This window comes from Triturus cristatus, chromosome 5_2 (genome assembly GCF_964204655.1).
Source record: "Triturus cristatus chromosome 5_2, aTriCri1.1, whole genome shotgun sequence".
Lineage (NCBI taxonomy): Eukaryota > Metazoa > Chordata > Amphibia > Caudata > Salamandridae > Triturus > Triturus cristatus.
This window is the reverse complement of record NC_140588.1, coordinates 686,808,506-686,952,684: the sequence shown is the minus strand read 5'-3', so window position 1 is coordinate 686,952,684 and position 144,179 is coordinate 686,808,506.

Sequence of the window (144,179 nt, the reverse complement as noted above, 5' to 3'; positions counted from 1 at the left end):
TCCGTTGCCTCTTCTGCAGATTCTGCTGCGTGTTGGACCTGTGTCTGACACTTCCATTGGTTGCGCTGCCAGACATAGACACGCTACTGGTGCCTTTGCAGGTCCACATGTGCAGTTGTACCCAGCGTATTCCCATGTTGATGACAGCATTTCTTGAGCCTCCAAGGGATGCTTCTGCTCCTGTTGGAATGGATATTGACTCTGCTCCAGAGGTTCGGCTGTCGTGAGAATCAGAGATAAATATCTTTGCTCATTCGACATGAAACTGGAACTTCTTGAGTTGCTGGCATCTGCAGATACGATTTGCAGTGATGCTGAGTCTTCAGCGCAGGATTCTTAAAACAATCTGACCTCTCCTGTGCTGGGAACCGTTTGGCAACTTTTTAAACATTTACTAAAATTGAAGGACGAAATTAACTTTGTTTTATTTTTCTTCTCGGCTCTAACTCAGCTTCATGGCTTTCAAGGTGCTTAGTGCAACAATCACAATATTTATTTTAAGTTTAGAGGACCTTTTGAAAGCTTTTTTAGGGAAAAATGACTTTTATATCAGGGACATTTTTCAGGCTTTTAAGTGCTTTTTAATATGTTTTATTATAAATGATGCTATGCCCTTGTTATATAGTGTTAGCTTTATCACTACTTAGTAGACCTTGTTGACCTTTTGATGAGGAGTGCGTGTCATGTCTTTTAGGATAGTCTCATCGATGTATACCCCATTTTTACATACATTACATACATTGTCCTATCCACACGAAAATAACAATTCTAAACAGGTGACTTTTTACATAGTAGCTTGCGTCTGCCTCCTTGACACCAGGCTCTAAGTATTCTATCATAATCTCTGTACCTGACGTACATAAACATGTACCCAGGCACAGCAGAATTATTCTGTATAAGGGTCACCACTTTTTTCATCCTTGGCCCACAGCCAGCTGTGCATGATCACACTTGTTTAGAAAAGCATCACTGATTGTTTTCAAAACATTTATGATTGTTTTCAAAACCTTCATGGTTGTTTTAAAAACATATTGATTCTAGAAAAAAACATGGAGTGACCACTTTTAGTATAAAATACCCTCACTTCCCCCTACAAATTAGAGGAGAATTCCTTCCAAGCTGAGACATGGGCCCTGCATGCCGAATCTCCGACACACAGCGGCCTGACATCCCTTGCAGGTTGTCATCCTCAATGCAGAGATGGGGTCCTTCATTCCCAACCATCAGGTGGGGGGCTGGTTATTCCCTGGGGGTTTCTTGGCTACAAATAGACATAGTTATACACATATACACCTACACCTCCAGGTTAGGCTAGGTACATTTTAGCAAAATTAGCGCGCATTTTAGGAATATGCAAGTTCTACTGTTTTTATCTGAACTGCTTATGTTCATCTTATTAGCACTATGGTAGAAATGTATCTACTATTCACTATACTGGTACTAGCAATCTCTTTTGTATGCTTCTGTTTCCTGATTGTCGCAGCACATATGTTTTACACAAGGCTGTCGCTGGACCAATAAATTCTTCTCTGAGAGAAACCAAGCACGAGTGTCTGCCCGAAACGTACTGTTCTGTTTTCCACGATCCCTGAGGAATCAAGGTTGTCATGTTCAGTGGTTGCCAGAGACTACCTACTCCACTGTAGCATACAGAGGGTGGTAGTGGCTCTGTAGAGCTAGCTGGTCTAATGACTGACATATCCTGTGGGGGGTGTCCGGAAGCGGTTGGGAAACCAAGCACTCAGTTTAGGTCATCCAAAATGTGCAGGTCCTGAGGGACCCCTAGGAACTACACGACAGTATAAAATGACAAATGTATACCACGCCTACATTGGCAAAGTGCATTGCTTTAAAGTCACGATAAAGGTTTAGATAATTGCCAGAAAAGTTCTGCGCTGTCTCTGACCCTCTATATAGCAGCGATAGCCGTAGACAGAAGTTATGGGAGACTAATGCAAATCTATTATCTATTTGTTCATGCCTGCACAATATTTATTTATAACGTAACATAAGGCAATCTTTAAAGCAAATGTTCACCCCTTGGGACTGAATAACATTTACCCAACTCAGTGCTTCCCAGGATAATGTGCTGCATGGCTAAATAGTTATAGGGTACCAAAGGTGAGACCAATGGCATTGCAAATGCTTGTTGTTGAAGGTGCGGCTGCTGTGTCAGCCTGAGATCTTCGGTGCAAATTTACGCTGTTACGACACAAATCTTTCAATGCATGGGGTCTTCAAGCCACTGTGTCAGTCAAAGCACTTTCAGTGAAGATTTAGGCTGTCATTGCAGTCTTTTTTAATACCAGAAGCTTGCAAAGCTAATGAGCAGTAGATACCTCGCCCCAGCCAGTTCATTGGAGACCTCAAATTAGGCTATTAATATGAACCACGACTCTGCCATGTTTTTGAGTTCGGCGCTTCTATGAGATATGAAGCAGATCCATGAATGCAGCCCATCAGAAAAGCATCTTCCTTTTATTTTGAGCATGTACTTTGCCTTTAGAATTCAGAAGCATTATCAGCTCACCTTTCCTGAAAATTCTTTACCCTGTCACTTTGAAGGCTAAGAATAAGTTCGCTTGGTAGGAACCTAAATCAAAACCTGAAGAGAATTTAATAGTTTTTTCACTGGCTCGTTAAAATTTCAGTAGAAATTGGTCGCTCTGCTTGAATCACTCTCATTGTAGAGGAGACAACTTGAAAAAGAATATTTTTTCTGCCTGGTGTAACAGTCATAATGCCAGAATAGTACCGTCCAGATCAACTGAGACCATTTAAAATATTATGAATAATCTGTTTATGTAAAGGACATTTCTTTCCTCCATTGTGTGGGGGAAACTGCTACGCTTATATCCCAGACTCTTATGGCAAGGGCTCCAGCAAGCTTGGCCTCTTCCGCTTTATAATGAACAGAAACCTATTGTGTTCTGTTGGTGACATGTAGGAACTGTAGGAACTGTCATTTCTGTTATTCTTGCAGTAAATTAACTCCCACTGTCAAAGTGTACCAGCTGTGACCGTGCTAGCTGCTTTTGATGCTTTCAGCTTTTGCAATATCTGTTTTACCCCTCTACTGCTGTGAGGCAAATATAACAATTGTTGCAGGAGATGTTCTTAATGCTTCAAACTCAGACCTCTGTATTTTGATGAGGAGGATTATTCACACAGTGTTTTACAGCCATGCCATCAGCTTGCAGAACTGGACAGGGACGACTGCGGATACTTTATGACATGTGGTGCATTTACATGACATCGCCAGGCCCGATGGAGGCAGAAGCGCGGAACGGCGACAAGCTCATCTGGCGCCTATTACGAATGTATGCACAGACAGGAGTTTTGATTGTGAGCACAACTGCTATGAACTACAGCGAAGACAAGTTAATAGAAAGTTTCTTACATTATTTTGACTTGGTTATTTCTTTATCAACTTTAATCTATTACATCAATTGGGGTTGTGACGATTCCCAAGAGCATATATTATGCAAAAATCAAGGACAAATTTAGATTTTCCATAGTAGTGAGTTGGGTGTAACTGGAAGCACCGTCATTTGTGTTCCCTCTCTAATTTGAAAATTCCCTTAGACAAAGATAGTTAAACTTGTTTCGATGTAACCATTTCCCTGTGCTTTTTTAAAATGTATAATGGCCATGTGCTATTAGATTTTCGCTGACACTATGAATATGTTCAGCACAAATGCAGGTAGTTATAGGCATGACTCGCCTTTTGTGTCATTACTTGTTCTTGCACCAATGTTTGCGCTTTGCTTAATGTCTACGCTGTCTCGACTAGATAGTAGTAGAATGACTTAAGCCAAAGTCTGGGAACCTAACTGTAAGAAATCATCTAGAATTAAATGAGCAAAGAGAGAAGCTTAGCTTCCACCACAGCCTTTTTCCAGACATTCAAGTCAGAGGTATCCTTAGCTAAGACTTAGGGGTTGATTACGATGCTGTCCGGAAAAGCTCCGAATGGGATTCGGATTCGGCGAATCCGATTCAGAACCTATTTTTCCGACCAAATCGGTCATCTTTCCGGACAACCGATTACAATGCAAGGAAACCGTTCAAGCTGTCTTCACCTTCAGCCACACTGCCGGACTACACTGGACCAACCACCACTGCGTCCACTTCACCTTCAAGAAACCCACCATGCACCGCCACCCGCAACAAATCCCCCACCGCAGATGGAACAAGATCACCGAAGACCAGCTCATAACCACCCTCGCCAAAACCCACCAACCGACACAGTCAACACCGACAAATCCGCCCGCACCCTCAGGCAATGGATCAATGACTGCGCCAACACTCTTGCCCTGATCAAACAACCCTCAAACAGACATACAGACAGAAAGACCAGCTGGTTTACCACCGACCTTCAGGAGTCCAAGCAGAACTGCCAAAAACTCGAGAAGAAGTGGCGCCACGAACAGACACCGGACAACCACGCTGCCCTCAAGGATGCCTGTCTCAAGCACCACCAACTCATTCAAGCCACCAAAATGACTTTCTTCCAGGAACGCATCAACAACACCGCACACAACAGCAAAGAGCTCTTCAACGTCGTAAAGGAACTCTCCAACCCCAGCTCCAGCGCCAACGACATCCCACTGTCGCAAGACCTCTGCGACTCACTAGCCACCTTCTTTCACCGCAAGATCGCAGACATCCACGACACCCAGACCCTACCAACAGCCGCTAGCACCACAGATTCAGCACCCCCCAGCCTCACCAACCTCCTGGTCTCCTGGACCCACGTCAACGACGACGATACCATCAAGACCATGAACACCATCCACTCCGGCTCACCATTCGATCTCTGCCCTCACCACATCTTCAACAAAGCTAACCGCATCATCGCACCCCAACTCCGGAAGACCATCAATCAACAGCTCTTTCGAGACCGCCACCTTCCCGGAAAGCTGGAAGCACGCCGAGATCAACGCACTACTCAAAAAACCCACAGCGGACCCAAAGGACCTCAAGATCTTCCACCCATCTCCCTGCTCCCGGTGAAAGTCATCGAAAGATCGTCAACCGGCAACTGTCCCACTTCCTCGAAGAGAACAACATCCTGGACCCATTCCAATCAGGATTCAGCAGCAAGCATAGCACCGAAACTGCCCTCATCGCTGCCACCGATGACATCAGGACCATGCTGGACATTGGTGAAACCACAGCCCTCCTCCTCCTGGACCTCTCGGCAGCCTTCAAAACCATCTGCCCCCACACCCTTCACACATGCCTCCATGACGCAGGAATCAGCGACAAGGCCCTGGACTGGATCACCCCCTTCTTCACCAACAGAACCCAGAAGGTCCGTCTCCCCCCATTCTGCTCTGAAGCCACCAAGATCATCTGCGGAGAGCCCCAAGGATCATCCCTCAGCCCTACCCTTTTTAATGTCTACATGGCTCCACTCGCCATCATCGTCCACTCGCACAACCTCAACATCGTCTCTTATGCCGACGACATCCAGCTGATCCTTTCACTCACCAAGGACCCGGCCACCGCCAAAACGAACCTCCACGAAGGACTGAAGGCCGTCGCTGACTGGATGGAGAACAGTCGCCTGAAACTGATCTCAGACAAGACGGAGGTCCTCATCCTTGGCTCCTCCCACTCTGCCTGGGACGACTCCTGGTGCCCGGCCGTGCTGGGAGCCACACCGACGCCCAGCGACCACGCACGCAACCTGGGGTTCATCCTGGACCCATCACGCTCAATGACCCAACAAGTCAACGCCGTCTCCTCCTCCCGCTTCAACACCCTCCGCATGCTTCGCAAGATCTACAGATGGATCCCCACCGGAACCAGAAAGACGGTCACCCACGCCCTCGTCAGCAGCAGACTGGACTACGGCAACGCCCTCTACGCTGGAACCACGGCCAAACTCCACAAAAGATGTATACAGAACGCCTCCGCATGCCTCATGCTCGGCATCCCCCACCACTCTCACATCACTGCCCACCTGAAGGACCTGCACTAGCTCCCAGTCAACAAGAGGATCACCTTCAAGCTCCTCACCCACGCTCACAAAGCACTCCACAATGCCGGACCAGCATACCTCAACACACGTCTCACCTTCTACACCCCGAATTGCCTGCTTCACTCCGCCGACCTCACCCTCACCACCATCCCACACATACACAGAACCACCACCAGCGGCAGATGCTTCTTCTACCTTGCCTCCAAGATGTGGAACACCCTCCCCGCTCATCTGCGTCAGACCCAGGACCTGCTGACCTTCAGGAGTCATCTCAAGACCTGGCTGTTCGAGCAATAGCTGCTAACCCACCTCCCCCTTAGCGCCTTTAGACCCTCACGATATAGTAGTGCGCTATACAAATGGATTGATTGATTGAATCAGTTCTGAGCGGCATTCGGATAGCCCGAGTCGTTCGGAGCTGAATCGTACAGCTCTATGGACACGTTTTCTGAACGAGCGATTACGAGGACTGATTATAACAGCCATTCCGATTGGGTCTGCTTGACACGAAACGACTGTCAGAATCTGACTTTGGGGACCTGTAGCAGGCCCCCTTTCACCTGGGGCCCTCCGAATGGGACCCATGGGGAATACCCAAGGGACCCTTCTTTCCAACCATGCACAGTGTGGCAGGCACCATCGGGTGTCAGTCATATGGTGCATGGTTTTCCCAAACCACCCCTTTTTTCAATGGGAGCCTGTGTTCTCGTTCAGAACACTGGCTCTCATTGAAATCAATGTGAGTCTTACCTAACGATGGAAGCATTGCAATTGGTCGGTTGGACTCTGAACCTGAGTCGGTCAGAAACTATTCTGAATCCGATTCGGTCGAAAGAGTTTCCTAACGAGATCATAATCAGCCCCTTAGTAACATAGACTAATGTCAAGGCTTATGCACTAAAGTGTTAGAGGAGTTCTGTGGCAAATTTTTAGATCAATACATCTAAAAGGATAAAAACATTAAGGTTAAGACCAATTCTGAATAAAAATTTGTGAAAAGATAGGCAAATTAAAATAATGAAAGTCAGTAACAAAAAGGTTTGGTCGATTTCAAGTGTAGGAAGGTGGAATCTGACTGCATGGTTGCCCCCACTTTTTTCCTGGTGTTTTGTTTGTTTTTGACTTAGTTTGGCTGGGATCCTGCTATTCACGACCCCAGCCCATCTGCTTTTCCCTTTAAATTGATGATCAGTACTTTAGGTACACTCCAGATCGGATTCTGCGGTACCCTTATAAGTCCCAAGTATATGGTATACTTTGTACCCAGGTCATAGATACCCCAGAGGCCTACCAGGGGCTGCAGCATGTATTATGCCACCCCTGGGAAGCCTTCCAAAATGACACAACAGGACTGCTGCAGCCTGAGTGAGTTGGTGCATGCACCCCTTACTGAGATCACCATATCTCACCCTATCACTCCACATACAAACCTATCAGTCACCCCTGTGGCAGGCCTTCTCAATCCTGAAGGCAGGGTGCTTGGTTTTATGTGAGAGGGTGCCCATGCATGAGCAGAGCTCCTCTGCAGCCTTCAGAATCTATTCTCCGGGGTTGTCTGTGATGCAGCCTGACCATATACTCTTAAGTGCATTATAACCTCACGGTAAATGCTAACTTTGGGATGGCTGCAAGGAAACATGTTTTGTTTGTTTCAAACACCTTGGAATCATACCCCCACTCCAGTAACTCATGTGGGAATATGATCCCAACCTTCTAGAGGGAGAGACATGACAGCACCCTTATACCCGGTACTAGCTAACGGAGCCCTGGCATCACAAAATGGATGCTGCCAGCCACAGACACAAGTCTGGCCTCCTGCTGCTGACCGAAACTCCGGCAGGGGAAGCCTGGACAATCGGTTTCTTGTCACAGGGAGGTGTTATCACCTCCCAGACAGGTTTTAGTGGATTGGGGCTGGGTGGGTGCACTTCAAGAGTGCTTTAAAGTCTGAAATGGGGGCACAATTGGTGTGCCTGTGCATAGTCCAGCTCAAACCGGTTGCTGGAGCTACCAGCCCCTGCTCTGGCTTGAAACTGGACAAAGGAAATGGGTGTAGCCACCCCTCTTTCCACACCCTCCCATAGGTGGGTCCCCTGAGTTAGTCCAACCCCTTCCTTGGGTATAAAGAAGGAACCCCTGACTACAGAACTTTAGATATCCCTGGACAAAACTCTGAAACTGAATCCTGGAACTTTGACAATCTACACAAAATTAGATGACTGAAGAATCTCCCTTGGAGTAAAGGAGTTACTCCCCTGCTTGGCAGGCACCAAAGACGCAACAGTCCAGTTTGCATCTCCGAAGCTCCTGAGGACTCTGAACAATTTTGCAACACAGGAGGTGGGTTCCCGTGGTCTCTGAGGTCGATCTGTGTGCTCAGCAACACTGAGGCCTGTATCCCTCGTCGAGACCGTGCAACCCAAACCCCTGGACAGTGTGACGATTTGCAGAAGCATCAGCTTTGTGGTGACCTCTGCAGCTAAGCTTTGGGTTATTTGTAGCCCTGACTCCCAGCAGCATTTGCACCAAAGATTACCCGCTTACACTCCACGAGTGTTCCGTGAGCTGGCCCTTTGTGTTTTCTCTCGAGGTCCCTTCGCGATCACTGGTCTGTTGACTGGTGGGCCCCTGTAATGGCAACTCTAACTTTAATTGGGCTTCCCTGGTTGCGCCAGACGTGCCCTGACTCTCCAATGCTTGGAGAGTCCCCAGGACCTTGCTGGTCTGCACCGAAGCATCTTTCCTCTTACTGCGTGGGTTGCTTTTGCCAAGGCTTGTTGTGTCCAATCCGGGCACCAACGCTGCAGCACTCGACATCTTTCATGGGACAGCTCAAATCCAGCTCCTGCTTGTAGTTGACGCCTCCTGGTCCACGTGGCTGAAGAGTCAAGCTTCCGCTCTTCGCACCTGAAGCACCCGACATCGGTGGGCATTCGTCTATCGTGTCCCTGGTCACTGGCTAGTGACCCAGACCCGGCTGCCCTGGGTGAGGTAACACGAGTACTCCGGTGCTCCCGTGGGTGTTGGCCCTAGAATAATCTAAGTGCAAAAGGGTTTGTTCCTAGTCCACCTCTAAGTGTCCTTAACCTTTAAAATTCCAACCGCGACTTTCCCAATAGAAGCTAACTGAGCTCATGGCTGTGTTCCCACACTGCACACGTCCCCGGTGGGTCCCCTGTGTCACTACCTTGGGTGGTTCCTTGGGGTTCCAGCGATTCTACGGGCTCTAGGCCTTGTGTCTAGTCAAGTCGTGGTTCTTATACCACTTTCTTAATACATGGTTTGGTTCGCCCCTAGGGCCTATCGTATATTGTGCTAATTTACTGTGATATTTTAATGGTAACATATGTGCTTTGACCTCTAGCCTCATAAAGAGACTAGCAGGGTGTGTATAGTAATAAATACAAATATTATATATATATATATATATATTATCTACTGGCGGTCGCCAGTAGATAGTTATAGTTAGGACCGTGTTTCCATAGGAAATCTCAAAATTCTATTTTGAATAACTTTGGCGCTGGTTGACGAATCCTCGAGCAATTTTCAAAACTAATGGGGCGCTCCGTTCAGCTCCTACCCTGAAAGTCTCGGGGTGATTCGTCAAGCAGGGGCTGAGAAAAAAGGGGGGTCCCAAAACGCGTTTTCCCCATGCATTTTTCCATAGGACCTTTAGACACAGCTACAGCCCGAACGGCTGAACAGAATTACTTGAAATTTGGCAGAGAGGTAGCCATAAGGTCAAGGAAGTGCCTTTTGCAGGTCTGGTGTAAATCTGTTCAGTATTTCCTGAGAAAATAGCATTTGAAAGCATATCAATATCTATACGCGCGCAGCGTGCGCGCGCTGAGCAAGCCCTGTGCGCGCACCCTGCCGTGCGCGAGCGTAATTGTGATTGGTTGTTACATGTTAGTAAACATTCGAATCGGTCGAAATCAAGAAGTGTCGGCCGCCATTGTGTCTGTCGCACTAAAAAGGAAAGGTGGAGACCATGAAAAGGGGGCAGGGTAGGGAGTTCTAGACCCCCTAGCCATTGTCAGGGGGGCACAGTAGGATCACGAAGGGCAAAAAAAAAGATTTTAATTTTTTTAAAAACATCGCGAAGTGCGCGCACTCTAAGCGTACCCGAAAAAACCTTTAAAACATTAAAAAAAGCCTTAAAAAAAATAGAAATAAAAATCACTTTTAAGTGTTTAGATATTAGGTGGCTCTAAAAAGAGCCCTTGTGTTCATTGAGTGTTTTTTGGTACCTACAAGTAAGTACCGATGCAGAGTCTAAAGTTCAAGAGGAAGACTCTGTTCCCTTCATCATTGAAATGTACACCGTCTCCTCTATAAATGTCTTGCATGTTGTAACGCAAGTTGTTGTGGTATATAGAACACATACCATAGTCTCTGAGGAAAGCAGAAACAGACTTATTGACGTGCTTTCTTGCTTTGTCAATCTGCGGACAAAATTGGTTGGACCAGTTCCACTTTTGCCTTTGGCATATGTTAGAATATACAAAGGCAGATTGAGGACAAAGCGACATCAATTGCACAAAGGTGTCCTTAATAAGCATTTCCAGACCTACCCCAGTTAAAGTGCCTAGGTCATTTCCACCACAGTGCACAATAATAAGGTTAGGCTGTGGGAGATGTAGAAAGGTTTTCACCAAAGGCATTAATTGGTGCCACTTTAACCCTCTCTGACCAATCCATTTAATGTCTACATTTGGCAAAGCAAGGTCTCTCACCATACCTCTTTTTTCTGCAAATTTTTCACTCCAGAAGACATAGCTATGACCTACAATCCACACTGTGAACATCTTTGAAGGAGAACAGGATGCACTCAGGAGGTGTCTTTCAGTAGAATGGCAATATGAAAAGAAAGACAGTTGAAAAATGGAGGCATACATAATTTTTTTTAATAAAAAGAACTCATTGGCTGTTTCAAACCATTCTACACTAAAAGCTAGGCTGTATGTTTACATTTTTAAAAGCATGTTTTGGATTGGTTCAGAAAAATGTGTTCCCACTGAACAGTACTTTGGATTTGCTGTTCGGTTTGAAAAGTCAAGCAGTCTTGCTCTTTGGATTTGAAACATTGTCTGCTGAACTTCTGACCTCTCTGCTCACACCTGTGTTCCATGAGCTGTTGCTATGGTAGCAGGCAGAAGTCATGTTGGGGGAAGGGATGATTTTCAAATGGGTTGAAAGTTGCAATCTATAGAAATGTGTGATTCCATTTGAAAAAATGTGGGAAGGACTATGATTTTACATTAACATGTATATGTGGGAAAAAAGAGAGGGAAAAATTGCCATTTACTGGTTGTGGAGAGAGGAGAGAGGTGTACAGCTCTGAGATTCTGGCTCTGATAATCTGCTGTTTGAGTGCCACATTTCTTTCTCAACTAATTAATTTTAAAGGTGAGTTATGAGTTTGAGAGGGGAAGTATGTGGTGTATTTTGATATAAATAATAGAATTGTCATTCTTGTTTTAAAGTTGTGTTTTACATTTTGTGGTTTAGAAGATATTTAACTATCTTGAACTTGTAAGATATTATGGAGTATGTCTTCACTGCAAGTTAAGGTGTAGTGGTATCAGTGAGGAATATTGTTTTGTGCCTAGAATCACATCATGAGTCTGTCTGCACACAGGATTTGTTGACAGAGATTTAATTCGTGTTGCTTTTGTTCTGTTAGCCTTGCACTCGCAGAAAAGGGGTAGTTTGTTATCTTAAAGTGTGATGGTTATCATTCAGCAGAAATCATTTACTGAACAATGAGAGGCAAATGCAAACACATTTGAAAATAGTATGTTACATTTTCCTACCACTTTAAAAGTTGTGTTTTGCATTTTATGTTAAGGAAGATATTTAAGTGGCTTGAACATGTTGTATATTATGGAGTATGTCTTCATTATAAGTTAATGTGTACTGGTATCACCCAGGAATACTGTTTTCTACCTAGAATCATACCATGAGACAGTGAGCACACAGGAAATGTAAACAGAGATTTGATTTGGGTTGGTCTTGCTCTATTACTCTGGCAATCGCAGGAAAGGGGCAGGTTGTTTTTTGTAACACACGGTGATGGCCTCAAGGAGCTGGTAGGACATGTGCTCCTTTCTGCCTGTCTAAACTAGAAGGAACATGTGTCAGGCTGTTACAGTAATGATCACTTGCTCTACCCCAGTAGTAAATGTGCTTTCAAATTGCCAAAGGAAATATCGCTTTCTGCCTAGAATCAGACCATGAGTCTGTGTGCACACAGGAATTGTTGTCAGCGTTTTAATTTGTGTTGCTGTTGTTCTGTAAAACTTGCACATTCAGGAAAGGCCCAGCTTGTTTTCTTCCAATGTGTTGGTTAGCACTCAGCAGAAATCAGTGTCTCAAATATGTGAGGCAAATACAAACACATTTGAAAATAGCATGGTAGATTTTTCATCAATTCTTGCAATGGCTGAGGTGGTTCCTACATGTTGAAAACTCCAATTAACGTTTACCACACATGTACTCTTACACACATGTCTGTACTCTTCATGCAGTTGTGGGAGTCTCCATGCAGATCTCTCTTGCAGCTGACAATACACAGTCTCCAGAAACACACTCTTTGCACACATGCAGCAGCTTCTCCTACACTCCCATGCGTAATAGTCCGCTCTGTGTGGTGTTTCAGAAAGCAGTGTGTATCGCAAACAGATTCAACATCACCAAGGCTCATTTCCTTTGCTCTAGTCTAATCACTCACCCTCTAACACATGGTCATGGTCTCAAGGAGCTGTTAGGACATGTGCTCCTTTCTGCCTGTCTAAACTAGAAGGAACATGTGTCAGGCTGTTACAGTAATTATCACTTGCTCTACCCCAGTAGTAAATGTGCTTTCAAATTGCCAAAGGAAATATCGCTTTCTGCCTAGAATCAGACCATGAGTCTGTGTGCACACAGGAATTGTTGTCAGCATTTTAATTTGTGTTGCTGTTGTTCTGTAAAACTTGCACATTCAGGAAAGGCCCATCTTGTTTTCTTCCAATGTGTTGTTTAGCACTCAGCATAAATCAGTATCTCAAAAATGTGAGGCAAATGCAAACACATTTGAAAATAGCATGGTAGATTTTTCATCAATTCTTCCAATGGCTGAGGTGGTTCCTACATGTTGAAAACTCCAATTAACCCTTACCACACATGTACTCTTACACACATGTCTGTACTCTTCATGCAGTTGTGGGAGTCTCCATGCAGATCTCTCTTGCAGCTGACAATACACAGTCTCCAGAAACACACTCTTTGCACACACGCAGCAGCTTCTGCTACACTCCCATGCGTAATAGTCAGCTCTGTGTGGTGTTTCAGATAGCAGTGTGTAACGCAAACAGATTCAACGTCACCAAGGCTGATTTTCTTTGCTCTAGTCTAATCACTCACCCTCTAACACATGGTCATGGTCTCAAGGAGCTGTTAGGACATGTGCTCCTTTCTGCCTGTCTAAACTAGAAGGAACATGTGTCAGGCTGTTACAGTAATGATCACTTGCTCTACCCCAGTAGTAAATGTGCTTTCAAATTGCCAAAGGAAATATCGCTTTCTGCCTAGAATCAGACCATGAGTCTGTGTGCACACAGGAATTGTTGTCAGCATTTTAATTTGTGTTGCTGTTGTTCTGTAAAACTTGCACATTCAGGAAAGGCCCTGCAAATTTTCTAAAAATGTGTTGGTTAGCACTCAGCAGAAATCAGTATCACAAAAATGTGAGGAAAATGGAAACACATTTGAAAATAGCATGGTAGATTTTTCATCAATTCTTGCAATGGCTGAGGTGGTTTCTACATGTTGAAAACTCCAATTAACGCTTACCACACATGTACTCTTACACACATGTCTGTACTCTGCATGCAGTTGTGGGAGTCTCCATGCAGATCTCTCTTGCAGCTGACAATACACAGTCTCCAGAAACACACTCTTTGCACACACGCAGCAGCTTCTGCTACACTCCCATGCGTAATAGTCAGCTCTGTGTGGTGTTTCAGATAGCAGTGTATAACGCAAACAGATTCAACATCACCAAGGCTCATTTCCTTTGCTCTAGTCTGATCACTCACCCTCTAACACATGGTCATGGTCTCAAGGAGCTGTTAGGACATGTGCTCCTTTCTTCCTGTCTAAACTAGAAGGAACATGTGTCAGGCTGTTACAGTAATTATCACTTGCTCTACCCCAGTAGTAAATGTGCTTTCAAATTGCCAAAGGAAATATCGCTTTCTGCCTAGAATCAGACCATGAGTCTGTGTGCACACAGGAATTGTTGTCAGCGTTTTAATTTGTGTTGCTGTTGTTCTGTAAAACTTGCACATTCAGGAAAGGCCCTGCAAATTTTCTAAAAATGTGTTGGTTAGCACTCAGCAGAAATCAGTATCACAAAAATGTGAGGCAAATGCAAACACATTTGAAAATAGCATGGTAGATTTTTCATCAATTCTTGCAATGGCTGAGGTGGTTCCTACATGTTGAAAACTCCAATTAACCCTTACCACACATGTACTCTTACACACATGTCTGTACTCTTCATGCAGTTGTGGGAGTCTCCATGCAGATCTCTCTTGCAGCTGACAATACACAGTCTCCAGAAAAACATTCTTTGCACACACGCAGCAGCTTCTACAGTAATTATGACTTGCTCCTCAACAGAAGTAAATGTGCATTCAAATTGCCAACTAAATATCTTTTTCTGTCTAGAATCACACCATGAGTCTGTGTGCACACAGGAATTGTTGTCAGAGATTAAATTCATGTTTCTTCTATTTTGTACGAGTTTGACTCGTAGGAAAGGATCAGCTCATGTGATAGGATTTGAAAAGTAAAAAAAAAAAAAATTGTAATGAATTTAATTTACATAAAGGTATTTATAGAGCAACAGTGAAAAAACATAAAGATGCCTATAAAGTCAAGAAAAAGAAAACAAAAGAAACAACAACTATATTTGAAGACGACTGATAAAAAAAAAAAAAGAGGTGAAGCATGTGTTGGAAAACAGAAAAAGTCTTCTGGTAAGCAAACTAAAGAATTTTTAAAAAATATCTTCCAAAAAAAAAATGATCGAAAGATACATTCAAACAGTGTTTTAAGTACAAAACAACAACAGAGTCGACAGCAAAAACAAAATGCTAATATAGACTCAGAAGTTAGGAAGAGTGACTTAACACGGAAAATAGATTTTAAAAACATTCGTCGAAAAATGTTTCAGAGAAGAGTGATGTTAAATTTGCTGAAGGATTTGAAAAAATATAAGAAAAAAAAACATTTTATAAGAAAAAGAAATTAATTGAAAATATTTTTACCAAGGCATTAGAAATTAAAAAAAAACTATTAATTTTAATTTTGAACAGGATGCGTAGATTAGATAAATTAGTGAATGCAATGAAGTCACAAAGCAAAGGGAAAAGAGAAGTAAAAAAAAAAACCTTTTGTAAAGTGTTCTTAGGAGAATGGAAGCATAGTTCAAGTACTGAACCATTTTTTTATGAAGAGAGTTATCTTCAAAGTAATAGTTTGTTGCATGCAGTTGACACCAATGGTAGAGCTTATGAAGTTAAGGATGGTTGTGTAATGGAAAAGGAGAAAATGGTTCCAAGAAATGAGGCACAAGTGATGGCTGATGAAGTTATGGGAAGACGTCCTAAAGCCCCAGTGTACACTTGGAATTGTAGTAGTATTTTTACTCTGCGTCAGGAATCTATTGATAAATTACGTGACTTTCTAAGAGAATATAGTAAAAAGAGTGTTAAACAGAAAATTAAGGTGCTTCAAAGACTAGATCCATGCAGAGTGAGAGAGAATACTGGTTTGCAAGGACATTCTCTGGCTTGTCTATCTAGGAAAGTGTGTCAACGTGTTTTTCACCATTTTAGGATGCTGGCTGTTCATCATACTGAAATGAGAAAGTTTGTGAGAACATTGTATTTTGCTAAAAGTCCAGCACTAAAGTTAAATGAGTTGAATAATGCTCTGTTCCGTGGATCTGTATCAGATGTAGTGAAGGTTACTGATGAGATTCAGTTTTGTTACTTTGGTCCAGAGCAAGAAAGTGTAGAAAATGACACAGTGATTGATGAAAATGTGGAAGAGAATGTACAACTCACTGTTAGTAAAAATTTTGAGGATGAAATGACAAAATTTACTATCATCTTTAATGAAAGACCAAACATTACTTGTATTTGTTGCCGGAGAAGCCATTACAAAAATCAAACAAGGAATGTTGATCTGTATAAATAAAGTGAAAATGAAGATAATTATAAGTGGAAAGATTTTGCAACATATATATTTCTGGAAAATTGTTTTCATTTGGGTGAAGATCAGCGTATTTGTAAATACTGTTGTAACAAGTTAGAAGAAAATAGAATGCCAGCTAGAGCTGTACATAATAATTTAGAATTGATTGAGATTCCTCCAAAACTTTCTGATTTAAATACGTATGAGTCTATACTCATTCAATGTGTCCATCCGTTTCAGGCCATAGTGCGTATGGAGCCAAAAACTGGTAAATTACCTCCTTCGGAAGAGGTTTAAAAGGAAGAGTTGTCTATTTGCCATTGGATTTGAAAAAAAATATGGAAACAATTGATGCAGATACTTTGGAAACTGAACCATTAGTTATTCTGGTTAATGGTGTACCTACAAAGAATAAGAAAATTTGGCAGGAGCTGGTGGATGTACGAAAAGTACAAAGAGCAAATTTGTATTTGAAAAAAAATAATAAATGGTATGAAGCCATTTATATGGATGAAGATGAAGAAGAAATACTAGAAGACACAGGAATACCAACTGGGCAACTTGAAAAAGTGGATAAGTCAAAAGAATAAGAAATTTATGAACATTTCAGCATACATCCTCTACATTCTAAAGAAGTTATGGGAAACGCTATTGATCTGTTTCAGATGAAGAAAGCACAAGGAACTCCCGTGAGTGTATGGGAGGAGAGCTTGGAAGCTCGTTGTTTTCCCCAGCTGTTTCCTACAGGAGAAGGAGGACGATATGATGAACGTCCAGTACAGATTCCTGCTTCTGAGTATCGGACTACAAGACTATATGCAGAAGATCCGAGATTTCGTCAAAGTATTCCTTATTTGTTCCATCTTTTATTTGAAAGTGACTTGTCAGCACTATCTTATGCAGTAAATCACATTTTGAAAACTGGAGTACATCTACGTAATGTGACTGCAAAGGATTTTATGAACAAATTGCAACAGCGAGATGATCATTTGGAATCTCAATTGATCAATTTGATGGCTTGTCAGCGTGGGACGAATTAATATTGGTACCTACGCCATGGAGAATTGAAATGTATGTTACGGAATTTAGGAACTCCTACATGGTTCCTTACCCTAAGCTGTGCTGAGTACGCTTGGGATGATCTTCTGGATTTTCTTCGAGAGGCAAATTCAAATATTGAAAACATCCAATACAAGACAGCAGGAGAATTGTGCTCATTGGATCTGGTTAATGTTTGCAGATATTTCAATCATAGATTTGAGGCTATGATGTCCTTCATCTGCAATAAAAAAAATCCACCTCTTGGAGAAGTTGGGGATTTATTTTGGCGAAAAGAGTACCAAGCCAGAGGTGCTCCTCATATTCATATGCTGTTGTTGATCAAGGATGCTCCAAATTTTGGAACAGATTCTGATGATGCAGTTTTAAGTTTCATCGAAGGATATGCAACATGTGCTATACCTAAAAGCACAGAAGAGAAAAATTTAAAAGAGCAAGTTTTACGTTTCCAAAGTCATCAGTGTGGAAAATACTGTCGACGAAAGTACAAGAGTAAAGATAAATTCTACACAAAATGTTGATTTGGATTTCCACGACCTGTTCTTTCAAAAGGAAGAGTAAACAGTTTTATGTCAGCTGTGCAACATACTATTACAAGAAAATCGCCTAAAAATACCTACAATCTAAGAAGAAAAGAAGAGTCAACCCAGTCACCCAGCATAATGCGGCGCCCCCCCAGCCTGGATATTGGAAGGCACTGGGGAAAGAGCAACAGATGTACTGTTGATGAGTTGCACTTCTTCGATGAAATCCGCCATGGATCGCGTAACTTACAAGGAGCATGGCGCTTGAGGGCTGACTCTGTCAGTGCACAAATGTATGCACGAGCGGGTTACTGAACCGGGCTCGCGATTCCAGCGTTTCATCGCTCCCGAAGCGTGATTGGTGCACTGGAGGAACCTTGGACTTAGAGAGGGGACAAGTACTTACTTTGGAACTTTCACAGTCCTCTTTCTATGATTACATCTAGGGTCCAATGGGATTACTCACCTGAAGTTTTTAAACAAGCTACCCGCGAAAGTCTTTACTTTTGAACTTTCCAGCACACAACCGGCATTGATAAAGGCATCCGCCGAAACGCGTCTGCCAGGAGCTGTGAGAGAGGACATTGCGATTTCAAAATAGTGCTGCATGGTGGCATTAAATTTCTGAAGTACAACCCAAGCATGTGTCAGACCCGTTTTTATCCATAAAGCGGGATTGGTGGTATATTTGTGGCGGAGGTCGGCTCTGCATTCTGACACGCCTCTTGGTCTGGTGCTCCACATATCGCCGGCAACCTTGTGGACTCCGTGCATGAACTGCACAATGCGGCGCCCCCCCAGCCTGGATATTGGAAGGCACTGGGGAAAGAGCAACAGATGTACTGTTGATGAGTTGCACTTCGGCGATGAAATCCGCCATGGATCGCGTAACTTACAAGCAGCATGGCGCTTGAGGGCTGACTCTGTCAGTGCACAAATGTATGCACGAGCGGGTTACTGAACCGGGCTCGCGATTCCAGCGTTTCATCGCTCCCGAAGCGTGATTGGTGCACTGGAGGAACCTTGGACTTAGAGAGGGGACAAGTACTTACTTTGGAACTTTCACAGTCCTCTTTCTATGATTACATCTAGGGTCCAATGGGATTACTCACCTGGAGTTTTTAAACAAGCTACCCGCGAAAGTCTTTACTTTTGAACTTTCCAGCACACAACCGGCATTGATAAAGGCATCCGCCAAAACGCGTCTGCCAGGAGCTGTGAGAGAGGACATCGCGATTTCAAAATAGTGCTGCCTGGTGGCATTAAATTTCTGAAGTACAACCCAAGCATGTGTCAGACCCGTTTTTATCCATAAAGCGGGATTGGTGGTATATTTGTGGCGGAGGTCGGCTCTGCATTCTGACACGCCTCTTGGTCTGGTGCTCCGCATATCGCCGGCAACCTTGTGGACTCTGTGCATGAACTGCACAATGCGGCGCCCCCCCAGCCTGGATATTGGAAGGCACTGGGAAAGAGCAACAGATGTACTGTTGATGAGTTGCACTTCGGCGATGAAATCCGCCATGGATCGCGCAACTTACAAGGAGCATGGCGCTTGAGGGCTGACTCTGTCAGTTCACAAATGTATGCACGAGCGGGTTACTGAACCGCAATCGCAATTCCAGCGTTTCATCGCTCCCGAAGCGTGATTGGTGCACTGGAGGAACCTTGGACTTAGAGAGGGGACAAGTACTTACTTTGGAACTTTCACAGTCCTCTTTCTATGATTACATCTAGGGTCCAATGGGATTACTCACCTCGAGTTTTTAAACAAACTACCCGCGAAAGTCTTTACTTTTGAACTTTCCAGCACACAACCGGCATTGATAAAGGCATCCGCCGAAACGCGTCTGCCAGGAGCTGTGAGAGAGGACATCGCGATTTCAAAATAGTGCTGCAAGGTGGCATTAAATTTCTGAAGTACAACCCAAGCATGTGTCAGACCCGTTTTTATCCATGAAGCGGGATTGGTGGTATATTTGTGGCGGAGGTCGGCTCTGCATTCGGACACGTCTCTTGGTCTGGTGCTCCGCATATCGCCGGCAACCTTGTGGACTCTGTGCATGAACTGCACAATGCGGCGCCCCCCCAGCCTGGATATTGGAAGGCACTGGGGAAAGAGCAACAGATGTACTGTTGATGAGTTGCACTTCGGCGATGAAATCCGCCATGGATCGCGCAACTTACAAGGAGCATTGCGCTTGAGGGCTGACTCTGTCAGTGCACAAATGTATGCACGAGTGGGTTACTGAACCGGGCTCGCGATTCCAGCGTTTCATCGCTCCCGAAGCGTGATTGGTGCACTGGAGGAACCTTGGACTTAGAGAGGGGACAAGTACTTACTTTGGAACTTTCACAGTCCTCTTTCTATGATTACATCTAGGGTCCAATGGGATTACTCACCTGGAGTTTTTAAACGAACTACTCGCGAAAGTCTTTACTCTTGAACTTTCCAGCACACAACCGGCATTGATAAAGGCATCCGCCGAAACGCGTCTGCCAGGAGCTGTGAGAGAGGACATCGCGATATCAAAATAGTGCTGCATGGTGGCATTAAATTTCTGAAGTACAACCCAAGCATGTGTCAGACCCGTTTTTATCCATAAAGCGGGATTGGTGGTATATATATATATATATATATATATATATTCTTTTCCAACACAACCCACTTCAGGAATCATGGGCGCTCTGCGGTGGTGCGTTCGAGGTACGGCAGGGTTAAGCCGTTGTAATATCCACTTCGTTTACCCACACAGGTTTCCTCGCGCACTCCCAGAAGGACAAACAGCTTCACCAATGATCGTTTTTTATAATTCCTTTACTTTCAGCATGCCAGATACAAAAAGACAAACTCTACGCGTTTCAGTCTCAGCAGAGACCTTGCTCACGAGTCTAGCGGTTGCTCAAAGGTAGTCAGGATTTTTAAACATACAAACAAATCAATTAGTGACATCACTTCCTGAGACAGTGCTGCTTGGCATTCTGGTCATTGTAGTGCCCAATACATTTTCTGACAAAACCCGACATTTTCCAATCCAAATAAAGTTCGTTTTCAACAAAAATAGGAATGAAAAACCCATTCCGTAGGCCTATGCACCTTTCTGTACATTTCAGGTCATTAAAACCATGCAATGTTATGATAACTATGATAGACATTTATATAGCTTAGTCTACGGTAATGTTGACAAGGTCTGGTCACCATTTGATTATTCACTTTCTACTAAACATAGTAGTAAACCACAGATTTCTATTAAAGTGAGTCATAATGTTACACCCTGGTGATCTTATATTAAGGATTGGAACTGTTGATTTTGAACATAAATCAAGCCCTCTAGTGGGCAGTATTCTACAACTTGTGATATGAAGGCACTGTCTCTCATCGTGAAAAAGGAACAAAAAAATGTGAGACATACATTAATGTAATAAACCTAAAAGTGTAAAAATGTAGGGGGCCAATGTCAGTGTCCTTGGTCAATTCTGACCCTTTCCTTGATAATTTTGGATGGCATAATTAAAGATGGTAATGAAGTTCCTCATCCTGATTTAAACCAAAAGGAGTCAGAGTCCTGAAATTCAAAATGTGTTTAGATTCTTTTTGCCGAAGGGTTTTCTCTCGGTCTCCTCCCCGTGGATGTATTCCTACGGATTCCACTGCATAGAATTTCAAGTCCTTCCATCTTCCTCCATGCTCCTTCTCCATGTGCTTTGCGACAGCATTGCTCCTGTCAGTGTTGACAGTGGCACGAACATGTTCCAAGATACGTTTTTTCAGTTCGCACTTGGTGCTTCCAACGTACTTTAGGGGGCAGGGACATTCGATGATGTATATGACGAATTGGCTTTTGCAATTGATTAGTTGTTGAATTCTCCATTTGCGTTTATTAGCCATCACCAACTCCTTGGTATTCTGAGCAATGGGGCATACCTTACAGCTCGTACATTTATAGAATCCTTTAGGTTTTAACCAGGTTTCTTTTTTGTTCTGTTGTTTGAAGTGGCTGTGGATCAATTGATCCCTAAGGTTTCTGGTTCGTCTGTAGGTAATGTTGGGATGATCACCTACAATTGATGACATTGTTGGATCCATGTGTAAGATGTGCCAATTTTTGCGTAGTATTTTCATCACCTGTTGGTTTCCTGTTGAGTGGGTAGTTATGAATCGTATTTGATTTTCTTCATTTGTTTTAGCTTCTTTGTCCTTTAGCAAATCTGTTCTGTTGATAGTTGCCGTTCGTTGTAAAGACATCTGGATGGTTTTGGAGCTGTAATTTCTTCTTTTGAAGCGTGTTATTGCCTGATTACGGTGTTTGAACCACTCTTCATCCCTGGAGCATATCCTTTTGATCCTGAGAAATTCCCCATAAGGGATGTTTTGTATCAGACTTTTTTGATGGAAGGATTCTGCATGCAGTACTGCATTTGTTGCGGTGTCTTTGCGATGTAGAGTTGTGTGTACAGTGTTGTCTACAATGTAAATTACAGTGTCCAGAAACACCACTTTTTCGTCACTGATATTGTATGTGAATTTCAATTTGAAGTTGGAGTTGTTCAAGATTTCGAAATATTCTGCAAACTCGCTATTTGTTCCATCCCAGATGATCAATAGGTCGTCTATATACCTAAACCAAGCTATGGTTTTATTCACATAGGTGTCGTTCTCTTGGCTCCATGCCCATGCTTTTTCCCATATGCCCATAGTCAAACAGGCATACGATGGGCTAAATGAAAAACCCATAGCTGTCCCTTTTACTTGGCGGTAGATCTCCTCGCCGAACATGAATGTATTTTGTTCAAGGCATAGCTGTATCATTTGTAATAACATCTCGTTATGGTCAGAGAATTGTATGTTTCTTTCAGCCAGGAATTGTTTACATGCCTTTAATCCAATGTCATTCTGAATGTTTGAGTACAATGATATTACATCCATTGTTACTAATTTGTAGGACGCTTGCCATGGGGTGTTTTGTAGGTGTCTTAACAAATCTCCTGTGTCTTGTAGGTAAGAAGATAACCCCTTCACATATGGTAGTAGGAAAACATCCAGGAAATTGGCCATTGGTTCGAGTAGAGCTCCTTTTGCTGAAATTATAGGCCTTCCCGGTGGTTTCGTCGGATGTTTGTGGATTTTTGGAAGAAAGTATATTGTAGCCATTTTGGGGTGTTCCATTTTCAGATATTTTACTTCTTCCTCATTCAATAGATTTTGTTTGCTCCACAGATCCAATTTCAAATCTAATTCCTCCTTCCATCTTTTGGTGGGGTTGGTTTTCAATTTCTCATAATATTCTTTGTTTTCCAATTGTGAATATGCTTCTTTAACATATGCTTCTTTCTGTAGGATGATGACGTTACCTCCTTTATCTGCCATCTTTATTTCAATTGTATCATCATTTTTTAGATCAGTTAAGGCATTACGTTCTTCATGTGAGAGATTGTCTAGTTTCTTGGAGTGGTTAATTTTGTAAAGGTCTTTGATAACACACTCATGAAATAAATCAATTTTGTTGCCTTGTGGTAGTTGTGGATAGAATTTAGACTTCGGTTTTTTGCTGCTGCAGCCAGCTCCCAATTGGTTACAGTAGGTTCGTACGTCACCTTTCTCATGTTCAGGATTTTTGTCTAGTTCCATCAGAGTAACAAAGTTTTCTGCATCTTGTGCCAGCAGTTCCATTTCTGGTATTTGGGTGATCTTTCGATGTTTATCCAGACCAGGGTTTTCAACAAACAATTTTGCTAGTTTAATTTTGCGAACGTATTTATATAGATCAATTCTTGTTTCAGCTATATCAATGCCGGTGGTGGGACAGAAATTCAAACCGCGTTGGAGAAGTTTTATTTCCATTTCGGTCAGTGTCTTTTTGGAGAGGTTGATTACTTGTAGTTCTTGATTCTCACTTGCGACGACTTCTTGTGAGTCTGTTAATTCCATTTCTGTCGCATGCTCCTCGTCATTGTTCCCACTCGAGTAGTGCTTGAATTTGTGTTTCCGCTTTCCTCTTCTTGTGCGTTTCTGCGGGCACCTCCACGTCCTCTGCCCCTTCCCCGGGTGTTGATTGATGGTGTTCCCACGTTCTTTTCCCAGTTCTTTTGCTGTAAAGCCAGCCTCATTTCTCCTAAAAAAGAACACTTAGGTTTTGTAGTGCTTGGCTCCCCTTCTACATCGCTCACATCCGTTGAGGTTAATGAGGAAAGGCTGCTGGCGTTTGTGGCCATATCCCATCTATCTTGTTCTTTGAACCGATCATACTTTCTAGCATAAGTAAAGATGCGTCCTTCTAAATAATCCTCTTTGTCTCTTTGAAACTTAGATTGTTTTCTTGCTCTCACAGTTATTTCATGTTTTTCGATGTAGTGACTCAGTTCTTCCTTAAATTTTGCCAAGTCTGCATTCAGTTCCACTGTTGTTAATTCTTTTTCCAATTCCCTTAGCTGGTTGGTAGTTTTATCCAGCGCAATTTGGATATGATCTTGATCGAAAAATGTATCTATCAGGGCATTTCTATTGGCCTCCCTTTTATCCATATTGTACTGGCACTTTCCTTTATGCTGATGATTTATATTAATACGATCTTGACCAATTCCATTTTATGTCCCCTCTGTCTCTTTGCAAATGTTAACCCAATTAGCAATGATGAGAAAAACAGTTCCCCGAGTATTTTACTCGTATATTATCAATGGGCAATATGCAAATCTGAGACCAACCGGCTTCTCATTCAAGTTGGATACAAGTTGGATACAATGTATCACACAATTCAATGTGCGCGCAGCTCGCTTACCGATTGAAGAAGACAGGAATACACGTTCCCCTCGGAGGGATAGATACATTTTTCGATCAAGAAAAGACAACGAATGCTGAAACTGGAGCAACAGGCAGCTCAAATAAAATTGACATCAAAAACAAACTACGTACATGGGAGAAGTTGTCAAAAAAGGAAATCAATAAATGGTGGGAAGTGGCGTCCCTAAAGAAATATCTGGAGGTGAAAAGAGTACCACGGGGACTGCGCATTGGATTAATGCCCAATCATGTAGACACAAGTAATGAACTACTCAAGGAATGGGGCGAATACATCCTTAACTCATCCCTGGGATTAATGGAAATTCTCATGAGGCATATCCAAATTGCGCTGGATAAAACTACCAACCAGCTAAGGGAATTGGAAAAAGAATTAACAACAGTGGAACTGAATGCAGACTTGGCAAAATTTAAGGAAGAACTGAGTCACTACATCGAAAAACATGAAATAACTGTGAGAGCAAGAAAACAATCTAAGTTTCAAAGAGACAAAGAGGATTATTTAGAAGGACGCATCTTTACTTATGCTAGAAAGTATGATCGGTTCAAAGAACAAGATAGATGGGATATGGCCACAAACGCCAGCAGCCTTTCCTCATTAACCTCAACGGATGTGAGCGATGTAGAAGGGGAGCCAAGCACTACAAAACCTAAGTGTTCTTTTTTAGGAGAAATGAGGCTGGCTTTACAGCAAAAGAACTGGGAAAAGAACGTGGGAACACCATCAATCAACACCCGGGGAAGGGGCAGAGGACGTGGAGGTGCCCGCAGAAACGCACAAGAAGAGGAAAGCGGAAACACAAATTCAAGCACTACTCGAGTGGGAACAATGACGAGGAGCATGCGACAGAAATGGAATTAACAGACTCACAAGAAGTCGTCGCAAGTGAGAATCAAGAACTACAAGTAATCAACCTCTCCAAAAAGACACTGACCGAAATGGAAATAAAACTTCTCCAACGCGGTTTGAATTTCTGTCCCACCACCGGCATTGATATAGCTGAAACAAGAATTGATCTATATAAATACGTTCGCAAAATTAAACTAGCAAAATTGTTTGTTGAAAACCCTGGTCTGGATAAACATCGAAAGATCACCCAAATACCAGAAATGGAACTGCTGGCACAAGATGCAGAAAACTTTGTTACTCTGATGGAACTAGACAAAAATCCTGAACATGAGAAAGGTGACGTACGAACCTACTGTAACCAATTGGGAGCTGGCTGCAGCAGCAAAAAACCGAAGTCTAAATTCTATCCACAACTACCACAAGGCAACAAAATTGATTTATTTCATGAGTGTGTTATCAAAGACCTTTACAAAATTAACCACTCCAAGAAACTAGACAATCTCTCACATGAAGAACGTAATGCCTTAACTGATCTAAAAAATGATGATACAATTGAAATAAAGATGGCAGATAAAGGAGGTAACGTCATCATCCTACAGAAAGAAGCATATGTTAAAGAAGCATATTCACAATTGGAAAACAAAGAATATTATGAGAAATTGAAAACCAACCCCACCAAAAGATGGAAGGAGGAATTAGATTTGAAATTGGATCTGTGGAGCAAACAAAATCTATTGAATGAGGAAGAAGTAAAATATCTGAAAATGGAACACCCCAAAATGGCTACAATATACTTTCTTCCAAAAATCCACAAACATCCGACGAAACCACCGGGAAGGCCTATAATTTCAGCAAAAGGAGCTCTACTCGAACCAATGGCCAATTTCCTGGATGTTTTCCTACTACCATATGTGAAGGGGTTATCTTCTTACCTACAAGACACAGGAGATTTGTTAAGACACCTACAAAACACCCCATGGCAAGCGTCCTACAAATTAGTAACAATGGATGTAATATCATTGTACTCAAACATTCAGAATGACATTGGATTAAAGGCATGTAAACAATTCCTGGCTGAAAGAAACATACAATTCTCTGACCATAACGAGATGTTATTACAAATGATACAGCTATGCCTTGAACAAAATACATTCATGTTCGGCGAGGAGATCTACCGCCAAGTAAAAGGGACAGCTATGGGTTTTTCATTTAGCCCATCGTATGCCTGTTTGACTATGGGCATATGGGAAAAAGCATGGGCATGGAGCCAAGAGAACGACACCTATGTGAATAAAACCATAGCTTGGTTTAGGTATATAGACGACCTATTGATCATCTGGGATGGAACAAATAGCGAGTTTGCAGAATATTTCGAAATCTTGAACAACTCCAACTTCAAATTGAAATTCACATACAATATCAGTGACGAAAAAGTGGTGTTTCTGGACACTGTAATTTACATTGTAGACAACACTGTACACACAACTCTACATCGCAAAGACACCGCAACAAATGCAGTACTGCATGCAGAATCCTTCCATCAAAAAAGTCTGATACAAAACATCCCTTATGGGGAATTTCTCAGGATCAAAAGGATATGCTCCAGGGATGAAGAGTGGTTCAAACACCGTAATCAGGCAATAACACGCTTCAAAAGAAGAAATTACAGCTCCAAAACCATCCAGATGTCTTTACAACGAACGGCAACTATCAACAGAACAGATTTGCTAAAGGACAAAGAAGCTAAAACAAATGAAGAAAATCAAATACGATTCATAACTACCCACTCAACAGGAAACCAACAGGTGATGAAAATACTACGCAAAAATTGGCACATCTTACACATGGATCCAACAATGTCATCAATTGTAGGTGATCATCCCAACATTACCTACAGACGAACCAGAAACCTTAGGGATCAATTGATCCACAGCCACTTCAAACAACAGAACAAAAAAGAAACCTGGTTAAAACCTAAAGGATTCTATAAATGTACGAGCTGTAAGGTATGCCCCATTGCTCAGAATACCAAGGAGTTGGTGATGGCTAATAAACGCAAATGGAGAATTCAACAACTAATCAATTGCAAAAGCCAATTCGTCATATACATCATCGAATGTCCCTGCCCCCTAAAGTACGTTGGAAGCACCAAGTGCGAACTGAAAAAACGTATCTTGGAACATGTTCGTGCCACTGTCAACACTGACAGGAGCAATGCTGTCGCAAAGCACATGGAGAAGGAGCATGGAGGAAGATGGAAGGACTTGAAATTCTATGCAGTGGAATCCGTAGGAATACATCCACGGGGAGGAGACCGAGAGAAAACCCTTCGGCAAAAAGAATCTAAACACATTTTGAATTTCAGGACTCTGACTCCTTTTGGTTTAAATCAGGATGAGGAACTTCATTACCATCTTTAATTATGCCATCCAAAATTATCAAGGAAAGGGTCAGAATTGACCAAGGACACTGACATTGGCCCCCTACATTTTTACACTTTTAGGTTTATTACATTAATGTATGTCTCACATTTTTTTGTTCCTTTTTCACGATGAGAGACAGTGCCTTCATATCACAAGTTGTAGAATACTGCCCACTAGAGGGCTTGATTTATGTTCAAAATCAACAGTTCCAATCCTTAATATAAGATCACCAGGGTGTAACATTATGACTCACTTTAATAGAAATCTGTGGTTTACTACTATGTTTAGTAGAAAGTGAATAATCAAATGGTGACCAGACCTTGTCAACATTACCGTAGACTAAGCTATATAAATGTCTATCATAGTTATCATAACATTGCATGGTTTTAATGACCTGAAATGTACAGAAAGGTGCATAGGCCTACGGAATGGGTTTTTCATTCCTATTTTTGTTGAAAACGAACTTTATTTGGATTGGAAAATGTCGGGTTTTGTCAGAAAATGTATTGGGCACTACAATGACCAGAATGCCAAGCAGCACTGTCTCAGGAAGTGATGTCACTAATTGATTTGTTTGTATGTTTAAAAATCCTGACTACCTTTGAGCAACCGCTAGACTCGTGAGCAAGGTCTCTGCTGAGACTGAAACGCGTAGAGTTTGTCTTTTTGTATCTGGCATGCTGAAAGTAAAGGAATTATAAAAAACGATCATTGGTGAAGCTGTTTGTCCTTCTGGGAGTGCGCGAGGAAACCTGTGTGGGTAAACGAAGTGGATATATATATATATATATACATATTATCTACTGGCGGTCGCCAGTAGATAGTTATAGTTAGGACCGAGTTTCCATAGGAAATCTCAAAATTCTATTTTGAATAACTTTGGCGCTGGTTGACGAATCCTCGCGAAATTTTCAAAAATAATGGGGCGCTCCGCTCAGCTCCTACTCTGAAAGTCTCGGGTTGATTCGTCAAGCAGGGGCTGAGAAAAAGGGGGGGTCCCAAAATGCGTTTTCCCCATGCATTTTTCCATAGGACCTTTAGTCGCAGCTACAGCCCGAACGGCTGAACAGAATTACGTGAAATTTGGCAGAGAGGTAGCCATAAGGTCAAGGACGTGCCTTTCGCAGGTCTGGTGTAAATCTGTTCGGTATTTCCTGAGAAAATAGCATTTAAAAGCATATCAATATCTATACGCGCGCAGGGTGCGCGCAGGGTGCGCGCACTGTGCAAGCCCTGGGCGCGCACCCTGCTGTGCGCGACCGTAATTCTGATTGGTCGTTAGATGTCAGTAAACATTCGAATCGGTCGAAATCAGGAAGTGTCGGCCGCCATTTTGTCTGTCGCACTGAAAAGGAAAGGTGGAGAACCTGAATAGGGGGCAGAGTAGGGAGTTCTTGACCCCCTAGCCATTGTCAGGGGGTCACAGTAGGACCACGAAGGGCAAAAAAAAAGATTTTAAAATTTTTTTAAAAACATCGCGAGGTGCACGCACTCTGCGCGCACCCGAAAAAAAACATTAAAAAAATAGAAATAAAAATCAAGTTTAAATGTTTAGATATTAGGTGGCTCTAAAAAGAGCCCTTGTGTTTATTGAGTGTTTTTCGGTACCTACAAGTAAGTACCGATGCAGAGTCTAAAGTTCAAGAGGAAGACTCTGTTCCCTTCATCATTGAAATGTACACCGTCTCCTCTATAAATGTCTTGCATGTTGTAACGCAAGTTGTTGTGGTATATAGAACCCATACCATAGTCTCTGAGGAAAGCAGAAACAGACTTATTGACGTGCGTTCTTGCTTTGTCAATCTGCGGACAAAATTGGTTGGACCAGTTCCACTTTAGCCTTTGGCATATATTAGAATATACAAAGGCAGTTTGTGAAAAAAGTGACATCAATTGCAGAAAGGTGTTCTTAATAAGCATTTCCAGACCTACCCCAGTTAAAGTGCCTAGGTCATTTCCACCACAGTGCACAATAATAAGGTTAGGCTGTGGGAGATGTAGAAAGGTTTTCACCAAAGGCATTAATTGGTGCCACTTTAATCCTCTCTGACCAATCCATTTAATGTCTACATTTGGCAAAGCAAGGTCTTTTACAATACCTCTTTTTTCTGCAAATTTTTCACTCCAGAAGACATAGCTATGACCTACAATCCACAATGTGAACATCTTTCAAGGAGAACAGGATGCACTCAGGAGGTGTCTTTCAGTAGAATGGCAATATGAAAAGAAAGACAGTTGAAAAATGGAGGCATACATAATTTTTTAATAAAAAGAACTCATTGGCTGATTCAAACCATTTTACAGTTAAGGAGGCTGTATGTTTACATTTTTAAAAGCATGTTTTGGATTGGTACAGAAAAATGTGTTCCCACTGGACATTACTTTGGATTTGCTGTTAGGTTTAAAAAGTCAAGCACTCTTGCTCTTTGGATTTGAAACATTGTGTGCTGAACTTCTGACCTCTCTGCTCACACCAGTGTTCCATGACCTGTTGCTATGGTAGTAGGCAGAAGTCATGTTGGGGGAAGGGATGATTTGGAAAGGGGTTGAACGTTGCAACCAATAGAAATGTGTGATTCCATTTGAAAAAATGTGGGAAGGACTGTGATTTTACATTAACATGTATATGTGTGAAAAAAGAGAGGGAAACATTGCCATTTACTGGTTGTGGTGAGAGGAGAGAGGTGTACAACTTTGAGATTCTGGCTCTGATAATCTGCTGTTTGAGTGCCACATTTCTTTCTCATCTAACTAATTTTAAAGGTGAGTTATGAGTTTGAGAGGGGATGTATGTGGTGATTTTTGATATAAATATTAGAATTGTCATTCTTCTTTTAAAGTTGTGTTTTACATTTTGTGTTTTAGGAGATATTTAACTGTCTTGAACTTGTAAGATATTATGCAGTATGTCTTCACTGTAAGTTAAGGTGTAGTGGTATCACTGAGGAATACTGTTTTGTGCCTAGAATCACATCATGAGTCTGTCTGCACACATTATTTGTTGTCAGAGATTTAATGTGTGTTGCTCTTGTTCTGTTAGCCTTGCACTCGCAGAAAAGGGGCAGTTTGTTTTCTTAAAGTGTGATGGTTAGCATTCAGCAGAAATCAGTTACTCACAAATGAGAGGCAAATGCAAACACATTTGAAAATAGCATGGTACATTTTCCAACCGCTTTAAAAGTTGTGTTTTACATTTTAGGTTAAGAAAGATATTTAAGTGCCTTGAACATGTTAGATATTATGGAGTATGTCTTCACTATAAGTTAAGGTGTACTGGTATCACCAAGGAATACTGTTTTCTGCCTAGAATCACACCATGAGACAGTGTGCACACAGGAATTGTTATCACAGATTTAATTCATGTTGGTCTTGCTCTATTACCCTTGCACTCGCAGGAAAGGGGCAGCTTGTTTTTTGTAACACATGGTCATGGTCTCAAGGAGCTGTTAGGACATGTGCTCTTTTCTGCTTGTCTAAAATATAAGAAAAATGTGTCAGGCTGTCACAGTAATTATCACTTACTCCACCACAGTGCTAAATGTGCTTTCAAATTGCCAAAGAAAATATCGCTTTGTGCTGAGAATCACACCATGAGTCTGTGTGCACACAGGAATTGTTGTCAGAGATTTAATTTGTGTTGCTGTTGTTTTGTAAAACTTGCACTTTTAAGAAAGAGCCAGTTTCTTTTCTTCAACTGTGTTGGTTAGCACTCAGCAGAAATCACTATCTCAAAAATGAGAGGCAAATGCAAACACATTTGAAAATAGCATGGCACATTTTCCTACCACTTTAAAAGTTGTGTTTTACATTTTATGTTAAGGAAGATATTTAAGTGCCTTGAACTTGAAAGATATTATGGAGTATGTCTTCACCATAAGTTAAGGTGTACTGGTATGACCCAGGAATACTGTTTTCTGCCTAGAATCACACCATGAGACAGTGTGCACACAGGAATTGTTATCAGAGATTTAATTCGTGTTGGTCTTGCTCTATTACCCTTGCACTCGCAGGAAAGGGGCAGCTTGTTTTTTGTAACACATGGTCATGGTCTCAAGGAGCTGTTAGGACATGTGCTCTTTTCTGCTTGTCTAAAATATAAGAAAAATGTGTCAGGCTGTCACAGTAATTATCACTTGCTCCACCACAGTACTAAATGTGCTTTCAAATTGCCAAAGAAAATATCGCTTTGTGCTTAGAATCACACCATGAGTCTGTGTGCACACAGGAATTGTTGTCAGAGATTTAATTTGTGTTGCTGTCGTTTTGTAAAACTTGCACTTTTAAGAAAGGGCCAGTTTCTTTTCTTCAACTGTGTTGGTTAGCACTCAGCAGAAATCACTATCTCAAAAATGAGAGGCAAATGCAAACACATTTGAAAATAGCATGGCACATTTTCCTACCACTTTAAAAGTTGTGTTTTACATTTTATGTTAAGGAAGATATTTAAGTGCCTTGAACTTGAAAGATATTATGGAGTATGTCTTCACCATAAGTTAAGGTGTACTGGTATGACCCAGGAATACTGTTTTCTGCCTAGAATCACACCATGAGACAGTGTGCACACAGGAATTGTTATCAGAGATGTAATTCGTGTTGGTCTTGCTCTATTACCCTTGCACTCGCAGGAAAGGGGCAGCTTGTTTTTTGTAACACATGGTCATGGTCTCAAGGAGCTGTTAGGACATGTGCTCTTTTCTGCTTGTCTAAAATATAAGAAAAATGTGTCAGGCTGTCACAGTAATTATCACTTGCTCCACCACAGTACTAAATGTGCTTTCAAATTGCCAAAGAAAATATCGCTTTGTGCTTAGAATCACACCATGAGTCTGTGTGCACACAGGAATTGTTGTCAGAGATTTAATTTGTGTTGCTGTTGTTTTGTAAAACTTGCACTTTTAAGAAAGGGCCAGCTTCTTTTCTTCAACTGTGTTGGTTAGCACTCAGCAGAAATCACAATCTCAAAAATGAGAGGCAAATGCAAACACATTTGAAAATAGCATGGTACATTTTCCTACCACTTTAAAAGCTGTGTTTTACATTTTATGTTAAGGAAGATATTTAAGTGCCTTGAACATGTTAGATATTATGGAGTATGTCTTCAACATAAGTTAAGGTGTACTGGTATCACCCAGGAATACTGTTTTGTGCCTAGAATCACACCATGAGACAGTGTGCACACAGGAATTGTTGTCAGAGATTTAATTTGTGTTGCTGTTGTTTTGTAAAACTTGCACTCGCAGGAAAAGGGCAGTTTGTTTTCTTAAAGTGTGATGGCTAGCACTCAGCAGAAATCATGATCTCACAAATGAGAGGCAAATGCTAACACATTTGAAATCAACAGGGTAGATTTTCCTTCCAATCTTGTAAGGGGTGAGGTAGTTCCTACATGTACAAAACTCCAATTAACCTTTACCAAACATGTACTCTTACACACATATCTGCAGTCTTCATGCAGTTGTGCAAGTCTCCATGCAGATCTCTCTTGCAACTGACAATACACAGTCTCCAGAAACACAGGGCCCGATTCACAGAACTAACTTAAGACAAAATCCTAAACTTACTACCATTTTGGTATTCACAGAAGGCACTTACTCATTTTGGTATTCACAGATGGCACTTACTCATTTCGGTATTCACAGAAGTTAGGAGTCCTAACTTTAGGACTCCTAAATGCCTTCTGTGAATACCGAAAGTCTTAAAATTAGGATTTTTCTCAGTTTAGTAGTAGTATAGTTAGGACTCCTAACTTTAGGACTCCTAAATGCCTTCTGTGAATACCGAAAGTCTTAAAATTAGGATTTTTCTCAATTTAGTAGTCCTAAATTTAGGACTCCTAACTTTAGGACTCCTAAATGCCTTCTGTGAATACCGAAAGCCTTAAAATTAGGATTTTTCTCAGTTTAGGAGTCCTAAGGTTAGGACTCCTAACTTTACAACTACTAAACTGAGAAAAATCCTAATTTTAAGGCTTTCGGTATTCACAGAAGGCATTCAGGAGTCCTAAATTTAGGACTACTAAATTGAGAAAAATCCTAATTTTAAGACTTTCGGTATTCACAGAAGGCATTTAGGAGTCCTAAAGTTAGGAGTCCTAACTATACTACTACTAAACTGAGAAAAATCCTAATTTTAAGACTTTCGGTATTCACAGAATGCATTTAGGAGTCCTAAAGTTAGGAGTCCTAAACTTAGGACTACTAAATTGAGAAAAATCCTAATTTTAAGACTTTCGGTATTCACAGAAGGCATTTAGGAGTCCTAAAGTTAGGACTCCTAACTTCTGTGAATACCGAAATGAGTAAGTGCCTTCTGTGAATACCAAAATGAGTAAGTGCCTTCTGTGAATACTAAAATGGTAGTAAGTTTAGGATTTTGTCTTAAGTTAGTTCTGTGAATCGGGCCCACACTCTTTGCACACATGCAGCCGCTTCTCCTACACTCCCATGCGTAATACTCAGCTCTGTGTTGTGTTTCAGATAGCAGTGTGTAACGCAAACACATTCAATGTCATCAAGGCTCATTTCCTTTGCTGTAGTCTAATCACTCACCCTGTAACACATGGTCATGGTCTCAAGGAGCTGTTAGGACATCTGCTCTTTTTGGCTTGTCTAAAATATAAGGAAAATGTGTCAGGCTGTGACAGTAATTATCACTTGCTCCTCCACAGTACTAAATGTGCTTTCAAATTGCCAAAGGAAGTATCGCTTCCTGCCTAGAATCACACCATGAGTCTGTGTGCACACAGGAATTGTTGTCAGAGATTTAATTTGTGTTGCTGTTGTTCTGTAAAACTTGCACTTTCAGGAAAGGGCTTGCTTGTTTTCTTCAAATGTGTTGGTTAGCACTCAGCAGAAATCACTATCTCAAAAATGAGAGGCAAATGCTAACACATTTCAAATCAACAAGGTAGATTTTCCATCAAATCTTGCAATGGCTGAGGTTGTTCCTACATGTTCAAAAGTCCAATTAACCCTTACCACACATCTACTCTTATACACATGTCTGCACTCTTCATGCAGTTGTGCAAGTTTCCATGCAGATCTCTCTTGCAACTGACAATACACAGTCTCCAGAAACACACTTTTTGCACACACGCAGCAGCTTCTCGTACACTCCCGTGCATACTACTCAGCTGTATGTGGTGTTTCAGATAGCAGTGTGTAACGCAAACAGATTCAATGTCACCAAGGCTCATTTTCCTTTGCTCTAGTCTAATCACTCACCCTGTAACACATGGTCACGGTCTCAAATAGCTGTAAGGACATGTGCTCTTTTCTGCTTCTCTAAAATATAAGAAAAATGTGTCAGGCTGTCACAGTAATTATCACTTGCTCCTCCACAGTAGTAAATGTGCTTTCAAATTGCCAATCAAATATCATTTTCTGCCTAGAATCACACCATGAGTCTGTGTGCACACAAGAATTGTTGTCAGAGATTAAATTCATGTTTCTCTTGTTTTGTAAGACTTGGACTCGTAGGAAAGGGCCAGCTCATGTGATAGGATTTGAAAAGCTAAAAAAAAAATTGTAATGAATTAAAATTACATAAAGGTATTTTTTTTTAGTTTCTTGCAGGTATTGCTGAGCAACAGTGAAAAAATTTAAAGATGCCTATAAAGTCAAGAAAGAGAAAAGAAAAGCAACAACAACTATATTTGAAGACAACTGGTAAAAAAAAAATAGGAGAAGAAGCTCGTGTTGGAAAACAGAAAAAGTCTTCTGGTAAGCAGACTAAAGAATTTTTAAAAAATATCTTAAAAAAAAAAAATGATCGAAAGATAAATTCAAACAGTGTTTCAAGTACAATACAACAACAGAGTCAACAGCAAAAACAAAATGCTAATGTAGACTCAGAAGTAAGAAAGAGTGACTTGACACGAAAAATAGATTTTAAAAACATTCGTCGAAAAATGTTTCAGAGAAGAGTGATGTTAAATTTGCTAAAGGATGTGAAAAAATATAAGAAGAAAACCAAATTTTATAAGAAAAAGACATTTATTGAAAGTATTGTTACGAAGGCTTTAGAAATAAAAAAAAACTATTCATTTTAATTTTGAACAAAAGGAAAAGAGAAGTGAAAAAAAATACCTTTTGTAAAGTGTTCTTAGGAGAATGGAAGCATAGTTCAAGTACTGAACCATTTTTTAATGAAGAGAGTTATCTTCAAAGTAATAGTTTGTTGCATGCAGTTGACACCAATGGTAGAGCATATGAAGTTAAGGATGGTTGTGTAATGGAAAAGGAGAAAATGGTTCCAAGAAATGAGGAAGAAGTGATGGCTGATGAGGTTATGGGGAGACGTCCTAAAGCCCCAGTGTACACTTGGAATTGTAGCAGTATTTGTACTGTGCGTCAGGAATCTATTGATAAATTACGTGACTTTCTAAGAGAATATAGTAAAAAGAGTGCTAAACAGAAGATTAAGGTGCTTCAAAGACTAGATCCATGCAGAGTGAGAGAGAATACTGGTTTGCAAGGACATTCTCTGGCTTGTCTATCTAGGAAAGTGTGTCAAAGTGTTTTTCACCATTTTAGGATGCTGGCTGTTCATCATACTGAAATGAGAAAGTTTGTGAGAACATTGTATTTTGCTAAAAGTCCAGCACTAAAGTTAAATGAGTTGAATAATGCTCTGTTCCGTGGATCTGTATCAGATGTAGTGAAGGTTACTGATTAGATTCAGTTTTGTTACTTTGGTCCAGAACAAGAAAGTGCAGAAAATGACACAGTTGTTGATGAAAATGTGGAAGAGAATGTAGAACTTACTGTTAGTAAAAATTTTGAAGACGAAATGACAAAATTTACTATCATCTCTAATGAAAGACCAAATATTACTTGTATTTGTTGCCGGAGAAGCCATTATAAAATTCAAACAAGGAATGTTGATCTGTATAAAAAAAGTGAAAATGAAGATAATTATAAGTGGAAAGATTTTGCAACATATATATTTCTGGAAAATTGTTTTGAATTGGGTGAAGATCAGCGTATTTGTAAATATTGTTATAACAAGTTAGAAGAAAATAGAATGCCAGCAAGAGCTGTACATAATAAATTAGAATTGGTTGATATTCCTCCAGAACTTTCTGATTTAAATACGTATGAGTCTATACTCATTCAATGTGTCTATCCATTTCAGACCATAGTTCGTATGGAGCCCAAAACAGGTAAATTACCTCCTTCGGATTTACAAAGAGGTTTAAAAGGAAGAGTTGTCTATTTGCCTTTGGATTTGAAAAAAATATGGAAACAATTGATGCAGATACTTTGGAAACTGAACCATTAGTTATTCTGGTTAATGGTGTACCTACAAAGTATAAGAAAATTTGGCAGGAGCTGGTGGATGTACGAAAAGTACAAAGAGCAAATTTGTATTTGAAAAAAAATAATAAATGGTATGAAGCCATTTATATGGATGAAGATGAAGAAGAAATACTAGAAGACACAGGAATACCAACTGGGCAAATTGAAAAATTGGATAAGTCAAAAGAAGAAGAAATTTATGAACATTTCAGCATACATCCTCTTCATTCTAAAGAAGTTATGGGAAACGCTATTGATCTGTTTCAGATGAAGAAAGCAAAAGGAACTCCTGTGAGTGTATGGGAGGAGAGCTTGGAAGCTCGTTGTATTCCCCAACTGTTTCCTACAGGAGAAGGTGGACGATATGATGAACGTCCAGTACAGATTCCTGCTTCGGAGTATCGGACTACAAGATTATATGCAGAAGATCCCAGATTTCGTCAAAGTATTCCTTATTTGTTCCATATTTTATTTGAAAGTGACTTGTCTGCACTATCTTATGCAGTAAATCACATTTTGAAAACTGGAGTACATCTACATAATGTGACTGCAAAGGATTTTATGAACAAAGTGCAACAGCGAGATGATCATTTGGAATCTCAATTGATCAATCTGATGGCTTGTCAGCGTGGGACGAATTAATATTGGTACCGACGCCATGGAGAATTGAAATGTATGTTAAGGAATTTAGGAACTCCTACATGGTTCCTTACCCTAAGCTGTGCTGAGTACGCTTGGGATGATCTTCTAGATTTTCTTCGAGAGGCAAATTCAAACATTAAAAACATACAATACAAGACAGTAGGAGAATTGTGCTCATTGGATCCGGTTAATGTTTGCAGATATTTTAATCATAGATTTGAGGCTATGATGTCCTTCATCTGCAATAAAAAAAATCCACCTCTTGGAGAAGTTGTGGATTTCTTTTGGAGAAAAGAGTACCAAGCAAGAGGTGCTCCTCACATTCATATGCTGTTGTGGATCAAGGATGCCCCAAAATTTGGAAGAGATGCTGATGAAGCAGTTTTATCTTTCATTGAAGGATATGCAACATGTGCTATACCTAAAAGCACAGAAGAGAAAAACTTAAAAGAGAAAGTTTTACGTTTCCAAAGTCATCTGTGTGGAAAATACTGTCGACGAAAGTACAAGAGTAAAGATAAATTATACACAAAATGTCGATTTGGATTTCCACGACCTGTTCTTTCAAAAGGAAGAGTAAACAGTTTTATGTCAGCTGTGCGACATACTATTACAAGAAAATCGCCTAAGAATACCTACAACCTAAGAAGAAAAGAAGAGTCAAAATATATAAATGACTACAACCCAGTCATTTTATCCATGTGGAATGCTAACATGGATATACAGTATGTGGCTGACAATTCTATTGCTGTTGCTTGGTATGTCACATCTTACATCACTAAATCTGAGAAAACGGAATTGAAGGAAATGTGGGAAGAGATTTCTCATGAGAAGACTCTCAGTAAGAAGCTATACAGTTTCAGTTTAAAGATGTTGTCGCATCGAGAAATTGGATCCTACGAATGCTCAGATAGGTTATCATCTGCAAGTCTGTACTCGAAATCCAGAAGAATAATTTTGGTAAGTTTAGGCCTTGCAGGAATGCGAAATCGGGTACTGAAATCTATTCGAGAAATTGAATATTTAGCAGAGTTCGAACCAGAAAGTACAGACATTTTAAGAACAAACATGTTGGACACATATTACCCACAAAGAAGTCATCACCTTGAGAACATGTGTCTCTATGAAATGCTGCAGAACTTCATTTTTAAACGGAATGCCACAGAAGATATCAACAATGGAAAATATAAAGTCAGTGGTGAGGAAGGATGTTTGGTGAAGCAAACAAAAGGAAGTTTGATAAATCACCGGAAGCTGAGTTGCGACACTCCTGACAAAAAGGAATTTTACTACTTGGCACTTTTGCAGCTGTTTAGACCATGGCGTTCAGTGGACGAACTACTTGGAGAATTCCAGAGTTATGAAGATTCCTTCAATGCTAGCAAAGACAGCATAGAATGCAGTACTTTCACAACTTATGATCAAATGTTAAATGAAGAAATTGAACAAGAAGCAACAATTGCAGCTGAAGTAGCTAGAGACAGTTCTCAAGACAGTCAAAGTTCTGGGGCATTCAGTCAAGATCTTCTAGGACAACCAATCGTAGAAAATGAAGCAGCAATAGCCATTAATGAAGTGGAAACAGCTATGAATCAAGCTCAGGAAGATTTAGTAAACTTAACATATTTGGAGCAGCAACTGAATGAAGAACAAAAACAAATTTATGAAGAAGTCAGGAAAAAAATTGAAGAATGTATGTAAGTGGACAAGCAGGAACTGGAAAAAGTTTCTTAATTAATGTAATTAGAAGCTACCTACAGAAGAAAATGGATTCCATTTTGACTTGTGTTGTTACTGCTCCAACTGGGTTAGCAGCGTATAACATAAAAGGAGTTACCTTACATCGTTTGCTAATGTTACCAGTAGAGCATGAGAACAAAATACAGTACCACAAACTAGCAGGAGAAGCATGCTTGGAAGTTTCAAGAGTATTGAAGAAAATGAAAGTACTCATTATTGATGAGGTAAGCATGGTATCAAACTTAATGCTTGCCTTTGTGCATTTAAGAATGCAGCAAATTCTGAAGACAGACTATGACGTGTTATTTGGAGGAAAACACGTCATAGTTTTTGGGGATCTTTTGCAACTTACTCCAGTTAAAGGACAACCGGTATTCCATACACTTACACATGAAGACACGAAAAAGTCATTAGGAAGTATAGGCAATGTAAATATTTGGACATATTTTGAGTATAAGGAACTCATTACCAATATGAGGCAAGCCAATGATGAGGACTATGCAAGTATTCTGAAAGATATAAGAATTGGACTACTCACAGAACATGGCAGAAAAGTATTACAGAGTCGATTGCTGAGTAATTTGTTTACAACAGCAGAAATAGTTCCAGAGAAAATATACAAGTAAATTGCTGAAAAAAATACTGTAATCTGCTTAATGCCAACACTACATGAATGCTCTGTATTCAATCAAGAACTTTTGAAATTGGAAAATGAAGAGATCATAAAACTGGAAGCTGTGGATAAAATTCAACATGAACGAATAACTATTATATTGACAGGCAAATTGGCTACTAAATTGGATTCTCTGGAGAAAAACATTTCAAAAACAGCTGGTTTGGAAAAGAATCTTTATGTGTGTATGAACTGTAGAGTAATTTTAAGACGTAATTTGGATGTAGAAAAAGGTTTAGTGAATGGAGCTATGGGTAAAGTTGTGGGTTTTGTAAAGTACCAAAATAAAGATGGAATTGAATTCTTAAAAATAAAATTTGATCAGATTGAAGAGGTTAAAGTCATTAGTCGTTGTTCAGTTCGTTTTTTGCTAGTGAAAGACTTATATGTACGTAGGAAGCAGTTTTCAATTTCTCTAGCATATGCTGTAACTATTCACAAGTCTCAAGGGTTAACTGTTGATAGTGCTTTTGTAAACATTGGATTTACTGTGTTTCAAGAAGGTATGGCATATGTTGCTTTGTCACGCGTGAAAATATTATCTGGTTTATTCATGATAGACTTTGATGACTCAAAAGTAAGTGCTGATGCAAACTGTGTAAAGGAGTATAATAGATTAAGAAGAAGCTATGCTCCTCATTTAGGTCAGTATCCTGTGTTTGAAAAACGTGTTGTTTGTCGGAAAAGGAGATTTGAGAATATCTGTAATGAGGATGTACAGAAGAGAAAACAAAAAGACAGTGATGTGACTGCAAGCAAAAAGAAAAAGGGCAGTGTGGAAGAGGTTGTTGGCTGTCATTTTGAAAATAGCTCTGGTGTCAACTGCTACGCAAATGTAATGCTGAATGTTGTATTTTATCTTGAAAGTTTGCAAGAGCAGATAATACTAAATCATGAAAAAAGATTATGTTCTTTGCTGAGTCTCCTTTATGAGAAGCTGAGTAATGATAAAAATAAAATAGAAAGTGCTTCTGATGTTAGAAATCTTTTAGATGTATGTTCTGGATGTACACAGTTTACACAAAATGTCCAGCAAGATGCACAGGAATTCTTGATGTATATCCTGATGGTACTGGAAGATGAAGGGGTAGAAGTAGAACATTTATTTGGTGTCTGTTATAAATGGGAACATTGTTGTGATAACTGAACACAAGCAGTACTAATGTTGATTCTGAAAGGTTCATATATTTACCATTACCAGAAAGTAAAACAGTGACTTTTAGTAAATTAGTTAAAGATGCTAATCACAACATGGAATGTTCTGAATGTAAATCTGAAATGTTGTCAACGTTATTGTTAAAGAAATATGGACAGTATGTAATTTTAATGGTACAACGTTGTAGAGCTGATGGAACAAAATTGGAAACTTTACTAAAGAAGTTTGTTGGTAATCAATTATCTATATCTGGAAAAACTTTTGTAGCAGTTGCAATAATTTTTCATGACGGTCCTTCTATAACTTCTGGTCATTAAACAGTTTATCTTAAATGTGAAAAAGGATGGACACTGTGTAATGATTCTCAATTGATTTTCAAGCAACGTTTGCCTTATGATTTACCCAATTGTTACTTAATTTTTCTGAAACCCAAATTTTAAATACTAAATTCAGCATCTGAAGAAAGCATTATTTAAATTTTAAAGGATTAAAATTGAATATTTCACTCAAAAAGGATTTTAAACTTACCATTTGGCCTCAAAGAAAGGTAAAACAAACAATTGTGGACTTCTTTGACAGATATTATTTTGGAAAATGTTCTTTTGAAACAAGGTTTACAGACGTTATTTCTTGAAAATTGTTATTGTACTTAAAAGGTATTTTTGACATTTCTATTAAGGTATGTTTTAGTGAGGATACATTTGGGGCTTTTTTTAAACAATCTTTCAGATTGTTTTTTTTTTGCCCGCTGTTAAATGATGAATACAATTGATTTCACTATTTTCAGTGAAAATCAAAACATTCTGAAAACAGCAAAAAAAGGGCAAAAAATTGCTTTGCTAAATATGAAAAAACATGTACTGTTTAATAAAATGTATTGTTGAATATTAATACTTTTTTTCTTTTTTTCAGAACTAGAAAGAAAATTTAGAAAATGTAATTCAGTTTCCTTGCAATTAAATAAAAACATTTATTTCTAAATAAGTTACTTTGATGGTCAGGTAAGTTTAAAATATCTGTATGTGTCACTGCTTTCGTTTCATGCTTCCTTTTCTTCACCTCTCCTTACTCTGCTTTTCTCATTTCTCTTCTCACTCTCTCTTCCTGCTTTACTACTCTTTTGTAACTCCCTCACTCCTTCTCTACTACTCCCCTACCTTTACTACCTCCATCACTAATTTTTCATCCATGTTTCTTTCTCTGTATCCACATGTCTTAGTCTTTTTAACTGCCTTACTCCTTCTCAGTTGTTTGCTCTCTGTCTCTGTATCTGTCACTCTCTGTTTGTTTGTTTTACCCTTAATTTCCTTAACATCTCTGGGGCAGATTTACAAGCCACCTGCGCCACCACTACGTCACTTTTCTTGACGTACTAATGGCCCAGGGTGCTTTTCCATATTTACAAGGAGTGGATAAGCCACTCTGTGTGTCTTTTCCTCTCCTTGTAAATACAGCCAATTCAAACGCAGCACTAAAATGAGCTATTATCTTTTTTGATAGGTTTAGAGTACCTATACGTAAGTACTGATGCAGAGTTTAAAGTTTAATAGGAAGACTCTCTTCCCTTCATCTGCGAAATGTACACCATCTCTTTTTTAATTACTTTGCCACTCCCCTCTCTTTGTCAGGGAGTCCCTGAAGGTTTACTAAAGGTGAAGAAAATGATTATTTTTTTTAAAAACATCATTGGGTGCGCGCAGGGTGCGCGCACCCTCAAAAAAAATTGACAAATAGATTCAAAAAACAAGTTTTTGTGTTTAGATTTTAGGTGGCTCTAGAAAGAGCCCTTGAGTTAATGTAGGGGCAGAGGAAGAGAAAAACGAAAAAAAAAATAACAAAACTATGGCTCACTGCAAGAGTGCTCCTCAAATTTTCTCTGAATGAGATCAACACTGCTCTCACCCATAGTAATAAGAGTACCACAATCCATGCAGCGTGTACTCATCCTCCCAAAACAAGGACGAATATCCAGAGGTGTGTAAGAAGGTGAAGGCACCATCGCAGAAGAAGTGCTCGGCTGAGCTGCCAAAGATGTGCTCGGCTGAGCTGCTGCAGATGTCGTCTGCTGAGCAGGTGGAGGGTTTGCTCCAGAAGCTTGACGAAAAGTCACAGGATGCATTTTCTCAACGTGCCTCAACATTGTGTGAATACTAAAAGAGTACTTCTTATTAGCATTCCCACGTGATAAGGTGCGCTGACAAAGTATGCAGGTGACTTTTGGTGCATTCACCTTCTTTTGTCCCTCAGGAAAAGTGAAAAACTGCCATATAAAGGAGTCTTTCTGCTTCCTCTGCCTCTGTCTCTCAAGAGTGTCCTGTTCATTCTCAGAAGGTGGCTGGTGCTCTGCCATTGTCTCACAAAGTAGCTCCTTCTCCAAAGGAATCAGAACTAACAATGAGGGGAGTGGGTGTGATTTTGGAAGAATCTGGAACTGAAAGTACTTTGAACCAATGAAAAGTGATGTTTCTTGATCACATGACTTGCCATGAGGGGATTGGGTGTGGTGTTGAAACAATCTGAAACTGAAAGTAATGAAAACCAATTAAAAGTGTTGTTTTATTAATCACATAACCCGAGGTGCGCGCACGGAGCAAGCTCAGAGCGCGCACGGTGCAATTACGCATGCGCAAACGCGTACGCGCACATGCGCATAAGTATTATGCGCGTACGTAACACGCATACGCAGCACGCGCGCATGCGCGAACGTCAGCGCGCGTACTCTGCGCGTATGCGCGAGTGTAGCGCGCGGAGCACGTACGACGCACGCAAGCGTGCGTACCCATGCGTACTGGGTACGCGATGTGAGCGCATACTAAAACGTACGTATGCGTACGTATATAACGTACGCATGCGTACACAAAAAACCTTTGAAATTCACTGAAAAAACCATAGGTTTCACACACGTTATAGTTAGGAATTAGCATTTAAAAAACCATGCAAATTCACTGAAAAAAACATAGGTTTCACACACGTTATAGTTAGGAAATAGCATTTAAAAAACCTTGCAAATTCACTGAAAAAACCATAGGTTTCACACATGTTATAGTTAGCTGGACATTTTACTCGTAAAAAACCAATGAAATTCCCCCGTTATAGTTAGTTCAGCTAACTATAACTCACGCGCCCGCAATCCACTGCTGATGACGTCACATATTACATCACTCATGACATGGTCAGTGACATCACTCATGACATCACTGATGACATCTCAAATGACATCACTGATGACATCACTGATGATGTCATCCATGTGATAAATTAGCGCATCTTCTCACACCCTAATATAACCTTTGATACACCAACTCAAAATTTAAGAGTTCCATTTTCAAAACCATACATACTGCAATACCAATAACTACATACCCACTTATTAACTCCTAGGTCTACATACACCTCCACTCATTCACCTGTACAGTCACTCATACTTACAGTCACTCCATACAAAACTATCATATGCATTTATACACCTATATAGACACTCACACACCACCAATCATCCATAGAGGTACTCTCACACCTAGTCAGTCATGCAAATAATCACACTCCCATTTACTCACCTATGCGGTAATACACACACAACTTCACTTAGTCATAAAATTAGTACCACATTCTTACGCTCTTATAGAATCATTGATACACACACTCATCCATACAGTCACTCTCACAATCACACACTCTCACATCTACCCACTAATATACTCTTACACGCATATATACTGCCTTTCACATATGTAGTTAGTCACAAATGTACCACTGAGATATACATTCAATCCCTAACACACCCATACATACACTCACTCAACCATACAGTCTATCACAGATGCACTCTTAAAACCATGCACCCATAGAATCACCCACTCACACATTTATGCATAGAGTCACACACACCCTACGCAAACAAACACTCAGGAACCCATACAGATACTGAGACAAGAAATCAATAACTCATATAGACACTCATATAGCTATTCACAAAACGATGCAGCCACTTATACACCAACATACAGACACATACAGACATTTACACAGTTTAGTTACTAGTCTGCAGTAAGATACATTTAATGACTCACTTATAGAATCATGTTACGCACCAGAGAAAACAATCAATTTACACACTTGTACAGCCACTCATTCTTCAACAGGCCTTTCCCTATATATATTAAACATATTAAAATTGTTCAGGAACACATACTCAATGGATGACGTCATCAGTGATGTCATTTGAGATGTCATCAGTGATGTCATGAGTGATGTCTCTGACCATGTCATGAGTGATGTAATATAAGACGTCATCAGCAGTGGATTGCGGGTGCGCGAGTTATAGTTAGCTGAACTAACTATAACGGGGGAATTTCATTGTTTTTTTACGAGTAAAATGTCCAGCTAACTATAACATGTGTGATACCTATGGTTTTTTCAGTGAATTTGCAAGGTTTTTTAAATGCTATTTCCTAACTATAACGTGTGTGAAACCTATGGTTTTTTCAGTGAATATATATGTATTCACTTAAAAAAACCATAGGTTTCACACATGTTATAGTTAGGTGGATATTTCACTGGCTCATTGGTTTTTTTGGGGTTTTTCACCGTGCGCGATTTTTTTTTTCTGCCTTCGGGGTCCTTCAGGGACCCCCTGAAAAAGGCTGGGGGGTCAGGAACTCTCTACCCTGCCCCCTTTTCATGTTCGCCACCTTCCTTTTTCACTCTCGCACTGAAAACAAACAAAATGGCGGCCGACACTTCCTGATTTCGACTGATTCGACCGTTGACTAACATGTAACCACCAATCAGAATTACGCTCGTGCACGTTAGGGTGCTCGCACGGTGCGCGCACCCTGCGCGCACCCTGCGCGCACCCTGCGCGCGTATAGATATTGATATGCTTTTAAATGCTATTTTCTCAGGAAATACTGAACAGATTTACACCAGACCTGCAAAAGACACTTCCTTGACCTTATGGCTACCTCTCTGCCAAATTTCAAGTAATTCTGTTCAGCCGTTTGGGCTGTAGCTGTGTCTAAAGGTCCTATGGAAAAATGCATGGGGAAAATGCGTTTTAGGACCCCCCTTTTTTCTCGGCCCCCGCTTGACGAATCACCCCGAGACTTTCAGGGTAGGAGCTGAACGGAGCGCCCCATTAGTTTTGAAAATTTCGCGAGAATTCGTCAACCGGCGTCAAAGTTATTCAAAATAGAATTTTGAGATTTCCTATGGAAACACAGTCCTAACTATAACTATCTACTGGCGACCGCCAGTAGATAATATATATATATATATATATATTACCTACTGGCGGTCGCCAGTAGGTAGTTATAGTTAGGACCACGTTTCCACAGGAAAACCTCAACATTCTATTTTGAATAACTTTGGCGCCGGTCGACGAATCCTCGCGAATTTCTCAAAATAGGTGGGGCGCTACGCTCCGCTCCTACCCTGAAAGTCTTGGGGGGATCCGTCAAGCGGGGGCTGAGATAAAAGGGGGGTCCCAAAACGCGTTTTTCCCATGCATTTTTCCATAGGACCTTTAGAACGACCTACAGCCCGAACGGCTGAACAGAATTACTAGAAATTTGGCAGAGAGGTAGTCCCTAGGTCAAGGAAGTGCCTTTTGTAGGTTTGGTGTAAATCTGTTCAGTAGATTCTGAGAAAATAGCCTTTAAATCAATATATATATCTGAGCCAGCTTACGGTACGCTTACCGTACGCTTACGGTAAGCGTACGGTGGCGTGCGCGAGCGCGATTCTGATTGGCTCTTAGATCTTAGTAAACATTCGAATCGGCCGAAACCAGGAAGCGGCGGCCGCCATTTTGTGTATTTCACTCTGAAAAAAAAGAGTGAAAACAAAGAAAGGGGGCAATGAGGAGAGTTACAGACCCCCTAACAATTGTAAGGGGGTCAAAGAAGGACAGAAAAGTACAAAAAAAACATTTATTGATTTTAAAAAAAATCACGGGGTACGCGTACGGTAAGCTCACGGTAAGCGTACGGTAAAAAAAATAAAAATAAATAAATGAAAATCAGATTTAAGAGTTTAGAAATTAGGGAGCTCTAAAAAGAGCTGTTGTGTTTATGGAGTCATTTTTTTAGTGGTACTTACAAGTAAGTACCGATGCAGAGTCTAAGGTTCAAGAGGAAGACTCTGTTCCCTTCATCATTGAAGTGCACACCATCTCCTCTATAAATGTCTTGCATGTCGTAACGCAAGTTGTTGTGGTAAATGGCACCCATACCATAGTCACGGAGGAAAGCAGAAACAGATTTGTTGACGTGCTTTCTTGCTTTGTCAATCTGTGGACAGAAATGATTGGACCAGTTCCATTTTTGCCTTTGGCATATGTTGGAAAACACAAAGGCAGTTTTAGGGAAAAGTGTAAACAGTTGTGCAAAGGTGTCCTTCATAAGCATTTCCAGACCTACCCCAGTCAAAGTGCCTAGGTCATTGCCACCACAGTGCACTATTATGAGGTCAGGGTGTTGGATTTGAATGAAGGATTTCACCAATGGCATCAATTGGTGCCACTTTAACCCTCTCTGACCAATCCATTTAATGTCTACATTTGGCAAAGCAAGGTCTCTCACCATATCTGTTTTCTCTGCAAACTTTTCACTCCAGAAGACATAGCTGTGCCCTACAATCCACACTGTGAACATCTTCAAAGGAGAACTGGATGCACTCAGGAGGTGTCTTTCAGTAGAATGGCAATATGAAAAGAAAGACAGTTTGGAAATGGAGGCATACATATTTTTTACAAAACAAAAAGAACTGATTGGCTGTTTCATACCATTCTAGAAAAAAAACTAGGCTGTATGTGAAAATTAATAGAAGCATGTTTTGTATTGGTACAAAAAAATGTGTAACCAAAGAACAGTACTATGGATTTGCAGTTAGGATTGAAAAGTCAAGCACTCTTGCTCTGTGGAATTGAAACATTGTGTGTCGAACTTCTGACCTAACTGCACACAGCAGTGTTCCATGAGCTGTTGCTATGGTAGCAGGCAGAAGTCAAGTTGGGGGAAGGGTACTAGGCAGAAGTCAAGTTGGGGGCAGGGTACTTTTGGAAAAGGGTTGGTTTTCAACCAATAGAAATGTGTCATTACATTTGAAAAAAAGGGGGAAGCACTGAGATTTGAAACTTACATGTATATGTGTGGAAAAATAGAGGGAAAGTTTGCCATTATCTGGTTCTGCTGAGAGGAGAGAGGTGTACAGAACAGAGATCCTGGCTCTGATAATCTGCTGTTTGAGTGACACATTTCTTTCACAACTAACTAAATTTAAAGGTGAGTTTACAGTTTGAGAGGGGATGTATGTGGTAACTTAAGAAATGAATAATAGAAATGGGAATTGTTTATGTTGTAGTTACACATGGTGGATTCATAATGTGTCAGTCTGTAAAAGAGATTTTCACTTGGCCCAAAAAAAAAAGAGCAGTAAGTGTGCTTTCAAATTGGCAAAGAAATTTCGTTTTGGCACTAATGTGAAAACATGACTCTGTGTCCATAGAAGAATTATAGGCAGAAATTTATTGCGTCTTGCTCTGGTGATTTCACAGTTGCAGTAGATGGAAAAGAGGAGCGAATTTTTGGGGGAAGAAGCAGAGGCTTAGCACACACCCATGTGCTTGCCATGTATAGTCATGCACAGTAATTAGAAGCGAGTGGGGTTTTCAGGTTTAAGTCTGTAATGCAAATACATTCAGCATCACTAAGGCTGGTTGCTCCTGCTGGAGTGTAGGCAGTCACAGAGAATACACACGGTGGTGGTCTGAAAAAAAAACAGCTTGGACATGTGCATTTAAATAAATTTAAAAAAAAGGTTTCAGAATGTGTCAGTCTGTAAAAGTGATTTCAAAGTGTAAAAAGAGATTTTCACTTGGCCCAAAAAAAAAAGAGCAGTAAGTGTGCTTTCAAATTGGCAAAGAAATTTCGTTTTGGCACTTATGTGAAAACATGACTCTGTGTGCATAGAAGAATTATAGGCAGAAATTTATTGCGTCTTGCTCTGGTGATTTCACAGTTGCAGTAGATGGAAAAGAGGAGCGAATTTTTGGGGGAAGAAGCAGAGGCTTAGCACACACCCATGTGCTTGCCATGTATAGTCATGCACAGTAATTAGAAGCGAGTGGGGTTTTCAGGTTTAAGTCTGTAATGCAAATACATTCAGCATCACTAAGGCTGGTTGCCCCTGCTGGAGTGTAGGCAGTCACAGAGAATACACACGGTGGTGGTCTGAAAAAAAACCGGTTTGGACATGTGCATTTAAATAAATTTAAAAAAAAGGTTTCAGAATGTGTCAGTCTGTAAAAGTGATTTCAAAGTGTAAAAAGAGATTTTCACTTGGCCCAAAAAAAAAAGAGCAGTAAGTGTGCTTTCAAATTGGCAAAGAAATTTCGTTTTGGCAATAAAGTGAAAACATGACTCTGTGTGCATAGAAGAATTATAGGCAGAAATTTATTGCATCTTGCTCTGGTGATTTCACAGTTGCAGTAGATGGAAAAGAGGAGCGAATTTTTGGGGGAAGAAGCAGAGGCTTAGCACACACCCATGTGCTTGCCATGTATAGTCATGCACAGTAATTAGAAGCGAGTGGGGTTTTCAGGTTTAAGTCTGTAATGCAAATACATTCAGCATCACTAAGGCTGGTTGCCCCTGCTGGAGTGTAGGCAGTCACAGAGAATACACACGGTGGTGGTCTGAAAAAAAAACAGCTTGGACATGTGCATTTAAATAAATTTAAAAAAAAGGTTTCAGAATGTGTCAGTCTGTAAAAGTGATTTCAAAGTGTAAAAAGAGATTTTCACTTGGCCCGAAAAAAAAAGAGCAGTAAGTGTGCTTTCAAATTGGCAAAGAAATAACTATGTGTACTGTATTATAAAATGGTTTAAAGATATTAATACTTTTTTCTTTTTTTTCAGATCGATTTAGAAAATTTTCGTAAACTACAACCATTTTAAAAACTATTTTTTAAAAAAACAAATGAATAAATATTTTTTTCAGTGAGTATGGTAAGTCAATAGTAATAATTGTAGTCTCTCAAGGACCTTGTAATGTGAAAAATGATTTTTAGTGTTTTTTTTAAAAAATAAAAAAAAAGGTACGCTTACCGTACGCGTACGGTAAAAAAAAAAAAAAAAGTTTTTTAAAAAAAATGTAAAAAAAAGATGAAAGATAAGGTTGGCTCTTAAAAGAACCGTTGTGTTCATGCAGGGACAGAGGAAAGGAACCATGGGAAAATCATTCAAAGCTACAAATGTGCTGATCTATTTTGTTATTCACTAGGGAAACACTGGTCTCCCTATAACAAATTAGAGCTTTACAAAATGTGCAATGAATATCAACCTTCCGAAATCGAGGGTTCATTTCCAGAGGGCCAGCAAAAGGAGATTCTCCCCCCACAGATGAAGGGCTCACCTGAGCTGCAGAAGAAGGAGTAAGCTCTGCAGGTGATGGTCCAGGCTGAGCTGCTGTGGATGTACTGGCTCGTCTTTCTGAAGAGTTACCTCCAAAAAGTTGAGCATGTGTCCTTTTGTGTACATCCTTGAGGTGCCTCATCATGGTGTGATTCCCAAAGGAATACTTCCTGTCAGGATTACCTCTAGAAAGTACACGCTGACACAGCTTGCAAGTAACTAAGGGTGCATTCACCTTTTGCTGGCCTTCTGGAAAAGTAAAATAATCCCAAACATAAGAAGGTTTTACTTTCCTCGCTCTCTGCCTCAAGACAGTGCTGCTGGTGCTAGCCTCACTATCAGAAGAGCTCTGCTGTTCTGCCATCGTATCCCAAAGACAAACCAGCTCCTTCTCCCAAGGGATCACAAGCAGAAATGAGGGGAATGGGTGTGGTGTAGGAGAGTTCTAGAACTGAAAGTAGTTTCAACCAATCAAAAGTTGTGTTTCAAGATCACATGACCTACCGTACGCTTACGGTACGCTTACGGTACGCTTACGGCAAAAAGTACGCGTGCGCGTAAAAAAGACACGCGCTTGCGCGCATGCGCATAACAGTCATTTCCCGGCACTTCCGCGTAACGTGCGCGTGTTGCGTAAGCGCGCACGCGTCCCACGCGCAGTACGCGCGCTACGCAAAGTACGTAACTATACGCAAGCAGCGTAGATAGATTACGGACGTTGCGTAAACCGTACGCTTACCGTGAGCTTACGGTACGCGTACTATAAAAAAAAAAAAAAAAAAAAAAAAAAAATCTGGAAATAAATTTTACTTGTTTATTTTAAAAAATTTATATAAAATAAATATTTAATGATTTTAAAAAATTAAGCATAGTCTTTATAAAAGGTAAAAAATTAAATTAAAAATATGTTTGAAAAAAATGAAGAAAAAAAAAAAAATAGCATTTAAAAAACCTTGCAAATTCACTGAAAAAAACATGGGTTTCACACACGTTATAGTTAGGAATTAGCATTTAAAAAACCTTAGAAATTCACTGAAAAAACCATAGGTTTCACACACGTTATAGTTAGGAATTAGCATTTAAAAAACCTTAGAAATTCAGTGAAAAAACCATAGGTTTCACACACGTTATAGTTAGGAATTAGCATTTAAAAAACCTTAGAAATTCAGTGAAAAAACCATAGGTTTCACACATGTTATAGTTAGCTGGACATTTTACTCGTAAAAAACCAATGAAATTGCCCCGTTATAGTTAGTTCAGCTAACTATAACTCGCGCGCCCGCAATGCACTGCTGATGACGTCACATATTACATCACTCATGACATGGTCAGTGACATCACTCATGACATCACTGATGACATCTCAAATGACATCACTGATGACATCACTGATGACATCATCCTTGTGATAGAGTGGCAGACCTCCTCTCACCTTAATATAAGCTTTGATACACACATTCAAAAATAGAGACTAAAAATTTCAAAACAATGGACATACCAATACCAGTTACAACAACCTCTTCAGTAATTCTAAGATCCACATACACATCCACTCATTCACCAACAGTCCTATACAGTCACTCATACATGTACTCACTCATCATATGTACTCATACATCTATACATCCTGTTACACAATGCCACTCATCCATAGAGTTACTCACACACATAGTCACTCATGCTAATAAAGAATAAAACTTACATTTACTTGCATATACAGTAATACACACACCACCATACTTACTTCTACGGAAACTTACACATACTTAGTCTTTTAAACAATCACTTATAGAAACACATACTTATTCATACAGGAACTCTTTCAATCTCTCCCTCTCATATATACTCACATATATACACCAATACTCACATATACTAGTTTAAAACATATGTAGTTACTCCTGAAGACACTATTGAGACAGTCATTCACTCACTAACACACCCATACACACACTCATCCACCCATACAGTCCTGCACACATGCTGTCTTCAACACATACAAACAGTGAGTCACTCATTCATGCATCTATGCACTACGTAATACCCCCCACCGTACCATACAGACACTCAGACTGATACTCAAAAAAACAACTAATAACCTATATAGACACCCATGTAGCTACTCACCAACCCATGCAGCCACTTATACACAAAGTGAGAGATACACTTAATCAGTCAGTTACACAATCAATTTTTCAAAAACAAATCATCCATTTAGACACTTATATACCCATTTATTCTTCCATCGACCTTGAGATATACATATATAAAACATATTTAATTTTCAGAATAACACACATTCACTGGATGATGTCATCAGTGATGTCATCAGTGATGTCATTTGAGATGTCATCAGTGATGTCATGAGTGATGTCACTGACCATGTCATGAGTGATGTAATATGTGACGTCATCAGCAGTGCATTGCGGGCGCGCGAGTTATAGTTAGCTGAACTAACTATAACGGGGCAATTTCATTGGTTTTTTACGAGTAAAATGTCCAGCTAACTATAACATGTGTGAAACCTATGGTTTTTTCACTGAATATATATATATATATATATATATATATATATTTTCAAACCAAAGTGCCCTGAAGCATCGGGATGGCACACGACGACGCTCTGCCATCCGGCTTTCGATGCAGCTTGCCTTCCTGCTTTATTTTCGTTATGTTGCAGCCAACGCGTTTCAGGGTATACAAACCCCTTCTTCCTGGGCTTAAAAGGGACAATTGAAACTCGTAATGCTGTTTCCGGTTTCTTTTATTGGTGTTTCAGCCCCCAGTGGGCGTGTGCTCAGTGCAATATTATGTAGGATGCACGATGGGACATGAAGTCCTTACAAGTATAACTGCACCTTAGAGTAAGGTCAATTGTCCAATTTAAATTCAAAAATTTCATTGTTTCCTGTAGTAGGATATAAAACAGTTCGGCATGCCTAATTAGCATATAGAGCGTTGTGCTGAGAGTCCTGAACAGTGCAGAACTGGTGCCTCACCCGCTGGTTTCTCCTTTCGTCTCCAGCTGGTGATGGTGCTCTATCCCCACGGCCAGGCTGCCGTGTATGACATTTTCAAACCAAAGTGCCCTGAAGCATCGGGATGGCACACGACGACGCTCTGCCATCCGGCTTTCGATGCAGCTTGCCTTCCTGCTTTAATTTCGTTATGTTGCAGCCAACGCGTTTCAGGGTATACAAACCCCTTCTTCCTGGGCTTAAAAGGGACAATTGAAACTCGTAATGCTGTTTCCGGTTTCTTTTATTGGTGTTTCAGCCCCCAGTGGGCGTGTGCTCAGTGCAATATTATGTAGGATGCACGATGGGACATGAAGTCCTTACAAGTATAACTGCACCTTAGAGTAAGGTCAATTGTCCAATTTAAATTCAAAAATTTCATTGTTTCCTGTAGTAGGATATAAAACAGTTCGGCATGCCTAATTAGCATATAGAGCGTTGTGCTGAGAGTCCTGAACAGTGCAGAACTGGTGCCTCACCCGCTGGTTTCTCCTTTCGTCTCCAGCTGGTGATGGTGCTCTATCCCCACGGCCAGGCTGCCGTGTATGACATTTTCAAACCAAAGTGCCCTGAAGCATCGGGATGGCACACGACGACGCTCTGCCATCCGGCTTTCGATGCAGCTTGCCTTCCTGCTTTATTTTCGTTATGTTGCAGCCAACGCGTTTCAGGGTATACAAACCCCTTCTTCCTGGGCTTAAAAGGGACAATTGAAACTCGTAATGCTGTTTCCGGTTTCTTTTATTGGTGTTTCAGCCCCCAGTGGGCGTGTGCTCAGTGCAATATTATGTAGGATGCACGATGGGACATGAAGTCCTTACAAGTATAACTGCACCTTAGAGTAAGGTCAATTGTCCAATTTAAATTCAAAAATTTCATTGTTTCCTGTAGTAGGATATAAAACAGTTTGGCATGCCTAATTAGCATATAGAGCGTTGTGCTGAGAGTCCTGAACAGTGCAGAACTGGTGCCTCACCCGCTGGTTTCTCCTTTCGTCTCCAGCTGGTGATGGTGCTCTATCCCCACGGCCAGGCTGCCGTGTATGACATTTTCAAACCAAAGTGCCCTGAAGCATCGGGATGGCACACGACGACGCTCTGCCATCCGGCTTTCGATGCAGCTTGCCTTCCTGCTTTATTTTCGTTATGTTGCAGCCAACGCAGTGTTGATTCAGTGAAAGACAGACTATCACAGTAAATACATGTGAAATCCATACATAGAATCACACAATTTCAAATACATATACATAATTTATCAACCTGAAGTACAGAGAGTCAACATATATGTATGAATAAAATATAATAAAAATAAAGATTTATATATGTAAATAATAAATGCCAAGTGGCAAAGAAGACCAACAACGTAGCATCAATTTCTATCTAATTACTAAATTTTTAAATAGTATTATGCAAGTGCATGAAACTTGCATAATACTATTTAAAAATTCACTGAATCAACACTGCAGTTTCACTTTGTAACTCACCCTGTTTTCTATGTCTACTAATTTGTGAGGAAGTACTTTTAAGCCCTTGACCACTTCCGGGTTACTGAATGACTCTTTGACAAAGACGGTTGTCGTTGAAACGCGTCAGAGTCAATAAAATTGCTTTTCGTCCATTTGAATCCTGAGTGCGACTCTTTTCTTATGCTGGAGTAGCGTAAGGCTTCTTTCGGTTCGCGCGTATAGATATTGATATGCATTTAAATGCTATTTTCTCAGGAAATACTGAACAGATTTACACCAGACCTGCAAAAAGCACTTCCTTGACCTTATGGCTAACTCTCTGCCAAATTTCACGTAATTCTGTTCAGCCATTCGGGCTGTAGCTGCGACTAAAGATCCTATGGAAAAATGCATGGGGAAAATGCGTTTTGTGACCCCCCCTTTTTCTCGGCCCCCGCTCGACGAATCACCCCGAGACTTTCAGGGAAGGAGCTGAGCGGAGCGCCCCATTAGTTTTGAAAATTTCGTAAGGATTCGTCAACCGGCGCCAAAGTTATTCAAAATAGAATTTTGAGATTTCCTATGGAAACTAGGTTGTAACTGTAACTATCTACTGGCGACCGCCAGTAGATAATATATATATATAGATATATATATACATATATATATATATATATATATATATATATATATATGTATATATATATATTCACTGAAAAAAACATAGGTTTCACAGACGTTATAGTTAGCTGGAAATTTCACTCGTAAAAAACCAATGAAATTCCCCCGTTATAGTTAGTTCAGCTAACTATAACTCGCGCACCCGCAATCCACTGCTGATGACGTCACATATAACATCACTCATGACATGGTCACTGACATCACTCATGACATCACTGATGACATCTCAAATGACATCACTGATGACATCATCCAGTGAATGTGTGTTTTTCTGAAAATTAAATATGTTTTATATATGTATATCTCAAGGTCGATGGAAGAATAAATGGGTATATAAGTGTCTAAATGGATGATTTGTTTTTGAAAAATTGATTGTGTAACTGACTGATTAAGTGTATCATAGTGAATACATGGCTTAGTGAGTAATGTTTAAATATGTAAATATCTGTATCAGTCTCTCACTTTGTGTATAAGTGGCTGCATGGGTTGGTGAGTAGCTACATGAGTGTGCATATAGGTTATTAGTTGTTTTTTTGAGTATCAGTCTGAGTGTCTGCATGGTTCGGTGGGGGGTATTACGTAGTGCATAGGTGCATGAATGAGTGACTCAGTGTTTGTATGTGTTGAAGACAGCATGTGTGCAGGACTGTATGGGTGGATGAGTGTGTGTATGTGTGTGTTAGTGAGTGAATGACTGTCTCAATAGTGTCTTTATGAGTAACTACATATGTTTTAAACTAGTATATGTGACTATTGGTGTATATAAGTGAGTATATGTGAGAGTGAGAGATTGAAAGAGTTCCTGTATGAATAAGTATGTGTTTCTTTAAGTGATTGTTTAAAAGACTAAGTATGTGTAAGTTTCCGTAGAAGTAAGTGTGGTGGTGTGTGTATAGCTGTATATGCAAGTAAATGGATGTTTGATTCTTTATTAGCATGAGTGACTATGTATGTGAGTAACTCTATGGATGAGTGAGTACATGTATGAGTGACTGTATAGGACTGTTGGTGAATGAGTGGATGTGTATGTGGATCTTACAATTACTGAATAGGTTGTTGTAACTGATATTGGTAGGTCCATTGTTTTGAAAATTTTAGTCTCTATTTTTGAATGTGTGTATCAAAGGTTATATTAGGGTGAGAGGAGGTCTGCCACTGTATCACAAGGATGATGTCATCAGTGATGTCATCAGTGATGTCATTTGAGATGTCATCAGTGATGTCATGAGTGATGTCAGTGACCATGTCATGAGTGATGTTATATGTGACGTCATCAGCAGTGGATTGCGGGTGCGCGAGTTATAGTTAGCTGAACTAACTATAACGGGGGAATTTCATTGGTTTTTTACGAGTGAAATGTCCAGCTAACTATAACGTCTGTGAAACCTATGGTTTTTTCAGTGAATTTGCAAGGTTTTTAAAATGCAAATTCCTAACTATAACTTGTGTGAAACCTATGGTTTTTTCAGTGAATTTGTATGGTTTTTTAAATGCTAATTCTTATATTTAACGTGTGTGAAATCTTTTTTTTTTTTTCTTTTTGCAAGGTTTTTTTACATCTTTTTTTTTACTTTATATTCTCTTTAAACACTATGCTAAAATTTTTAAAATTCTGCAATATATAATTTTTCACCTTTTTTTAACCAAACAGGTAAGGTATAGTAGTATAACATAGTGAATCTTTTTTTTTTTTTTTTTTACGTGCGCGTACGGTAAGCTTACCCCAAGCGCACGTTTTGCTTTACGTACGTAATATTTCTACTCTGTTTGCGTATGGTTACGCAATTTACGTAGACGTCCGTACTGCGTACGCGACGCGTAAGCGCATACGTTACACGCGCACGTTACGCGGAAGTGTTGGAGCGTGCCTGTTATACGCGTATGCGTACTTTTACCGTAAGCGCTCCGTAAGCGCTCCGTAAGCATAACGTACGCGCACGGTTGGTCATGTGATCAAGAAACAGCACTTTTGATTGGTTTAAAGTACTTTCAGTTCTAGAACTCTCCTACACCACACCCATTACCCTCATTTCTGCCTGTGATCCCTTAGGAGAAGGTGCTGAGTTGTCTGTGTGATACGATGGCGGAACAGCAGTCCTCTTCTGAGAATGAGCCAGGTAGCAGCATCATCAGAGAGAGAAGGAGGAAATAAAAGACTTCTTTTGTATGGGAATATTTCACCTATCCAGAGGGGCAGAAAAAGGTAAATGCTCCTTTAGTCACCTGCTCACTTAGTGAGCGTGTCTTATCTAGAGGGAATCCTAGGAAGAAGTATTCCTTTGGAAATCGCTCTATGGTTAGACACATTAAGGCTAAACATCCCAGGACTTATGCTAGACATACTGGAGAAACATCTCCAGTAAGTCACCCAAGCACACCTGCAGATGCTCAGCCGAGTACTTCTTCGGCAGCTCAGCCGAGCACTTCCTCTGCGGTGGGAGCATCACCCTTTTCTGGTCCTCTGGATATAAACCCTCGTTTTGGGAGGGTTACAATGAGGTGACACAAGATGTCATGGCCTAATTGTTCATGCGGAGACCAGTGTTTCCCTCATAAACAATAGGATAGACCAGCACATCTGTGGTCCTTGTTAGTATTCCCATTCTTTCTTTCCTCTTTCCCTTTATGAACACAACGGTTCTTTTAAGAGCCAACCTTACTTCTTAACTTTTTTTAAAATTTTTTAATTGACTTTATTTTTTTATTTTTTTTACTGTGCGCGTACGTTACGCGCTTTTATTTATTTTTTTTTGTTTAAAAAACCCCAAAAATGTAATCAACCTACAAGGTCCATGAGGGACTACTACAGAAATGAAAAAAGCATAGAGAAGAGTAGTGAAAAAAGTGAGTATTAAAGTAAATGTGTGATAATTCCAGAAATTTCACACTTACCTGACAAAGAAAATAACTAAAAGAAAAATAAGTGATTTATTTTACTTGCTGTAAAGAAGTTTATTTTTATATTTTTCCGTTCTCAATCTGTAAAAAAAATGTATTAATATTTAACAATACTTTTTAGAATACAGTGCACATATTTTCATTTTTCATCAAACATATTTTTGCCCTTTTTTTGCTGTTTTCAGAATATATTGCATTTTACTGTAAATCGTAAAAGCAATTGCATTCATCACTTAACAGCGGGCAAAAAAAAATAACAATCAGAAAGATTGTTTAAAAAAAGCCCAGAATCTCTTCTCATTAAAACATACCGTAATATAAACGTCACGTAAGAACAATCACTAATTTCAGTAAATATCGTCCGAAAATTGTGTTGCATAAGCATAATCACCAAAATAATTTGTGTCAAAGAAGTCCACAATGCAAATTATTACCTTTCCGTGAGGCCAAATGGTAATTTTTATAATAATATTTGATGACATTTCCGATGGTAATCCAATTAAATGGAAATAATGTTTTCGACAGATGTTGCAATTTCTTTCTAAAATTTTGGTTTCAGAAAATTTAAATAGGAATTTGCTAAATAAAAAGGCAAACGTTGCTTGAAAACCAATTCAGAATCATTACACAGTGTCCAGCCTTTTTCACATTTAAGAAAAACTGTGTAATGACCAGAAGTTACAAAAGGCCCATCATGGAAAATTATTGCAACTGTGACAAAAGTTTTGCCAGAAATTGATAATTGCTGTCCTGTAAATTTCTTTATTAAAGTGTCCAATTTTGTTCCTTCAGCTCTACAACGTTGCATCATTAAAATTAGATACTGTCCATAATTCTTTATAAATAACGTTGAAACCATGTCTGATTTACATTTCGAACATTCCATGTTGTCATTGGCATCTTTAACTAATTTACTAAAAGTCACTGATTTAGTCTCTGGCAATGTTAAATAGATAAACCTTTCTGAATCAACATTAGAGCTGCATGTGTAGAAACAGTTTTCACAACTATGTTCCCATTTATAAGACAGACCAAACATATTTTCTATTTCTACCCCTTCATCTTCAAGTACCAAAAGAATGTACATCAAGAATTCCTGTGCATCTTGCTGGACATTTTGTGAAAACTGTGTTCGTCCTGAACAAACATCTAATAGATTTCTAATTTCATTCGCACTTTCTATTTTTGCTTTATCAACACTCAGTTTCTCATAAAGAAGACTTAGCACAGAACAGAATCTTTTTTCATGATTTTCTATTATCTGCTCTTGCAAACTTTCAAGATAAAATACAACATTCAGCACTACATTTGCACAGCAGTTGACACCAGAGCTATTTTCAAAATGGAAACCAACAACCTGTTCAACAATGTCCTTTTTCTTTTTGCTTGCAATCACATGACTCTCTTTTTGTTTTCTCTTCTCTACATCCTCATTACAGATATTCTCAAATCTCCTTTTCCGACAAACAACACGTTTCTCCAACACAGGATACTGACCTAAATGAGGAGCATAGGTTCTTCTTAATCTATTGTACTCCTTAACACAATTTGCATCAGCACTAACTTTTGAGTCATCAAAGTCTATCATGAATAAACCAGATAATGTTTTCACTCGTGACAAAGCAACATATGCCATACCTTCTTTGAACACTGTAGATCCAATGTTTACAAATGCACTATCAACAGTTAATCCTTGACACTTGTGAATAGTTACAGCATATGCTAGAGAAAATGGAAACTGCTTCCTACGTACATATAAGTCTTTCACAAGCAAAAAACGGACTGAACAACGACTAATGTCTTTAACCTCTTCAATCTGATCAAATTATATTTTTAAAAACTCAATTCCTTCTTTTTTCTGGTAGTTAACAAAACCCACAACTTTACCCATAGCTCCATTCACTAAACCTTTTTCAACATCCAAATTTCTCCTTAGAAATACTTGACAGTTCATGCAAAGATATAGATTTTTTTCTAATCCAGCTGTTTTCGAAATGTTCTTCTTTAGAGAATCCAATTTATTTTTCAGTTCGCCTGTTAATGTAATAGTAATTCTTTCATGTTGGATTTTGTCCACTGCTTCCATTTTCTTAATCTCTTCCTTTTCCAATTTCAAAAGTTCCTCATTGAATATCGAGCATTCACTTAGTGTTGGCATTAAGCAGATTACAGTATTTTTTTCTGCAATGTTCTTGTATATTTTCTCTGCAACTATTTCCTCATTTGGAAATAAATTATGTAGCAACCGACTCTGTATTGCTTTTCTTCCTACTTCTGTGAGTAGTCCAATTCTGATATCTTTCAGAATACTTCCATGTTCTTCATCATTTGCTTGCCTCATATTGGTAGTGAGTTCTTTGTACTCAAAGAATGACCAAATATTCGCATTACCAATGCTTCCTAATGACTTCTTCGTGTCCTCATGTGTCACAGTATTAAACACTGGTTGTCCTTTAACTGGAGTGAGCTGCAGTAGATCCCCAAAAACTATAAAATGTTTTCCTCCAAATAGCACGTCATAGTCTCTCTTTAGAATTTGCTGCATTCTTAAATGCACAAAGGCAAGCATTAAGTTTGATACCATGCTTACCTCATCAATAATGAGAACTTGCATCTTCTTCAACACTCTTGAAACTTCGAAACATGCTTCGCCAGTTAGCTTGTGATATTCTATTTTGTTCTCATGCTCCACTGGTAACATTAGCAAGCGATGGAGAGTAATTCCTTTAATATTATATGCTGCTAATCCGGTTGGAGCAGTAACAACACAAGATAAAGTTGAATCAGTTTTTTGCTGTAGGTAGCTTCTGATGACTTTAATTAAGAAACTTTTCCCAGTTCCAGCTTGTCCACTCACATACAACCTAATTGGTTCAAATGCTGTGCATGTGCACTCTTTATTTTCATGTAGTAATCCGTGATCAATTTTTTTTCGGACCTCCTCATAAATTTGTCGTTGTTCTTCATTCAGTTGTTGTTCCAAATCTTGTAAGTCTATTGAATCTTCCTTTGCTTGATTCATAGCCGTTTCCACTTCAGTCATGGCTATTGCAGCTTCATTTTCTACGATTGGTTGTCCTAGGGGATCTTGACTGAGCGTTCCAGAACTTTGGCTGTCTTGAGAACTGTCTCTAGCTACTTCAGCTGCAATTGTAGCTTCCTGTTCAATTTCTTCGTTTAACATTTGGACATAATTCCTGAAAATACTGCATTCAATGGTATCTTTACATGCATTAAATGAATCCTCATAGCTTTGAAATTCTCCAAGTAGTTCGTCCTCTGAACGCCATGGTTTAAACAATTGTAAAAGTGCCAAGTAGTAAAATTCCTTTTTGTCAGTAGTGTCACAACTCAGTTTCCTGTGATTAATCAAACTTCCTTTTTTTTGCTTCACTAAACATCCTTCCTCACCAATGACTTTATATTTTCCATTGTTGATGTCTTCTGTGGCTTTCCGTGAAAAAATGTAGTTCTGCAGCACTTCATAGAGACACATGTTCTCAAGATGATGACTTCTTTTTGGGTAATATGTGTCCAACATGTTTGTTTTCAAAATATATGTACTTTCTGGGTCGTTCTCGGCCAAATATTAAATTTCTCCAACAGATTTCAGTACCCGATTTTGCATTCCTGCAAGGCCTAAACTGACCCAAATTATTCTTCTGGATTTCGAGTAAAGACTTGCAGATGATAACCAATCTGAACATTCGTAGGATCCAATTTCTCGATGCGTTAACATCTTCAAACTGAAACTGTACAGCTTCTTACTGACAGTCTTCTCATGAGAAATCTCTTCCCACATTTCCTTCAATTCTGTTTTCTCTGATTTAGTAATGTATGATGTGACATACCGAGCAACAGCAATAGAATTGTCTGCCACATACTGAATACCCATGTTAGCATTCCACATGGATAAAATGACTGGGTTGTAGTCATTTATATATTTTGACTCTTCTTTTCTTCTCAGATTGTACGTATTTTTGGGAGATTTTCTTGTAATAGTATGTCGCACAGCTGACAAAAAACTGTTGACTCTTCCTTTTGAAAGAACAGGTCTTGGAAATCCAAATCGACATTTTGTGGAGAATTTATCTTTGGTCTTGTACTTCCGTCGACAGTATTTTCCACAGCGATGACTTTGGAAACGTAAAACTTGCTCTTTTAACTTTTTCTCTTCTTTGCTTTTAGGTATAGCACATGTTGCATATTCTTCAATGAAAGATAACACTGCTTCATCAGCATATGTTCCAAATTTTGGAGCATCCTTGATCCACAACAGCATATGAATGTGAGGAGCACCTCTTGCTTGGTACTCTTTTCTCCAAAAGAAATCCAAAACTTCTCCAAGTGGTGGATTTTTGTTGTTGCAGATAAAGGACATCATAGCCTCAAATCTATGATTGAAATATCTGCAAACATTAACCGGATCCAATGAGCACAGTTCTCCTGCTGTCTTGTATTGGATGTTTTTAATGTTTGAATTTGCCTCTCGTAGAAAATCCAGTAAATCATCCCAAGCGTATTCGGCACAGCTTAGGGTTAGGAACCATGTTGGAGTTCCTAAATTCCGTAACATACATTTCAATTCTCCATGGCGTCTGTACCAATATTCATTCGTCCCACGCTGACAAGCCATCAGATTGATCAATTGTGATTCCAAATGATCATCTCGCTGCTGCACTTTGTTCATAAAATCCTTAGCAGACACATTATGTAGATGTGTTCTACTTTTTAAAATGTGGTTTACTGCATAAGATAATGCAGACAAGTCACTTTCAAATAACAGATGGAACAAATAAGGAATACTTTGACAAAATCTGGGATCTTCTGCATATAATCTTGTAGTCCGATACTCAGAAGCAGGAATCTGGACTGGACGTTCATCATATCATCCACCTTCTCCTGTAGGAAACAGCTGGGGAAAACATCGAGCTTCCAAACTCTCCTCCCATATACTCACAGGAGTTCCTTGTGCTTTTTTCATTTGAAACAGATCAATGGTGTTTGCCATTACTTCTTTTGAATGAAGAGGATGTATGCTGAAATGTTCATAAATTTCTTCTTCTTTTGACTTATCCAATTTTTCAATTTGCCCAGTTGGTATTCCTGTGTCTTCTAGTAGTTGGTGTGTCTGTGTCTCCTTCTAAATCGTCTTCATCTTCATCCATATAAATGGCTTCATACCATTTATTATTCCTTTTCAAATATGAATTTGCTCTTTGTACTTTCCGTACATCTACCAATTCCTGCCAAATTTTCTTATTCTTTGTAGGTACACCATTAACCAGAATAACTAATGGTTCAGTTTCCAAAGTATCTGTGTCAATAGTTTCCATATTTTTTTTCAAATCCAACGGCAAATAGACAACTCTTCCTTTTAAACCTCTCTGTAAATCTGAAGGAGGTAATTTGCCTGTTTTTGGCTCCATACGTACTACGGTCTGGAACGGATTAACACATTGAATGAGTATAGACTCATACGTATTTAAATCAGAAAGTTCTGCAGGAACTTCAACCAATTCTAAATTATTATGTACAGCTCTAGCTGGCATTTTATTTTCTTCCAACTTGTTGTAACAGTATTTACAAATACGATGATCTTCACCCAAATCAAAACAATTTTCAAGAAATATATATGTTGCAAAATCCTTCCACTTATAATTATCTTCTTCTTCACTTTTTTTGTAGAGATCAACATTCCTTGTTTGGATTTTGTAATGGCTTCTCCGGCAACAAATACAAGTAATATTTGGTCTCTCATTAGAGATGATAGCAAATTTGGTAATTTGATCTTCAAATTTCTTATTTACGGAGGGTTCTACATTCTCTTCCACATTTTCCTCAATAACTGTGTCATTCCCTGCACTTTCTTGTTCTGGCCCAAAGTAACAAAACTGAATCTCATCAGTAACCTTCTCAACATCTGATACAGATCCACGAAACAGAGCCTTATTCAACTCATTTAACTTTAGTGCTGGACTTTTAACAAAATACAATCTTCTCACAAATTTCCTAATTTCAGTATGATGAACTGCCAGCATCCTAAAATGGTGAAAAACACTTTGACAAACTTTCCTAGATAAACAAGCCAGAGAGTGACCTTGCAAACCAGTATTCTCTCTCACTCTGCATGGATCTAGTCCTTGAAGCACCTTAATCTTCTGTTTAACACTCTTTTTACTACATTCTCTTAAAAACTCACGTAATTTATCAATAGATTCCTGTCACAAAGTACAAATACTACTACAATTCCAAGTATACACTGGGGCTTTAGGACGTCTCCCCATAACCTCATCTGCAATCACTTCTTCCTCATTTCTTGGAACCATTTTCTCCTTTTCCATTATACAACCGTCCTTAACTTCATATGCTCGACCACTGGTGTCAACTGCATGCAGCAAACTATTACTTTGAAGATAACTCTCTTCATTAAAAAATGGTTCAGTACTTGAACTATGCATCCATTCTCCTGAAAACACTTTACAAAATTTATTTCTTTTTACTACTCTTTTCTTTTTGCTTTGTGACTTCATTACATTAACTATTTTTTCTAATGTATGCATCCTGTTCAAAATTAAAATGAATAGTTTTCTTTTTAAATTTAAAGCCTTTGCTACAATGGCTTCAATATCTTTTTTTCTCTTTAAAAATGTTGCTCTTTTCTTATATTTTTTCACATCCTTTAGCAAATTGGACATCACTCTTCTCTGAAACATTTTCCTACGGATCTCTTTAAATGCTGATTTTCTTTTCAAATTAATTATTATAGCTTCTGCTTGTCCATTAGCATTTAGTAAATTCTCACTATTCTCCTGTTGTTTTCTACTTGAAACAGTTTTTCCAATGGGGGCATTTTTAAAATTTTTCCTTTTTTTGAATATATTTTAAAAAAATTCCTTTGTCTGCTTACCAGAAGACTTTTTCTTTTTCCCAACATGAGCATCTTCAACTAACTTAGGTCCTCCAGTTGTCTTCAAATAAACCTTTTTTTTCTGTTGTTTTCCTTGTCTTGATTTTATAGGCATCTTATATTTCCTTCACTGCTCTGCAGCAATACCTGAAAGAAACTAAAAAAAATACCTTTTTTGTAATTTATATATATTACTATATTTGTCATGGTCATTTCTTTTCTTATAACACTATCTACCCCTTTCCTACAAGTGAAAAACACAAGAAAACCAACACGAATGTAATCTCTAAAATCAATTCCTGTGTGCACACAGACTCTTGGTGTAATTCTAGACAGAACACGATATTTCTTTTGCAATTCAAAAGCACACTTATTTATTTATTTTTTTGCAATTGTTAATTACTCTAACAGTCTGACACATTTTCTTTACAGTTTACAGAGGCAGAAAACAGCACATGTGCAATCTGCTTTTTTCGAGCATATACATGTGTAACCTGGCAGACTGACTGCACTCCTGCAGAGATAATGAACCTTGGTGATGTTGAATGCATTAGCATTTGTCAGGGGGTCCAAAAATGCCATAAAAGACTCATGCTGTGACTTTACGCAGAAAATGAAATTTGCTTGCCAATTTCAAAGCAAACTTAGTACTGTTTTTTTCCTGCAAGCGTTAATTACTCTAACAGTCGCATACATTTTCATTACAGTTTTCAGACACAGAAAACAGCACATGTGCAAACAGCTTTTTCTGACCATGAACATGTGTGACCTTGGTGACTGACTACACTCCAGCAAAAGAAATCAGCCTTAGTGATGTTGAATGTATTAGCGTTACTCACTGCTTCCATGAAACACCAGTCACTTGTGAATACTCAGCATGATTCTACAGGATAAACTGCTGGGTGTGTGTTAACAGTCTGCTTATGCAGACTGTGTATTTTCAGTTGCAAGAGACATACGCATGGTTACTTCCCAAAAGAACCAGAGAGACACCAAATCCATCTCTGACAGCAATTCCTCTATGCTCACAGACTCATGCTGTGATTTTACGCGTAAAATGAAATTTGCTTGCCAATTTCAAAGCACACTTACTACTGTTTTCTGTGTTTTTAGGCAGAAAACGAAATTTGCTTGCCAATTTCAAAGCACACTTAGTACTGTTTTTTTCCTGCAAGCGTTAATTACTCTAACAGTCGCATACATTTTCATTACAGTTTTCAGACACAGAAAACAGCACATGTGCAAACAGCTTTTTCTGACCATGAACATGTATGACCTTGGTGACTGACTAAACTCCAGCAAAAGAAATCAGCCTTAGTGATGTTGAATGTATTAGCGTTACTCACTGCTTCCATGAAACACCAGTCACTTGTGAATACTCAGCATGATTCTACAGGATAAACTGCTGGGTGTGTGCTAACAGTCTGCTTATGCAGACTGTGTATTTTGAGTTGCAAGAGACATACGCATGGTTACTTCCCAAAAGAACCAGAGAGACACCAAATACATCTCTGACAGCAATTCCTCTATGCTCACAGACTCATGCTGTGATTTTACGCGTAAAATGAAATTTGCTTGCCATTTTCAAAGCACACTTACTACTGTTTTCTGTGTTTTTAGGCAGAAAACGAAATTTGCTTGCCAATTTCAAAGCACACTTACTACTGTTTTTTTCCTGCAAGCGTTAATTACTCTAACTGTTGCATACATTTTCATTACAGTTTTCAGACACAGAAAACAGCACATATCTAAACAGCTTTTTCTGACCATGAACATGTGTGACCTTGGTGACTGACTACACTCCAGCAAAAGAAATCAGCCTTAGTGATGTTGAATGTATTAGCGTTACTCACTGCTTCCATGAAACACCAGTCACTTGTGAATACTCAGCATGATTCTACAGGTTAAACTGCTGGGTGTGTGCTAACAGTCTGCTTATGCAGACTGTGTATTTTGAGTTGCAAGAGACATACGCATGGTTACTTCCCAAAAGAACCAGAGAGAAACCAAATACATCTCTGACAGCAATTCCTCTATGCTCACAGACTCATGCTGTGATTTTACGCGTAAAATGAAATTTGCTTGCCATTTTCAAAGCACACTTACTACTGTTTTCTGTGTTTTTAGGCAGAAAACGAAATTTGCTTGCCAATTTCAAAGCACACTTACTACTGTTTTTTTCCTGCAAGCGTTAATTACTCTAACTGTTGCATACATTTTCATTACAGTTTTCAGACACAGAAAACAGCACATATCCAAACAGCTTTTTCTGACCATGAACATGTGTGACATTGGTGACTGACTACACTCCAGCAAAATAAATCAGCCTTAGTGATGTTGAATGTATTAGCGTTACTCACTGCTTCCATAAAACACCAGTCACTTGTGAATACTCAGCATGATTCTACAGGATAAACTGCTGGGTGTGTGCTAACAGTCTGCTTATGCAGACTGTGTATTTTCAGTTGCAAGAGACATACGCATGGTTACTTCCCAAAAGAACCAGAGAGACACCAAATACATCTCTGACAGCAATTCCTCTATGCTCACAGACTCATGCTGTGATTTTACGCGTAAAATGAAATTTGCTTGCCAATTTCAAAGCACACTTACTACTGTTTATTGTGTTTTTAGGCAGAAAACGAAATTTGCTTGCCAATTTCAAAGCACACTTAGTACTGTTTTTTTCCTGCAAGCGTTAATTACTCTAACAGTCGCATACATTTTCATTACAGTTTTCAGACACAGAAAACAGCACATGTGCAAACAGCTTTTTCTGACCATGAACATGTGTGACCTTGGTGACTGACTACACTCCAGCAAAAGAAATCAGCCTTAGTGATGTTGAATGTATTAGCGTTACTCACTGCTTCCATGAAACACCAGTCACTTGTGAATACTCAGCATGATTCTACAGGATAAACTGCTGGGTGTGTGCTAACAGTCTGCTTATGCAGACTGTGTATTTTCAGTTGCAAGAGACATACGCATGGTTACTTCCCAAAAGAACCAGAGAGACACCAAATACATCTCTGACAGCAATTCCTCTATGCTCACAGACTCATGCTGTGATTTTACGCGTAAAATGAAATTTGCTTGCCAATTTCAAAGCACACTTACTACTGTTTTCTGTGTTTTTAGGCGGAAAACGAAATTTGCTTGCCAATTTGAAAGAACACTTAGTACTGTTTTTTTCCTGCAAGCGTTAATTACTCTAACAGTCGCATACATTTTCATTACAGTTTTCAGACACAGAAAACAGCACATGTGCAAACAGCTTTTTCTGACCATGAACATGTGTGTCCTTGGTGCCTGACTACACTCCAGCAAAAGAAATCAGCCTTAGTGATGTTGAATGTATTAGCATTACTCACTGCTTCCATGAAACACCAGTCACTTGTGAATACTCAGCATGATTCTACAGGTTAAACTGCTGGGTGTGTGCTAACAGTCTGCTTATGCAGACTGTGTATTTTGAGTTGCAAGAGACATATGCATGGTTACTTCCCAAAAGAACCAGAGAGACACCAAATACATCTCTGACAGCAATTCCTCTATGCTCACAGACTCATGCTGTGATTTTACGCGTAAAATGAAATTTGCTTGCCATTTTCAAAGCACACTTACTACTGTTTTCTGTGTTTTTAGGCAGAAAACGAAATTTGCTTGCCAATTTCAAAGCACACTTACTACTGTTTTTTTCCTACAAGCGTTAATTACTCTAACTGTTGCATACATTTTCATTACAGTTTTCAGACACAGAAAACAGCACATATCCAAACAGCTTTTTCTGACCATGAACATGTGTGACCTTGGTGACTGACTACACTCCAGCAAAAGAAATCAGCCTTAGTGATGTTGAATGTATTAGCGTTACTCACTGCTTCCATAAAACACCAGTCACTTGTGAATACTCAGCATGACTCTACAGGATAAACTGCTGGGTGTGTGCTAACAGTCTGCTTTTGCAGACTGTGTATTTTCAGTTGCAAGAGACATACGCATGGTTACTTCCCAAAAGAACCAGAGAGACACCAAATACATCTCTGACAGCAATTCCTCTATGCTCACAGACTCATGCTGTGATTTTACGCGTAAAATGAAATTTGCTTGCCATTTTCAAAGCACACTTACTACTGTTTTCTGTGTTTTTAGGCAGAAAACGAAATTTGCTTGCCAATTTCAAAGCACACTTCTGTTTTTTTCCTGCAAGCGTTAATTACTCTAACTGTTGCATACATTTTCATTACAATTTTCAGACACAGAAAACAGCACATATCCAAACAGCTTTTTCTGACCATGAACATGTGTGACCTTGGTGACTGACTACACTCTAGCAAAATAAATCAGCCTTAGTGATGTTAAATGTATTAGCGTTACTCACTGCTTCCATAAAACACAAGTCACTTGTGAATACTCAGCATGATTCTACAGGATAAACTGCTGGGTGTGTGCTAACAGTCTGCTTATGCAGACTGTGTATTTTCAGTAGCAAGAGACATACGCATGGTTACTTCCCAAAAGAACCAGAGAAACACAAAATACATCTCTGACAGCAATTCCTCTGTGCTCATAGACTCATGCAAAATTCACTACATACATCCCCTCTCAAACTCATAACTCACCTTTAAAATTTGTTAGTTGAGAAAGAAATGTGGCACTCAAACAGCAGACTATCACAGTCAGAATATCAGAGCTGTACACCTCTCCCCTCTGAGCAGAACCAATTAATGGCAATGTTTCCCTCTCTTTTTTCACACTTATACATGTTAATTACAAATCTCTGTGCTTCCCACTTTTTTTTAAATGAAATCATACATTTCTATTGGTTGAAAACTTCAACCCTTTTCCAAATGTTCCCTTCCCCCAACTTGACTTTTGCCTGCTACCATAGCAACAGTTCATGGAACACTGCTGTGAGGAGAGAGGTCAGAAGTTCACCACACAATGTTTCAAATCGAAAGACCAAGAGTGCTTCACCTGTCCAACCTAACAACAAATCCAAACTATTCTTCTGTGGGAACACAATTTTCTAAACCAATACAAAACATGCTTCTATAAATGTACACATACAGCCTAGTTTTTAGTGTAGAATGGTGTGAAACAGCCAATGAGTTCTTTTTATTTTAACAAAATATGTATGCCTCCATTTTCAAACTGTCTTTCATTTCATTTTGCCATTCTACTGAAAGACACCTTCAGAATGCATCCAGATCTCCTTGAAAGATGTTCACAGTGTGGATTGTAGGTCACAGCTATGTCTTCTGGAGTGAAAAATTTGCAGAAAAAAGAGGTATGGTGAGAGACCTTGCGTTGCCAAATGTAGACATTAAATGGATTGGTCAGAGAGGGTTAAAGTGGCACCAATTAATGCCTTTGGTGAAAACCTTTCTACATCTCCCACACCCTAACCTTATTATTGTGCACTGTGGTGGAAATGACCTAGGCACTTTAACTGGTGTAGGTCTGGAAATGCTTATTAAGGACACCTTTGTGCAATTGATGTCGCTTTTTCCTCATTCTGCCTTTGTATATTCTAACATATGCCAAAGGCAAAAGTGGAACTGGTCCTACCAATTTTGTCCGCAGATTGACAAAGCAAGAAAGCACTGTCGTGCCCAGACCAAGGGCACTAGGACCCTGGGACACAGGGCAGAGGCCAGGGGACACTGGACACCAGTTCCGGTGAGGGGAGGGGGCGAGGGGAACAAGGGGGCATTCGAGGGCAGGACCTCAGGGCGAGAGGTCAGGGCCCACCAGTGAGACGACGAAACAAACAATAAAGAATACCTGACAGCTCTGGTGTGTCTCGTGTGGTCTGTGGGGTTGGGACACGACAACTGGCGACGAAGGTGCGTGATCGAGTGCCCAGCAGAACAGAAGATTGAAGAGCGGCGGTCCGTCGCGTCAAAAGGCACTGTAATAGAGACCAGGAGCCCACCCTGGCTCGTGTGTGCAGCCACTGAAGAAGACACGGCGCAGGAGCCCACCCCGACCGTGATCGAGCGCAAGTAGACTTCCCTGCATCACCCGGTAAGGAGACTGAAAGCCGAGCAAACTCGCGCTGTTTGAAGCGCGTAATATCGCGAGAAGAGGGCAGGGTCAGGCAGAAACAAGGACATCAAGCGTGTAGAAGCAGCGGGCGGCCATTTTGAAGTCAGGCAGCGCCCCGATTGGAGGAAAAAGTATCGCGAGATCACCGGCGGCCATTTTGAGGTCAGGCGAACAGACCAATAGGAAGAGAGAACAGCGCGGCGGCCATTTTGAAGTCAGGCGAGGATAAATAAATGCCAAATAGAACAGAAAAAGGAGGAAACAAGCATTGGCAACGGCAAAGAAGCACTGGCAAAGGCAAATAAATAAGAACAATAAGTGGGAAACAAGCATTGGCAAAGACAAACAAAGAAAAACACGAGGAATAGGAAACAAGCACTGGCAAAGACAACAAAAGGAAAAACCACCAAAAGTGACTAAACAAGCATTGGCAAAGACAAACAAAGAAAAACAGGAGAAATAGGAAACAAGCACTGGCAAAGACAACAAAAAAACAAAAAACAAAAAAACAAGAATTGGCAAAAGCAACTAAAGAGGCGGCAATAAAAGAAAAGGATGGCAGAAAGACAAAACGCGCAATATCGGAGGCCACTACCATTTAACCCATCAGAGCCACAAGCAGGAATACGGTGGGAGAAATGGATCAGGCGTTTTGAAAGATACATGGAAGCGACTGACGTGACAGCAGCGAAGCAACTAGGCCTATTCCTAAACCTAGTAGGGGATGAGGTTGAAGACCTACTAGTGACACTGCCAAAAGAAGAGACTACCACCTACGACAAACTAAAGGCGTGCCTGACAAACAAATTTGACCCGCAGAGGAATGTCGACTTTGAGCGATACACTTTCACGATCGCTTTCCAACAACAAGATGAAACGCTGGATGACTTCGCAACGAGACTGCGAAAGCTAGTAACGCACTGTGAGTTCGACAAATTTGATAACGAACAAGCCATCAGACTGCGCATCATAGAGGGCTGCCGTGACACGGAATTTCGTGCAAGAATACTAAAAGAACCAACGTCTTTGGAAAACATCTTATCACTAGCAAGAGCGGAGGCAAGAGCGACAGCACAAGCAAAGGAAATGGAACGCGGAAAGGAACGATCAGTGGACCAAGTGCACCGAATGACAAACAACAACCGCACAAGTGGATGGGAAAAGGACAGAAATGGCCCGACAGTGAAGAAACGACCGGAAGGAACGTGCTATAGGTGCGGATTTGAATTCCCACATCGAGGACCGTGTCCAGCGTTTGGTCAGACTTGTCGGAAATGCAATGGGAGAAATCACTATGCCAGTGTGTGTCAAGGAATGCAATTCAGGAATGATAGAGGAAGAACAGAAAGACCACGAGTACCAGCCAGCAGGCACGTTCGACACGTCGACACAGGAACAAGGAGCCCCTCAATAGGATCCGAAGAAGAAGAAGAAAAAGAAGAGGTATCGACGGGACGACTATACCTCATGTCGGATGTCACTACCGAACAAAGTGAGGAGGGTGAAAGCAGAGAAAGCATATGTCTGGTAGACAAAAGCAAGATCAAAAAGACAGAATCGGTGACAATAGGTGTAGGGTCACACAAAGCAAAGTTCGTCTTAGACAGTGGCGCAACGTGTAACATCATGTGCGTGTCGGAATACGAAAAAATGGAAATAAAGCCAAGCTTGAGGCCGTCCCGAATTGAAGTGTTCACCTGGGGGTCCCGAACACCAGTAACAAACATGGGGAAATTCACAGAAGAACTGACATACAAAGACAAAAAGACAAAGGAAGAAATTCATGTGCTAAGGGGCGACATCCCAGCGCCATGCCTTTTGAGCAACGTCACTGCCCAAATGATGGGTCTTTTTGAAATGACTTACAATATATCAGACAAAGGAAGCATCCTGGATGAATACCCCAAACTACTGCAAGGCTTAGGGAAGCTAAAGGGGCGGCAAATAACACTGCACATTGATGAAACAGTGAGACCGATAGCGCAACATCATCGGAGGGTACCAATACACCTGCAGCCACAGGTAGAAGAGGAATTGGATGCATTATTAAAGCAAGACATCATAGAACGAGCAGAAGGACCAACACCATGGGTGTCTCCGATTGTGGCCGTACCAAAGAAAGATACGTCAAAAATAAGAATATGTGTCAACATGAGGATACCAAACAAAGCAATTGAACGCGAGAAACATCCCGGACCACACCTGGATGACATGATCAGCTGTCTAACAGGCATGAGGCGATTCTCTAAACTAGACGTGTGCAAGGGGTACCACCAGCTAGAACTAGACCCTCAGTCTCGATACATCACAACATTTTCCACACACCTAGGCCTGTTCAGATACAAACGTCTGAGTTTTGGCGTATCGTCGGCTGCAGAAATATTTCAAGAGACAATACGACAAGTAATAAGGCCGGTAAAGAACAGCCTGGAACAGGAGACAAGGAAAGACCCCACCATGCAAGCAATAATGAAAGTGACGAAGCAACAAAGGTGGAGGCACGTCAACAACAACAACAACTGGGAAGAAGGAGTGAGAAAAGAAGAACTGCTCGCATTCAAAAAGATCAGCGAAGAACTCTCTGAAAGCGAAAATGGAATAATGATGAGAGGCACCCGAATTGTAATTCCGAAAACTCTGAGGAGAAGGACAGTAGAACTAGCGCATGAGTCACATCGAGGGATTGTGGCAACAAAAAAAATGCTACGAGAAAAAGTGTGGTTCCCAGGACTGGACAACATGGTGGAAGACACCGTGATGCACTGCCACATCTGCCAAGTAACAGGTCCCCCATCAAAGCCAGAGCCACTTCAAATGTCCAAACTACCAAAGGCAGTGTGGACAGAATTGGCGGCTGACTTCTATGGACCGCTGGAGACAGGAAATTACCTGCTGGTAATAATAGACGAATTCTCCAGATTCCCAATAGTGAGGCAGGTAGCTTCAACGTCAGCAAACGCAACACTGCCAGTCCTGGACGACATCTTCGCAGCATGGGGCTCACCACAGACACTGAAGACGGACAATGGGCCCCCATTTTCAGGCGAAGAATTCAAAAGGTTCATGGAATACCTCGGGATAAATAATCGACGGATAACTCCCCTATGCCCACAAGCAAACGGGATGGCAGAACGGTTCATGGGAACAATCAAAAAGGCAATACAAAGAGCAAAGCTGACACAGATCTCAATAGGACAAGCTCTGTGCCAGGTCCTAAGGGATTATCGAAACACCCCGCACAGCTCCACTGGAAGGTGCCCCGCGGAACTGGTGTTGGGGCGATCAAGCAGGACGAGGTTGCCACAAGTGAAAGAAAAGGAAAGCACAGAGCGACATGACATAGCAACGAGAGACACCGAAGCGAAAGAGAAGATGAAGGCATATGCTGATCGGAGAAGACACGCAGCAAGCACAAAGATCGAAGAAGGAGACACTGTGGTAGTACGGCAGAGACAAGTGCGAAAGTCAGACAGTGTTTTCTCAAGAGACCCACTGACAGTGACAGGAGTCAAGGGGCCAATGATAACAGCGTCAGCAGGGCCATACCACATCACTCGCAACAGCTCGTACTTCAGAGAATTGAAATCAAAAGAAGAAGAGCTGCCCATACATGGGCTGAAGGAAGAGACACATGAGGAAAGAGACCAAGCAGACAACAGAACGCAACGACCGAGAAGAGAATGCAAGAAAACAAAAAGACTAATTGAAGAAATGTGAGGAGAAAGAGGTCCGTGGAGACGCTCTCTCTCTCTCTCTTCTCTCTCTCTCTCTCTCTCTCTCTCTCTCTCTCTCTCTCTCTCTCTCTCTCTCTCTCTCTCTCTCTCTCTCTAAATACAAAAAAAAAATAATAATAATAATAATTTTGTTTGCAACAAGGGGGGAGATGTCGTGCCCAGACCAAGGGCACTAGGACCCTGGGACACAGGGCAGAGGCCAGGGGACACTGGACACCAGTTCCGGTGAGGGGAGGGGGCGAGGGGAACAAGGGGGCATTCGAGGGCAGGACCTCAGGGCGAGAGGTCAGGGCCCACCAGTGAGACGACGAAACAAACAATAAAGAATACCTGACAGCTCTGGTGTGTCTCGTGTGGTCTGTGGGGTTGGGACACGACAAGCACGTCAACAAATCTGTTTCTGCTTTCCTCAGAGACTATGGTATGGGTTCTATATACCACAACAACTTGCGTTACAACATGCAAGACATTTATAGAGGAGACTCTTAAACTTTAGACTCTGCATTGGTACTTACTTGTAGGTACCAAAAAACACTCAATGAACACAACGGCTCTTTTTAGAGCCCCCTAATATCTTATCACTTAAATTTGTTTTTTTCTTCTTTTTTTGTTATTTTCTACCGTACACGTATGGTAAGCTTACCGTACGCGCACCCCGTGATTTAAAAAAAAAACATTTTAATGTATTTTTCATACTTTTATGGCCTTCTTGGACCCCTTGACAAACGCTAGGGGGTCTGCAACTCTCTTCGTTGCCCCCTTTCCACGTTCTCCTCCTTTTTTTATCAGTGTGAGACACACAAAATGGAGGCCGACACTTCCTGATTTTGACCGATTCGAATGTTTAGAGTCATGTAACCACCAATCAGAATTGAGCTCGCGCATGGCACCGTGCGCGTACGGTAAGCTTACCGTAAGCGCTCGGAGCGCGCCTATAGATATATATATTGATTCAAATGCTATTTTCTCAGCAAATACTGAACACATTTACACCAGACCTACAAAAGGCACATCCCTGACCTGAGGACTACCTCTTTGCCAAATTTCAAGTAATTCTGTTCAGCCATTCGGGCTGCAGCTTGGACTAAAGGTCCTATGGAAAAATGCATGGGGAAAACGCGTTTTGGGACCCCCCCTTTTTCTCAGCCCCCACTTGACGAATCCCCCCGAAACTTTCAGGGAATGGGCGGAGCGGAGTGCGCCACCTATTTTGAAAATTTTGCGAGGATTCGTCGATCGGCGCTAAAGTTATTCAAAATAGAATGTTGTGGATTTCCTATGGAAACACGGTCCTAACTATAACTACCTACTGGCGACCGCCAGTAGGTAATACATATATATATACCTGGTGTGGTTCACCTTTCATTTGGTCATTCAAGAGATTATAGTCTGGTAGAACAAGCTGCTTTACATTCCTCCAAGACTTAGCCTGAAGGCTGCTCTCCATAGCTACCACTAGGATAGCTTTTAAATAAGGTTGTCTTTCAACCTATCATCAATAAGGGGTTGTTTGGACTGGTGCAAGGTGCCCACTTTAACTAGTGGACAGCATATACCAGGCCAACGTCTCACATCAAGAAGTCAGTGGATTAACCTTTCACAGAGAAAGTAATGGGTAGATATGTAAGTCATGACCAAAACATTACAAACAGTCCAGATTGAGCGTGGGTTTGCCTACTCTGGTGTTGTGGTAGTTTAAGTTGAAACAAGATAACTTCCCAATTGTCTAAAGCTCGCCTCTAAAACTCTCTTCTCTCCTGCAGCTGTTGTATAAAAAGTGCATCTTATGACCATTCCAGAGAGTAATATTGCAATAAAGAACACGTTCAGTTTGTAGAAAACACTGAGTAAAAGATATTAGGGTGAGCCTGATTACCCATGTGACCCTCTGAATAGTAAAATTAAGTGTTGTTTCAGAATGAGCAAAACGGGTGTAGATAATCACCAACAGCATCCACTACATGTAAATGTACCTCATGCACAGTGTGGAGATTCTGAAATTCTGACTAGAGTTACAAATGCAGCCCCACGTAGGAGAGTACTCTTGGTGACTGAAGCAGGGTGCATCACTTATACTCTGCATGACATGATTGCATGACACTATTGATTTGTTGAGCTCAGATCTCTTGAAAGGAGAGTGACCACAAGTGAAGGTCATGTAGGCAAGTAAAGGTCAAGCAGACGTATACTAGAGCCTGGGCACCCATGAAAAAGCTGCAATTGGCAGCTGTTGCCTGCTGTATCTGACAGTCACACACTATCCATCAAGGTGCATATCTGAAATCCATGTCTAAGAGGGTTCCCACCATGCTGAATGAATATGTGGACTGGTTCCGCTGTAGGTTCAAACACCATTCCAAAATAATCTTTGAAGGCAGAGGCAATAAGCTAAAGTCACTCTTACTAATTTTTTCAGGTCGGCTTGGTACGCTTTACTAGTCCTCCAGACATGAACATTGTCTAAGTCAGAACTTCCACAAAAGCCCTTCAGTAGGACTGCTATTGATGAAAATCCTCAAAATCGTCTTCACTGGCTCTTCCGACCCCACTGTGAACTTTCCCGTCAACTGCATTACAGGTCACACCAATATGTCTAATTCTTTTTCTCGGGACTTCTCTGCAGCGGCACAGTTTCAGCATTCTCAGGCAAGAAGCAAGAAGGAGAAACGAAACTGAGCCACTGACTTTCTTTTGGTAGGCAACGGCTTTTTTGTTATTGGGCCATTAGTTATCTGCAGGAAACTTCCTCTAGTGCAAAGCAGGACGAACTAGTGCCACTAAACCTTGAAACCACTCTGCAATCAGAAATTCAAGATAATAGTACATACTTCTTTCTTCTAAGTCCTTTGTCAAGTGAGCAAGAATTTACCAATAGGTCTTGCCAACATCGGGTATCTGGTGGAATTACTTGCACAAGCCTTTGTTATTGGGTGAACTGGATTACATCACAGCATTGAATTGAAGATGGGGATATTTGTGGCATATTGTAGCTTTCATTACCATCTGAGGGAAGCCTGAGTCAAATTCTCGACATCGACTATCATTTGTGGATGAACTATGAGACATAAACATTTATAACCAAACATGGCAATGACTGCCATATGAAGGGGCATCTGAGCATTTGATTACAATAACTGAAAAAAGGTAGGGAGAAACTGAGCAGATGTGGTAAAAAACAGAACAAATATAGAGCAGTCTTAATATTGAGCAACTAAATGGGGGATTTTCAGACTCGTTTATACTCTTAACATCAAAACCAGGACTTTAGGGATGTGAAAAATATAATATTTTGAGATCAGGTTTTTATGCCTATTTAAAGAGAGCTGGTATATCTGAGAAGTGCTCTGTCAGAAAAGGACACATGACGACAAACGAGTAAATGTACAAAATATTGAAGTCTGATATTTGAGTGATAATTCAATTTGATTTGGGGACACACTGCTGAGGTTTTCTTGGATGCAGAGATTTTGAGGTTGCTTCTACAGCAGCTAATTCATCACTCATGATGGGTCATTTAATGGTCTCTTTTGTTAATATTTATGATAATAATATCAGTTAATATATCCCTGTATAACTGCTTTCTGCGGTTCAAGATGTTAACATCCTGCAAGGCTGATGCTTTGTTATTTCGTGTCGCGCTGCTACCTAAACACGCTTACATTTTAATACGCTCGTAGTGCCTTGATTTTAACCTTGGTTTTATCCTGCTTAATTGCACCTGAATTTGCACAGTTTGAAATTTGCACAGTTTAAATGAGCACAGTTTAAAATTGATTTTACCTGCTTCTAACTTCCGCTCTGTCGTTCTCTGGCTCTGTTCGCCCTCCCCACCACGGGTCACGTCCCGCTTGAGTGGAGAGAGGAAAAGGCGACTTCTGGTTTGAGGGAGGTTGGCGGTCTAGTGGCCAAAACCCCCTCAACAAAACCGGATGCCCTGCACGACGCGCAGCGGACGCGCGCAGCCTGCAGCAGGTGAGGTGGGCGGCTCGCCAAAGGCAAGCCCGTCTGCGCCCGTTCGCGCCAGGACGTCGCCAGGAGCCAGAGACCTTGTCGGTCCCTCCCCAGATTCTGCATTGATCAAAGATATATCATACTCTTTCAAGGCACTACACAAACTAAGGACAGTTCTATTACCCCCCTGTGGGAGCCCCGGCAGGGATGATGTGCGGTCCTGTTGGTTCCAATGTACCACCACTAGTAGTAATGTAACATCAGAGATCAATGTGGGATGTAGTTCTACTCTTCATCCTCATACCCTTAAAGACGCTTTTTCTCCTTTCCCGGAATCTGGAAGGTCGTCTAACAGGCCCAACAAAGGATGGAAGGGTGTCTTATGTAATGGGAGATCCCTCCCTAAACACGCCACAGAGGTGTGGGATTTACTCACTTCGGTAAATCCTGAACTAGGGTTTCTGACTGAGACATGACTTAAGACGAACTCTACCCCTGCCATTGCCTTAGTGCTACCACATGGCTATAGGCTGCTAAGGAAGGACAGACACTCAAAGGGAGGGGCGGGATTGCTATTATTTATAAAGACTGCATCTCAGTCTCAATACTAGAGCAACAATGTAATGCCGATATAAAAATTGCGGTCTTTTGCATTGATTTCCTTCCGCAACTCAGCTGGAAAGGCGCCTTAGTGTACCGGCCTCCCCGCCCGTTGGCAGACTTCTCACTCCATCTTACGGAAATAATTGCTCCCCATGTAATCTCAACTAACAAATTGCTACTGCTGGGTGACTTCAATGTACGCGGTGAATGTGGCACCCTTCCCGACACATCGCTGTTCATTGCAGACCTGGCTCTCTTAGGCCTAACAAAGCTTAAGGATGGCATGACCCACTCTGCGGGTCACAAACTGGATATCATCTTTTCCTACGCCCCTTGTATCTTGTGTGAACCCCCACAATCTCTGACTTAGTCAGACCATGCATCCATTGAATTTGCTAATCTGAGCCCCAGCATGACTGCTGCTCCCCCTGCTACCGCTCTCAGGGTCCGCAGACAATGGTATAAGATCTCCCCGGATAGCTTCCAGGCAGCTTTCTCGACACCCTGAGAAGCTGAAGTGGAACCTTCCCATATGGAGGAGGGCCTAGCCAGATGCAATTCTGTGGTTACAAGCACCATTGACTTGCGCCCTTCAAATCATTCCCGAATACAGCTAGGCAACCTCATTCAGCTTGGTACTCCCCCGAGCTTCGTGCCGAAAAACAGCAGTGCAAAAATCTGGAGAGATTCTGGCGCAGGTCCCAGGAAGTGAGGGACAAAGATAACTTCAAGAATGCCCTCTCCTCCTACCACAAAAATAAAAAAGGAGCACGCAAAACTTTTATCACCCAACAGTTAGTTAAGGCAGAGAACACTCCAAAAACCTTATTTCAGATACTGAAATCTTTCACCAGTCCAAAGGCCTGCGATAATCCTGAGACCCCCTCTCAAGCCCTCTGTGATGACATCGCCCAATACTTCTCACAGAAAATTGACCATGTCTATGATAAGATCGCTTCCCCTGGGAGCCAGCAATTGATTGTTAATTCTCATGACCCACCAGTACCTGCAACCACACAACTGCTGGAAAGCCTCCCTCCTATGTCAACTCAGGTGGTGGCAGCCTTACTTCATTTGATAAAATCTGTCTCTCCCAGCAAAAGTAGCCTCCTCTCTTTCCAACCAATTCTCTTCACCCATAGGCACAATCCTAAACCTCTCTATCAAAGAGGTTCATCTCCCACGGGAATGGAAGGTGGCACAGGTCATCCATATTCAAAAGAATCCCAAGGTCCCTATGGAAGAGCTCTCCAACCTCCGCCTTATTTCTCTACTACCTCTCCTGAGCAAAGTTCTGGAAAAATACATTAATCAACACCTATCTGTCCATGTCGAAAATAATGGCAGACTGGACCCTTCTCAATCTGGTTTTAGACCCAAACACAGTACAGAGCCAGCCCTGCTGGAGGTCACGGATAACATCAGGATGACCTTAGACAGTGGCCACTCTACAATTCTCGTGCTGTCGGACCTTTCTGCTGCGTTCGACACGGTCTCACACCAGATCTTGCTCAGGAGATTGGAGGAGATTGGATTCAGAGGACCTGCTCTTCAGTGGATGACGAGCTTCCGGTCCTCCCATACCCAGACCGTCAATCTAGGTCCTTTTTGGTCAAAGACGATGGAACTGACCAATGGTGTCCCTCAGGGCTCATGTCTGAGCCCTACATTGTTTAACATCTACATCACCCCCTTGGCCAACCTCCTCAGGTCCAACGGCTTTCTGCCCATTTCTTATGCTGATGACACCCAGCTGCTCTTCTCCTTTAACAAACCCTCCATGTCGGCTTCATCCACATTTTCGGAGGGTATGACTGCCATTGCCCATTGGATGAAAAGCAATTTTCTCCAACTCAATGCAGGAAAGATGGAGATTATGGTCTTCAGAGATTCCCCTCTTCTGTGGACCTCTTACTGGTGGCCGGCTGCCCTTGGCACCCTCCTGGCCCTAAGGCCCTAATTAAAAACTTGGGCATTCATCGAGATTGTGCCTTAACATTAAAGGAGCATGCAGCCCACACGGCCGGCACCTGCTTTTATGTGCTGGGCTTGCTACGACGAGTCTTTTCTTTTCTTCCAGATTACACCTGTAAAACTCTCATTCAGACCATGGTTATGAACTGCCTCTACTATTGTAATTCTCTCCTGGTCTCTGCAAATGGGTCTTCTCTTAGCAGGTTGCAGGTGGTCCAGAACACCGAATGCTCCATTCAAAACTCCATCCCTTCCCCTTCTCCACCAGCTTCCAATCCACAAGCGTGTCAAATTTAAAGTCTGTTGTATCGTTCATAAAGCCATGCATAACAAAGGTCCTTTATACAACTCTAGGAAACTTAAGCCTTACGCTCCTTCTAGGACCTTAGATCAGGAAGCACATTGCTTCTTTGAGTCCCCAGGGTCAGGAAAGTGAGACTAGGTGGGAAATCCTTTTCCTACCGCGCTCCCCTTTATTGGAACCAGCTTCCCATACATCTAAGACCCTGATTATTTGCGCTTCAGGAAACATTTTAAGACCACCTTATTTTAACATTTCTCATCAGCCTGCTAAGCAGCACTGTCCGAAGCGCAGAGATACCCCTCAAGGTGTGATTCAGGCACGATACAAAACCCATAAATAAATATTAACATCAGTGCAACCCAACTTGCAAAACCTGCTTGACCTGGTCAACAGCTTTGCTCTGATCAGGTTAAAAATGTGAAATCTTTATTTCCTTAATTTTCCATTCTTCCCTTCCAAGAGCATCTCCATTTAATTTGACAGGTAACCTGTTTAGAAGGGAGTAATTGGGAAGATGTAAACAGTTGTCTTCCATATGAAATTTTAAGAGGAAGTGTATAATTGTTTCAGAGGGTTGAATTAATTTAGGACATTTTGCTGTGAAGAGCAACACTGCTTCCCACCTTTTAAAAAAAAAAATGTTTTTTGGCAGACTTTCAATATAACACTCAAAAGATGTGTTAGAAATTGGGGTTCTCGTTGGCTAGGGTATGCACCTAAGACAGGCAGAACCCACCACTCTAGTCAGTGCAAGGGAGTTACATGCTGAAGATAACCCCTGCTCACTCCCTTGGTAGCTTGGCAGAGCAGTCAGGATTATCCCAGAGGCATTGTGTGAAGCATTTGCACAACACACTCGCACAGCAGTGACACACAAGGCATACCACAAAAGAAACTCCACACAAGGTTATATAAAATATCCTTTGTATTATCAATAAAAACACATTGGAACACAATAATATATATATTACTGTGCCACTAGGTACTTGTCATGACCTCACAGGGATTTACATAAATCACTAGGCCAACCGGACCGCTGTCATAGAACATTACAGTTAGGGTAACCAGTAATTACTGGCAGGATTATACTAACCATAAAATACCAAGCAAACCCATCATTCACAGTGCACCATAGTAACCACCCGTATGGTTCTCATATTAGGAATAACCAGCCACATCAGCTGTGCACTATAGTACACTATTGTAAGCTGCACACCTTTTAGTGTTACTAGCGAGCAACCTTACACCAGGGCACAACCCACCCATATGGCCCGTGATGCAGTAATTCTCCACACAGCGTGGAGCACAGAGGCCTCTGGGCCCCCCTTAAAAAAATGCGGAAATGTCGTGGAGGTTCCTTCCTCCTCCAGGACACGGGGGCCTCCGTCATAGGTCTCGCCCAGACCTAACACTAAGGTCTGGTGCTTATCCTTACCCGCGGCTACTTCCAAATCAAGGGGCACATTCTGGGCTCGCCCCGAATGCCAAGACCATCAGGTAAGGGTGCAGCTGCCCGCCACTATGCGGTGCAGCTGCAGCAATTTCAGAAATGCAGAGCACTTCACCATAACCGAGGGCCAGGTTAAGAAAATACTTGGACGCACAGGCCAGCACCGGCTGGGAGAGGGAGGGTGCTACCACCCCTCAGCTCTCCTCTCCCACTCCTCCTCCGGCTGGTGAAGGGTGGTTGCAGTAGGCCATGGAGCGAAGTCTCTGTCGAGTCCGCTCTGTTCTGTGCAGCATCTCTACTGTGGTGGGCCCCGCCCACAGCTAGGCTCAGCCTCTGCCTGGCTTCCGGCTGTTTCTATAGTCCTCGTGGGCTAGTTGCCAGGCAATGCCTGGATGTCTTGACCATAATGGGGTGGCTTCCGTTTTGGTGGTCTACGTAACGGCTCTCTCTCGCTGTCAGGCCCCACCCACAACCAGGCTTAGCGCCTTTCTGGCTTCCAGCGTCTACGAGATCTTAAAGTGGAAACTGCCCACCAAGTGCGGTACCCCAACACGAGCCCGCGCCAGGGGCACAAATACACAGGGCATAAAAGAAATCATTAAGTTCTCCACATGTTCCACTGCAGTGGGGGCCCACTCCTTTGGGCAACAGGTTTTTCAGCGCTCTTAAAGCGCGCTATGATACGGATTGAAAACCAGGTGCTCCAAGCTCAGGTCCAGGGCCAAGAGCCCCCCCAGAAAACAAAGCACCTCGGTCTGCCCTGACCAGGACACAGCAGCACTCCTAGGAGAGTGCTGGGGACACACCAGCAGGGTGCTGCCATGCAGGCCAGCACAAGGGGCCTTAGAACAGAGAGGCAATCCTTCTCTCAGCCTCCCCCAGAATAGTCCAGGCCCAAGGCAGTTCCTCCTGGCAGTCCAGCAGCCTCCTGGCCACAGGTCCCCCACAGTGTCTTCTGTTTCCAGTTCCACAAGTTCAGCAGACATAGGGTCACAGCCCCAGTACTTATCGCAGCAATAGTATTTGTTCTGCCCTGGCACAGGGCCCTGAGCCTAGTTTAAACCAGTTCTGGGGGCACTTTAAATATATAATTAACAGTGCACAACACTCCCCATTCAAAGTGTAAGCCTTGGCTCCAGACATACCACAGGGGGGCTAAGTCATCATTGTGGAAGGCAGGCACAGCCCTATTCAGGTTCAGGTGCTACTCCTCCTACCACTCCAAATGCAGACCAGGCCTATTCAGCTGCTAGGGGAAACCCCTCCCGTTATTCTAAATTCAGCCAAAGTCTATTCAGCCTAGCGCTGAGTCACCCAGGCAGGGCAGGACACACCTCAACCCCCCGGGACTGGCTGGAGTGAATGCACATCCCCTCTATCCCTGTCAGTCAGAACCAGATGGTCAATACAAAACAGGCAAGCACAAAGACACATAGCACATAGACATGCCCACTTCTAAAAGTGGCATTTCTAAAATAGTAGTCTTAAATCTGCTTTCACCAATAAGCAGGATTTATCACTACTATTCCAAATACACCAAATATACCAAACTTGATCACGCTACCCCTCTCATGTCAGGAAATACCACTGAAGCAAATATCAGGGAATCCCCAATGCATCCCTATGAGAGGGCAGACTCACAGCAGTAAGAAACCAAATAGGCTGTTTGTCACTTCCAGGACAATGCTCACAGTTAAGGCACATGTCCTACCTTTTAACTACACTGCACTCTGCCCATGGGGCTAGCTAGAGCCTACTCGAGGGAAGACTGATATGTAGTAAAAGGGGAGTCACAGACGGGGCAACCACTTTATGTGCCACGCCACAGCGGCAGTAAACTGGGCGCATAGGCCCTTCCATGGCAGAGGCCTGAGACAGGCTACATTGGTGGGTGTCGCAAGCAGCGCTGCAAGCCCACCAGTAGCATTTAATTTACTTATATGACATACCATTGTACAACGGACTGATGGTAAATTAAATATGCCAAACAGCTGTAGACCAATCTTACAAAGTTTACCATAGAGAGCACATGCACCTTAGCACTGAACAGCAGTGAAAAAGGGCCCAGAGTCATAAAACTACCAATACCGGGACATAAAAAACACAGGAGGAAGGCAAAAAAGTTCTGGGATGACCCTGCAAAAAGGGCCAAGTCCAACTGTACCACTGTAGACCACATGATATTGGAATGTTTCAACAGTTTAAGTTTAGACAGACCCCCCAGGATTTTGTAGCTTTGAGTGGAAAATTTCACGGAATAAAAAAGCAAAATTTGTGGCCCAAAATCTCAAAATTTGCTGTATTTTTGCAGTGGGCAAGAAATACTGAAGGCTTGTGCTCTGTCACTGCTGGAGACCTTGCTATGTCACAGTCTGTAACTTTGCAGAGTCTCCAGCAGCGCAGAGCCTGAACCGGACGCTGTCTGATACCAAAGAGAGCAGATTACCATCTGAAACCTGCTCTTTTTGGCATCAGACAACTTATGTGTGCAGGGCAGCAGGGGTGAAGGGCTGGGAGGGGTGGTGGGTGGGGTTGGTGGCAGAGAAGGTTGAGGGTGGGTAAAACAATAATAATAGGAGACTTGAGAGGTTAGGGGTTAGTCTGCAGGGGGGCACCCAAACATGTGAGGCGGCAGGCTAATTGCTCAGAGGGGTTCTAGCTGTATTTCAAAAGCAGGCAGCAGAGGAGCAGAGGCCTTTAACACCTCTGCTGCCTGTTGGCCTGTTGATCACCTTCTCTTTACTGGCTCAGTGGCAGCACAGATCCAGTAAAGAGAGGGTGAACAGCAGTTTGTTTTTTTTTACATATTTTGCGGGCACTTTTGTAAAAATCGCAGCATTTTTACAAAAGTTCCGATTTCGTTTTTTGCAAAAAAATCGCGAAATCGGAACTTTTGTAAAAATGCCGCTATTTTTACAAAAGCGCCTGCAAAATATGTAAAACTAACAAAACTGCTGTTCACCCTCTCTTTACTGGGGAAATCCTGGGGGGTCTGTTTGGAAAACGTGTGCTTTTAGCCAGTATCAATGTACTTTAACATACCTTATTCCCCTTTGTGTCATTTTCCAAATTCATAGTAATAATGCACAAGGACTACTGAAAAGTAGTCGGTTTGCTTGTGTTGCTTGCTGTATTTTTGCAATTATGGTACAGTTACTCTATTACATGTGTTTTAAATATCACAGGGTATCAGGGGTGCATTACATACATGCCTTTGCAGTAATCAATGTGGAATATTACCGCATCTCGGTCTAGGGCAATATGAAAAGGCTGGAACAGTAGAGGGAGTACCCCACAGGATATGCACACTGATAAAACAATATGTGTTGTGATGAGATTACCCTGTGGTTCAAAGGAAAATTTAGTATTATTTGTGAAGTGAAGGTTGCAGGGCCGGACTGCCTACTGGGCGCTTTAGTGTGCTGCCAAGCTGGGGGCTGATTTCACAGTGGTCCCCGTCAACGAAATCAGCCCCCAGCTTGGCAGCACACCAAAACGCCCGGTAGCGTGGGAAAAAGAAAGCAGATACTGGGTCCTGTATTCCATACTTTATGTATTTAACAATAGCCAGCTTTCACATGTTCATCACTTGACATGTTTGGACTACTCAGGGATATGTTGTGGTTGCCAATGTCCTTTTATGATCTGTTGTAGTATGAGTGTCATCAGCATATAGTAGGAATCAAATGTTTATGTTGAGGTTTATGTTTGTGAAGTATGCATTTGCCACCATGGTGGCATTTGAGTAATAGGGGAACCTTAGGTTGAGAAGTGTCAAGTTTAAATGGTCTTAGGATTCAGTGGCATGAATGAAAGCCCAGATGTAGAAACTGCTAATATGCAGAAGTAATGCAATTAGTGAAATTAAGATGGAAGCTCTTCACAACAGTATTGTGCAAAATAAATATTGTTATTAACAATGGAGATAATTGTGATTTTCATAAGTAATAGATCTACTTAACCCATGTCATCCTCTGAAAAAATAAGTCTAGCAACAATGTTGACAAAAGCATCATGATACTGCAGTTTAAAATGTTGCTAATGTCATTCTTCCTTCTTCTTCTCCTACTATCCACAACTTAGATTAGTTGAGAGAAAGTCCCCTTCTGATACATGAAGGATTGTATTAATTCTCAAATTTATTGAAGTGCATTATATCAAATCCATACTGTGCACTTACCACTCAAATATTTAACTAGGTGCAAATGGACATTTTAATTAATGGAGCTCATCCATTTTGTTAATAATGAGTGTATTTTCCTTAGCAAAATATTTTAATTTCATTCATAGATATCCTCATGTTTCACAGATGCAATAACAAAGATTCCTAGTTGTCATTTTGGTTTAGCTAAATTATTTACATACCCTGCCGGTGAAGTCTAGGGATGAATTTCGAACGAGATATAAATAAAACAGCATGATTATAGCTGCTTTTTTCTGTGATCACGGCCTCCAACAGGTACCTGTTATCAGTATTTTGAGATTTTCCAGGCATAAATACATTCTCACATTATGAATAAGTTTGCCTGGAAAAACCAGTGTTAAGGCAATGTGTTGGTCTACATGAACCAAGATCATCTGGGCTATTTATAGTTTCAGGAAGTTCACCACAACCCTTTTGGAGAAAGAATGAGAAATTACTTCATTTTTAAAATTGGTTTCAGCTTGTTAAAATACTGGACAGTATCCAGTCCTTTCCACTAGCTGTATACTTGTTCTGCTGTGGTATGCATAATTTTCTCGAGCTGGAAATCCAATAATTTCTTCATACTTAGTTTGTCTGAATAGATTTTGCTACATAGCAATTCATGATATATCATTTCATGAAGTCTGAAAACCATGGGGCAGATTTACAAGCCCCTTGCGACAGTTTTACACCACCGTTGCGTCTCTTTTGTGACGCAGCGGCGCCGTAAAAAATGCGCCACTATGCAACATATTTACAACGTGACGCATCTGGTGATATGCGTCACGTTGTAAAGCCCTGCGCTACATTATACCTGTGTCAGGTGTAATGTATGCAGTGGGGGGGGCGTTCCGTCACAAGGAAGCCCCGTAAAAGTGACGTAGTGAAATCTACAAGATTTCACTGAGTCACTTTTACGTCCCTGGTGCTTCAAATCCTTACGCCTGCTTGAAGCAGGCGTAAGGAGTGATGCAGCATATAAGGTATAGGGCACTCCTGAGCAGTGCTGGAGTTGGGTCGCGCTTGCGACACAACTCCATCACTGCATCACCCTTATGGCGACAGATGCGTCAACGCATCTGACTATCCGTGCGCCATGGTGCGCCGCATTGTAAATGTGGGTCATCCATGGTGGCGTAAGGGGGTTTTTGAGTCACACAAAATAACGGGCTCATCCCTGCTAATATGCATGGATGCGCCAGTTATTGTAAATCTGCGCCCATATCTTTTATTCTTTTATGATCATATATCATTTTCCTATTACACTGTCTAAAATGCATTTAATTGTATTTTTATTTTTATGTAATTATCCTGACTAGGCAACATTTTCCTGTTACATTCACTATGGTCATACATTTGCTGACTGATAGTTTTTTCATCTAATATTTGCTCTTGAAAGAAAAGGTTTCTTGTGTGGCTTTGGCATTTTCCCATTCGTCTTTCTCTTCCTTAGAATGTAAAATTATTTGGTCACTTGTGTGTGTTTTCTTTTTCCATGCCCACCATCTGCCTATTACTTGGTCTAGCTAACACTGTCAAATAATGTATAATTCCCCCTCTGAGCACAGCCTTAAAGGCATACCAAGCTATTGCTAAATCAGTCTGATCTCTGTTAAACTTAAATTATTCCTAATTTAACTCTTTGCCTCAGATGTCTAGATGTCACCTTGTAGCAACAATTGTTTTATATTGTCACCTTCTAGTGGGAGGATTTACTAATTTCAATTACAACATTAACTCAGTAGGTAAATGGGTTGAAAAACTATTAAAAATAAAAGTAAGCCTACTTTCCATAAGTTAATAATAGACTTGAATTTTTAGCTTGATTGCTTTGTCTCCACAGGCCAACCGAACAAAAATCCTCTTTTAATCCAGCTAGTGTTTTTGCTATATAATATTTATTTTGTTTTCTGGATGAGATCAAAATCACCTTCCATGACTACATTCCTTGCACATCCATTTGTGTGACAAAACATTGCTCTAAAGTCTGGGTGTTTTCTCAATGGGGCCATAAGTATTAACAATGTAAAGGTGTTTACGAGAGTATTTGACAAACAAATACATTGACTAATCGCCTGTAACCACATACAATTTTAACATAGATACCGACCATTTTCTTAAAAGCTATCTTGCCCTGTACTTTTGATTTAATAAAGTAAGCCTTATTCAGAAGAAAAATATCCTTATGTTCTTAGAGTCAAGCCAACACTGCCTTCATTTTCTGACAATTATTGAAACTATTTGCTTTATACAAAGTTATCTTTAGATATGACATTATAAGTAGAATTACATGTTACAGATAGAGAATAAACATTTAGATTCATATCTTCCCAAGTTATGTTTCTGAATGCATTTTTAGTTTTGTAAATTTACTTCCACCCACATTAATCAAAACTCCATTAAGTTTGGTTCTACATTCATTATGTTAATTGTACAGACCACTTTCTTCAAATGCAATTATCTCCCAATTATGCCTGTTCTCCTTCTTACTCTTACCCCTTTATTCCACTTCCTATATACTTTGACCCTCCCTCAGATACTTCTCCTTCCACCTTTGGTTACCTTGTTTTTGCATCTAGCTAATCCTACTTGACAGAGAGAACTCAACTCTGTATATATGTTCTTTTTTCCATCTTTCCTTGTTATCAATATAAAGTGCAGCAATTGAATATATTATACTGAATTATTTGTATTTCTGACTTCTCTCAGAAAGCTGTTTTTGTGCTCCTTCTCTGTCTGTAAGGATATTTAATTTAACTTTGATAAAAATATAGTTTTGCTTGGTGAAATATAGAAGCCTGTGCACCTTTAAGTCTAAAGGCATGTTGAACTGGCCCTTTTTGAAGGCTCACCCCAAACTTTTTACCTCCTCCTCTTTTTGCTGAATTCTTTTTTATTGGCTCTACTACTCTAGGCACTGTACCACTGCTTACCAGTGCCAGAGTGCATGTGCTCTACACATGTTAACATTGGCTTATCCACAGTTTACATATTCAATTTATATTTAAGTCCCCAGTGAAATGCACTATATCTGCAGAGGGCCTGTAAATTAAATGCTACTAGTAAGTAGGTAAGCAAGTAAGTAAGCTAGTATTTTTAATCACCCCTAAGGGTTTAAAGGCACTGGGGGCCCTCGGGGAGATTAAGTGAGCTATTGCCCAGAGCCACATGATGCTGAGCTGATCTGCCACCGGTGCTGGGGATCAAAACATGAGCCCGTGTCCTGGAGTCAGCCACCCTGGCAGCTGCGCTCACATTACCCATTACTAGTGGGCCTGCAGCAGTGATTGTGCCACCCACTTCAGGAGCCCTTTAAATTGCCTCAGGGCTGCCACCGCACAGCCTGTGTATGCAGTTTTAAACCGCCAGTACAACCTGGTGAGTTCAACTACTTCCCAGGCTCAATTCTCTCTTTTTATTGAATGCAAATCGCCCATAAGGTAAACCCTACAAAGCCCTGGGGGCAGGCTGCAGTGTATTTAAAAATGAGGACATGTACTTGTAAGCATTGCATGTCCTGGTAGTGAAATACTCTGAGACTTGTTTTTCACTACTGCAAGGCCTATCTCGGCCATAGGTTAACATTGGGATTCACTTGCTACAGTTTCTAAGTGTAATTTCCAATTGGAAAAATATATAAATCTGGTGTTTGGTGTCTCTGGACTTACAATTTAAAATCACAACCTATGGTGATGTCAGGTTTTATACTGTAAGCCTGAAAATGCTACTTTTAGAAATTTGGCAAATTTTACTTTAACCATTCTTTGCCTCTGCCTGTCTCTGAATACACATCGGGGATGGGTGACAGCTGGGCTTTGTACATTCCCTCTAGACAGTCAAACACAAATGGAGCTGGGGTGTGACACTCACATCCTGATGGCCCATCACCAGGCTGATGGGCCTTCTTGAGCTAGATTGGGAGGGAGGAGCTGATACTTGCACCTGAAGAGGGCTGTGCCTGTCCCCACACAAATAGCTGCATATCCCCTTGTAGTGAGTCTGATGCCGGAGCAGGAAAGGCAGGGATCTTGTGTACTTCAAAGGCCTCTTAAAAAGTCTCCCCCACTTCAATGTCTCAAATGGGTGTAAATACTGGTCCTCTGACACAATGACGTCAGTGCACTTCTAGATTTAAGAACATTCTGCCAGGAAGAAGAACTGCTGTGCTATAAGAGGAACTGACACTTTGCTAACTGCTTTGCTGTGTTGGCCTGATGCCTGCTGCTTCTTGCCTGGGAGTGAGAAGGACAGGACCTCCATCTCTGCATCCTCCAAGAACTTAAGCAACTCCAAGGGCTTGCAGGCTTACCTCCTGTTTTGAAGTCTCAGGGCCATCAAAGACTTCCTTCAACCCTGCTTCAGCTGCTGGACTCTGTCAACTATGGGTCCTGCACTGCCAAGAGGTGCTATCTTCAGCTGTTTTTCAACAAAGAAATGATGCAAGTGCCAATCAGAACTGGTTCAGTGCCCTTCAACACTGATGCAGTACTGCATCTAGGACATCCCTGTGTGTCTCGACCACAACATAGGACCCAACTGCATGGCTCGAAGATGTCACAGCAGCTACATCGAAAGGGGTTTGAGAAATATGAGGGAACAGACTCTGAGGCGCCTTGATGACAGAGCACCCGCATCATACAGGGGTTCAACGATGATGTGGTACCCGATTGCGAGGCTAGACAACGATGCATTCGCCCGACTGTGTGGAGCAGAACTGACGCATTGAGTCTCAAACACCGACACTTGCTCCATCAAAGGTACTTTTTCAGCAGGACTGGAATGGGTCCTGTAGACATCCTGCAAGTGCTATTTGCTTTTAAGCACTATAATGCACTTTATGATTTAAACATTTCTATCTCAAGTTCTACTTATTGGATTTTGTTATTTGGTCTTGTTTTACCATAAAATATTCTTTCATCTTTTACATGGCTTTGGAGTCTTTTTGTGGTGTTTTGACTGTGTTACTGTAATTTAAGTGTTGCACAAACACTTTACTCATTGCCTCTTAAGTTAAGCATGACTGCTGTGTGCAAGGGTGAGCGCAGGTTAATTTTGGGTGTGTATCTGACTTACCCTGACTAGGATTATGGTCCCTACTTGGACAGAACGCAAATCTCTGCCAACTAGAGACCCAATTTCTAACAAAGCAGATATACATTTTTGAAAATTTTCTGTCTTGAAAGTTATGCTGGAAATGTTACGAAAATCACATTCATTATTGACTTTGCAGATTTCAGCTGCTATTTCTCTAGTTCCTTAATTCTATCAAATGGAAACTTACCTTCAGTCATATGAGGGCAGTTCATCTGATTCTATAAGTGAAAATGGATGCAATCTGCTTGAGTTCTTGTCAGGTTTCTTGCAAAATCTGCCCAAAGACATTTCTTTAACAGCTCTTTATAACCTAAATCAGATATGATCTCTACTCATTATGCTCAAGGACACCCACAAATCATAAATTGCATCTGTATGAGCATTTCTAAGACCTCTTCTTTATTTTTAAGACATCTTCATAAAATCTTTACAATTACCTTCCAAAATTGAAACATTTTGTCCAGCTCTCTCATGCTGTGTAAATATTGATCCGCTTTTTAATCCAATTTCTTCACTTTTTTCATTGAAAAGTGAGGCTGTTGCCATTTGCACCATTTTCTATTCTTTTACATCTGACAATATATCATTCAGCATGCACATCCATTTATTATGTTGATTTTGATTTTATTTCGATTGTCTTGCTTATCTTGAGTGTGTTTTCTATCCACATCTATGCATTTAAGCCCTCAATTGTGTATTGGACATGTTGCATTTCAAGATTAGCATGTTCTACACTGAGGGACATATTTATGAAAGAGTTGTGTCATCCTTGCACCACGCAATGAGGAGGAAGAGCAACACAATCCTTAAGTTAGATATATCAAGCCACGCAAAGATACCTTGTGTGACCTACGTGGCTTGATAAATCTAGAGTAACACAATGCAGTGCAAATTGCTGCGTTGCATTACCCTGCCCCAGGGAGGCATTCCCACAGATCCACCCATGGGTTTTTGCACATTCCCAGAATTACCATTACTGGTATCTTTATTTCTCCTTGTTTCTTCCTTAGAGCCTTAGAGGATCGTCATTGTGCAGGAAGGTGTCACTTCCTGAACAAAAACAATCCTGCTTACAACACGGACACCTCTGCATCATAGTCCAAGGTTGCTTGTGTTGGCACTAGGCAGCACATTGTGCGCCAGTGCTGGGAAAATACATGAATTCGCCATATTATGTTAAATTCAGCACATTCCTGCCCTTTCCTTATCATGCAGTGCAGCAAGGTGGCTTGCTGCACTGCCCTGCATGATTTTTCAAAAATATGCCCCTGAATGTAACATTCTTAGCACGTATGCTAGCTGTGTTTATTGGCAGGGATACTGCCTGGGCTGTGACTTTCCCATCAAACAAATTGCAATAATCAACCATATTATTTACCTTAGTTATGTTTTCACAAGAAATATATATATATTGTCTGTACAATGGCTGTTTAAGCCTTCAAATTCCAAGCATTATCTTTTTTACCAAGTACTTGCTTAAATCCTGGTGAGGAGCATCTATGGCACACAATAATATCAATGATACAAACTTGTTTAGAGTCACGCATATGTTTACCCATTGGTACTGATTCCTCAATATGTCCTTGTAATTCTTTATCCTTCATAATTTTCTTAGTCTTCCCTTTGTCTGTAGCAATTATCTTGTGTTTCAACTTTTTAATTCTTAATCCTTCTGGCCTGCCCCCAAGGGGAAAGCTATGTCTCCTATTCAAAAATACTGCGTTTGCCTCATCAAATGTTTGTTTTGTGCCTGCGCATCTTTCTTCTATACTATCTACCTGCCTAACCCTCCAAGTTCTTGACAGTGTCAAATAAAGGCTTCTTTGAAGGCAGTATGTGCGCAGGCATGGGGAATACTGGATGATTTAATGTAGACATAGATGCTGACTTAGGCACAACTGTAGTCATGGATATATTTGTTAAAGCCAGCGTATTTCTCTTTCTGGCTGGTAATAAAAAGGGGTTATTATAGTTAAGTGCACTATCCTGAGGAGGGGTTCAGTACACAGTTCTGGTGTGGTTCCGTGTCTTGTACATGTAGTGTGCTTCAATCTGATTCAATTACTTGTAGATCTTTATTCCTTCTGAGAAAGTTTCGAATCTCATTGGGCTGTACACCCTTCCAACAGACCATTATATCTGTATTTTTTACGTTTTCCCGGAGAATAAAATTTGTCATCTCACTTTTATGACTGTCTGTTTCCAGTGATACACCGTTTGGAGAGCATTCATATTAAAATTACATCCTCTGGCCATGCATTTCCTCAAGCTTTCTGGCTTATTGGAATATGACAAGGGCTTGTAATTTTCTTTTTTTCTGCCCTTTGGTAGCCATAATGCCTTCTTTCCTAGGGAGAAGTCACTCTCAAACCATATCTCCCAAACTACGCTGCCATGCAATGCTAATGTTTGAAGTTTAATTTGCTCTATTTATACACTCCTCATTTTCTCTTCTTATTCCTTTGCTCCTTCTTAAGACCAACAAACTGCACCCAGAGCCACCAAACAAGGAACCCCGACCAGGACTCCCTTCAATAACTATACTAAACTAGCTCTAGTTGGACATCAATTGGCCAAGGGATGAGCAGATAAATAGTACCCCTGGGTAAAAGTTGACAGTATGTGTGTGTATATATCATGTGAGCAAGGCTCTGAGGAGCCGAAACGTTATGGCCGTCGCTTTTGGCAAATAAATCTAACTTTGCACTTTACTTGGTTCATGTACCTGCTTTTTGAAAACGTCCGGAGGATTACTGAGGCTGGCAAAAGGCGGTAATCAGGATATATATATATATATATATATATATTTCTCCAAGCGTTTCTTTGTCAAAGACATAAAACGTGGCGCACACACTTCGATAATCTTTTCAAATTTCTTTATTCCGCTCCAAAGGCAGACAAAAAAAAAAAAAGAAAAAAAAAGAAAAAAAAAATATATATATATATATATATACATATATTATCTACTGGCGGTCGCCAGTAGATAGTTATAGTTAGGACCGTGTTTCCATAGGAAATCTCAAAATTCTATTTTGAATAACTTTGGCGCCGGTTGACGAATCCTCGCGAAATTTTCAAAACTAATGGGGCGCTCCGTTCAGCTCCTACCCTGAAAGTCTCGGGGTGATTCGTCAAGCGGGGGCCGAGAAAAAAGGGGGGTCCCAAAATGCGTTTTCCCCATGCATTTTTCCATAGGACCTTTAGACGCAGCTACAGCCCGAACGGCTGAACAGAATTACTTGGAATTTGGCAGAGAGGTAGCCATAAGGTCAAGGAAGTGCCTTTTGCAGGTCTGGTGTAAATCTGTTCAGTATTTCCTGAGAAAATAGCATTTAAAAGTATATCAATATCTATACGCGCGCAGGGTGCGCGCACCGTGCAAGCACCCTAACGTGCGCGAGCGTAATTCTGATTGGTGGTTACATGTTAGTCAACGTTCGAATCGGTCAAAATCAGGAAGTGTCGGCCGCCATTCTGTTTGTTTTCAGTGCGAGAGTGAAAAAGGAAGGTGGCGAACGTGAAAAGGGGGCAGGGTAGAGAGTTCCTGACCCCCTAGCCTTTGTCAGGGGGTCCCTGAAGGACCCCGAAGACAGAATTATTATTTTATTTATTTTTTTTAAATCGCAGGGGTGCGCGCACTGTGCGCGCACGGTGAATCCCCCCCCCAAAAAAAACAAATTTTTTTAAATCGCGGGGTTTCGAATTATAGTTATCTGAACTAACTATAACGGGGGAATTTCATTGGTTTTTTACGAGTGAAATATCCACCTAACTATAACATGTGTAAAACCTATGGTTTTTTAAGTGAATATATATATATATGCAGACATTTTTATAGCACAAACCTAAACGGCAGCAGAGTGCTGTACATGCAATAATAGAAGGGTATGGTGGGTAGCTGGGGTTTGAAAGCAAAAATGGACTGTTCTTGTGAAGTAGTGTTGATTAAAGAGGTGTGTTTTCAGCAGTCCTGACTAATACACCAATGTTGCTCCTGATTCTGGGTGCATAAATAGAAAAGGCTAGTTTGCAGTTTGCTCTTACTTGTACCTCTTTATCTCCACTCTGATGGTGTCCTGGCTGCAGATGTGCTGAAAGTCACCCAATATTTTGGGGGCATAGGACTATTGCTATACCATCTTCTTTTTTGTCATATTTGAGAAAATTCTAATGAGCGTCCTCCAAGTTCAACAAAGTTCCTGAAAATCATTGAAACCAACTTAAATAAGCACTGTCAAGCTTTTGTGCTGTTTAATGTTTTTATTTATTTATTGTTGCACATATATGCCAGGAAAATACAAATAAGAGGAAGAAAACATGCCACTGCTACCTAAATATGGTGCCCGTATGTTTGCGGTCATTTGTCTTTTTCTAAGAAATTAACATTTGCACTATGTGGCCATCTTAGAACTTTGGGGCTCATTATGATGTCGGCGGCGACACCGTATCGGTCTGGAACCGCCCAACCCTAGGTTGGCGGTTCCAACCTCAGTATTTGGTTGGGACCGCCCATATGGCGGTTGCAAACAAGCAATTAAAAAATGGAAGCTTTTGTGGCGGGTGGAAAAGGCCCACAGCACAAGCTTTCATTCTAAAACGGATGTTTTGAAACATCTGTGCATCGTGTGACAGTTATATTTAGAGGGGCACCATGCCCCCAAGCCCCCATAGAAGAGGGCTGGGGGGTTCAAAGACACTTTTCGACAGCCATTCCACCGGTTTTATTACGATGTTGTCGGAAAGGCTCTGAGTGGTATTCAATTCACCCGAATCCGATTTGGAACCCACCTTTCCAACCATCTCGGACACATTTCCCAACGAGCGATTATGATGGCTAGGCGTTCGAACTGTCGAACTGTCCGATTTGGATCCAAATGGTATTAGGAGTAACTAAGTCAGTCGGAGCCAAATCGTAGTGGTCTACGCACCGCGTTTCCAGCTGAGAGATAAGGATTTCAGATCCGGACAACCTTGCTGTTGGAATCTGACTTTGGGGGCCCGTAGCAGGCCCCCTTTCACCCGGCGCCCTCTGACTTGGGCCCGCTGAGGTACCCATGGGTCCCCCCTACCCATACATGCACATTGTGGCAGGTGCCATGGGGTGCCCGCCACAGGGTGCATGGTTTTCCTCCACCGCCCCTTCTGTCAAAGGGAGCCTGTGTTCTCGTTCGGAACACAGACTCCCATGGAAGTCAATGAAAGTCTGACAGAAGCATATCCAGAAGCATCCGGATGCATCAAAATCGTTCGGTCGGACTCCCCATATCCCCATATCCAAGTCGTTTGGAAAGCATTTTGAAACCGAATCGGTCAGAATGCTTTCCGGACGAGATCATGATGAGCCCCCAAGTCAGAAGGCCAACATGAAAAGGCTGTCGGAAAGTGCCATCATAATCCCGACGGCGGAGCTTGGCCTGGCTCCGCCATCATTAGGGGAGCCATCAGAAGCACATTTTAGGGTCCCTCAAACCCCCACACCGTAATGTGGTGGGTGAACTGCAGAGGCAGATGTCTGTGGGACCGACACTCATGTGCCATGTGTGTCAGCGCCACTGACATTGTAATTAGGCCCTATATTCTTCATAGTTTATGCTTATTTACATTGCAAGATGCCCACAACACTTAGAATGCATGTGACAGACATCTTGTAATGGTATTTCATATTGTTTATCATTGTTTTACTGTTTAAAGATGGCCACTATGTTGGTTCTAAATGTGATGGACATTTTGGACAATTCAAACTATGATAGACTATGCACAAATCGAGTCTAAGATACAAGCAGAAGGGAGACATTCGATACTAAACACACAAAGAAGGAGCAATGCTGCTATATATTTCAATTTAAGAAATGAGCAGCATATCATAAGCACTGCCAGAGTACCCAAATGATAGTAAAGAAGAGCAGGGACAGATGATCCAAGCAGCAGCTCAGAAAAAGGTAGGTGGCTTCACGCACTGATATTTATTTTCATTAAATAAGACCAGCCAAGAAAGTGTAATACAAGACATGCTAGGTTGTTACAGTGGGAAGTGGAGTAAGGAAAAGCAGGGAGTTAGGCACGGAAATAAGGAGGCTGAAGTGCACAATGCTATAATTAGCAAAGAGATCTCAGATCAACGCGAACTCCTTTGCCTTTAAGTTCTGCTCTCTTTCCCACACAGAAGGAGGTAGTAATAAGGCAAAATGATGTTAATCACACTTCCTGACAATCAAATGTTAATCGGTTGTCCTGTGGGCTGATCTCAAAAGTATATAAGTGGGGAAGTAGAGCCAAAGGTTGAAGAAGGCTGAACCATTGCCACATTCTCTCTAAATGAACTATGGACTGACTAAACTTTTGTTGGCAGTCACACTAACCAATACCAGAGGATGTTTGATCCAAAGCCTATTTTCACTTAGTTTGATAATGAATTTCTATGTATTTTAACTTGGGGGAAATGTGAGGCAGGCATTTAGTTAATTTTCTCTCTAGGCTAGACCTAATAAAACATATTCAGGGAATTTCGTAAATAATTATTGCATTAGGCAGTTGAACATTGAACATCTTGGGCCAAATTCACAAATGCATGTAGTAGTACATGAAAGAATACTCCTGTGTTGCTCATTAATGCTTTTGTAAATCGGCCCTAGAGTGTACAGTACTTTATATGGAGCTGTGCGTGTCTTAACTCACGTCTCAGAATCGTGTCATACGGTTTTGCATAGGACTGTGAAGTAGCTTGCTTAGCAATCTATACTGGCATTTTTATGGCACCTTACACTTTCCCTCCTCAAAGAAAGATTTTTACATTTCTCCACACAAAACATCTAATGGGCATTTATCACACATACAAAGATCGCTCTGTCATTCATTCTTTCTGGTGGGTGTTTCTCTAACCTTCCTGCGCCTATGGCAACATTTCAATGCATCAGAATGGTGGACTACAAGTCGCTACTTTCCTCTTCCTGTTTTTGATATGTTTGTTGTTTAGTGGTAAGAATCTAAAAATTATTCAGAGGAGGGCCATCCTGCCACCCATCAAACAGTAGTTTGCATGCCCATGTAGTCCACTTTCCTTATTTTATTGTTTTGTTTTAAGGGAAGTGGCTGTGGTTGAAAGTTCTCTTATTTATTTTTGAACTATCTACAGGACCTCCTCTGAAAAATTGTGAACATTCAAAATCATGATTTTGCTATTTCTACATTGAGCCACACTTTGTAGGTGAGTGGCATTTGCTGCAGAACTGGCATGGATGCTGTTTGACATTTGACGCTGCTTTGCCTGGTTACCCCAAATATTTGTCTTCAATCCTCTATTTTGCTGAATTTGTTTTTGTTCACTCTGTGCTCTTTACCATTACTAACCAGCGTTGAAGTGCTTTTGCTCCATCCCTAAAACATGGCAACAAATTGGCACATTTAATTTACGTGTCTGTCTCTACTAAAGGGACCTACAGGTGGACAAGACCTGTAAATTAAATGGCACAAGTGGGTCTGCAGCACTCTTTGTGTCACCAGCTAAAGTAGCACTTTAATAAGTGTCTCAGGTCTGCAGACTGTAGCCTGTAGTGCAGTTTAAACTGCCATTTCATTCTGGCTAAATGAAGATTTGACAGATCTAAACATTCATTTTTAATACTAATAAACTCCTACAGTACATGATGCCCCCTAGGTCCTGGGCTCTTGGTGTGATGACAAAGTGGCCTCCTATTACCAAAACCTGGGACTTAAAAACATTTTCAGCAAAAACTGCTCTGAGAAACAACAGGAGACTGTGGCCTACCTGCAAGCCGATTAGCTGAAGGTGAATCGACAGTGGGATTGACTATGATGCAGCTTCCACTTCATTCTTCTCCACCGCAGCAAATCTCTTTCAGCAGGACCTGTTGACAATGGAATGTGGTCTTGTGGAGCCCTCTTCCCTAAAGCCTGCAGCCTCGTCCCACATGGGTATCTGGAGCTCCAGCAAAACTGCTCAGTCTAAATGTAGAAATCTTCACTAGACTCAACGGCAACCAGAACCCAATAGAAAACCTCCTTGGACTAAAAATCCAGTTTTTCCCACTCTGAGCTTTTCCCACCATCATCAACAGCTTCACCGAGACTTCGTCCATTGGCTCCCTTTTGTTGATGACTTCTTCTCGGTTATAGACTGCTACCTAGCATACTACCCATGGTCCTGCTTAGTCCACTGGCTCATGCACCAAAAGCGTAAAGAGCACTATGATGAGCTGGTGGCCCTAACACTCTCCTTGGCTGGTGATTTGGACCTCATCTAGACAAGGAGGTTACTATCAAACACACTTAGGGGTCCTCTTTTTAGTGCAGAGGTAAGCTGTGCCATTGATCAATATTTCCAGCAGAAGCAAGGCTTCGTGACCTCCCCTGGACTGCTCTGAGAGGCCTTTAATACCTATATCCAGGGTATATATGGTTGAATGTTGGAAAGACGTATGCCATAACCACGCATGTTTTTACAATGCAACTGCTTTTACTGTCACATGTCCCTTGCAGGCCAATTGTTGTTTTGCCTAAGCTAGCATGAGCGAACACGTTGCAGACTGCCCTCTGGTTTGCACACGTTACTGTATAAATGTATTTTGCTGTGCACCACACTGTATTTTCACACAGAACCTGCAGTTGTTGTCGCATTCTGTTCTTTTCTGGGATTTAGTCTGCACACCGTAGACAAGGTCAAGCAACAATGCCCCCTGTTATTTTGTTCTGATCAGGCCTCAGCACCTAGACAAAACACACAAATGCAGCTGTTTGGGAACACATACTTTGTCATATAGCAATGTACAGAATAGGTAACAACACAATTGGAGGGATCTTTCCAGGGAAGAGATCGTGATGGCACCTGAGATGTAGAATTCTCATCTGTGCATGCTAAGGTACGGGTCTGCTACTAACACCCAGAGATCTTCTGATATATAATCACTTTGCTTCTGTAGAAGGAGAGGGTGTTAGGCTACCCTGTCTTGTATAATTAAAGTTCCTTTCATGATTTATGGGCTACTCACTATGCTGACTGTATATGTGTTTAGGCATTTTCTTACTCATTGTGGCACGTATACTGCATACTAGAGCACAATAGTTAAAATAAACAGTTTAAACTTTTATCGTGTCTCTGTCAGTTCTTATTGTAGACTAGTGTGAGTGTGAGAGAGAAAGGGTGCGTCCTGCAACCGTGATTCCTGAGAGGGTTGGGAGTGTTATGTTCTGGGGTGTCTAATCACTTGTTCCTCTGTGGGTGAGTTGAGGGCAAGTGAGACACTATAGCTAGTCGGTCCCAGGCTCATTACTACTCAGGTGGTAGGATGACACAGTCCCTGCCTACTAAGGTTCTATGATCTCAAGCATAGTTTTGTGACTCCGCAGAATCCCTGCAACATTACCACATGTGTCTGACATGTATTTTTTTTACCACGCATATTCCTTTACCACACATGCCATTATAACAAAAACAAAAGTATTAGCCAGGTAAGTATAATGCTTTTTTTAAAATAAAAAAATAAATATATATATATATAAAGGAAATGATTTTGTAAAAGTGATCGAGGTGGCAATCCTGCTGTGGTACAGAAACTAAAAGGAAAGGCTGTAGGATGTCAGCTTTTAACTATACACATGTTGCAAATTTTATTAGCAATTAGGAAAGTGATAATGAAGCATATTTTTTGTAATTCTGAAGTGTGATAGAAAGAAAGATTTTAAGAGGATCAAAATAAATCACAACACTTTACTTGGTTATGCGCAAATGATAAATATTTGCTGCCACCTGATTTGCATGCATTATCATTTTTGCAATATATAGTTTTGCCAGTAATACTACGTCTTTTCAAATTTAGTGTACATTTTAACAGAAAATGTGCTTTCTGTAAATGGCAGAGCGCTACCTCACCATTGCTTCAAAATGCACCACCCGCTACATAAAACACCTTTTGACACTCTCCTGCTGAATTGTTATGACCCATTTACTACACTTGTTCTTTGTGCATCTCTTGGATTTTTCACAATCTACATGACTTCAGTGATATAACACTAATAGCAGCACCCACGCTCTGAAAATTGTTCTAGCTCCACTGACCCAGTGCCAAGATGTTCACTCATCAGTCCCTTACACATTTCAGCTTAATACAGTGAAAAAAGTGCAGTGTATTGTTGGATGTGTTAACAACAAAGAAGACATTCTGAACAATAGATGTGATCTTTAATACTTAATTACACCCAGCATTTGTTGAGTTGCTTGATTAAATGAGCTCCTAGCAACAGAAATAATGTGGGGGTGTTTTTGGTGTTTTTATTTCTTTTATTTCCGTGGTCAGAATATAGAGCAATTGGGAACGACAGGTGGTGCAGTCTAATTTAAGGATTGCTTTTGTTGCTTATATACTATATGACTCCAATAAGTCTTAATGTTTTTGTGATGTTGTCCATGAGAATATCATATTTTTAACTATGTTATGTTAAATTGCTGTTTCATATTAATTACTGTTTTCCCTATCGTGGGCTTTCATATACGGCACTCTAACACCATCTGTGTTTAGCCAGCACTTCATAACTCATTACAAATAAATAAATACATACATGAGAACATAACATTCCTAAATAAATACCTACATAAGTAAATGATCATAAAACGCATTACCACGGCTTGGAATATAGATAGTGACAAATGGTGGTGCTTTCTGACTCAACTAACTGACTTCAGACTTTTGACAGAGAAATTCTCAATCTTTCTGAGGGGTGCAGTCTTGAACATAGGTTTTGGTATCTTCCAGACCTTCCACAAAACGTACAAAATGGCGTCGTTATTTAGATAGGGGCACGAGCTGAACAGGGCTCGCTTCTGTGCTCTCTCGCCTCTCCTTCACTTCCCTGTTCCAAAATGTCAATCCGCACGCTCTCTTCTGCCTCCCCTCTTGATGCTGGGATACTTTATGCCAAGACCAATTACTTAAGAAGCGGTTGCCTCTGGTAGTTATTTCCCTAGAAACTGTTTATTTACAGCTCTAAAACACCATTGAGATGCTGCTGCGCTATACATGAAACTGCCAAAGGAATTATCGCCTCTAACATTGATTTTTTGCAAGCATTTCGTCGATTGAATTTTATACTTTCCAGGCATTAGCTCACAAATAAACACACTCATCAATCAAGTTACTTGAAAGGATGGACATGAATATTGTCCTAGCTCAACCTTTATAAATTGAGCTCTAAAAGCCCTACAGGCAATGGATCTTCGAACTACGGGTGCTTAGTAAAATTATTTCTCGTATAGTTCATGCTTTCCACTTTAAGCACATTGTCAAATAATAAATAATAGTTATGAACATAAAGAATATGATATATATTTAACACCCGCTGCCACACACAGATGCATACACACATGTGGAAAGAAAAGAGAAAGAACTATACCACATTCATTATCTGAATCCCTATGGGCAGGCGAGCAGCAGGAGGGCGATGATGGCAGTATTGAAGTTTGTTGCATTATCTGAGGCCTCAATAGGTCCCATTAGGAGCCAAGGAGCGCTTTTTGCCCTGGACAAAATTCCTTATTTATGGAGCAGGGCGCGTTACACATAGTTAAATGAGTATGTTGTAAAGGCTTTCTTAAATTAAATAATGGGGGGGAAATATGATGGAGGTAGGACATTCATTTTGGAGTTTGAGAGCAATTCCATCTTGGAGTGTAGGTCTCCATGAGTCAAATATGTTGGGACGGGAAATTAAAAAGAGGCATGATGATGGAATAAACGTTTGTGACAGAGGTATGGGGTGACAGAGAACGTTATACTTTTATTTTGAGCATCACTGTGATACTAATAGAGACTTTTGAAAGCACTGTCCTTGCCAAACGTTTACACATTTTCAAAAGGTTATCTCTAGAGACACTAGAGTGGGTCAACCTCTATTAATCGCACAAAATGCCAAAATATTTCCAAATTACAATTACTCACATTTAGTCAAAAACGGAAATGTCTCAAGCTGCATAAATTGACAGATTATAAACTGACGGTTAGAAATATAAATGAACCTCCCTAACGATTGCTGCCTTAAAGAGAGATCCCAAATATACAGCAGTGATGGGGCATGGCCAGGTTGGACAAGATGGAGAACATGCCCCTGACTCCTTTCAAGGTCCCTTTTAATCTGATGAAAATCCTGCAATGTCAACTAAAATACCTGCCAATCTATTTGAGGTGAGTGCTGAGGATGCAGCTGCAGCATTGGGTGCCATGGATACCCGGGCAGCTAACCATGGAGAGCTGGCTTAAAGGCCATTGAGATGAAGCCTGGAAGTAGAGAGGCACTGCCCAGCACCGGCATTTGGCCTGAAAACCTGGCTTTTTACTAAATTAGTCATACCAGCAATCAAGTAGGCAGCTCCCAGCGTCAGGACACCTCAGGGTAGCAGTGCGCTTTATAAGTTTTATTTACATTAACATTAACACTCTAGAGAGATTGGGAAAAATTGGGGTCAAGCAGACTGTCAATGTTCCAGTTCTACTCCTGTAGGGCATGGAACAAATTAGTTTTCAAAGCGCCTTGGTGCGCCATGACTGTGCTACAGGTGGCAGTGGAAATGAAGCAGCAGAGCCGGAGGACCCCTCCCTACCCCGCCCGCTGCTAAACTGGAGGTAGCATCAAGGGGTGAAAAAGAGTATCTGAGAGGAGATGTCACGGGCAGCAGGAGTGGTGCTAAAGAACCTGAAAAAAGTGAGTGCAGGAGGACAGCAACAGAGTGACAGTGATGTCATGCAGAAGATACAAGGGGCTGAAGTGCGGGACCCACTGCTCTGGGGGGTTTCTACAGTCCTTTTCATCCCCTGACTTGATGAGCCTGCAGAGAGAGGGGTCAGCAGTGGCACCTTCTTCCCCAAACATGTCCTGGCAGACCTAGAGCATGGAGAACAAAACATACAGCACAGAGAGGTCGGTGAGGCCACTTGCTTGGAGTGGATCTTGTCGGCCTCTCCCATATAGAGAGTTAGGGTCCTGAATGTGGTGAAAGAGACCACGTGGGCCCACAGAGATAAGGCCTCTGAACTTAAGAATGAAATGAACACAGACAACTAATATCGGCCACCATGCCTGGACTGAATAGATAAACATGATCTGGGTCCTCATAATACCTTTTATATATCCTTGAAGGCCATCGTGCTCAAAAGAGGCTGAAGAAAATGGCTGCCCTTCCACTGCCTGCAATAAGGAAATATACACTTGATAGGGGATGGATTGACAACAAGGTTTTGTACAATTACTGTCTGAGGTACTGGGCCCACAAAATGCAGGAGTAGGCCACCTCTTTGCTGGCACACCTCTTCAGGACGTCTTTTAAAAAATTCAAAGGTGCCTGACCTTTTCCATTCACCCTGCACTGCCTGAACAGCAGAGCATGCCTACACAAAATGTGGATTGACCCGATTAGGTAGAATGAGTTTGGGGGTACTCAATATAACACACAAAATAGCACCCCCATTCACCTCCCCTTGTACCAATGTCATACAACCGTAGATATGCAGACATTTTTTATCATGTCTGTGTTCATTTAATGTACATTCATTCATAATTACTCCAAACTCCGGTATTTTATCCAATGCTTCCATAACACGAATAGATTAAAAATACAATTTTAGTGGTCAGTTCTACAAGGAAAACTCATTGTACATTACATCACATTCACATACCAGTTAGTGGCCAGTTCTAGAAGAAAATTCATTGTACTTTACAACAGATTCATCTTAGATCAAAAACCTTGCCTTATCAATAAGAATGTAATTAAAAAAAGAACCTAATCAATAATAAATTAAAAGAATAATGGCAAATACTCAACATAAACAAAGATAGTTTTTCCAGACAACCCAACCCGGCTGAAATCAATCACTATGAAGTCTTTTAAAGTATGACCACTTGCATGGGTGTTACTAAGTGCCCATCAGTAGAAATTCAATGGCTCCATCAATTTCCTTTGCCTATATACACTCTAGCGCTATGCCTACATATTTTGATCTCCTTTGGGGACTTAATTTAATGAGATCTTTCTCGAGGCACTTGTGAACAAGACGTATATGAAAAGTCACAAGATTAACCATCCAGCTTACACTCTATCAGGGCCCATGTCTTGAACATACCTGATTAAATGAAACAACATACAATTATATTACGATTGCTTGAAAAACACATTTTTTAGTGGAAGCTAAAAGAAAAAAAAGGGGAAATAGAGAGCTTTCAATATGTTAGCCATTTATAATCAAATTGCACCCACAGTCGCTACCAGCAATGCAACTCTAACTAAGGGCCTCATTATGATGTCTGGTGGAAAGCCTCCTACCGACATTTGGATTCTCCTAGACTGTGGGACCAATTACGACCCGAGTCCGTCCGGCATCGTTCTGGAACTGGAGGCAGCAGGCGGAGAAGCCATCCTTGGCGCTTCTCACGGGCTGTTGGAACACACCATAATGCCATTATGACGGAAGAGCCAGGCTTGGCTCTACCATCGGGATTATGATGGCAGTTTCCAACAGCCATTTCATGTGAGCGTTTCCAACATGAAAAGGCTGTCAGAAAGTGTCTTTGGGGACCCTCTTCCCCCCTGGCCCTCTGCAATGGGGTGTGAGGGGCATCTATGGTGCCCCCCTCAACATCCCGCATGGTGCCTGCCACACGGTGCAGGGCTGTTTGCAAACCTCCATTCTGCAATGGATGCTTGTGCTGTGGGCCTATTCTGCCCACCGCACAAGCTTCTATTGTGGAATGTATGTTTTGCATTCAAATCACGCGGTCGGAACCGCCGACCTAAGGTCGGGTGGTTCCAATCTGCAGCGGTGCTGGACAGACTTAAGGCCCATAGTTGTTTCAAATATCATTTTTTAAACATCGTTAGCAATTTTAGGATATATTTTAAATGCATATGATGTAATTTTTTAGTATGATAATTTTTTATGTTTTTTAAATATATTTGTTACATTTTTAGTAGTTATGAAATTTAATGTAATTAAAATGTATGTGTTTTAGTTCCTTAGCAGGCTTGTGGGTTTATAGGGGTTTAGGGAGGGAGGAAATTTAATTATAATAAACTAATGATGAATTTTTATTTAGGGGATGTAATTTTATTATAATAAACTTATGATATTTTTTTTATATATTATTTATTTAACTGATATTTAATTATGGTAATTGTTGTGGGTTGTGGGGTTTATAGGGGCTAAGGGTGCATTTTTTATTTTTTATTAATAAATAATTAATTGTTAATAATTATGTTAATTTTGGAATGAATGTTTTTTGGTGCGGCATGTGGGGTTATAGGGGTAAAGGGTGGAATGTAATTAATTATTTTTTGAATAGTTTTTTATTGAGTTCAAACTGCAAAGAATCACAAAACATTGGTATGCATATCTTCGAACATGTTACATTGTGTAGCCATGACAAAACAGTGTATATTCAATCAGTCCAACGATCCGGATAAATGTCTATTGCGACTTGACATTTCCATTTCGACAGTTGGGGACATACATAAGTCTCCTCTGTGCACATTCACCCGCCCCTTTTTTATCCCATTTCTTAAGGCATCCTCTAGATTTATACACTTCTTTTTCCGCAATCATGCATTTATCCATTTCAGTCACCCAAATTTTAGTCAATGGTCTTTCCGTTGCCATCGCTCTCTTGACTAAAATGTACCCTAAACGTGGCAAATTGCTGTTCCACTTTGTGAGATCAGTAGCTTCCCAAATGTTAAGAAGCCCCAGCGGTGGTGTGAGTGTTATCTGTTTCCCAGTTGCATCCTGCATGAGTGTCGTTGCCCCATCCCATATGTGGCGTAGGAGCGGACAGTCCCATATAGTATGACAAAAGGTTGCCTTTTGATGACAGCCACGCAGACATAAAGAACTCTGTCTAGTTCCCATTTCTGCTAAGGTTAACCCCGTGAGATATGTTCTATGAAGAATTTTTAATTGAATTAGCCAAAAACGAAGAGACATCAGTGCGGTCTGCCAGTCCTCATTCTCAATATGTCCAATATCGGCCTCCCACCTGTCTCACAGAGCCTGAAAGGAATATGGCAAATTGTTACAGAGTTTGCCATACGTTAGTAATTCAGCTTTATCTGGAATGGGCTCAGAGAGCAGCCGGTCCTCCAAGGGGGAAGATTCCGGCAGGTTACCTAGGTCTGGAAGTGCTGTTGTAAGTGCGGGCAGATCTGCAGGTAGCGAAATATCTCCCCCTGAGCCAATTCATATTTCTGTTGTAGTTCACTAAATGTAAGGATTTTACTTCTTCTTTACTAAATGGCCAATGGTGGATATTCCAATTGTGTCACATTTATCAAAGCCTAGTTGATAACACAGGAGCCCGAGTTTTTGAGTAGACCATAAAGGCTTGGCCTGGGTCAATACCTCGGTCCAAACCACACATTTAGTTACCTGATGCCAAATTCCAACCGTCTGTGCAGTAGGGCCCCAGTACCTCCCTTTCCGGACCTTCGTATACTGAACTCCTAAGCACCCCTCTCTTCCCATCTGCTATCTGTCTAGCATGTATGCTGGGTCCATCGGAGAACGGTACAGCCAGTGATTTATAGCCACTAATTGTGAGGTCCAGTAATAAAGTCTTATGTCCGGAAGTGCAATCCCCCCATCATACCACCCTTAGGTCAATTTTTGCAGTGCTATGTGAGGCGCTCCCCCGCTCCATAACAACGATCGGACCGCACTTTCAATACTTTTAAAATAAGAGTCAGGGACCTTATAGGGGCAGTTTTGAAGGATATTCAAAAATTGTGCCTAGCAGAGAAAGCGGCAGAGATCTCCAGTATTTAACATCATTCCGCAGTCTTTCTAAAGGGAGGGCTAGATTTTTATCATGAAAGATGTAGGGATCCGGTGTAACATTGACCCCCCAAGTATCGGAATCCATCAGGTGCTATTTCAATCTCGCACCCCGGGGGAAGCCTGGGGACTGGACCCCGAAGGACAAACAGCACCGATTTGGTCCAGTTGATGGCATACCCGGAGTATTTGCCAAAATGTGTAAAAATATTCAAAGTCTATATATTGAGGCATATGGGGACGCTAGATACACCAGGATACCATCTGCATATAGCGAGATCCTATCTTCGTGCCCTTCCACCCATTTCAGCCCTCTGATTAAGATGTCCCCTCTCACCCAGGATGCCAATGGTTCAATGATTAAGGAGAAAATCAGGGGGGATAGGGAGCAGCCTTGCCTGATGCATCTGCCTAATGGGAACACTCGGGACGTGCGGTTGTTGACCTTTACTTGACCCCGCAGATCCATATAGAGGAGCCTAATACACCCTAGTAACTTCGGATGAAACCCCAGGTGTCCCAGCACCTTGAAGTGATAAGGCAATTCTATAGAGTCGAATGCCATAGAGGCATCTAAAGAGAGCACTACTGCATCTTCCGCTATAGAGGTTTGGTGCCTCAGGACATTGTGAATGCGGCGAATGTTTAGAGCCGTATTCCTCCCCAGCATGAATCCAGATAGGTCAGCATGGACCAATGAAGGGATTAATGACACCAGGCGGGAAGCCAGGAGCTTTGCCAGCACCTTTGCCTCGACATTAATTAACGAAATTGGTCGGTAGGACCAGCAACTGTCAGCGGGTTTACCTGGCTTTCGAATGACAACAATAGAAGCCAGATGCTGGTCTTCCAGCTTTTCGTATACATGTTATTAAGGTGGGGCGCGACCCATTGGGCCCCATTGCTTTCCCTTACTGGATACTATTTAAGGCTTTGCATATTTCTTCATCAGTTAGATCCTCTTCCATGACATTCCTATCTTTCTCCAACAGAGTAGGTAAGCGTATATCTGCCAGCAATTGACGGGAGTCCTCGGCTGTATACTTGGTTGAGGAAGTATAGGCTTTTTCTAGATGATCGGCAAACGCCTCCGCAATGTCTTGCAGATCTGAGATCTGTTCCACCCCTTTGATGGTCAGTCTGGGTACCCAGGGGTCCCCTTGTTCCCTTTTGTCCAGCCTGGCTAACATTTTCCCGGCCCTGTCTCCCATCCCATAGATCCTATGCTGTGTTTGTAGTAGTCTAGCCCATGTCTTCTGCCCCGCCAGGGTTTTGTATTCTAACTGCTTAACAGTTAGTTGATGCATGGTGTCCTCACTGGGTGAGGAGGCATTTAGTGCCTCCAGCCGTAGGAGTTCACTCTCAAGCTGGGAATGCTGCTGATTTTGTTTCTTTCCATATCCCACTTTTAGCGCCAGGGCCTGGCCTTTTAATACCGCCTTATAGGCTTCCCATATTATCTGTGCCCATTCCACGGAGCCGACATTTTCATTAAAATAGTGGTCTGTCTGTGTGAGCAGATTCTCTTTTATGGCTTGAATTTTGAGCAACCCGGGATTGAGGACAATAGTGTTATGATGCCGTGTATTGCGATAAGTAAGCTCAATCCACACTGGAGAGTGATCCGAAATGCCTCTCGGCAGACCCCGTGGATGTCTAAAAAGTCCGATATCTGATATATGTGTTAGGAAGTAGTTCATGCGGGACATGCTCTTGTGTGCATTGGAATAGTAATTATAGTATGTCGAGTCTGGCTGTAGGACGCGCCACACATCTGCCAGGCCCTTAGGTCCATCTGCATATTGGTGCGCGTCATGGAACGTAGGGGATGCCTGTCACTATGGTCGTCCATAGTCATATTAAAATCCCCTCTTAAAATTGGAGTGCCGATGGGGAGATCCACCAAAATGTTTCCTATGTCAACAAGCGCCTCCCTACCCAATGCAGGGAAAAGATACGCCAAGACCACATTTAACGGTTTCCCTTCCCAGCTGGCCTCTAGAACTGCAAACCTCCCCTGTGGATCTGCACATGTGTGGGTGGGAGTGAGTGCGAGGCTTTTCCAAACTAGAATACCAGTACCCCTCGAACCCGAGGTAAACCCCGCATGGACCAGCAACTTGTAACCCCACCTCGTAAGGGCCTTACAATTGTTACCCACTAAGCGCGTTTCTTGCATCAAAACCAGTTTGGAGCCTGTCTCTTAAGATACTGCAACACAGCCCGGGATTTATTTTGTCCCCAACCCGTTTACATTCCACATTAGAACGGATAAAGATGTTTCTATCTGAGTGCCAGCCATAGATTATTTGCAAGGAGCATGTGAAAACTTATGGGCACATTCTGAAGGGCAGCTGCCACATTCGACATTTTCATAACTAGGTGAATAGACATGGAAGGGCAGTCAAGCACAGCCCGGCTAAAGAATCACATGATTGCATACCTTACAGTTGAAATGAGAACAGAGGTAATTGAATATGACTTTCGGCACTTTGTGATAAAAAAAAAACATAGAACATTAATACTCTACCCCCTCCCTTGCCTCTCCCCTCCCTGCCTCCCTGCCAGTAGATTTCAAACTACCCAATCCCCAACAAGGCAAAGTGCCTGTCGCCCCACCCGCTATTGAAGAGGTGCTTGGTTGCAGCCATACCACCCGCTGTATTTTAAGGATGGCATCACATTACAATGAATAACGGGGATAGATCCTGGCCCCCCCCACATTCCCTGGTACTATAGTGTCTTATAGTAAAGTCTCCAAATCCTTACTTATATAGCAACGGCATAATCACTTGCTATTGTCCAGGGGAGATGCCCCATTGCGCTCCACCGGAACCAATTGCTTACCTCTTAATCACTATATGTGGCAGATGTGTCCATACCAACACCTCATGCGCCGTTTTTTCAGCTGCGTGCTGTGAAGTCCATTACCTTCCTGACAGGATCACCTCGTTGTCCAGCACTGTGGTCAGGTCTACTAGGACGGGGCCCTCCGTTGCGCTCTTTTTGCGACTTCTCTTCCCTGCCCCATCCATCCAACCAGTCCCATGCGTCTTCAAGGGAGGAGAAGAACCATGCCTTGCCCTCAGAATCAATGTGGAATTTCGCCGGGAAAAGCATGGCGTACTTTATCTCCTTGTCTCTCAGCGCCCGTTTGACCGCCATGAAGCTGCGACGTTGGACTTGGACCTTTGTGGTGAAGTCCGGAAAAAAAGAGACCACACTGTCTTCCAGTTTAAGCGGCGGGCTAGAGCGTGAAGTCTGGAGTATGATGTTGCGATCTCTGAAATTGAAGACTCGTGCTATAATCGGCTGCGGAGGGGCCCCTGGCTTAGGCCTGCCCCCGGGGACACGGTGCACGCATTCAATGGAAAAATAGTTTGAGAGTTGTTTTGGTTGCAACTGCTTCAGAATGAGGTCTTCAACAAACAGATCTTCCGCCCGCTCCGGGACTCCCAGGATACGTATGTTATTTCTTCGTGCCCTTCCTTCGTACTCATTGAGTAGCCCCTCCATTTTAATCTGCTGATCTTGCAATTGACTCACTTGTGTCTTAAGCAAGGCAGTGTCTTTATTTAACACAGTTGTGACATCCTCTATCTCTTTTACCCTGGGGTCCATTTGCCTAACGTCAGCTGTAATGAGAGATACCTCAATATTCACGGTGTCGATGCGAGTCTCCAGGGAGGTCCATACTCCTGTAATGGCTGCCATAATGTCCTGGAGCATCAGTTTCTGCTGCAATGGTGGGCTTTGTTGGCTGTCCGTGCCCTCCTGAGAGGCAGCACCCTTATTCTCACTTGTATTAGACCAGGCAAATTTGGCACGTTTATTTTGCGCACGTGTCTTGGTCCCCTTCGCTCTTACTATTGTGGGAGTTCAACGCATGGTATATGGCTGATTCTCCAGAGGTCAGTCCCAGTACTCGCCGCCGCCTGCCCAGGGGGGAAGAACTGGTGGGTTTCCTGGTCTAATGACGGAGGGATGGTGGTGGCCAAGTGCGGAGCCAAGCGGGTATAGTCCCCTTGCTATAAGAGGTCTGTAGAGCACTTGTGTGATAGCAGCTCCTCGCCTGTAGCCTCCCGTGTTTCACCGAGGCCAGATTGATTGCGTGGCAGGAGCAGGCCAAGATTGTGTTCCAGTTGCACCAAGTGATTTACTCAGCACCTGCCAACTCAATTGGGCAGTAATAGACTCCTTAACTTCTCTGTGCACACCACCTTTCAAACTCCAAAGCCATGTTGAAGCAGGCGCCACAGCATTGCCTGTGGATTGATTGCGCTGGTGCATAGACCTTCATTGACTCCCAATATATTAAAGTGGTGCTGGAAACTGTCCCTGCTTAGTCGCTATCATACTGACTGCTTCACTCCAGACCCCAGCCTTATCTCTATGGGGCTCTTAAGGACAGGCTCCACATGGAAGAGCCTCACGCTGCTTGCCGTTCAGGCCCTGCACCCCCTACACGCAATGGATTGAGGCTCACAGCCGCTTTTGGCCACTATCAACTCTTGGGGGGTCAGATGGAGAGCAGGGGCCTGTGCGCGCACTCACCACTGAGGCAATGTCACCGCCACTATTATTTCGTGCCGCCCGACACTGAGTCCCACTAGGCCTGAGAAGCCGGGGCCTCCATTGCAGTCAGGGCTGGTCCGCAGCTCTCACGCCCAGTGGCTGAAACCCACCTTCCCGACGGGATATGCTGAAGCTGTTCTTGGGTGCACTTCCTGGCCCGCCGCTCACCATCCAGGTATGTCGTGGTCTGTAGCCAGCTCCGTTAACGCTCCGACGATGATAGCACTGCTACGCTACCCCAACTTTAGACAGTGGAGCGAGAGTGCACCGCCATGTTGTGCCTCGGAGCTCTGGCCGCGCCAGTGATTTTCCGCTGAATTCACTGGCGTCCGACCTGATTTTTTGCCACACTCGTCTCCCCTGGACTCTGGGGCCGGGACCCCACTCCACCTCGGAGTACAGCACAGGATTTTGGCTGGATTTGTTTAGGATAGGCAGTGAGGGCTCCGGAGCCGCGCTAGAGTGCGGCCATTACGTCGGTTGCTAGCCACGCCCCCAAATTTAATTTAATTTTAATGAATTAATAATTAGTTGTTAAAGACTATTAATTAGTTAACTGTCAATTATTTATTTTAATTGTTTTAAATATTTTTCTGATTAAGGTCAATATTAGGTGCAGCTGTGTGGTTTATAGGGGTAAAAGCTTGTAAGTTAATTAATTGTAATGAATTAATATTTTGTATTTAATAAATATTATTTTTTTAATTGATAATTAATCAAGTTAATTGTGCAATTTGATTTGTTTTACTGTATTTCTGTGTTGTGGGTTTTGTGGGGGTATGGGGTGGGAAGTAACTTAATTTTAAGTAATTAATTATTATTATTTTAATTAATAAAATTTAAGAATGTGATAATTATGTTAATTGTGTAAATAGTTCTCTGTAAACCTTTATGAGTTTGTTGTGTGTTTCGGGGTGAGCTATATTGTGGGAAGGACCTTAATTATATTTAATTAATACTTCATATTATTTTATGAAAATATTTTTTGTATTTTATTTATAATAATCTGTGTAGGCATTTGTATTCATTAACATTATAATATGTTTAATTTGGTTTTTACTTTTAATATTTGATTTGCTTGTATTTTTTTCAGAAGATATTGAATGTGTTCCTATTTACATTGTTTTTGAAGTAATTTAATTTTGTTCAAGATATTTTGTTTGTTTTTTGTGTTGCACTGATTGGAGTGGGAATAGTAAACATTATCCCTCCACTATCAAACACTTTCCCTGCTGTTGCCTTTATTATAGTGGGAATGGTACAATTTACCCCTATGTTGTCCAACTTTTTCCATACTTTTGCATTTATTGGAGTGGGAATATAAATGTTAACCCTCTGCTATCCAACTCTTTTGCTACTGTTGTACTGACTGGAGTGGGAGTAGTAAAGTTTACCCCTCTGCAATCGAACAATTTCCCTACTGTTGTACTGGCTGGAAAGCTTATAGTAAATATTATCTATCAGCAACCAAACAACTTGGAGCTTTCACACATGCAAGTTCAACAATGGCAGCAGTGTAAATTAGCAGAGCTTCAGCTGGCACTTTTAACCTGTTTTTTATTTGAAAGAAGAGGGTTGTACACAGACCTAGACGTAGAAGAACAAACAGAATTAGGGTAAGCATTGGTAAATTTCGAAAAGGTATTCAGGAAACAGCTGGGGAGTCCCAGTTCTGGTTTTAAAGTCTTGTCATTTGAGCAGTGGTCATCATCATATCAAAGGTAGTGAATACTCAAATGATCCACAAACATTAAATTAGATGGGGCAGCTTCCCTATACAAAGGGTTTATTGGAAAGGGCACCCTTTCTCTCTTCCCGGAATTTACTACTACTAAATGCATTCTGTGAATACCAAAAGTAGTAAGTTTAGGATTTCATCTCAGTTTAGTAGTAGCAAAGTTAGGGGTCCTAACTTTACTACTACTAAATTGCCTTCTGTGAATACCAAAAGTAGTAAGTTTAGGATTTTATCTCTGTTTTGTAGTAGTAAAGTTAGGAGTCCTAACTTTACTACTACTAAATGCCTTCTGTGAATACCAAAAGTAGTAAGTTTAGGATTTTATCTCAATTTAGTAGAAGTAAAGTTAGGAGTCCTAACTTTACTACTACTAAATGCCTTCTTTGAATACCAAAATCAGTAAGTTCAGGATTCTATCTCAGATTAGTTCTGTGAATCAGCCCCCTTGATATTATCTCCATACACATCTGAAAACAATAAACTGGGAAGGAAGGGAGGGATGTGGCAACAAATGCTAGCCTTTTGCTAAATCCATTCTGAATCTTGCAATCACCATTCCTACAAATAGAAAAATGTTTGCAACAAACTAAATGTTAATGTCATAACAGATGCATTGATAACAAAGCACGTAATGTTTTCACATATTCTGATGTTCACAATCAATATTTAATAAAATATGCATAAATATTTCTCAAACTTTTCAAGCATTCAAAAAACTATAATAAATATGAATCAGCCCACATCTTCACCATGCCTCTTGACAAAAACATGCAACAGGGACTCAGTTCTGACTCCATTCCAAATGGCATTCAGAGGAACCAAGTCGCTCGGAGCAGACTCATACAGGTTTACGGACCGCCTTTCCGACCAAGCGATTACGATGTCGGATTCGGGCAGCCTTTCTGAATCAGTTGTTCCGACAAGGATCTAATGTCGGAATCTGATTTGGGGGGCCCATAGCAGGCCCCCCTTTAGCCGGGGGCCTCCAAATGGGGCCAGTGGGGGTACCCATGGGTCCCATCTTTTCAATAACCCAGGCGTAGTACTACGCTACGCTACGCTACGCAACGCTCGCGGAGCGTGCGTAGTTTGCGCTACTATGCACCAGGAGAATTTCAGGTATCACAGTGCAAAAATGCGTAGCGTAGCGTGGTGGGCATTTTCTGCTTGCTTGCGGTCCTCAACGTCAAGTTGGGAACAGCGAGCGAGCAAAATCAACATCCCGGAAGGACATTTTCCTCGTTCGCGATCAGCAACATCAAGTTGCCGAGTGCGAGCCTAGAAAATAAACCTCCCGGAGAGATTCTCAATGCGGGGAGGTCAGGTTTCTCATTGCGAGTGGTCATGTATGCTCACGACCGCTCGAGATGATAAACTCCCAGTCCGCGTTGAAAAAGCTGCAGCTCGAGTACAAATCTACTTGAGTGGCAGAAAACGACCGCTTGCACTGTGCAAGATGCCGTTTGCAATGATTGTTGTAAAATACGACAGGAGTATAACCCATAAACCACGTTGAGAAGTGGGTAGGTACGAGAGAAATAACAACAATATCTCAACTGGTATAATTTAAGGAAGACAGTTAGACATGCATGTCAAATACATTGCATCAAAGAAAGAGGAAGACTCTTGGAAACATTTTTTTCTTTTTTGAAAGGTGAAATGGGCATCGTATATTTTCAAAGCATGATCAAGTACAGTTATAGCAGCACTGTAGGCAAAGAATTGCATAAGCATCCGGCATTGTGCAATCAGTGCAAACAGCATTTCCCTACCGCACTACGCAGTTCGCGTAGCTACGCATAGGGTGCGTAGTGCGAAGTGCACTTCGTGTAGCTACGCGTAGCACTACTACGCCCAGGGTTACATTTCAATCATGCACAGTGTGGCAGGCCCCATGAGGTGCCAGCCACAGGGTGCAAGGTTTTCCGCATCTACCCCTTTTTTTAATGGGAGCCTGATAAAGTCAATGGGAGTCTGACTGAACGGTGTTCGGAAACATCATAATTGGTCGGTGGGAGTCCCCAAATCTGATTTGGTCGGAAACCATTCCGAGACCGAGTCAGTCAAAATGCTTTCTAACCAACATCATAATGAGGCCCACAGTCTACAGTGTTGGGCTGATTTGAAATTTAGTTCCATGCATTATCTTTGTTTCCAGTCCTATCTTGCACAACATGAACTAGTAAAGGATGTCATTAGCCAGGGACTGTGCAGAAGAGACCCAACGGATATCCTGTTTTGATTACAAGATGGATAAACCAATCAGTAGTATGCAAAATAATGTTCATAAGGAAAAAATCTCTGGAGTTGAGGTTACTGGTTGAAAAGAATGTGAGCCCTGATCAAGCAGCACCCACAATCCAAGTCAGGGTAAGCCACAAACAAACCCCAAATTAAGATGTGCTCAATCCCCTGGTAGCTTGGTACAGCGTAGCCAGGCTTAAATTTAGAGGCAATGTGTAAAGTATTTGCGCAACACTTCAAACAGTAAAATGGTTAAAGCACCACATAAAATGATTCCACAGGTTAGAACAATATCTCTAAGTAATAAAACAAGACCAAAATGACACAAATCCAATCAGCATGACCGGAGTTATGATTTTTAAATATAAAAATGAAAATAGCTCATAAATGCACAAAGCAACAGCTGTGGTTATCTGGTCGCGCCGGATCGGGACAAAGTCACAAGTTCAAGCTGATGATGATGGAGCATGGGCCAGCTACAGGGACCCACATAGGTCTGCATAACACAGTATCTTAGATCCTGGTGCGTAGTCTGCATGGAGTTGCTTTGTGAGACCTTGCTTTGTCCAGCATCGGTTCTGAGAAAACCGTGCGGCAAGGTGTGGGGCTTGGCATCACTTTGAGTTAGTCCTGAGAATCTCTGTGGTGAAGATTGGTGGGGCCCTACATTGTTTTATGTCAGTCCTGATGAGCTGGCAGCAGTGCAGCAAGGCTTTGCGTGACTCGGTGTGGCACAGCGTTGATTCCAATTAGACTGGCAGCAATACGCCAAGGCCTTGTGGGGCTTTGTGTAGCTGTGCATCGGTTTCGATGAGGCCCACAGGTAGGCTTGGCAGGAGCAACTTCAGGTCCACTTTCAAAGGTCCAGGACTGGGGTGGCACCACTTGGGAAAGCAAGACTCACAGATTGCAGAATCCATGTGCTGAATTCAAGGTTTCTCAATGCCTGGTATGTCCCTGAGTATTGTGATCAGGAGTCCAACCAACTAGCCTTTGGAGTCGCTCTGGGTTCTGTGCTCAAAAGATGCAGGTCCAGTCCTTCTCACCCAGGCCAATGGGAATTCCTTCAGAGAAGCAGTCCAACAGAGTGGCAGGCCTTGTAGTAGCACAGCAGTCCTTCTTCATGGCAGAGTATTCACAGGTCCAGCAGTGTACTGATGTGGTGGGTTCTGAGGTACTTCTTTTCTGCACAGTTGTGCCTTTGAATTGGGGAGAAGCTTCTAGAGTCATGCATTTGAAATACACAGATGCCCTGCCTTCCTGTCCTTGGCTCCAGACTCACTGCAGTGGGGTAGGTAGCATTTGTGTGGGGATAGGAAACAGCCTATTCATGTGTAAGTGTTGCTGGGCCCAGCTTCTCCCTCCCATCCTGCCAGTGATACCCATCCTGTCATATCCAAGCTCCCATTGTGTGTGGCTGTCTATGAGAAATACACAAAGTCCAACTATCATCATCATCTGACCAGAGACAGGCTGCAGGCACCAAATGGCTAAGTCCAGAAAATGTCAACTTTCTGAAAGTGGCATTTTCAGAATTGCAATTTAAAAACTGACTTCTCAATAATTTAGTATTTCACTGGATTCCAGAGACCCTAAACATAAATTAGTTATCTCTTCCCATTTGGAAATTGCACTTATAAAATGTAATAAGGCAACTCCAATGTTATCCTATGGGTGAGATAGGCCATGCAGTGGTGAACAACGAATTTAAGAGTTTTTCACTACCCGTATGTGTAAAGCTTAAAAGTATAAGTTTCACATTTTGAATACACTGCACCCTACCTTTTTTGCTGTCTATGGCCTACCCTCAGGGTAGCTTATATGCATTAAAAGGAAGGGTTTGTGCCAGTCAAAGGGTTATCTTGCCAGGACAAAATGGCAGTTTATACTATACACACAGGCTCTGCAATGGCAGGCCTGAAACAAGTTTGAAGGGCTATGTAAGTGGGTGGCATAATTCATGTGGCAGGCTCACTAGTTTCATTTTATTTACAGGCCCTGGGCACATGTAGTACCAATTTACTAGGGACTTATGAGTAAATCAAGTATGTCAATTGAGTATAAGCCAATTCTACCATGGTGTTAAGGAGAGGAGAGAGCACAAGCACTTTAGCATGGGTTAGCAGTGGTAAAGAGCACAGAGTGTGAAGCCCAACAAAAACAAATTCAGCTAAAATAGGAGGAGGAAAACAAAAAGTCTGGGAACAATACTGCAGAAATGGCCACATCCAACACCTCTGGACAGGGCTCCTTAAATGTTTGCAGAAAAACAGAGCACTTTCAGGGTCATAGCTAATTTGGCTGGGCTGATGCTGCTGGATACGTTTTTGGTTTTGGTCATCTGGTGAAGGATGAAAGTGGTGAGGTGTAAATTCCTGCTTTGAAGTGCACTGGGACAACAAGCAAAATGAGCTAGCCCAATTTCCTTGAGGGTCTCTTGGAGAACATTCCCTACTGAGAGAAACATGGCCAAAAGGTGAATTTGTGCATCAAAATGTATGCACATAAATTGGCAAAAAAGCAAGAGAATTTAAGGCCCTAACATAAAATACTGCAATATTTTCACGGTATGCTAGTAACATCTTAACTTCCTGAGGGACCCCAAGGGTATTACAGGCAGTTGAAAAGTGTGACTATGCAATTTAAACTCTTATAATATAGATAGCACAATTTCTCATGTGTGCTTTCCACTTCCTTTGCAGGCATGTTCACAGGCATATGATTTTTAACTCAAAATCTACTTTGAAAGGTCAGGGTGGAGAATTTTAACTAATTAAGATCTCCCATTCACAAGCTGTAGATAGATGTGCTAGAATGGATTTATAGCTGGTAAGTCAGTATTACCACTCAATTTGGGAGAAAACATACTGGATCAAAAAGGAGGCAAGGTACAGCACTTAAAGTTGTGTGACAGAACCATGCATGTAATTACCACGCATGATTTTACTGTGCCATTGTTGGAAGGCGTTCCCCGGGGAGGCTGCGGAGTGTGCTCCCGACCACCCTGAGGCCCACCTTTCCCAGAATTAGGCCGAGCAAGAGCAGAGAGGCCCTTCCTGGAAGGGTCTCGCACCTAGGATCGCACGCGCTGCGCTTACTCTCTCTTCGGATAGAGGGACACCACACAGTAGGTCGTTTATAAGGCAATAAGTCTTTATCGGTAGTTGTCAGGGATCTTTATGATCCGGTAAGCAGGTGCAAAAGTAAATGCCACAAGCGGCAGCGATCTTGTGATGAGGGAAAAGGGGGTAGCGGGACAGTCTTTGAATCAGTGTCTCTGCGAGTTATCCGGCGCCCAGCTCTCAATCCTCGAGCTGAGGGGATGATGCTTCTCTCGGCGATCTCTGCCGATTCTCTTGGAGGAACGGGCCGCGAGTCACTCAGCAGGCACCGGAGGGTCTTAGTTCAGGGAGCCGCGACGGCGTCAGCAGGGCTCAGATGGATCAGAGTTCGGGGAGCCGCGACGGCGTCAGCAGAGCTCAGATGGTTCAGGGTTCGGGGAGCCGCGACGGCGTCAGCAGGGCTCAGATGGTTTCAGAGTTTGGGGAGCCGCGACGGCGTCAGCAGGGCTCAGATGGTTTCAGAGTTCGGGGAGCCGCGACAGCGTCCGCAGGGCTCAGGTGGTTTCAGAGTTCGGATAGCGATCTTCTGTTCGGTGAGCGATCGAGCCGCGACCAGGTCAGCAGGCTCTCGTCAGTCCAGGTCTTCTCTGCCTCTCGTCCCTTCAGCACCCCTTGTTATACTCCCCTTCCTCTTTGACGTCCGGAGTCCTCGCGGAGAGGGGTCTGGTGCCTGGGGGGCGGTGTGTCGGGGTTTCCTGTCGCTCAGCCCCTCGATCTGTTCAGATGTGTCCGGGAGGGACTCCAGACGGCCAGCAGGAGAGGCGCCCGCTCACCGGGGGCCTGGTGGCCGATCGAAACCTCCCTTGGGGAAGAGACCAGAGGTGTGACAGAGTCGGCGCCTCTCGGTCTGGTTTGGGGGGGGTTTCGTTCTCCCTCGGCCGGGCATGCGTGTTGGGGATCTGGTCGGCCCTCGGGATGTTGGTCCACGGAAGCCGAAAGGCCGTGCCCACGAGGTTCGGCGTGTTTGTAGTGTGACTTGCTGGTCGGGAGGGCCCACGCCACGAGGCCGGTCTCACAGCCATCAATACAACCCATACGTCATTACTACGCATGCATTTACAATGAATATGCCTTTAGCTCATATGTTTTCACCAATACATTTTCATAGTAAAGTAATGGTTGGCAAACGCATATATGTTGTCAAAATGTAATAGGTAAGAATTGGCTTTGTGGTAACAGACACACGTGGTGCACCCCCTTCAATCCTATCTTGGACTATGGCCTCACTCCATGTGAGACAAGTAATGTGATACTGAGTAACTCAATCAGCACTCTTATTCCAACAGCCTTGGGGTCTTTTCTAACCCTCCCCGGCTCCTGTATCTCCCCATTTGGAAAACTTCAGAGTCCACTGTCTTTCTCTCAATCCACTACCCCTCCCCCTTCATATTGTCAGCGTACGTCACTTGTAAGCAGACTGACCTTTGAACCTTTTCAGTCACTAGGCTTTTTAAACTGCATGTCCCTGGAGGATAGGAACTGCCCCATACTAGCTGAACACAGAAATCTTTAGTCTACAGCTTAAACACCAGGCTCTGCTGGCCTCTGTCTGGGGTGCAGCTCCCCCCTCTCCTGATCTAGGACACAATGCAACTCTGCCCTCTCCAAAATCCAGGTGCAGGGCACTGGTCTCCCCTCCTATACTCCAAGAGCTGTGTCCTCTACCACTGATTCCAGTCAATGTCTCTCGGTCACCATGCTGTCCTACCTGAAGTCTTTCCCACCTAGCCTGCCCTGAGACATCTGGAACTGCAGCCCCCTGGACTCCTTCCTGCAAGGTGAGGGACATGAGTCCTGCTGTTTCCTAGGGTAGGCACAATATAGAGTAGACAGTCTGACACTGAGTTGTTTTGTCCCTCAAATCCCAGCATGTTCATCTTTTAGCAGCAAAGATGGTGGATTGGATATAAATCTTTACGTTTCTCAAATACCTGCGTTATTCCCCTGATTGTCCTCCGGAATGTCCTACTACAAGGTGAATTTTCATGTTTGCCTTTACCATTCGTGTCTTTTCAGAAATTAAAGAAATTATACTTCATTTAAAAATTGGTTTTAAAGCATGAGTGGTAAAGGCATATTTCTCGTAAAGCCTGTGTGCGAAAAGCATACGTGATAAAGGCACATGCGTGGTGATGGCTATGTGGTAACGGTCACACGTGGTTATAACCGCGTTGTAATGGCTGTTTCCCCAATCTGACATGCTTAGGTCTCATACAGCAGTACTGATAATATTTCAAACAAACAAAAGTTAAAAATAACATTAATAGCAGTAAGTGTCCTGGTTTACCAAGACACCAAGCTTTGTAATATGCTTCCAGAACTCAGAATAAATTACTATTCAAATATCAGTCATGAAGCTACTTGAGATATTAGCTTCCTATTTTATGAAGGCTTACCCATTTATCTTTCAAATACAGACTTTCAATTTTGGATAAAACTCTCATGGCCTCAGACAAAGTCATGACATTTTTCTGAACAAAACAACATTTTAGCCTGTACTGCAGTGTGTTATATATTAAGAAAATGCATCTTTGGTTCATGTAGGAAACCGGATTGCCAAGGTAGAGAGGATATGTGAGATTTAGCGTAACTCTCGGAAAGCCTAAACAATCTGGCCTCTGCTACCCAAACTGGTATCTGAGAAGAATATCTGACTAAAACATGGGAACAGGCTAGAGCAGCAAGGCTACCCTCAGATAAATGTGCGTGATCCATATAGAGCAACTAATCACATTTAAGTTAAGAAAATAAAAAAATAAAAAACAAATCAATGAAAGAGATAAGTATTGGGATTAGATACTTAGAACTCACGCAATGCAATGCAGCAAGGCAAGTTGCTGTGCTATTTATTTATAAAGATATGCCTACCACTTAGAAATGCAGCACAACACCATGCAAGGCCATGCCCATCAAGATTTGCATTGCTTAGATAGGGCCATATGTAGAAAGCAAAATTGCGATCGCAAACTCCGAAATTCGCCGAATTTCGGCGTTTGCGATCGCAATTTTGCTAAGTGGGATGTAGGAAGGAAAATCTGCATGCAAAATAAGGAATCGCAAAATTTGCGATTCCTTATTTTGCAAATGCATTTAAGGAATCCCAAATAGCGAGTCCTTAAATGCAATGTAGAAAGCACCCAAGTTGTGCTATTTTGGCTTAAGGAATCGCAAATTACCACCAACTTCAGGTTGATGGTAATTTGCGATTTCTTTCAATAATGCAGTTTTTTGCATTATTCAAAGTGCCATGTGGCACACATACATGCCCTTTGGGCATGTATGTGCGCCACATGTGCACCCATGCTCTTTACAGGGGTGCAAAAGGGTGTCATGTTGACACCCTTGCACCCTTGAAATTGCATTCTCAATTTGCGATTCTCTAATTGAAATCGCAAATTGAGAATGTCTTCCTATTCATTCCTATGGGCCTTTTAGCCCATAGGAATGAATGGCAAGGTATTCCTTATTTGCGATTCTCAATTAGAGAATCGCAAATAAGGAATAGGTGGGATTCGCAAACAAAATTGCTAATCCTACCTACATAGCGTTTTGCTATTCTCTAATTGCGATTCCCTAAAAATTGCAATTAGAGAATCGCAAAACACAGCCTACCTACATATGGCCCTAAATCCCTAATCCCCTTTGTGTGCCCTCGGTGCTTTGCATGATGCAGGGACGATGCAAAGGCTTACTAATTCTGAGACGTGGGGAGATGTGTGAAGCATTTGCAACTCGCATATTTGTGGCAAATGGTTTTGTGACTTAAAGAGTGTTGTTTTGTGATGTACGAAAGGCATTCATAACTTTTTAATAGCGATGCAAGCGATTAGCAAATCGGAATTTTTAGAAACTCAAATTTGCGAGTTGCAATTACCGAGTGCATATTTGTGACTTGCAAAGCTTATGTTTCAGTCAGTTGCAATTAGTGACTAGTCTTAAAAAAGCCCATTTTCACATGTAATTTAATACCAATTTGTTTCAATTCCTAACTCTGCAAGCTCTAAAAGTTAGCCCAGAATGCATTATGGGTTTCCAGAATGGCTGCTCTGTATGTGATTGCAAGGAGGATGCGACCACAGGCTGCCTAGCACAGGAGGAAAGGGAGGATACAGGAGAGAATATACAGAGCCAGGTTCACCATTTTTCAACCAACATAATAGGAAATATATGACAAATACAGGCTTAGTAGCACAGTGACATTAGATGTGATTGAATTGCTGAAACCATACTTAGAAAGCAATAGTCTGTGCATCAATTCTGCCCCACCCATGTACAGGTGTGGTGCTACCCATGAATGGAGAGGAAACACAAAGCATAAAATTGAGATTTCATAGGGTTGCCAGATTTCCAAATGTCATAGAGTGCAGAGATCGAATATGTTCCAATTTATCCACCACTGCATCTTGAATGCTTGTTTAGGAATAAGAAAAATACCCATTCCCTCTATATTCAAGTTATGTGGCTTGCCGGCAATGTAATCACTGATATTGTGTCACAATACCCCGGGAGTACCTATGACTCCGTCATCTTCAGGCGCAGTGGAATACACCAACGCCAGGAAAGATGGGATTTTGACAATGGTTATTTGTTAGGTAATGTAATGCAGTAGAATCACACATATGTGTGTGCTAAACAAATGCATACTGAAAGCAGGCTCAAAGTTATGTCTTTGTTGCAGGTGACAGTGTGTATGCTTTAAGGCATTGGTTGTTGACACCATACTTATACCCAGCAAAACCAAATAAAGGCAATATAACCATTGCACATTGGTGCATATGGGCTGTGATAAAGCGCACATTTGGCCTTCTAAAAGCTCAATTCCGTTGCCTTCACAAGCGTGGAGGTGCCGTCCTTAAAGTATTCTCCAGCCACCGCCTGTATGATAGTGGCAAAGTCTGCCGTCTTACATAATATACCTACCAGGTTAAGCCTACCCATCACTATGAGTGACTATGGATGATGACACTAAGCCATCTCTGCAGCAGTCAACAAAGGAGAGTTTAGAAGTGGACGGGAGACCACAAGGGGACCACATTGCAAATAATTACTTTTCAAGGTAAATAATATGCGACAGCACACTCTAAAGAAAATCCTAAACGCTGATTTGCCGCCACAAAGTAAAACTACCTTTATTCTCAGGTTTCTTATCAAACTGCAAAAACAAATAGTAATGTCTCACATACAAAAGGTCATGGATGTTCCCAGACAATGTTGGTTACATCACTGACATAAAAAATATGTAGAGCATTATTTAAACCGCTTATTCTGTGTCCTTAAATGCTTCCTGTGGCTACATCCAAAATGGATTGGACCCACATGTTTACCAGCAGGAGTATTGCTGCTGATGAATCGCAGTGCACATACATCATTGGTAGAGATGCTGCATACAGTGGACATTTCCTCACTAACTTGAGGACCAGCTGCAGCCCCATTAGCGATTGTTGACATTTTGTAATGCCTCAACTGCAGAGGTTATTTGTCCTAAGCCCCTAGCAATGTCTAAAGTGCCCCATTTCTACCTTAAAGGTTACAATTCTCCTGGATAGAGTTGAGGTGGCATGGTCATATCTACTGATTGGACAGATTAACCCCTCTATTCGAGCAGCATTGTTTCTGTCTCTACAGCTTTGATAAGCATTATCTTCTACCATTTGTTTGCATAGTTCTTATATTGCAGAAATGAAGCTGTCCATTTTAGAGTTCATGTTAGCCTGATTTTCAGCCATTTGAGTAGCAATATTGTTTAATCCAGATGAGATGCATTGCTTCATTTTATGTAGTTTTTTAGCATTAGCTTCATCTGCTTGTGTTGCAGATGCTGAATTTGGAGCATGGAACCCTCAAGACTTCCAAACATCTGGCCATTAAACTTAGGACCTTCCAGCAACTTTGCTTGGTTAGTATGTTATGCCTCATGCAGCCATCTACGCACATGCACCGGAACACGCTGCTGTCATACCTTCCTAACTGAGTCCAAGATTGGACTATTAGCATTGGCGTCTCCTCCGCTAAGGTGGAGGAGCAATGCCCCACTGCCTTTAGCAGTGAAAAAAAGGAAAAATAAAATGATAATAACTTGCGTTATTATGATTTTATTTGATCCTGCTGCGGGGCAGGGCGGTTCTGCTCTGCTCTTAGAGCAGAGGGAGGTGTGGTGGGCATTACATAAGTGTGTATGAATGTTTGACTAGCCCTCTTGGGCCAGCCAAACATTCATGCACACTTTGCATGTTCTCCATGCAGGCTGCATTACAGCCTGCGTGAAGAACATTCACAGGCTCCCATTCCCTTGCTGAAAGCTGAACCACGCGGTACAAAAGGGGGTGGTGATGGACTGAGCATCAGAACCAATCAAACACTCACACCCAGTCAACAGATCTGGGTTTGACCCATTACCGTTCTCTAGCCCACTCTGCCACCCCAGTTCAGACATGGCCATATGCAAATCAGTCTGACCCTGTGCCTCAAGGGAACAGTCCAGCCCGAACTGCCAAGCCATGCCTTCCCTGGACCGGAAACAAGCTTCCTAGGACCGGTTTCTGGCATTTCAGCCGTCTTCAGCCAGGCTTGCTTGAATCCAGTGGCAAAGTGAGCAAGGGACTCACGTCTGAGCATACCCTGCCAACTTATGGCGAACAAAGCGGTACAAAAGGGGGTGGTGATGGACTGAGCATCAGAACCAATCAAACACTCACACCCAGTCAACAGATCTGGGTTTGATCCATCACCGTTCTTTAGCCCACTCTGCCACCCCAGTTCAGACATGGCCATATGCAAATCAGTCTGACCCTGTGCCTCATGGGAACAGTCCAGCCCGAACTGCCAAGCCATGCCTTCCCCGGACCGGAAACAAGCTTCCTAGGACTGGTTTCTGGCATGAACCACGGCACTCAAACCGATCACAGCACTGTGATTGACTATGGGGAGCCCGGGTGCTTCTTGCTTCCGGTTTCCACAGAAGAAGCTGGTAAAATGACGGAGGAGAAGCGGCGGCAGCTAGCCAGCCGGCTGGCCGGCAGGTAAGTGTCTTTTTTTGGATTTTGTAACCCTCCTACCACCCTCCCCACCCCACTGCTGCTTTCCGGGAGCAGGCGCCACTGATTATTAGGCTGATTGTCCTTGTCATCATTGGCTCTGGTAAAAATGCAGCACTGCCATGTTGGCCATGAGGTGTGGTTGGATGACTTGCAATTTATATTGGTTCTTTCGTCGCCATATGTGTGTTCTCAAGTCCTTCCGCATTTGTGTAATATCTTGTTCCTCGGGGTGATCTGTGCAACAAATGGATTAAAAATTACCACATTGATCGACTTATTGACTACATGTCCCATAAGACACTATGATCGTAGATTTTGTTACTCCTTAAGAAACCCTCTGGATTATTTTTACACTATTAATGGATCTTAGGGCTAGATTTAGGATGTGCAAACATGCAAACACAATCATATTTAACAATTACTTTGTGATGCTGCAATTGCTGAGGTGTCAATGCTTACAAATCCCACAACTGTCTCAGTCTCCAATGTAGTCTCAACCATAGCCTCCAGTGTAGTGGGTGGGGGTACAGTTGTGGGGTCACCTTCTGTTGCACAGGACTCAGTAAGTTGTGTTTCCACACTCTCCTGTGTTTGTGACCTGAGGTCTCACCACCTCTTTCTTATCTCTTCAACAGAGCAGTGGGTGACTATGATAGCATTTATTTTGTGCTACATCTCCTGCCATATTTTGCATTTATGTGCCTCTGGGATAGACATGGAGGGTCTTCCACAGAGCATATCATGTTTGATGCAACACTCTGCAGTCCAGATCTCCAATTCCTCCTCTGAAAACTTCAGTTTCCTTTTTCTGCCACCTGACTCCTTCTATGCACATTTGCTGGTCATTGTTGTGATTGAGGCTTGTGTTGCAATTCCAAACTGTACTTTGTGATGGCAGCTGTTCTCCACCTTCACACCACATCCACACTAATAATGTAATGTGAGGATCCTCCTGGTTCAGGGGTCATTACCCATGACCAGTCAGTTTTTTTCCATTGTTTGTGATCGTGGTTGATATTTGCCACTGCATTCGTAATTTAGGAAATCACAGAAAATAGCAATTTCCTAAATGGTGAAGCAACTGACTAGCAAGTCACAAACTGAGGAGGGAAAACGTATGTACATACTGATCTGCGATTTCCTAATTGTGATTCACAAACAATCGCTATTTAGAACTTGCTGATCAAAGTGTTTATTCCTCTCACCCTTAATGCTAAAATTTGCACACAATACTTACAAAATGAAGGCCACTGGATGTAGACTTTGCAATATGTACAAGATGGATTGCTTACTGAAATATCAGATTCAATAATTTTTTTAAGTGGGTTAGCAGAAGGTCTGTGAACCCAGGTTTGTGCAGATCATGGACTAATGGTGTGTTAATGGTATCTCTATCTTTAACCTTTTCAAACCCACCCAACACACCTTTGAAATGCTAAGAGCGCAAAAGTTCTTAGTTCATAAAATATTTTTCTCCCCCTTCTACTTTGCCCTCTGTGATGGCTCTGCACAAAGTATGCCTTACTTATCGAAGGCTAAACATGATACATTTCTGCCAAATTTCATGTGTCAAATGATGGCACAGTTATTTACAAATGAACACTTTTGGCTCTTCACTTAACCATGACCCCCCTGATAAAGCTGCACAACATCAAAAATATCAAGAGTAATTGTCTTGAACATGAGATAGTTTTGTGCCTAACATATATATATATATATATATATATATATATATATATATATATATATATATATATATATATATATATATATATATATATATTACCTACTGGCGACCGCCAGTAGGTAGTTATAGTTAGGACCCTGTTTCCATAGGAAAAGAGCAACATTCTATTTTGAATAACTTTGGCGCCGGTCGACGAATCCTCGTCAAATTTTCAAAATAGGTGGGGCGCTGAGCTCTGCTCCTACCCTGAAAGTCTCGGGGGGATTCGTCAAGCGGGGGCTGAGATAAAAGGGGGGTCCCAAAACGCGTTTTTCCCATGCATTTTTCCATAGGACCTTTAGACACAGCTACAGCCCGAACGGCTGAACAGAGTTCCTTGAAATTTGGCAGAGAGGTAGTCCTCAGGTCAAGGAAGTGCCTTTTGTAGGTCTGGTGTAAATCTGTTCAGTAGTTCCTGAGAAAATAGCCTTTAAATCAATATATATATCTGAGCCAGCTTACGGTGCGCTTACGGTGCGCTTACCGTACGCGTACGGTGACGTGCACGAGCGCGATTCTGATTGGCTGATAGATCTTAGTAAACATTCGAATCGGTCAAAACCAGAAAGCGGCGGCCGCCATTTTCTCTCTCGCACTCTAACAGGGGATTGAAAAACAAAGGGCAAAAACATGTAAAGGGGCTTTTTAGACAGCTCCCAAGCACCTAGCCATATTGAGGGAGTCCCCAACGATCCCCCAAGTGAAAAAAGGCAATTTTATTTTTTTCGAAAATTTCGCCGATTACGCTTACCGTACGCGTTCGGTAAAAAATAATAAAAAAAATAAAAAAATATCCACACTCACCACCCCATGTGCAAATTGAGCCCGAAGGGCACCATTTGTGCATGGCATATCGCAGCAAAGCAAAACATATATTTTAACTGTCACAACCATGCTCATCATATGTCCTCCATGTGCGCACGGTGCGCGAAGCGCATCGTGTGTTCATGGCCCATCTAGCGTAACGTGCACACCGTGCGCGCACGGAACGAACTGCGTTAAGTGGGCGCGCACGCCACGAATGGCGTAAAGTAACTTAGCATTTAAAAAACCGTACAAATTCACTGAAAAAACCATAGGTTTCACACACGTTATAGTTAGGATTTAGCATTTAAAAAATCTTGCAAATTCACTGAAAAAACCATAGGTTTCACACATGTTATAGTTAGCTGGACATTTTACTGATAAAAAACCAATGAAATTCCCCCGTTATAGTTACTGTAGGCAACTATAACTCACGCAACCGTAATCCTCTGCTGATGACATATGTGTCTTTATGAAAAAAAAATATTTGTAATATATGTATAGCTAAAATTTAATGGAAGAAGACATGGGCAAATAAGTGTCTAAATACAGTATTAGCATCAGCAGAGGATTACGGTCGCGTGAGTTATAGTTGCCTACAGTAACTATAACGGGGGAATTTCATTGGTTTTTTATCAGTAAAATGTCCAGCTAACTAAGACATGTGTGAAACCTATGGTTTTTTCAGTGAATATATATATATATATATATATATATATATATATATATATATATATATATATACATATATATATATGATATGTGATCAAGGCTCCACGGAGCCGAAACGTTATGGCCGTCGCTCTGGGCAAATAAAGAAACCAGCACAAATTCCAGGCTCGTGTACTCTTTCCTGTAGCAGTTGAAGGATCCTCAAGGCTGTTGGAAGTAGTCTTTCTGATATATATATATATATATATATATCAAACAGCAGAAACAGCTCCTACTGGAATGCTGGGACCCTCGAAGGGTGGCGTATACTCCGGTGGAGCGATCCGGAAAGGCAATCCAAAGAATCAAAAGTCACGTAAATACGCTCTCAGGAAGGAAAGGCAAACACAGAATTCCCAATCTCCAGTTTAATGCACACACGACGCGTTTCGGCAAAAGCCTTGTTCACGTGTGAAATGCTGTCAGAATCACACACTGATAAAGTTACGTTCCAACAAGGAAATCAACATAGGACAATTATCACAGAGTGGAATACAAGCACGGCGGCCATTATTAAATGGGTGAATTCCCAAATGAATATAAGGAAACTGAGCCAACCCCTGGTATAAGGTTCAGTAAAGAATAAAATACAATAAGTTATGCTTAAGCTGAACCAACAAATGTATCCTGGGGAGAAAAAAAAACAAATTAAAGGGCAATGAATATGTACATGTATAGCAAGCATTCAGTTGCAACTAATAAAACCCAGATAAATATGCAACGCTGGACATAGGTAATCACATAGTGTGCCTTAATTAAACATATCACCTCTGTACCAAGTTCTGCAAAATAACGAAGTAGGTACAGGAGTGTACCACTCAAACCAGGTAAGGCAAATGTAAGTGGCAGAGCAATGACAGAAGTGATAACGCCAAAGGAAGTATAGTTGTCAAATACAGTCCCTGATATATATGGTAAAGTACGTAGTAATGCAAGAGAAGACACCTAGTGTGTGCAATTGTAACAGGACCAGTCCATGTTTGCAAGAGAACGTCTTACAAATACAATAGAAAAAGGATATACTTGTCATAAAGATGTTTCCACAATGAAGAATCACATGGCCAACCTGGAACGTGTAAATATCAGTGGACATTACTGGTGACAGCATAGAGTAAAGATGTGTCAAGCGTGTTATCATTCCGGATATCCCGTAGCTCGCCATGTATGTATAACTACAACTAATCTTATCTTATGTTTCCTCTCACCTACAGGCTATTTTGGGGTAGGGACAGGCTTTTCAGTACCTGCCCAATTGTTATTATGTATATACATTTTTTCTTGCTTCTTCTACTCCTTGTTAGGATGTGTAACAAATGCTATTTGTTTTTTATAAATTCGTATTTTAATTTGCTTTTTTCACTTTTTCACAGGAGAAATGGAAGGGGCCCATATTCACGTATTCACCAGCACGGGCAACCTACCCTTTTCATCCGGAATGATAACACGCTTGACACATCTTTACTCTATGCTGTCACCAGTAATGTCCACTGATATTTACACGTTCCAGGTTGGCCATGTGATTCTTCATTGTGGAAACATCTTTATGACAAGTATATCCTTTTTCTATTGTATTTGTAAGACGTTCTCTTGCAAACATGGACTGGTCCTGTTACAATTGCACACACTAGGTGTCTTCTCTTGCATTACTACGTACTTTACCATATATATCATGGACTGTATTTGGCAACTATACTTCCTTTGGCGTTATCACTTCTGTCATTGCTCTGCACTTACATTTGCCTTACCTGGTTTGAGTGGTACACTCCTGTACCTACTTCGTTATTTTGCAGAACTTGGTACAGAGGTGATATGTTTAATTAAGGCACACTATGTGATTACCTATGTCCAGCGTTGCATATTTATCTGGGTTTTATTAGTTGCAACTGAATGCTTGCTATACATGTACATATTCATTGTCCTTTAATTTGTTTTTTTTCTCCCCAAGATACATTTGTTGGTTCAGCTTAAGCATAACTTATTGTATTTTATTCTTTACTGAACCTTATACCAGGGGTTGGCTCAGTTTTCTTATATTCATTTGGGAATTCACCCATTTAATAATGGCCGACGTGCTTGTATTCCACTCTGTGATAATTGTCCTATGTTGATTTCCTTGTTGGAACGTAACTTTATCAGTGTGTGATTCTGACAGCATTTCACACGTGAACAAGGCTTTTGCCAAAACGCGTCGTGTGTGCATTAAACTGGAGATTGGGAATTCCGTGTTTGCCTTTCCTTCCTGAGAGCGTATTTACGTGACTTTTGATTCTTATATATATATATATATATATATATATATATATATATATATATATATATATATATATATATATATTCACTGAAAAAACCATAGGTTTCACACACGTTATAGTTAGGAATTGGCATTTAAAAAACCTTGCAAATTTACTGAAAAAAACATAGGTTTCACACATGTTATAGTTAGCTGGACATTTCACTCGTAAAACACCAATGAAATTCCCCCGTTATAGTTAGTGCAGGCAACTATAACTCATGCGGCAGCAATCCTCTGCTGATGATGTCAAATATTACATCACTGATGACATATGTGTCTTTATGAAAAATAAATATTTGTAATATATGTATAGCTAAAGATACAGTATTAGCATCAACAGAGGATTGCGGTCGCGTGAGTTATAGTTGCCTGCACTAACTATAACGGGGGAATTTCATTGTTTTTTTACGAGTGAAATGTCCAGCTAACTATAACATGTGTGAAACCTATGGTTTTTTAAGTGAATTTGCAAGGTTTTTTAAATGCTAATTCGTAACTATAACGTGTGTGAAACCTATGGTTTTTTCAGTGAATATATAAACATATAAATATAATCTGCATATCTATATAAATATAAATTCATGCAAACATATACATATATGCATACATATGCATGGTATGTACATGAAAGTTTGAAAAACTTTAATACAAGCAAAGCTAAAAAGCCACCTAATTACAAACAGAATTGCTTTAACTTAAACGAGGGCGAGACCTATTGCATTTTCAATGCTTGTTTACTTTGATTCCATCAAGAAGGCATTCAGATGTGTCCCACATTTTCCATAAATTCTGAATGGTAGCACTCTAGTTGCTCATTAGATCACTGTAGTAAAGCTACTGCTCACCAGGGAAGTCTGCTGCTGGTATTGAGAGTGCATGTTTCAGTCTGCATGTCAGAATTTTTTAATGAAATAGAAGAGGATTTGATAAGTCACTCAAAATGTGCCCTAATTTTTCTTTTTTCCTCACTAATCATAATTTCTATGGCAAAATGAACCTCCTCATTGTGTTCCTTTTAAATTAAACTACTCACTCTCTACTACTCACTCGCTACTACTTTCTACTACTCACTCTCTACTACTCACTTTCTACTACTCTCTACTACTCTACTACTCTCTACTACTCACTCTCTTCTACTCACTCTCTACTACTCTCTACTACTCTCTACCACTCACTCTCTACTACTCTACTACTCACTCTCTACTACTCTCTACTACTCTCTCTCTACTACTCTCTCTCTACTACTCCCTCTCTACTACTCACTCTCTACTACTCTCTACTACTCTCTACTATTCACTCTCAACTACTCACTATACTACTCTCTCTACTACTCACTCTACTACTCACTCTACTACTCTCTACCACTCACTCTCTACTACTCTCTCTCTCTACTACTCACTCTCTACTACTCACTCTACTACTCTCTACTACTCTCTACTACTCTCTCTGCTACTCACTTTCTACTACTCACTCTCTACTACTCACTCTCTACTACTCACTCTCTACTACTCTACTACTCTCTACTACTCTCTCTACTACTCACTCTCTACTACTCACCCTCTACTACTCTCTCTCTACTACACACTCTCTATTACTTGTTCTCTACTACTCACTCTACTACTCACTCCACTACTCACTCTCTACTACTCCCTACTACTCCCTACTACTCACTCTACTACTCACTCTCTACTACTCTCTACTACTCACTCTCTACTTCTCCACTACTCTCTACTAATCACTCTCTACTACTCACTCTGTACTACTCTCTACTACTCACTCTCTCTACTACTCTCTCTCTTCTACTCACTCTCTACTACTCACTCTCTACTACTCACTCTCTACTACTCTCTCTCTACTACTCTCTACTACTCTCTACTACTCACTCTCTACTACTCTCTACTACTCACTCTCTACTACTCTCTACTACTCACTCTACTACTCATTCTCTACTACTCATTCTCTACTACTCTCTCTCTGCTACTCAGTCTCCACTACTCACTCTCTACTACTCTCTACTACTCACTCTCTAATACTCACTCTCTACTACTCCCTCTACTACTCACTCTCTACTACTCTCTACTACTCCCTCTACTACTCACTCTCTACTACTCTCTACTACTCTTTACTTCTCGCTCGCTACTACTCTCTACTACTCACTCTCTACTACTCACTACTACTCTCTCCTACTCACTCTCTGCTACTCTCTCTACTACTCTCTACTACTCTCTCTACTACTCTCTCTCTACTCTCTATTACTCACCCTCTACTCTCTACCTCTCTACCTTTCTCTACCTCTCTCTCTACTACTCTCTACCTCTCTACCTCTACCTCTCTACCTCTACCTCTCTAACTCTACCTCTCTACCTCTACGTCTCTACCTTTCTACCTCTCTCTACCTCTCTCTACACGCACACATATGCACATATATGCATTTATATATATGTATGTGTATATATATATGTATATACATACATATATAAACATATATATAATCTGCATATCTATATAAATACAAATATAAATGCATGCATACATATACAGATATGCATCTTATTTACATGAAATTTTGAAAAACACTAATAAAAGCAAAGGTAAAAAGCCACCTAATTACAAACAGAATTGCTTTAACTTAAACGAGGGCGAGACCTATTGCATTTTCAATGCTTGTTTACTTTGGTTCCATCAAGAAGGCATTCAGGTGTGACACATTTGCCATAAATTCTGAATGGTAGCACTCTAGTTCCTCATTAGATCACTGTAGTAAAGCGACTGCTCACCAGGGAAGTCTGCTGCTGGTATTCAAAGTGCATGTTTCAGTCTGCATGTCAGAACTTTTTAATGAAATAGAAGAGGATTTTAGAAGTCAAAATGTGCCCTAAGTTTTCTTTCTGCAGCACTAGTCATAATTTCTATGGCAAAATGAACCCCCTCATTTTGTTCCTTTGCAAATTACATGTTTTAAATGTTAGCACTTTATTCCAATCAAGATGGCTGCAGGTGTGCCATACTTTTGTCATAAGTAAGACTGTTAGCGCTCTAGTTGTTCTTTAAAACACTCTGGGATTTCTGTCATTGGGCTATACTTGGGCTACATCTCGGTGATATTTGTGCTACATTTGGGCTCTTTTGTCTCTGATGGCCATCTTGGAAGACTTGTTATGAAGTTTCCTAATTTCCTCATTTACTGCAGTCTCCTCAGTAGGCATACTGTCAGTTTTTTACTTTGATTCAATGAAGAAGGCATTCAGATGTGTCACACATTTGCCATAAATTCAGAATGTTAGCACTCTAGTTGCTCATTAGATCACTGTAGTAAAGCTACTGCTCACCAGGGAAGTCTGCTGCTGGTATTGAAAGTGCATGTTTCAGTCTGCATGTCAGAATTCTTTAATGAAATAGAAGAGGATTTGAGAAGTCACTCAAAATGTGCCCTAATTTTTCTTTCTGCAGCACTAATCATACATTCTATGGCAAAATTAACCCTCTCATTTTGTTCCTTTTTAAATTAAATGTTTTAAATGTTACCACTTTATTCCAATCAAGATGTCTTCAGGTGTGCCATACCTTTGTCATAAGTAAGACTGTTAGCACTCTAGTTGTTCTTTGGAACACTCTGGGAAGCTGCAGTAGAACACAAAGGAATCAACTGACAGTATCTGCCCTTGTTGGATGTACATGTTTTACTGAGAATGTCAGACTTCATTCTCACATGACTGAGAAAGATAATGTGAATTTACAGAAAATATGCTCTCAGTTTAGCTTATAGATCACCCTCCAAACCTCTGTGGGAAAAGCATGTGAAAATAGTTTTCTCTCAAACATGACTCATGATATCCCAGCAGAAGGCTTTTTCACATGGTAAAATCACCTTAGAACATACTACAATTCCTAAAATGAGTATGGTACCTTCAACAAATGATTTATAATGTAACTAAGGTCTTAAAACCTTCTATTAACTGCAATGCTTTTTAATGAGGTGCTATCATGTATATTGATCCCAAGATGGCTGCCAACACTTCTTGGATGAAGTGCTGACAGCCAATCAGATCTCACAATGAGATGTGTGGTTATGCTCCGCCCAGATATGTATATGATTTTACTTTTGATTTTCTCAGGAACTACTGAACAGATTTACACCATATATGCAAAAGGCACATGCCTGACCTGAGGACTACCTCTTTGCCAAATTTCAAGTAATTCTGTTCAGCCGTTCTGGCTGTAGCTGTGTCTAAAGGTCCTATGGAAAAATGCATGGGGAAAACGCGTTTTGGGACCCCCCTTTTTTCTCGGCCCCCGCTTGACGAATCACCCCGAGACTTTCAGGGTAGGAGCTGAACGGAGCGCCCCATTAGTTTTAAAAATTTCGCGAGGATTCGTCAACCGGCGCCAAAGTTATTCAAAATAGAATTTTGAGATTTCCTATGGAAACTAGGTTGTAACTATAACTATCTACTGGCGACCGCCAAATATATATATATATATATATATATATATATATATATATATATATATATATATTACCTACTGGCGGTCGCCAGTAGGTAGTTATAGTTAGGACCTATTTTCCATAGGAAATCCACAACATTTTATTGCCAATAAGTCTGGCGCCGGTTGACGAATCTTCGCGTAATTTTCCAAACTTTTGGCCAGCTTCGGTCCGCTCCTATCCTGAAAGTTTCGGGGTGATTCGTCAAGCGGGAGCTGAGAAAAGAGGGGGGTCCCAAAACACATTTTCCCCATGCAATTTCCCTTAGGATCTTTTGACGCAGCTACAGCCCAAACTGATGAACGGAATTACACCAAATTTGGAAAAAAGGTAGTCCTCAGTTCAGACTCATGCCTTTTGCTTAAATGGTGTAAATCCGTTCAGTAGTTCCTGAGAAAATTAGAGTTAAATGTACATATATATCTATGGCCTCGGAGGATCCGCGCACCCAATGCACACCCTGAGCGCACCCACTGCGAACCGTGCGCGCACCCTCCCGATCACACGCTGAATGATAATTGGCTGTCAAGTGTCTGTCAACATTCGAAACCAGGAACTGTTGGGAGCCATTTTGTGCCTCGGTAGAAGCGAGGATGAGGAAGTAAGGGAAATAAGTGTGTGAAAGATGTAAAGGGGGCAGGGTAGAAATACTCTGACCCTCTAGTGTTGCTTAGGGGGTCACAGAAGGACCCCCCAGGGCCCCCTTTCTTTTTTTTTTTAACGGCAAAATGCGCACAGGGTGCGCGGATCCGGCCGTAAAGAAAAGAAAAAGAAGCGCGGGCTTTCGCGCTTCCTTAATAATTAGCCCCCGGGGTGCCAAATCCCGGGGGAAACATGCATAAAAAAATAAAAGGGTGGCCCGGGGACCACTACCCCCCCCGGGGCTAGAAAATAAATAGGGTGGGGATATGAATGGCCCCCCAACCCCCGGGGACCACCACCACCTGGGGCTTTATTTATTGAGGGAGGGGGGCTGCGTGGCCCCCTCCTGGAGCCTTTGAGGGCCCTGGGGACCGCCACCCCCCAGGGCTGGCTCCTACAGTGTCCTGGTGTGCCCATCCCCAGGACACTGTTGTTTGCTATGAGAGGGCAGGAGTCTCCCGCCCTCCCATAGCAAACTTCGTTTGGAATTTCAAAGAGAGAGCAGGGAAAGCTGCATGTCAGCAGCCATCTGGGACAGTGGGGGCTTTGAGGCTCCCCCCACGGTCCCCAACGTTTTTTATAAGCCCCGAGGATGGGGTCCCCGGGATAATAACAATTTGTTATAGGGGCTATTTTTTTTTTCGGTAAAATTAGGAGTCGCGCATCCTATCACGTTGGGTGCACGATTTCTCTCGCGTAGGGTGTGCGGTTCCTAACGCGTTGGGTGCACGACTCCAAAAATAACAAAGTATTAAAAATATAGTTTAAAAAATATATATAAAAAATAGTTTTACAAAATGTACAATTTTTTTTTTTAATTGATTAAAATAATATTTTTTTATTTTTAAAAGAAATAAGTGAAAAAAACCTTAAGAAACTGGTGAAAAACGATATAAAAAAACATAATTAAAGGAATTGACACACTGAAATATAAAGATTTAGAAATCCTATGAAAATCAATAAACATCATATCTTTAGAGATAAGTTATAGATAGGAATTGGCATTTAATAAACCTTTGAAATTCACTTAACAATGCATAGGTTTCAGGTATGTTATAGTTAGAAATTAGCATTTAAAAAAACTTTGAAATTCACTGAAAAAAACAGAGGTTTCAGGCACATTATAGTTAGGAATTAGCATTTAAAAAACCTTAGAAATTCACTGGAAAAACCATAGGTTTCAGGGGCGTTATAGTTAGCTGGACATTTCCCTCATACAAAACCCTAGAAATTCCCCCGTTATAGTTAGTTCAGCTAACTATAACTCACGCCCCCGCAATGCACTGCTGATGACGTCACATATTACATCACTCATGACATGGTCAGTGACATCACTGATGACATCACTGATGACATCTCAAATGACATCACTGATGACATCACTGATGACATCATTCAGTGTCTGTCTGTTTCTGTAAAGTTTAATTTTGTTTCACATATATGCCAAGCTGTATTGGGGAATGAGTGGGTGTATAAGTGTCTGTATGGAGGATTTAGTAGGTGCATGACTGACTATATAAGTGAGTGATTAAACGTATCTTACTGAATGCATGGGTTAGTGACTAAACTGTGTGAATGTCTGTATGCGTCTGTCTGTTGATGTGTAAGCGGATGCATGGTTTTGTGAATAGGTACATGAGTGTCTATATAAGTTATTGATTGGTTGTCTGAGTATTTGTATGGGTGCTTGAGTGTTTGTGTGGTTGGGATGTGGGTGACTCTGTGCATAGATGTGTTAGTGGGTGATTCACTGGGTGCATGGTTTCAACACTAGGTCTGTAATGGACTGTATGGGTGGGTGAATATGTGTATGTTGTGTTAGTGAGTGAATATATATTTCACTAGTACATGTGTAATTTACTACATATGTGAACGGCAGTATATATGTATGTTGGAGTACAGAAATGACTATAACTGAGAGTGTGTGATAGTGTGAGTGGCTGTATGGATGAGTGTGTGCTTGTATCATTGATTGTATAAGACCATAAGAATGTGCTAGTATTTGTATGAGTAATTGAGCTTGTGTGTGTATAACTGTATAGGTGAGTAAATGGCAGTGTGATTAATTATTTGCATGACTGAGTACGTGTGTGAGTACCTCTATAGATGAGTGGCGGTGTGTGAGTGTCTATATAAGTGTATGAGTGCATGTGATAGTCCTGTACTGAGTGACCATAAGTATGAGTGACTGTACGGGTGAGTGAGTGGATGGGTGTTTAGACCAAAGACTCTGTGATGCGGTATGTACTTATTGGTGTTGGAGTGTCTATGGTTTTGAGAGTGGCAGTATGTAATTTAGAGTGGGTGCATCAAAGGTTATATTAGATTGTGAGAAGATGCATCAAATGATCACATGAATGATGTCATCAGTGATGTCATCAGTGATGTCTTTTGAGATGTCATCAGTGATGTCACTGACCATGTCATGAGCGATGTAATATGTGACGTCATCAGCAGTGCATTGCGGGGGCGCGAGTTATGTTAGCTGAACTAACTATAACGGGGGAATTTCTAGGGTTTTTTACGAGGGAAATGTCCAGCTAACTATAACGCCCCTGAAACCTATGGTTTTTTCAGCGAAAAAATATATATATATATATTTACGGAAAAAAACGCAGGTTACAGGAACGTTATAGTTAGGCTGACATTTCACTTGTACAACACCTGTGTAATTCAGCTGTTCCGAGCAGCCTCCCTCCAGGGCCATTTAAGCCCCGGGGACCCCTTTCCTCGGGGCCAGGCCATACATTATTTTTTTATATTGTATTCTAAGGAGGGGGGCGTGTGGCCCCCAGGCCATTTTCAGCCCTGGGTATACCATCCCCAGGGAATTGCCAGCTGGGTGGGGACCATGGGGGAGGCCGGCTCACACCTCCTGCTAGAGCAGGCATGGCTTTTTACCCCCAGGGAGCTTCTGAAATGCAGCTCCGTGGAGGTGAAAAGCAAAGTGTACTCACTTTAAACAAGTGAGAGCCAAGTGCTCTCGCTTGTTCAAAGTGGGTTCACTGTTTGCTATGGGATGGCAAAAGAAAAAATGCTTTTTGAATAGAACCAAGGTCCTAACTTTAACTACCTACTGGCGACATGAACATACATATATATGATGTTGACTTAGGGAATTCAGATACTACTACAGCCTGAACTGCTGAACGGAATTACACCAAATTTGGCAGAAAGCTGGATCTTGGTCCAGAAAGAATTCTGCTTTGATTTGATGTAAATCTGTTGATGAGTTTGGAGTTAATATAGAAAAAATCTTTATGTATATCTAGAGACACAGATCCACCACGGAGGATCAGCAGGTCCACATGCCAATAGCAATGCCATGATCGGCTGACTAGAACCTGAGAGGATAGTTCCGCCCACGTTTTGCATATCGGGCCTCAGTTCTCTGGAAGAAAAATAAAACTAAAAACTGATAGAAGGCGTCAGGGTAGATGTACCCTGACTGCATGGGACTAATAGAGGGGACTGTGAGGGACCCCTTGTGGGGGAGAAATTGTCCAAAAACATTTTGTTTGTGGTGCATGAGGATTCACTTTTGGGATGTCACTGACCATGTCATGTGTTATATCTTATGTAAGATCATAGGCAGTGCATTGCAGGGACATAAGTTATTGTTGAGTCTGGGAAATAAGCATGGCTGTAGAAGTGACTGTATGGGTGTGTGAGTGGTTGTATGGGTGCCTGTGGTACTGACTGTATGGGTGAGTGACTGGGTATGTAAGTTTCTCTAGGGGTGAATGGGTTGCTGTTTGAGTGGGTGTTTGGTTAACCAAGTGGGTCTGAGAGTGGCTGTGATGGAGAGTGACTGTATATGTAGCTGCATGGGAGAGTGAGTAGACATGTGAGTGCTTGTATGGATGTGTGAAGGGGTATGTAAGTCGTTGTGTAGGTCAATCAATCAATCAATCAATCAATCAATCAGTCATTTGTTAAGCACACTACATACCCGCAAGGGTCTCAAGGCGCTGGGGGGAGGTGGGGCCGCTACAGATCAAACAGCCAGGTCTTCAGTGTCCCCCTGAAGGTCAGCAGGTCTTGGGTCTGTCGTAGGCTCAGTGGGAGGGTGTTCCATGTCTTGTCGACGAGGTGGGAGAAGGATCTCCCACTGGTGGTTGTTTTTCGGATGGGCGGGACGGTGGCGAGTGAGAGTTCGGCAGAGCGGAGCTGGCGGTTGGGGGCGTAGAAGGAGAGCCGTCTGTTGAGGTAGGCTGGACCAGTCTTGTGGAGTGCCTTGTGTGCGTGGATGAGGAGCTTGAAGGATATCCTCTTGTTGACGGGGAGCCAGTGGTACATCAAGGATCAGTTGTGCCGAGGCGTTTTGGATGCATTGTAGTTGATTGATGAACTTGGTCAGGGTTCCTGTGTAGAGGGCATTTCTGTAGTTGAGTCTGCTGCTGACGAGGACCTGGGTGACTGTCTTTCTTGTATCTGTCGGGATCCATCTGTAGATCTTGCGGAGCATGTTGAGGGTGTTGAAGCAGGAGGAGGAGACGGCGTTGACTTGCTTGGTCATCGAGAGCATTGAGTCGAGGATGATTCCCAGGTTGCGTGCATGGTCGGTGGGGGTCGGGTCTGCCCCCAGTGCTGTTGGCCACCAGGAGTCATCCCAGGCTGACGGGTAGGAGCCGAGGATGAGGACCTCCATCTTGTCCGAGTTCAGCTTCAGATGTCTGATATTCATCCATTCAGCGACGGCCTTCATTCCTTCGTGGAGGTTGGCTTTGGTGGTGATGGGGTCCTTGGTGAGGGAGAGGATCAGTTGAGTGTCATTGGCATAGGAGATTAAGTTGAGGTTGTGCTGTCGGGCAACGTGTGCGAGCGGGACCATGTAAATGTTGAACAGTGTCGGGCTGAGGGAGGA